Below are 122,708 nucleotides of genomic sequence, written 5' to 3'. Positions count from 1 at the left end.
TGGCGGCGAACTTCATGTCTCGTTTCAAATCTATCGAGGGAAAGTGACATCTAATGAATGCTGCTTATGGTCCAAGTAAGGCTAGGTACGAGTGGTACATGGGTGCTTTGAGGACACTGACGCGAGAGATGGAAGACTGGCTGGTAGAGTCAACAAGAAAATATGGTTACAACATTGCGATAGTGGTCGACGATTTAGGCACATCACCACCAACTTGTCTGAGTGCATTAATGCAGTTCTAAAAGGTACACAATATTTACCAATTTTAGCCATCATCAGATGCATTTACGAGAGACTGCAGCAGTTGTTTGTCAGAAATGGTTGGGAGGCACAGGCCCAAATGGCGGCTAATAATCGGTTTTCATAGTAGCTACTGGCAGCTATTAAGAAGAATAGGGAGGGAATCCCGAAGATGCGTGCTACACACTGCAACAGGAGGGCCTTAGTCTTTGCGGTGGATGAGTTAGAGCCTTTTGAGGGTTGGAGCAAGGGTTATTCCATGTGAGGTTGAGTGAGGGGACATGTGACTGTGGTCTTTTCCAGTCACTTCATTTCCCCTGTCATCATGCACTTGCTGCTTGTGCCGCCACAAATGTCGAGTGGGGGACATATGTGGATCTAGTGTACACACAGGAGGCCGTGTTCAAGTTGTGCGAGGTTGAGTTCCCCCGATCCTGGACAAGAAGCTATGGCCGGAGTGTTACAGAACACATTTACGTCCTAATCCCGTCATGCGCAGGAAAGCAACTGGCCAACCAGTCTCCACGGAGTTTCCTAATGATATGGATGAGGTCAAGCACTAAGAGAAACGGTGTGGGCTCTGCAGGTAAACCAAACATACCTGTAGAGGTTGTCCCAACCAACCAACAGAGGATAATTAGAAGTGTGTTTTTTGTTGGCTTATAATGTTTGTTCTAGTTGTGTCTTGTAATCATATAGTTTAGTTATACCATTTGTGTTTTTGATTTCGTTTATTATAAATCGAATGCAATGTTTATTTCGTTCTTTATATTATACTTGAAATGAGGTACTGTACTAAGTAAACAACATCACACAATCTAAATAAAGTTCGGTACACAAACTACATAAATTTCATGAAGCTAGTAAGTAACATACAAAAAAATCCTAAATAAACAAAATTCATTACTTAATTTAAATAAAGTACAAGTAACTGGTAAATAAAATATAAAATACAAACTGAATAATATGAAAAGCATCTGAAATACATCATCGGTGCTGGTCGTGCGAGTAATGCAACCGATGCCTAATGCCACAACCTGGAGGTTGTGCCCGACGAGGTGGTCTGACAAGTCATGGAGTCGGTGGAGCCCGTGTGTGCGATGGTACTGGTAGCAGTGGTACTGGCGGCGATGGTGGTGGAGGATGTGAGTACACCTGAGAAGGATCGTATGGGCCAAGAGCATATGGTTGTGTTTGGTACTAAAGCTCTACGGGTGGATACTATGGTAGTACAGGTCCAAGGGCGTGCAGTCATCAATCGCTCGTAATCGATTGATGGGGGTGTCACACATTGAGAACCTGGGGGGAGATTGGTACCATACGAGGTGCTGGACCCCGGTGACCAGGAAGGAACCCACACCGAGGTAGATGTAGAAGCTAATGAAAAATGAGACTCCTGGGCGATACTCCGCTCTTTGCCTGTGCAGAACTGCTTCGCAAGACAATGCATGGTCTGCTGGTCTGTCGTGTGAATCTGTAATACCTTGTCGAACTGGATCTCCTTTATCATGGATCTATCATGACCACTCGTCGATGCACCCAGATCCACCCAACCAGGTGGGGAGGTAAAAGGATCATTTCGAACCTGATGCGTCTGTGAGACTGTAGGTGGTGGTGGTAGTGGTGGTGAGTTATTTCGCATACTTTGCCTCCTCCTCAAACTCAACATCTAGTCACTCTCTATGAGGCTTGACCCGCTCCCTCCGAGGATCCACCGCTGCTCCATGGTCCCTCGCACCATTCTCCCTCCTAGTTGGCCTCCAAGTGTCTGCTCGAACCTCTCTGACACGTCTACGACGATTAGGAACATCCTGGGGAAGGTCAAGCATGTCCTTGGGCTAACTGGCGGTAGACTGAACGTCATCCGGTAGTGTCGAAAGCTTGGGATCATCAAGTACGTCCTCGCCAGAGAGATGTCTAACGTGGCAATCATGCTGATACCAGGCCCGGTACTCTTACATAGGCTGATAATCTGTGAAGCGCTGAATAGAGATCCTGTGACCCTCTCGCAATGTGCCAAGTCACATTCAAGTGGTTGATGCCTCCGTTTTGTGTGTCCGTGCGTGCCATAAAATCCGAGTATCTTATAAATATCAAGAAAAACGTTCGAGAAAGGGAGAAATGAAGGTAATGGACAAGGAAAGTGACAAAAAGGGCGTTGTGAACGAGTTACTTATATAGGCGCGTTTAAGTTTTATCTCGTTTACAGTATAACCGAAATAAGGTTGTGCATATTTCGTTTATATTGGCACGTTTGTTGTTGCATGTATCACGTTTGCAAACATGTAAAAGAGATATGCATAACCTTATTTTGTTTATACTGTAAACGAGATAAGACAATATAAATCGATAAAAACACTACAAATTATTTATTTTATAATTAAAATATTTAATTTATTTATTTAAAAAATTCACTTATTTAGTGACTAATTTTTGTATACCAATAATATTTTTAAATGATTAATGAATACTTAAAGGTCAAGAAGAATGTTTTAAGAGTAGAGACTAACGCAGAGGGAAAAAACTTATTTTAATTTATATTAATAAACATACTAAAGGAATGTAAATTATGGTAAATGAAGAAAAGTCGAGAAAAGCATTAAAGATGAAAATATTAAACTAAAAGTGAAAAATCATTAAATTTGTTGGGATGAAAAGTTTGCCTACTAATTTTATAAGAAAGAATAAGTAGTTTAAAAAAATCAAAATGTGTATTTGAAAGGAGTAGGAATTACAATTAGTAAGTTTGATATTTTTTTTCTTAAATATTTCTTAATTTAATAGGTTAAAAATTAATTTATCATAATTTAAATTTTATTTAAAATTTTTTATTAATTAATATATTATTACATATACAAAATAATATTTAAACCTTTAGCACTTAGTTAAATAAGCGAATGAGTAAACTATTCCACAAGTTTGATAATTATACTTTTGCGCAAAAGTATAAAACAATTTTCAGCACAGAAGGATCTAACAAAGTTGTAAACGTCATTAAGGCCTCAGCCCTTAAGGGAGGGGGAAAATAAAATAAAAAAGAAAAGGAATTTTGTCCCAATTCCCAAATAAATATTCTTACCTAAACATGCAACAAGTACCTAAACCTTTTAATCCCCCAGATTTTCATGAAGTTAATTAAGGAAAAGAAATTCTAGGAAATAAATTTAAAATAAAACAAATAAGCGGATAAATTTAAAGCTCAAGGATGATAGAGAGCAGAAAAACCCGATAACTTGATAAGGATGAGTTAAAGATATAAAATATAGAATATAAAATATGATCCTCCAATCATAGATACCAATATAGATTGCACAAAATTAAAAGAAATTATATCCAACATAGTCGCAAAAATATCAAATAAAAAACTTCTATTCATATTTGATTAAAAAAATTCTTTGCTAATATACATACCCATTAGTCAGAACAATTTCAACGTCACGCAGTTTTATATTACATGGTTTACAATACATTTATATTATTAGTAATGTTATTATTATTATATAATTAGTTGAAGATTAAAACTGTTACTTGTGCAACATTCCATTGCTTGGCTTATTTAAAGGTTCCGTGCACTCATTCTTTCATTTCATTGCAACTTCAACAAGAGTTGAAAATCAAATATCCTTTAAGTTTTGTGATTGTTAAGGATGTCTATGGAGTTTGTTTATGTGTCTGAAGCTCCACCCAGGAAGATGTTTGTGGAGGAACTGAAGTCTGTGTCTATGAAGATGCATACAAGGGAGCATGCAACCTAAGCAACCTGAGGAGCGATCAGTTTCCAAATGGGACCCTACCATTGATGGATACCTCAAGTTTCTTGTGGATAGCATGGTTGTTTTTGACACTCTTGAGAAGATCATCCAACATGTTAGTTACAATCGTTATGATTCAAATTAAAAAATCATTCTTATTGTTTCCTTAGCAGGACCGATTATGATTATTACATGATTGAATCTCTTGATGTCCTTGTGCAGATGATGAATTCAGGAACACAGGGTTGGAAAGGTGTGCAAATTTGGCAAAAGATTTGAAGTGGTTCAAGGAAGAAGGTCATGCCATCCCAGAACCTTCTTCACCAGGTCTTAACTATGCCAAGTATCTCAAGGACGAGCAAGCCTTTATCTGCCACTTTTACAACATCTACTTCGCACATTCAGCCGGTGGAAGAATGATTGGGAAAAAGATAACAGATCAGATACATGTAAAACTCCATTTATGTCAAAGTTGCAGATATCTCTGCATAGTTCTGTTATATTCTATGCTATATTCTTGGTAATTAATCAATAGTACTGATGTAATGTTGTTTCACTTAGCCTTTGAATTTCAACCCAACCATGCTAGGTATACACAAAAAATAGCCACTAAATCAGTCACTCGTAGTCATATGAAATACAAAATGAGTGAAACTATACATGTAATTATACACATATATACTGATTGATTCGGTGGATGATTTTTGATGTATATATAACATTTTTTATTTCACCTGTTGGCAAAGGTTCAAATGATGTCACTTCCAATTAATGACCAAACTGAAAGAAAAATGCTATTTATACACCAAATATTCTTGATATTCGTATAAAAATATGATTGCTACTAATTCATTTTGTATTTAAATTATTTTTTAATTAACAAAACAAAGAGAATATATGTTTGATTGTTAAGAAAATATTAGTGTCAAAACAGACTAAAACTAAAATAAGGAAGAATAGACTAAACAAAATTCTGCATGTGTGTGGTATCCCACCACTGCAGGGTTGATCCTTTTCATAACAGCAGCATATAAAGCTTTAGCGGATGTAATATTTCTATACATTTTAAATATATCTCAAACTATAAACATCTGGCAGAAAAACTGAAAAAATATATGATAGTTTACCTGTTCTGTACTCAAGATTTTCTTGCATCTTAATCTTCACTAATGCAGGTAGCTGAAAAGTTGCTTAACAAGAAAGAGTTAGAGTTTTATAAATGGGATGGCAACCTTTCCCAGTTGTTACAGAACGTGAGGGACAAGCTGAACAAAGTTACTGAAGTAAGTTTCTTTAACTCTCATAATCCTTTTACTACATTGCCGTGCAGTTTTTCTGATAGATTCCTTTGTGATTTTCTCAGGGATGGACTGAAGAAGAAACGGAGAAAACATTCAAGATGTCAGGCGAGGTTCTCCGTTTGATACTGTCACGATCATAGGCGCTGCTGCCATGATACCTCTCGGAATAACAATGAAGGACACATCAGTGCACGCGGCTTCCATCTGGTGCGATTTGCAGAAAGTAAATACATGCAATGACTATCTTAAGGATTTAAATTCATAATATTGGCTGAGATCCATCTTCACCTGTAATAATATACCAATGAAATCAAAAAGCAACATGTAACTCAGATATTGGAGTTGTACTGTCATTATAATTATATAATTAAATATTTTCTGTCTGGTGCATTACTTTGAGAATGAGAACATTTTATGAAATGTATCTAACAACAATATCCTTTATATTATGATGATTGTGAAGTATATGCTATTAAATTTTCAATTCAAGCAGAGATAGGTTTGCTAACTATGCACATGAGGTTCTTTTTTATGATTAACTGAGTATCCCTTTGGTTGGAACCAACCAAACTGAAACTTGCTTAAAAATTCATTTAAAAGAAAAATAAACTTCTTCAAACTATTAGTCTGACATTGAAAAGTGATTATCAAATATCAATTGAACATCTTCCAAATTGCATATACTAATTATACAGAACCTGAAGATTATTTAATCGACCAAGGAACAATCATGAACTCAAACAAAATCTTATTGTCACAGCTGCAGAGTACTATAACATTGATCACACATACAACAAAAAAGAAAATGAACAAACGGATTCCAACTTGCTTTTCTCTTCCTTTAGCCATGGGGAATCTTCAAAAATTCAATGTAGGCAATCTTCTAATCATCAAATGTGCTCATGAATCCACCAATGAAGCCAGCCCCATTACAATTTCCACACAAAATGTCCTTTTTACCCCTGCAAGAAACATGTATGTTTGATAGGATTCCATTGTAGCTAATCACAAACAAAGAAGAGATTTGCCATTATGTTTAATAGACTTGAACAAAGTATTATATTCTGAGTGCTTTTCGTACCCAAATTTTCAACAATGTTATGAAGAGGGGAAGGGAGAAGTATATTAGTCATGTCGGACAGGCAATCCATACCAACACAATTAGGTAGCATTTGGAAGAGAGACTGAGACTAAGGTAGCGTTTGTTTTGAGGTATTGGGACGGAGACTGGAAGACTGAGACTCAGTATCATGTTTATTGGCCCAAAAACTGGTACTAAAATTTCAGTCTCTGTCTCCAAAATTTCAGTGGAGACACAGGAGACTAAAATTTTTGGGAACGGAGACTGAAACTTTAATAACATTTTATATCTAAAATACCTCTATTTCAATTAATTAATTCAAACTTTACCTTTTGTGCAAATTAAATTAGAGCTTCATTCTTATTTCAGTCTCTGTCTCCTACTTTACACCAAACACAATACTAAAACTTATTTCAGTCTGTCTCTCAGTCTCCGACTCTTATTACAGTATTGCTGAAATCGCATGATGCAAGCAAGATGTGGCAGCGACAATGATGTTTATACATACACTCAATATTTCTATTGGAAATTGATACATACAAGTACATAATGGCATAGCAAAAAAACAAATACCACAGAAAAAATAGCTCAGAACACATGCTCATACTTGAACATTTTGATCTAATTACCTGCATAGCCAACATAATCCACCAGCTTTAAATTGTCCATTGAAGTGGTCTACCGAGTTAACTCCAGTGCCTTTGCATTGAGTGCATAAGATTGCACCTGATAGTAGAACAAAAGCATAATAAACCAGTGCAAAAGATTTATACATGAATGAAGATATTTCTAATGGAACGCTATCAAGAACAAACTTAAACATCTGCCAGCTCATCCTATCAAGAAATTAGAACTATCTGTTCTAATTGTGACCAACATATATATATATATAATTAAAAATAAAAAGTAAAAGAAAGAGAAGCTGGCATCAAGTAAGCATTGTGAGAAACCATGATTTATCATCAAGAATGATAAATATTCTGCACTAATACAAAAAGGAGAGGACTATCATTGGCAATGGATTACCAATACTATGTGAAGGTATGTCCAGGCTAATTAATTGCTTTGTCACATGGAGAATGAAATGATAAAGGCTGAGCCACTACGACATTTCCAAATGTACAAGATCCCTAATAGAACTAGCATACCATTGTCATTATTTGGTGCAGATTTCCATCACTATTGCCAAACACTTGTCGAGGAAAAGGGATGATAAATGAAACTAGCAATTGCTATATGAAACCAGATAAAGGTACTCATTAAGAAAACTATAAAAAAGTGGAAAACCAACATTTCCACTTACCATTTCCGTCACAGTCAGGACAAACAATGGTCTTTGTTTTTGTGGTGGTTTGACTGTTGTCTTCCGCAGCCTGTATTCAATCAAGCTCAGAAAGGAATTCAAGGTGCTTGCATTGCAATACACAATAAATAGAAAACTAGCGACGTTTGATACATGCTCTACCACATCAAATTTTTCAAGAAAAACTAAATATATACTCATGTCCTGAAGAATCAATTTATGAAATTCAAATGACCAAAATCGCTGAATAAGTTTTCTTTCTCCCAGCCAGTTAAATTTAATTATCACAAGATTGAATACTGATAAGCTCAGCTCCAATGGTCTCTCTCTGCTGCGAACAAATTATCATTTATGATATAAAACAAATGAAAAGACAAAGCATCATACTTTATAAATGGGATACTGAATTCAATCTCACCTTAACCTCCAAAGACTGAAATTTTCGAGCTTTAGCATTCTGGCATGCTTCTGTTATCGGAAAAGCTTTTCGACCGAATTTCCAGTAACTACTCCTATTTCAAGTAAAACGAAGTCGCATTCAATTACATAAACACAGAGAAAGTTAAAGGTACCTGGTCGGTTCGAGGACTTTAAGGAACAAATAGGAGCAAAACAAGGAGAGTGCGCCATTCAAAATCTCAAGGTCGAAGAAGGAGAGTGAGTTCTTCTCAGTTCTCAACTTCTTGGTGGCAACGAAAGAACAGAGTTGAAGCAGATAACTGAGATAAGGCCCTCAAATTCGTGGGGTAAGGTAAAAGTTTATTCCTTTATTCCTTCAATGCCCTTGGGCATGTTCCAATTACCTGATTTACCTCCAAAGACGACAACTTTGATGACACAAAATGGTTGGCATAACGGTAATCACACTTCACCCCCACTTCGGTTTTGAGAAACACAAACAAATGGCGAGCACTCTGTTGTCCCTACACAGCTTTTTTCCGATCCATAGTAAGCATAATCCCTAGTTTGTTTTTCAAGATTTCATTTCCCTTTTCAGTTAAATGTCTTATGTGTTTGTTTCAGGGAGGAGAGAAGAGATTGGAAAGTTGAGTGCTTTCAGGACTTCATTTGGCGGACAAGTTTTGTGTAATCCAAGTTTCTGTGGGACACAAATAGCTATTAACAACCATGGAAACCGTTTAGTTGTTAACCCTTCTATGGCTCTTATGTTAATTTTCTTGCATGTAATTGAGATAACATGAACTATTGAATTCTAGCTGTGGTCTGTGGTGAATTTTCTTTCGTTGACAGCTTGGAAGGAGGGTGAAGAGTAGAACCAGATTATAGGATTCCAATTGTGCTACTTGGTAGATACTTGTTACTTCTTCTCATTCTTTATTTGTATGTGTTTTAAGCACATAATTTTATGGTGGATGGCATAACGAGTTGAATGTGCATATGTTCTTGGAAGCAAGGTGGATTAAAATCTAGAGGAATGAAATGGAAGCATATCTTGCAAACTACTTTTACCATTACTTAAATGAGCCAATTCAATTTCTCCCTAGATTACTGTTTGACTCAAAATTGTACTATCAGGAGTTGCTGGTGGGTTGGCCTATACAGAGAATTTGGTATCTGCAGTTCCTGTTGGCCTTCTTGGATTGCTTCTCTTGGTTCAGGTAACTATTATTTATCAGTAAATGGTGGTGTAATAAAGAGGGTCTCACAAACTTGCATAACGATATAAGTACTTTGTTTCAAAGAAGCTGTATCATTTTCTTAGCTGCTTTTTTACCACTCTGATTACTACAATATGTATCATCTTTTCCATTCCATTTTTGGCAGCTGACTTTTTCTTTTATTATTTGTCTTTCCCTCAGGCCACTAGAGTGAGATTCGTCTTTGGTGATGAGGCTCTGGTTTGTTGCCTTCTCGCCTCTCGCTTCTGTCAAAATCAAATAGCCATTCATTTTTAGTCAATATAATCATAATGTATAACTTAATCTGCATATTATTTCTGTGATCTTGTCTTCATCTAAATGTATTGTTGATGCTTTTTGATTTTGTAGTTTTAATTATGTATATATGAGTGAGAGAAAATTTATGGTTTAGGAAGTAAGGATAGGTGACCAGCTTGAGGAATCAGGAGAAAATGCATTTGTGGGAGGAAAAAACCGCTGGAAGTAAGAATCAAATTTATTGTATATACCAATTGGAGTTTCAGAGCAGTAGCATGAATGAAAACCCTGCTTTTATTTGCTGTTCAGGTACTCAACATTTATTAATTGGGAATTCTGGTGGCCTAACTTCCCTATTTTAGTCTACTTCAAGGAGACACAAACAAAGCCTGAGGGACAAATTCATTTCTTCCCAATAATCTTGTAAGTATAATAAATATAGGAAATCATTTCCAGCTACTTAAATTTTATATTTATTTTCAGATTCAACATTTTCTTCATGTTTACTGTTTCTTGATGATTTATTGTGTATGACAAGCAGAATGGGAAGCAGCTTTATGATGTTATGGTGGAAAGAGCAGGACCTTCAAAAAGTAGTGGTCCAAAAGAATCCTAAAGAGCTAGCTGTGTGATTAGATCCTCAGGTATCAATCCCATATTCTGTATTTATTACCACAAAGCTGTAGTTACCAAATTGGTTTGCCACAACCCACAAGTTACATGGCACTTGTGAAAATGTAAAACATGTTATTTATCAACAGAATTTTTGTATATGTAGCATCTATGCCTGCACAAAATGGTATTTGATCATGACACCATAGAACAAAAGGGTTCTAAAATTTCCTAAGAGTAAATGTTTTTAAAATTAGGATGCCTCGGAAACCATAGAAATCTTATGGTGAGTATGGTCCTTGTAAAAAGGCTTCTGAAGATAAGAATATTGGTGTTTGTATTGCAAATATCAAGAGTTCCTGTTACTCCTGCACATTGCTCTCTGTTGATTCAAATTGCACACAAATTGAAGCTAAAGAATTCATTCAATGTTGACCAAGAAGATAAAATTCGTCCAATAATATTCTGGAGTCTTGTTGGAACATGTGGATACTTTCGGTTTCCATTGATATTGATCAATTGTATTTGGCTATTTGCCATCATAGAAGGTGTATCGAATAACGTACACAATACCTATGTATATAGATTCTGTTCTGTTGGCTGCTACAGATGATAGGTTCACTCTATAATTTATACGTCCATATTGTTTTATGACACCAAAAATGATATCATGAATTTTAATTTTTAAATCCTTTTCATAGACCGTATGAACCTGTTATAAATAGATTTCAATGAAAATTTGAATTTCTATTTAAAAAAAATTGTAGCTGGAAATCACTGCTCAGTGCTCACAATTAAAATCTAGGATACAAGCCTCAAAGACACCCACAGATATATTAATGTACACAAGAATCACGAGAATTTCATGTCTAGAACATATTCCCTCCCAATTTCTACAGAGAGATATACTTACGTGTGATATCAAGTAACTACCGAGTTTGCCGTTGGCGGCGTAGTTTTGCCTCCCATCTTAACTTCTTTCCATCAGCATCTCTAATCAAATTCACCATTCAAGAAGTAGCTTTTCCAGAAAAAGAGCAATGACTTGGTTTTCCATCAAGGTGCTGCTGCAAATCTGAAAACTAAAAATTACACAATCAATCATCTTACATCCTTCTTGGTGCAGTGTGCATCCGTGCCATGCTTGGTGCAATCATTATAACCCACACTACTTAGGAAGTCTCGGATCTCTTTGAAAGTGCTATTGCTGGCCTCTAACAAACGCTCGTCTTCCTCATATATGAGATATGGTGCTTGGCTTCCCTTTCTTGAGAGCAACTTTGTTGCTCCTTTGAGGACATGATATTCCCAGCCTTGGACATCTATTTTAAGCAGAAGCACTCGCTCCGATTCCGGAATCACTTCATCAAGAGGAACAGTCCTTACTTGAATTGCAACCTCTTCATTAGACTTGAATGCCAACTTTGCACCTGTGGCAGAGATAGCACTGTTGTCCAGCCTACCAACCAACTGATGAATCAAGTAAAAGAAAATTTGATCTCATCAGAACTCGCAATCTATTTCAACATAAACTAATGACTATAACTGAAATATCACTCATTGCTTCCTATGACTAAACTAGAAGCAACCCTGAGACATAACCATTAATTATGATTACATAAGACATAGGATTAACATGTAAAACTTCACAGTTGCATTTTCAATTTCCATTAGTAATTAGTGTAGTTACTAAGCTCAAACTAACTCCTGATATACATTAACCACTCTAATTACTTTACACTTTTAGAGAGTAAATGCGACACAATTGAGCTCTTAAATTATCCTCATTAGCTGCAATTTCCTACTCTACTCTCCAAAATTCACCCTACACCTAAAGGATTATTTTCTGAGCTATTATATTAGTATCAGCCTTCAACAATTATAGCTCAAGTAAACAACTAAACAAATAAATCAACGCCAAATACAGGAACCAAAATTGAATTCAAGCAACAAAATTACATTTAAAAATAAAATAGCACCTTGTGAACCGTAACGTTACCAAGCCGATCAGAAGCTGCAGCCTCAAACAACGAAACCAAATTGGTCACCCTGTTGAAGAAAATCCCTTCACAGATCTTCTGCAAGTTCTCAAAGATGGGCTCGAAGGCCAAGACCGGGAAGCCCATAGCCGAAGCGGCGAAGGTGGCCATGCCGACATTGGCACCCACGTCGACGAAAAAGCCGTCTCTCCCTTCGGTCTTGGCCTTCTCCAGAATGTCCTGAACCGTCACGGATATGTCGGGCTTCCGAAAGGGCTTACCTTTGAGGATCCTGACGATGTTCTTGTGGGGCTTATCGGGAAGGGTTCCAAAATCGGAGAGTGAGAAGAGGAATGGGTAGCGAACCCCTTCGACGGTGCTAGCGATAACAGGGTGGGCCTGTGGGGAATTGAAGCAGTCAAAGGGGGAGATTGCATGGAACGAGAGGCGATTGTTGAGGGCGAAGTAGTTAGGGTTAGGGTTAGGGCTGGAGGGGCGAGAAGAGGAGAGGAAGATGACGATGAGGATGAGTGTGGAGGAGAAGAGTAAAAAGAGGAACTTTGGGGAGAGTAGCCTCGTGGGTTTGTCTCTTTTCCAGGCATTTGGCATTGGAAACGAGAATGGATATAATTCAGGTTCGTGAAAGATGGGATCTTTTAGATTTCGATCTGCGAACGGGAGAATGTGATAGTTTCAACCTGATCAATGATGACTCAGTGAGTAGTGAAGAAGAACAAGAGTGTCAGCAAAATACAGGATCCAAATCAAATTTTTTTTTTTTGTGGGTATTAAGTAAGTAAATGACAATTAGGCTGCGTTTATTTCAGGAGATAGAGATAGGGATACCGAAACATAAAATTGTGTTTGACAGATGAAATATAGATAGATATATTATATCTAAATATATTTAACTTAATTTAGATAATTAGTATATTGATGCACATATATTTGTGGTTTGAAATAAGGATTTACACTTTTACCAATGCTAAAATGGGGTAGGTAGACATAAATAAGTGAACAAAGGACTTCTAGCGAAACGGCATACCTATAAGGACTTCTCATAAATTACAATTTAAACAAGACATAAACTAAATCCACAATCTTTTATTTTTTGGTATTGTATTTGGCTAAATATCTCTATTTCTCTTAGCCCAATTTGAATGAAATTTAGTAATGCTTTGAAGAGAGTCCACGATTGAATTTTCAGATTGTTTGGATTGGGCCCAACATGTTATGTGATTCATTTTTTGGGTTAAAAAGGAAACTGGCAAAAGAAATCTTCACACCAATAACAAAAAAAAAAGTTTTTAATGTTAGGTACTACATACTAAAATGGCAGATGCACGCTTGTTTCTACACCCACTAGGTGAGATACCAATAATTATCTGAAAATCTTAACTACTATTACTCTTAATTAGACAGATGCTTTAAGATCACATCATCAAAATTGCTTATAGGCCACATAAAAAGAACGGGATAGCCCTTTTTTTATGGGATGAAAAAAATAACATCCTAACATTTAATCCCTCAAAAGTTTTCTGAAAACCATTCTTATGTTTTCATATCAACAACATTGACTCCTGCATCCTTCCATATAAATATAAACATGAAATACATACAGATGTTTGTGAGGCAGATGCTGATGCTGATTGTGATGCTGAAACAGCCAAAGTATTCTTCAAGCTGAGACTAGGAGTAGCCTACCAGAAAACAAAACAAATCAGGAGTTCCAAAAGGAATTGTTCTTACAAGTTAAAGAGAATGCTATAGGAACCTAGGGTCAAAATAACCAATAAAAACAGGATAACTCAGTGCATTAGACTCCCACAATTAAGAGGTTCATGGAGGGTATCTTGTAAAGAGTTAACCACTTCCGAAATTAAAATCCGCATCACCCATCAATTAAATGTTAGACTTCTATAATACATTACCATCATAAACTGCATAGCCCAGCAAGGAATCCAGCAAAATTTGCCAACGTGAAAAATTAATCAATGACCCAATGTGGTAAATTGAATCTACATATGCTTCAATATGTATTACTAAATGATCCCTTGTATACTTGCAACAAAACAATCGTGAGCAAACAAATACCTTAGATAGGCCAGGGGGGATTGTAACAAGATCTTCAAGAGTCTCCACCTTATCTAAAGGCAATGAGCTGTATAGTTCATCAACATCGCTGAATTCATCAAAGTCCTCCTGCAGAAAAATGAAAAATAGAACAAACAGAAAAGTTGCAATAAGTCGTTCACTATTGCAAATTGTCAAGCACTATGGTATGATATGTTCAGGTGGTTAAGTTTGAAGGGAAACAGAAGGTTAGGTTTTCATTGATACAGCAACAAACACAACAAACAACTACTAGAAATGATAACCATCTGTGTGTGTATGTATGTATATGAGTGTCTTTCCTCAAACAAGTTCAAAATTAAACACCAGGAAGTAAAACACAGCACAAAAAGAAAAGATATTTGATTACCCTTTAAGGTCAAGAGTCAAGACAGAGAAGCATACTCAATAATTCAGCAGAGGAAAAAGAAAGTTACCTAATAATGAAGAAGATATGAACCTTGAGTGCAGAATTCTACAAAATTGAGTTAAATATAGTTGGATATCACAAACTGCAACATACTACACAAACTGCAACATAATCACTCATATTTCAACAACTCATGACAAAATTGAGTAGCAAAACAGATCAACTTCAGAAGAAAAAACACACAATTTGAATAACACCTTTACACTACTTGAGTTGCTTCCTTTTGCTTGAGAAATAAAGAGAACTAAATAGAAGTAAGCAAAACAAAGCAAACATAGTTCAGTTATTGCCTCATAAACTAGTTCCCAAACTGCAAAACAAAATGGTTCTAAGTGCCTAAGAAGCAAGTCCAAAATCAAAGAAACAGCTCAACCAGTGTCCAATACACACATCAAAATAACAAAAAAGTGGTGATTTTTTCTCAAAGAAAAAATCTTCTTTTACATATAAACCACGATCATCCATAATCAATTTTGTTCTTACTCTTACCAAGTTTTCATTTTCCAGAACCACAGTCCACGTATTAATAGAAGCAATAGCAAAAGGAAAAAAGAGTAGGTCACATAAAAAATTTTGGATGACTAGACTAATACTTTTTCTTTGTTTTTACTTTACATTTGAATTAATATTAGCCAATTATCTTCTATTTTACACTAAAACTATTATCTCCTAACATTTTTTGAAATGATTAATCAATTTGAGCCATTGAACATGCAGGCAACTTGGTTGTAATTGTAGTTCTACTACTATAGATAATTATTATATGCTAAATAAAGTAACTATTTAACTAGGCAAAAGAGGCGGATAAACTAATAGTTTGAATAATGAGATGCCAGCCTTACAAGGCACACAAACATCAATCAATAATAATGAATAAAAGTTCAGTAGGCTCTCTGTCTGTATTAGCACACAAATAATTCAAATCACTTCCACACTAAAAACACCCTCTTTCCTTATCCATTATAGGTCTGTATTATAACTTAGGAGAACTTTTTTCCTTTTTTTAAGGGAATATGAAAGATAGGTTAGCCAATAATTTTGATATTTGTGAAAAGGAAATACGGGCATACACTGAACTTTCAAACACAGTATCGAAATGAAGCTAAATTTCATGTGTTGCATGAGCGTGATCCACACAAGTTGCTTGCTTGCCCTGTAACTGAAGGCAAGGCCGCAACCGGTAAGCAAGAGTCTAATCCCAGTCAACAACACATCGATGGCAAGGTTTTTCTTCTATTCCAAGGTTTTTCTGAGATCTGAGATCTGAGATCAGAGATCAAAGAAACACCTTAATAGAAGTAAGCAATAGAAGATCTGAGTTCAGAGAGAGAGAGAGAGAGAAACACCTTAATAGAAGTAAGCGAAAGAAGACCTGAGATCGTCGTCAATCACCCCCGCACCAACGTCAATCCAATGCTTCAACGGAAGAGCCAAAAATCCCTAACAGAGCTGCAGAGAAACAAAACCCCAAAAATCAGCACCAAAAGCAATTTTGAAATCCTAACCCAAACAAAAACAAAGAAATCGGTGCCTTCTGGAATCGAAATGCTGAGGTCAGTAGCCACCAGAGCCTTGCCTCTCGCCGGAATCTTCGTCTCCACAGCACAAAAGAAAAAATAAAATAAAACAGCATCAGTTTCGATTTCGGCTTCTCTATGTACGAAAACAGCATTTCGGTTTCGGTTTCAGTTTAACTTGAGAAGGAGAGGTACCTGGAGAGATCGTAACCGGCGAAGAGAGGAGAAGCCCTAGAAGGAAGAAGGCGTTGTCGGAGAGCTTCTTTACACTGAGGAAATGAGAGTGTTGTATGTTCAGAGAGGATAGAAGGAAGAACGGCGTTGAATGGGATTGCAATTTTTCTCTTTTTATATGTGTTTGAAAACGGCGGTTCAAAACCGCCATAATCACCAGATCCGCCAAAATATATAAAGCCATCTACGGCAGCAGAAAAAATTGCCATAATGACTTCAAAATATGAGGTTCTTTAAAACCGCCTTAATCTCCATGCCATTTTAATTTTTTTTGTAGCGATTAATCTTATTGTTTTCGATCTTCCTGTTTTTGTTTTTTTTAATTGTTCTTTATTTTTTTATCACTTGATAATTTAAAAAAAATAAAAAAAAAGGATAGCCAAAAATAAATGTTAGAAATCTAAAGCAACAACATTATTTCTCAGTATTATTATTATTAATATAAATTTTATTATTTCTTTTTTAACATTCTTTAATACAAGCTTCGTTTCTTTTTCTTAATTATTATTAATACTTTTATTCTTTTCTTCTCTAATCATAAATTTTTTTATAATAATTTTTTGATAGGATATTTTTTTGGTCTAATAAATTTTTTTCTCTATTTTTTGTCAAAAATAATTTATATTAGAAAAAGAAAGATACAAATTAAATTTTAAAATTCAAATTTAAATAAGATGTGCAAATGATAATTATTGAATTCATTTGGTCGATTTAAATACTTTGTATTATCGTCGTTGAAAATTTTAAATACTAATATAAAATTCTAGAAATTTTTATTCTATTGTTCTTAAATTATATATTATACCATGTATTTGAAGAGTTTCATCTTTTTTTAAAATAAGTATGACATGATATACTTTTTTAGATACAATAAATGAATAATAAAGTTAAAGTGAGTTACAAAATTGATTATATAATAAGATACAAATTTTTAGAATTTCTAGCACAATTAACAAATTTTTAGTTTCAAAATAAATGTTTACTCTATTTTTTATCTTTTATTTGATTTTTTATAATTTTTTATTGTTTTAATTAATTATAATTGTAATAATTCATCATAAATTTGTATTTTGTAAAAAAAAATTATCAATCATAAATTACAGAAGATTTAACCAAAAATTTTAAAAAATGTTAATTAATCACAAAATAAAAAATTATGAATTGTATTTTAATTATGTTGTAAAATATAAATTGGGACTATCTAAAATTATTTTTTTACCATTAATATTAACTTCAATCATAATAAGGTAAAAAATAAAAATTGTATATAATAATTTAATTTTATTATTTATACTACCAAAATTATTCTTTAATGTATTATATCCTATTTATTTTTATTCATTGATGATCTTTAATTATCTATTTTCAATAAAAATTTGAATTGATTAAATTAATTTTTTTCAATTAGTAATATAATTATTGTAACATTTATTTTATTTATTAATATTTTTTTAATTTATTTAATCTGATTAATCATCTCTTTCTTATTTTATGCTAATTTAACTAATTAAAGTTAATAAGTTTTAGTTATTTTAATTCTTGCAACTTTTTATTATAATAATGTATTTCTATTAATATATTAATATAATTTAATATTTATATGTCATTAATAATAATAATTTTATTTTAAAGTGATATTTTATTCCCAATATATATATATATATATATATATATAATATGTCTAATTATAGAAAATCTACTCTTTCTTTATACGATTAGATTAGACATATTTATATTTAATTTATTTGATTATTTAATTAAAATTAATTATATTAAAAGATTAGATTAAGATTGTGGTAGACTAATAATATTGTTATTAATTAATTATATTAAAAGATTAAGATTATGATAGATTATCATTATTTTATTATTTTTATTTTTTTATATTAATTCAGATGTTTAGCTTCTTTTTGTTATTATTTTTTATTCTCTTATTCTATGTATTTATTTTTATAAATATTGCTAAATTAAATAAGTTACTGTATATCTTCTTTTTATTCTTCTTTTATATACATATAAAATTTATTAAATTATTTCTCTTCTGTCTAATAATTTTGTTTCTCTTCTATTTATATTTTTTTCCTTCAATATTTTATTGGTTCTTATTTTTCTAAATTTTATTTTAATTTATGTATTTGTTCTTACTATACCTAATTTTTTTTATTTATGCGTAATATACATTCTTATATATGTTATAGAAATATGATTTGATTCCATTGACTTGCCAAATTTTTTTAAAAAATGTAAAGCTAAAGCACAAAAATATATTTATAAATATTTTACTTTAATTTTTTAACTAAAAAATATAATTTTTTTGTCATATTTGTTGGAATTCTAAGTTAAATATGAATATTAATTTTTGAAATAGAATAAATATATTTTAAATGTTTTGCATTTAAAAATAATATTTTATCAATGTTAAAATTATTTAGATGGATAAGTAATAGTAAATATAGAATTATTTAAGATGGATAGCACTAAGTACATATTTTTATTGAAAATACGAATTTAAAAATATTATATTCAATTCTCAATAGTCAACCTCTCATTGAACCATTGTATTTTCAAAAGATTTTTGAAAAAATGAAATAGTTTTAGGTGTATAATTTTTGTAAAAAATTAATTAATTTAAGATATTTATTATCGTTGATTAAAAAAGTAAATTGAAATGACAATTTAATATTTTTACTCTTAAAATATTATTTATTTATTTTTCTAGCATTCTTTATCATCCAATGATCACATTAATATAAGTTAATTCAATAAAATTATTTATTATCATTTGATTGAATAAAATTTCTATTTTAGCGGAAAATTTTAGGATTTCTCAACCTCAAGATCATCCATGTTAAAGCATTAAAAAATATAACTAAGAGCGTGGAAGCGTCTCTTCATTCGAGAGTATGATTGAGATCAGAGAGCTTGTCTCTTGTGGTTCTTTGATCTTCGTCAACCAAAATTTTCTGTATTTCTGATAGGTCTGAATCACAATTTTACTGTGGAAAAAGAGCTACCAAGGCGAGTTTGATGTCTTGGAGACCAAAATCCTGAAGTCATTATTTATATTTGAGTGTGACACTCATTAAATCCTAAAACTCAAATAAAATAGTACCTATGATTTTAATCTCATTTATCCAAATCAAAAGTAATAATGACTTATTTAATTCAACATTTATGACAATAAATGAGATCACTGTTATATAAGTAATTTAATGTGAAATTACTTAATTTGCGATTATAATTAATATATGTATTATCATATATATATTAAGAAATAATAATTTCCTAACAATTTTCTATTTCGGTTATAAATATATATTTTCCTGAGATAATCACCTCGGATAAATTTTACGCGCAAATCTGAATGTTATTTCTCTATTACTTTAATAATCAGGTCTATCTCATATATTAGTTATGAAATTATCAAAACTTTTATCACATTAGTGTCGCAACAAAATCACGATAATCCCAAACTAAAATATCAACCACATAGATCAAATTTGGATGAGAAAATTTAGAAATTACATGCAAAAATGATCTCATGCATGTCTATTTTTAACTTGAATAAAATTTCTATTCTATTCGGTGACAGACTCAGATGAAACTACAACGGCAACGTCCAAGCTCATAGTGACAGGGACTAAGTGATGAGTCTGTGGAAGAAGAAGAGAAGAACTTAACAGACTCACAATGAGAGAGAGAGAGAGAGAGAGAGAGAGAGTGAAATTTACCTAGAGAAAAGGGACTCGGTAGGAGAAAGGTGGCGACGGGCTCAACAGCGACGGTAACGAGATGAGTAGCGATGATGACATGAGCTGTGATTTGTGAAGGAAGATGGGAGTTGTGAAGGGGTAGGCGGCGATGGACTCAGCAACAACGATGACGGAAACTATGTGGTTTTTTGTGAAGAAGCCGAGAAGAAGAAGATTTTGGGTGAGGATCACTAAGTTTATCTTGCATGGCTATAGAGTATAGACTGAAGCTATGAATCACTAAGTCTGTGATGTGCGGCAAATCCTAATTTCTAAAAAGTGTTTATATGTACATATTCGGGGCGGATATACCCTCCTGTCATGAGCAAAATCTGCCCCAACTGGAGTCAAGTTATTACCCTCTTCATCCGGATATGGATGGGTCGGGTACCCGCGTATTTGGAAACTCCTGCTAAGTTTAACCACGTATTGATACTCCATTTATTAAGGGTTTATTGCTAGCCAATCAATTGCTATATACACAAGACGAGATTCTAACTCCTAATAATTATTTAATTTGACGAGTAAAATGATCACTTAACAAACTCAAATTGATTAAGACAAATATTAATTATTTTTAATATTTTAATATTAAAAATTCTCAGAGTTTGATTTTAATTATAACTTTATAAAATATTTGTAATAATTACTATATATATTATTTAATTTTTTAATAAATTTTTTATATAATTTTATGTATTATTTCGTACAGGGTACGGGAACATACACTAGTAATAATAATAATAATAATATATGATAATGATAATTACCCGTTATATCATTTATTGAAAAAAATATAACATAAAAAATCATTTATTTAAAATATCATTTATTGTATATAATTCATAAAAAAATATATTTCACTTTTATTATTGATTAGAAGATAACCTATTTATATTTTGATTAATTTCATTTATTATTATTATTATTATATTTAATTTACAGAAAGATAAATTAATAACCATATTATTATTTATCAATATATTAATATTGATAATGATTACATACAAATTATTTAATATTTAATATTTTTATATTATTTTTTTATATATTTTTATATATTTATAAATATTTTTTATTATTTTTATATGCTATATGTTTACCCCCACTATTTAAAATTTATGGATTCGTTACTACTTTTAAGCGTGTTTCTTAATTTATTTTTTATAATTCATTGAATACAATTTATTACAATAAATTAATTATATCAACTAATTGATTTGATTAGATATTTAAATATCACACGATTTATTATAATTCATATCAATCAAATAATTATAATTTATTATATCAATTATTTTAATTCATTAATTTATAAGGTACATATATAATAGCATAAATGATTTGTTATTTATAATGATTAAATACAATAAATACATATTAATTTAGTTAAAAAAATTATTGTCTCATATGTTTTCCTATTATTTTTTTAATTTATTAAATCCAATCAATTATAATAAATTAATTATATTAACTAATTAATTCAATCAATTATTTTCTAATTTATTTTTTTGAATTCAATAAATCAAATAAAATCAATTATACTAATCATTTGTATCAACTAACTGATTTGATTAATTCTTAAAAATATTTTTATTTAATTTATTTTATTTATTTAAATACATGAATTATAATTGATTAGTTATTTAATTTTATTACGATAAATATCAAATTCTATTCCGAATATAAAAATATAAATTTTATTCCTTCTATTTTTATTTGACCACTATAAAAGACCATATATGCTATAAGAAAATATCATTCATTTACCAATTACTCTTTCATTAGGTAGCTTTTACAACAATTCTTTTTCTTCTTATAAGGCGTCGTCGCAAGAAGTCAACTATCGTGGACACAAACTACCACACACTCTTCAACTCCCGTACTCATCATTCAGAGCAATATATGATATATTATCCATATGAAGCATTTATAGACCATAGTGTTATCATGTATGCATAAATAAAAAAAAATTCCGTAATTAAGCTTAAGTCATTTACCTGTTTGTGTGGTATATTATAGTGTGAAATTACTTTCAATTTGTGTTGTGCAATGATATTATGGTTTAATTTAAGCTTTTGTTTTAGAACTGTGTTATGATTTTATCTCATCATTTTCTCTTAGATATCAAGTTGATGTATTTTTATTTATTATCATTAAAACGGATGTGATATAAAATTTGTAAAAAAAAATAAAATAAAACTCTCACACTCAATTTATTTTATTGTAGTCTTTTATTTCTTCTATTTCTTTTTATTTTCTTCTTATTCATTTTATTTTTTTTAAATATCATATAATTTATTATAATTTATACCAATTAATTAATTATAATTTATTATATTTTATCACATCCGTTCTTTTGGATGACCATTCACGCGGTCAACGTGAAATGTATTTATTTTTATTGATGTGTCATTACGTAATTGGATACACATGTAAAACTACTTTACACTGTCAGCGCATCAAAATTAAATTCTTATAAATATTTGTAGTTCATATTTTAAGTTAATTTTATAAGTACACAATTTCACAAGTCAAAGACAATTCTTTTTAATAGCTTTGTAAATTCTAATAGCTTTTATATTTAATTTATTTTGCAATACGATAAAATTCATTGTTCAATCAAGTCAAAGACAATTCTTTTTAATAGCTTTGTAAATGCTAATAGCTTTTATATTTAATTTATTTTGCAATACGATAAAATTCATTGTTCAATCAAGAATTATTTGACAAAAATATTTAAGAATGAATTGGTAGAAAGGAAAGTCTATGTCTTCTCAAATTTTGAGATCGAGAAATCAAGCGGAATATATCTTCTGACTGTACACACGTGCAAAATATCTTTTAAGATAGAGTCAGGTATAGTACATTTGGTCGATGATCGTAAAATTCTAGATAATCATTTTAATTTGCTTGCTCATACTGATATATTGAAACAAACAAATAAACGATTCTACTTATTTGGTATGTAATTAATTTATATTAACCCACACAAAATTATTTTCCTTTTGATTTTAAGTTTTGCCAAAAAATTGTATAATAGCATCATTTTATCGATAACAAAAATTTTAACAGTTTATTTATGAAAATATTTAAAATTGTATTGTAACTTTTTTTTTAAAGGTATATCCTTTTATTAATATACTATTGTTAGTTTTATCGTTTAATATAAAATAAATCAGTAAATTCTTTTTATTTTATACACGTTCGAAGTTATAATTTCTTATATTATTCACTCATTTGTTCTTAATTTGGTAATTTTAATTCATTTTTTTGTTCAATTAGATGTTATTAAATTCTTGACTAGAAAAGAAAAACTCATATCATGGTTAAAAATAGAGAAAGGTGACCAGTACATTGATTTTCATGATTTGTAGTATATAAAATTTTAATATGAATATTTCTTTAGGTTATAATTATGTGTTGTGATGCAATTTTTTTTTTTTTATATATTACTACTTACTCCCTTAATTCTCGCTTTCATTCAAAAATGAGAAAAAAATAAGATGTACACTATGAGATCAATTTACAATCCAATTACTTGATCATCTATGTGATCACCAAGCAACCAAATACATAATTTATTCTCTAATTTATAAAATTTAACAAAGACATTGGTAAACATATTGGTTTCGCATTTATTTATATATTTTATTTATTTATGTTATATTTGTAATTATATTATATCTATTTTTATCAATATATTTTTTTTAAAAATATCGTTAATGTTAGCACATTGTGTATTAAACAAATTAAATGATAGAAACACGTAACTATTTTCTTTTTTCAGTCAAGATTAAGTAAAATACTGTAATTTAGACTTACAATATCAACATATTAATAGTAAAATAAAAAAAATGTAATATTATATCAAAAAATTTTTTAAATCATAATTATAATTTATGATTGAAATCATAATTTAAATATTTTAAACGGGATAATTTTATTTAGAGAATTCATAATTCAAACATAATTTTTAACACTTAATAACTACATTCAAGTTAATACATGTAATACTATATTTAAAAAAAAAACACGAACAATGCACATCATATTATTTATTTATTAATTAAATTATTATAATTCAAATTAATTTTAATAGAATAATTTAAAATTATAATTTCAGTTTTATCACGTGCATGGTACGGGTTATTACACTTGTTTTAGTCTCTAAAATTGAATGTCGTGCACTAAATTAGTCCCTTCACTAATTTTTTTATTTTTTTAAATTTAAAATTTTTAATATTTTGGATACACTAATTTCATTTCTATTTTTTCATATATCGTTTAAATACAAGTGCTTTCATAAAAAACTTTAAGATTTTAGTTTTAATTATATAATTTTTTTAATAATTTAACATTGGTAAATTTTGTAATATATAAGTATGTTGTTATAAAAAAAAATTATATAAATGATTAGACACATTTTTTTCATCAAAAAACATGTGTTTTTAACAAAAAAATTAATAATTAAAATAAACATCTTTTTTGGTCTTATGAAAAAGCACGTTTTCGTTATGTGTAACTGAGCTAGATTGAAGGCACTTCAAGCATCCTCACTACCATCGCCGACCTTTGCAGTCTAGACAAAAGAGGTCAAAGATGATAACGAGGGAAGCTTAAAATGTCTTCACGTCAACTCCAAAACGGCGGTTAGAGGTATCCGCAAGAGAAAAAATATTTTATAAAAGCACTAAAAGAGGTCGGAGATGGTAGTGAAGGTACTTGAAATGCCTTCACGGCTTCACGTCAACTCCAAGTCGGCGGTTAGAGTATTCGCAAGAGAAAAAATATTTTATAAAGGTACTCTTATTTGATTAACATGTGAAAAAATAGAATTGAAATTAATGCATTAAAAAATATTGAAAATTTTGAATTTATAAAAAAATGAGAAAAAACGGGTGAAAGGACTAGTTTTTTTTTGTGACTAGGTGAAAGGACTAGTTTGGTGCACGACATTCAATTTCAGGGACTAAAATAAGTCACTTAATGCAAAGTGAGGGACTAATTTGGTACATCTACAATGATGACATAATGGACGACACGTGGACGAATATTGTTGCAACACATGGCACAGACGAACACGTGGCCAAATAACATTGTGACATGTGGCACAACCATCTACATCAGCATGCCACGTGTCACTGGTCACCACATCATCATATCATTATATGTGGCCAAATCATGGAGTGACACGTGTCACTTACAGTTGATAAACCCCGTTTTTAGGGTTTATCTTGTAGTGATTTTAGGGGAGATTTTATGACCTTTTATCCACATTTATTCAATAAAATAGCATGGTTTCATAATTATCTCCTAATTTGTGCTTAAGTGTGAAAACATGCTTTTTAGGCCATTAATTGGTTAATTTTAATTCACCTTTAATTCCACTAGATGCCTTGATGTATGTGTTAGTGATTTCAGGTTGAAAAAGCTAGGAATGGATCAAAGGAATGGAAAGAAAAGCATGCAAAGTTGAGAAATCATGAAAAATCAAGGATTGGGAGAAATTCACTCCACGCGCACGCGTGAAACGATGAGGTCGCAGGGCGACGCGTACGCGTACATGACGCGTACGCGTGGAACGCAAATTGTCAAGCGATGCGTACGCGTGCTGTGCGCGTACGCGTCGGTGTTCGCACGTGACCCACTTAAAGTGAATACGTTGGGGGCGATTTCTGAGCTTCCTAGGTCCAAATCTAACTCATCTCTGATGCTATTTAACCCATTAAGGGGAATCACAACTGGGGATCACATTAGTTTAGTTTAGATTAGTTTTGGAGGGAAAGTTAGTTTTAGAGTGAGAAGCTCTCTCTTCTTTCTAGAATTAGGATTATGATAGATCTAGAGTAAAATTCTTAGATATAGGTTAATTTCATGCTTTGATTTACTTTTCCTTTTGTAATTCTTCTTCTTCTACTTCTCCTCTCTCTAGTTTAGCATTTAATTCTTGTAATTCTTTACTTTTATGTTGATGCACTTTTGTTCTTCCATTTTCATTTTAATGCAATTCATGTTTTGATTTCCTTTATTGATTGATTTGCTTTATTGTTGTTGATTCCTTGCAATTGAGTAGTGTAGATGCCTTCCAAGTATTTGATGAAATGTTTAGTTGGATTTTAGTATAGATTTTTCTCCTCTTGGCCTAGGTAGAGTAATTAGTGACTCTTGAGTTATCTAATTCCTTTGTTGATTAATATTAGAAGTTGCTAGTTGATTTGAATGCCTCTAAAGCTAGTCTTTTCTTAGGAGTTGACTATCCAAAACTCATAGATCAATCTAATACCATATAAATATCACTAAATCAACATATGGTTTGCTACACCAATAATTTCACAAGAGTTAGAGGATTTTCACCTTTTCAGCGGAAGTTTGGGACAAGACCCTGCAAGATCACAAGGCTAATTCAATCCTAGAACACCAAAATCACATAATCTCTCAAAATTAACACCCAAGTCACGAAACTAAAAGAGAAAGAACTGGACACGAAATCAGAAATTTCTTATCAAACTGTTCGGTAGATTTTGTAGAGAATTTTGAGACAAACGCGTAGCCGCTGATGGCTCATCAATCAAAACTCCAGATTGAAAGTTGTGTGAAATTAAAGTTGGAAGTGAAATGAAAGTTAGGATTTTGTGTTTCTTTGCTTCCCTCGTTACTTCCTAGCATGTTTCATCTATGAAACAAAGGAAGTGGCTGAAGCTCATTAATAAAAGGGAGAAATAGGTTGGGATTTGGGCCAATGTGGGTCCGGTTCAATCGGTTCAGTTTGTTGGCCTGTTTTTGGACTAAAACCTTTAAAATTAATGTTAAAATTTATATTTTAATTATTTTTACCTCTTCAAACTATAAAATTAAATTTTATAATTTTTTAAATAATAATTAATTTATTAGTCAAGTATTTATTAATTTCAGGGTTTTACAGAGTGGCTAGAGCGTTTACTATAGTAGATGGAGATGTACAACGAGTAGATGCGCACTGTTGGTACCAGCGGCAATGTTACTAGTGGGGCACCAACATCATCACCTACTCCACTGCCTTAGCAGGGGGAAGACGACAACAACGATTACCAAGATCCGTAAAATTAAGGAATTTAATTTATTTTATGCCTAATTTTCACTATATTCAACTTATTTGACTTTTTATTATATTCAGATTATTGATATTTAATAAAATTATTAGTTAATTTTTGGTAATTTTAAATTTATCCTCTAATTTATAAACAAAAATTTTAATTTAACTACTAATTGTGGACTAATTGGACAAAAAAAATTATTATGAAATTTACCGGTAGAAAAATATGATAATAATTGAACGCCACAAAATATAACCGTTAATTTTTACTGATATTCTAATTATTTTAACCGTTGATTTTAATTAATATATATTATATATATTTTTTATAATTTAGATCAATGGATAAAACAATTGAAATACCGATATTCATGAAAACCTTTCTAAGAGTAATGTATATTTTGCAACGGTTAAAAAGAAAATCGGTGCTAAATATCACTTTTTGCAGTAATTTGTGCCAAACTGTTACTAAACCCTGACAGCATAGCAAGCAGTGCTGTCATAATCCGGCGCATTAACCACCACTTTCTTTCTTTTTGCAGTGATTTTTTTAGCTATCGCAAAATATTCGTTACTATCTGCTGGAATTCTGTAGTGATTTCAGAGAGGTAGCAGCATTGCAACAGAAAGTAACAAATTAATGAGTGCAGAATAACACATATATGTTTCTCTATCTTTCTCAAAATTGATTTGGATGAGTGTGGGTCCATAGGAGTGGCTATCTCGGTCGTTGAACAATTAAATTAGGCGTATATATAGCATGCATAATGCAGCATGCACTAGGCCGGTTAATTAAAGTAATCTCTCAACATCGATCTATCCAGTGGCATCGCATTGCACTTTGTGATTGGCTTTATAATTAATTCGATTAAAAAATAGATATTAAATAATGAAGGGTACATAAGTATAATAAGTTAATAACTACGTAGCGCCATGCAATCTAAGCCTTAGATCCTGTGATTTTTGTATGTTATTTTGGGACCCTACCCTTGAGAGAGTCGGGACAGGGGCGAAGCTACATACTGGGAAAGGGGGGCAATGGCCCCCCCTAATTTTAATTTTTTACATGTAAATTATATGTAAATTTCAGTTTAGCCCTCTCTAAAAATTTTATTTTAATATTATTTTATTGTGTAAATAATTTTAGCCCCTCTCTAATATTTTTTCTAGCTCCGCCCCTGAGTCGGGGATAGCTAATATACAAGCGGTTCACTTGAAATGGGAACATATACATAATAATTTCAGTGATGATTTTGACGTTATGATTTATATATATACAGCTAGCGCGGCAGACATGTACATCTGCGTCTGTTTGAGTGTTCAATATTGCTGATGACTGCTATAATAATAATAATAATAATAATAATAATAAATTAAACTATGGTATATAAATAGAGGGGATTGAAATTCAGAGAGAGGAGAGAAAAAAATATTAATATTAATGTGACTCGGGTTTGGTTTCTAGTTTCTACTTTGCATCTGCATATGAACTTGACAAGGATCGTGGCAGTGGCAGTGGCTGCACCCACGTGAATAATGTAGAATTCATGCCCCACACAGATCCTCCGTATCCATACTTGGACCCACTCACATCACATTATTATTATTATTATTAAATAACAATAAAATTTATATCCTAAAATCTAGAAAATATTCTATAAAACCTCTTAATTTGATCCATCAAGAGTAATTACTTATTAAATTAAAAAAATATTAAAATCAATATTTTTAAAGAGCAATAACATTCTTGTAACTTATTAATTTATTTATTCTGTTTGATTCAATTTAGTTTTTTAAACAATGTTAAAAGGCTAATATTTTATTATTTTTTACCAAGAATTAGCCAATAACATTTAAAAATATTAACAAAAAATATAATACTATATTATTAGACTAAAAATATTTGAAGTATTAACTAAATATACTAATCAATATAAATGGTTGACCCTAAATTTTCTCCAATTGTTTTGCTTTTAAGTTTTAACCATTCCGAATGGTAGAACAAGTAGTCAAAACAGTGTTACATCATGTCGTAAGAATATACACAATAAAATTGGAGAATGGGGCACGTGTGTGGTGGCACAGGTCACGTGATGATCCACGTGGTTTTAGTGTGAAGCATGGTGAGCTTCTCGTGGTTGCCTGTCCTATAAATTGAGAGCCTGTATCTTAAATCCTAGACACACAGTAATCACTTCTTACTTTCAGTCTTTCACAATTTCTGTTTCAACTAACACCCCATCTTTCTTTCTTAGACACTGCTCATCATTTCTCTCTCTCTCCTTCAATTCCATTATTGCTGACGTTAGAGATAGATTAGGAATCCAAAAAAATAGAAAAAAGGGATCGGAGAATCTTGATGTGTGTTTGTGTGCATGGTTATGTACAAAATCTTTAAAGCCAAATAAATCCTGCACTGCTTACGATGACTTCTCAGTACTCATCAATCCAGGCATGCATAGATATTATATAATGTTATGATGATTACTTGTTATTAGTTCTTAGAGAAACAACATACACATACACGGGAAGCGAATTAATTAATGAAAATGGCCGTGAGGCTTGTCCTCTTAACATTCGCCATATGCCGGTTGATAGTCACGGTTGGGTTCACCGTGCTCCCAACCGAGCTCCAGAGCCAACTCAGCGTGGACAACTCAGAAGTAGAAGCGGCTTCGGTGGATTTTGGGATGCTTGATAAAGGGGAGCCTCTGGCAGTTATGCACCCTGGTTCGGCAGATGATATAGCTCAGTTGGTTAGAGCGGCATACGAGGGAGGATTTTCGGTGTCTGCAAGAGGGCACGGGCACTCCATAAATGGGCAGGGATTGATAAAGAGAGGGACGAAGGGAGTGGTGATAGATATGGGGAGTAAGAAGGGTGTTGGAAGTGTGTGTGAGAAGGGAATGTATGTGGACGTGTGGGGTGGAGAGTTGTGGATAAATGTGTTGAAGGCCACTCTCCAGTATGGGTTGGCACCCATGTCTTGGACTGATTATTTGTACTTATCTGTGGGTGGTACCCTCTCCAACGCTGGCATCAGTGGTCAAGCCTTCCATCACGGCCCCCAAATCTCCAATGTCCATCAGCTCGATGTTGTTACAGGTACTTGAAGCAGCATATATGGTTCATTATTAGAGCTACTTTAATAATTTAACTTTGAATGTAACAGGTAAAGGTGAGGTGTTGACGTGTTCGGAAGAGAGTAACTCAGAGTTGTTCCATGCTGTTCTTGGTGGTCTTGGTCAGTTTGGAATCATCACAAGAGCTAGAATTGCTCTCGAGCCAGCTCCACAAAGAGTATGTCTATATACTTCAAACTTGTTAATTTATTAAAAATAACTAGTTAGAAAAGCAAATTGGTTGAAATAGTACAGTAGTAGTGCGTAACTGTGTCATCATATTTTGCCATGAATTAAAAAGCAGCATTGGTTGCAACGTGGGGCACATGATACGTCTTTTCTTGCAAATCTTTCTTCACATCATCAATCAGAGACAAAACCTGAAAAGGGTCGTTTTCGATGGGATGCTTTTGCCTAACCATAACATAAAATCACCCATCTTGTTTACGTGTCCCTTCTCTATCTGGGCCACACTCAATTCTATCTGCTACCTTATTAAACTAAATTATCCAAAAGGTAAACTGAATGGTTAATGATGATTATCATCAGGTTCGTTGGATACGAGTGCTGTATTCGAATTTTGCCAAGTTTACTAAGGATCAGGAGTACCTGATATCTGTGGAAGGTAACAAAGAGAGGTTGGATTATATAGAGGGGTTTGTGATAGTTGATGAAGGGTTGATCAATAATTGGAGGTCCTCTTTTTTCTCACCAAGTAACCCTGTCAAGATCAGTTCCCTCAATAAAAATGCCGATGGTGGTGTTTTATACTGCCTGGAGTTTACCAAGAATTACCACCAACATCAAGCTGATTCTATTGATCAGGTATTTGCTGTTTAATTTTTAATTAAAATATGTTATCTTTTCTACCTTAAATCCTATGACCAGACAAATCTTTTTTCTTTGTCTGTTTACGTGGTCACTATTTATTGAAGTTGAAGGAATAGCTGCTTCTTGCATCGTTGTCCTCGTATATATGTTTATTCTCTGTACCCAAACAAAGACCAATTTGCACAACAGAAAGCAATAATACATACACAAGAAAACACACAAGATCTTGGGCAATCTATCATCTCGATTCAATCACAACACTGAAGGCAACCTTTCCAATACTTTATTCCACGTTTTAGTTTAACTTTAAAGTACGCCGCCCGCCCACCAGATTATTCTCTGGCTTCTTTTAAACCTTTCTTTTCATGCTTTCCAACCTTAATTAACTCATTAAAATAATACCCCCTTTCTCATCATCCCGACAAAAGCAGCAGCTACCTTAGTTAGCTAACAGCTTTCTTTTTCGTTTAATATTATTTAATTTCTATGTGACTCTGTACTCATATATTATATTATTATATTTAAATTAGATGTGATATACATGATTATTTTTTTAATTTGGATGTGTTAATATTGCAGGAAATAGAAGCTCTATTGATAAAGTTAGATTTTATACCAGCATCGGTGTTCACAACGGACCTGCCTTATGTAGATTTTTTGGACAGAGTACATAAGGCAGAGCTCAAGCTTAGGTCCAAGGGTTTATGGGAGGTTCCCCATCCATGGCTCAACCTTTTTGTTCCAAAATCTAGAATAGTGGACTTTGACAAGGGGGTGTTCAAGGGCATTCTTGGAAATAAGACTAGTGGGCCAATTCTCATCTACCCTATGAACAAAGACAAGTAAGAATTAATTAATTCCGCCCACGCATATATAAATATTAATTGCTAAACTTATATTTCAATATATGAATGATCATATTCATGCATGCCATTTTTATATCTAGAACGAACTAACCAACTAGAATAAAACCACAATGCATGCTTTCATGCATGCATAGAGGCATAGAGCTATGGCCTGTTCTATTTCTATCACACAATATAACACATATATTAACGCATCCCTTCACATAAGACATATCATTTGCCGACAGCATTTCTCCGAGTGTCGTAGTGTTCAGGTCATATCCTTTTCCCACTTCATATATAATGCATATAATTGATAAAACAAGAAATAAGAAATGAGAAATTATTATATGCATACTTTATACTCCAACATTATTGGCAATAATCGTGGAACGCATCATAATCTTTAAAGATTTCACTATTGAAACATTAGATATAGTATAATACATTTGATTCCTGCACTGCAATGATTCCTGAATTAGGTGACATGGCTGTTTCTTGGAATAATTGAAGATAAAAGACGAGACCTTAGATGGGTCAAGAATTATTAGTTGAAACATGAATTAATAAAATAAATAGGCATAGCTTAATTAGAGTAAAGAAATAATAGAAGAATGGTTGAAGGAGCAAAAAGATAGAGCGGTGGTGTGATAAGGAGAGGATGAAGACACGAGGGTTGTAGGCAAGCATGTGCATCAAAGCCAGCTAGATGGATCATATTCAAACAAAATGGATGGCTGTGATTATTCATCCAACTGGCCCGGGAAGATTCTAGTGTCAGACGATCTTCCATTGGGACACTCTCCTTCAACAGTTAGTAGGACTAGTATACAACCCCTAACTAATTAATTAATTCATACATTCATTCATTCTAATGATTGCTTATTGATAAGGGGTAACCAATTCATAAATAATAAAGGGCTATGACAAGTCAAAGAGCAGAGGCATTCGTAACAATTAACGTAGTAAGTAGCAACAACTAACCACCAGTGAGTGTGTGTGTGTGTATTGCATTTGCATGCATCATCTGGAAAACGTGTGTATAATTTGGTGAGGGTTATTTGTATGTGCAGGTGGGACCAGAGGAACTCGGTGGTGACGCCAGAGGAAGATGTGTTTTACCTGGTGGCATTTCTGAGATCAGCGCTGGACGATGAGGCGCTGGAGTACCTGAGTGATCAGAACCGTCGGATCCTGGCATTCTGCAATGATGCGGAGATCAACGCCAAACAGTACCTGCCCCATTACACAACCCAACAGGAATGGATGGACCACTTTGGAGATAGGTGGGACCAATTCTACTCCAGGAAGATGCAATTCGACCCCCGGCGCATCTTAGCAACGGGCCAGAGGATCTTTGAGTTTCATCCTCATGCAAATGCAAATGCAATGCAATAAGGAGTTGAGGGAGGGTGGGGTTTTTCTTTCTTTTTTGAAAGGGTTCTTTTACACACATGATCCCGACCTCCTTGTCTTTTTACCCCATCCCCTTCCTTGTACATATATCATTTTTCCCACATAATTTTAGGGTTATCTATCTTTTACTTCTCTCATCTACAACAAGGGGGTTTTACCACTATGTAAATTTCACTATTTAGAATTATATCAACATTATTAGGTTAAGCCATTTGATGTATTGGCATATTTTCTAGTTCTTCGTTCAAGACGCAGCTCATCAGTCGTCCAATATGTACATTCGAATTTAGCATTCTGCATATACAGAGGTTCAATTCAGGGCAGATAAATACAACACCGTTTCGCCAATCACCACAATCAGATGAAGCAAATTGGTTACAAAAATAAATAAGAAATTACGCCTTGACATTTTCTGATTTTCCTCGCCAAAGTTACAACCAATTTTCTGGTACTGGACCCTGGAGAGCCAAGCCAACAACTTGCACTCTAGGAGACCAATCAAATCATTGTAAATATGATCACTACTAATGCTTCAACAAGGGTGGAAAATCGTTCCTTTTGGTAGAACACCATGATCCCAATTGATGGATTGAGCCAACAGAAAAGGCATGAATAAAACAGTAGCACAGTAACATCAACCTTACCATATAAAAAGTTGCCACTAGTTTGAATCGTCTTCCACTTGAAGCTGCTTTCCAAATTTTTTTAATGCAAGTGAATATATAGTCTTTTTACTCGCCGATGTTCTGCCAGCAATCAATTTCACAGCCTACATTCACATCAGCAGTTTTCATTTAACAATCAATCGCACAAAATGATACAGTAATTAAGTGTTTTAATGGTGAAAATGAACTACTGCAGATTAACCAAAAAAAGATGAAGACCAACTTCTGCTAAAAATGATTAACAGCCTATTATATGGAATACAAAATATGGATTGTTACTTTTGTCTCTGTTGCTTTTACTTTTATTCTGCAAGTAACCCTTTGAGAAATTGATAATTACTTTTACAAGGCCACACCGAACCATGAAAGCTAGGATTTACAACCTTTGTTAGCATGATCTGGACGATCATATGGATAATTTGATGTTTAATCTATATCAAGCTCCCATGAAACATATGAATGTATCTGACTTCAGAGCTTAATGAGTATATTTAAATAATCCAGCATCCTAATGGAAGGAAGTTATTACCGTGGATAGAGTCTCACCACTTGCAATCAATTCTCTTAGTTCATCTTCAAGCTCACTGTCTGATGGAGGTTCCACTTTAGAACTTGTTTGCCCTTCAATCAATATGGTTAGTTCTCCCTTCGGCTGCCGCATCAAAAAGACTTCCTTGGCCTCTCTTACCGTACCACGCCAAAACTGCAGAAGAAATGTCCTCCATGTAAAAACGAGGGAAAAAGAAAGTATAGCCCTGGTTGACCTAGTTAACCAGCGGTTTGGTGATAAAGTAGTTGTAAAATCAATTGCTTCACAAGAACCATAATTGAAATAAGATGATTACTTTAACAAAATTGTTCCAGTATCCTCTTGGAAACTAGAGGGTAATTTGTCTTCTATCATGCATTATCACATTACATGATCTCAATATACATTTTTAACATACGAAATAAGGCTGTGTCTCTGGTGGCCACGGTAGTCGTGGCTAGCGGTGGCTATAAGATGAGCGTCCAATGGGATGCTGACACGTGGAGTCGTAGTTAGTTTCCTTAAGGCATGTTTAGCAAATTAAGCACGGATAATTTTGCATCTTTTACCGTGGGGTAGGATTGCTTCTTTCATCACACATATCAGTGTCCCTTTCCTCTGATGCCATACATCGAGCCCATCCATCTCCTGCTCCTCATCCCCGGAGTCCGAGCTCCACTCATTCGTCCAATGGCCTAAAAAATCGAAGTCCCCTTCCAGATCACTTTCCATTTACAAAACAAATTCCTGACCCCTGCAAATCGAGAGTCCTACATATTACTAACCCCATGACTATGGCTTCTTACAGAAATTGAAACCGCTCATGTGGAAAGTGAAGATCAGCTACCTTGACAAAACCAGCTCCTACTGTTGCCAGAAGGTCCTCCCTTCGCCACAGCCAGAAAATTCCAATCTGAACAAGCCAGTCGCCTACGCCAGTGACAGTCGGAACCTTACGTTTTCTTCCATGGAAGCCAACGTTCAGGGCTCTCTCTGCCGCTTTATTTTCATTTTCTTCAAAATTTACTTCTTTCATCAAGTTTTTTTTTCTTTCATCACTACTTCTTTGCTTAATTTAATTTCCACAAGTAGTTTCCTTTATTTTTGTACAAGTTTAACTAAATGCCAAGGTTAAGCACGGACATTCATAATTACCGTCCTCCTTAGGAGAGTTACCGTCCTTCAAACCTGGAGTCCTGTGGTCCAACTCGCCAGTCAACCCACCATGTGTCGTATCATCACAGGTCAGGCTCCCATAGCCACGCTAGCCACAGATCGCAGCTAGCCAACACAGAAGGCACCATAACTCACCCTTAACCAATTCAACTTACAGTTAAAGTTTGGAAAAAAATAAGCTTTTGGAACATGCATTAAATGTGCTCTAGGATTACGCATGTACTTCTCAAGCTTTATATTCCTATAAGAATAAAAATGATGCGGTAAGTTAATTATTTAAATTTTAATTCAAACATAATATTCTAGAATTAAATAAAATATGCATAGGAATTCATTTTATGGTTAAATACATACACAATCAGATTTATCATGTAATAATGTATATCCTCCAGTTTCTGGAAGCTACCGGAACAATTGCCTTACTATAAAGTTTTAAATCAAATGCTGGCTTCAGAGGCATAAATGTGAAACTTACCTCTTCATGTAACTTGGTCATTTCCCGAGCAATGACACATTGCCTGAAATATCATCAAAATGAAGAGTTAGCCAATTCATGCCTCAATATTACTTCACAACATCACGTGCCTCTGTTCCTCCTTTATTACCCAAACAATTATTTAGAAGAAAAATAAGCTGTGTAAAAAGACGTGGTCCACAAGCTCAAAGATTAATATATTACAAAACTAGAGAAACAAGTTTTCAAGTTCATAGAAGTCAAGGGTACCTAGCATCACCAAATATAGAAGAAGCCTCTTCAAGAAATTGGGAAAGCTTGTGAGGAGGAACATAAAATATCTGTGTAGCTGTTTGATCTGCCAAAGACATAAGCCTCTTCCTTCTTGATCCTGAATGCTTTGGAAGAAAACCAACTACAAACAAAAAGATGTCATAATGTTCACATGTTAGGTCCCATAATGGCAAAGCTATTCAAAGAGTGCATGGAGCAAGGGTTTATGCAGTTAGTAATTACCAAATGTGAACTCGTGAGTAGGCAAACCCGAAGCAGAAAGAGCTGATACCAAAGCACAGGGACCAGGGATTGGAACAACAAGGATATTTTCACTAACACATAATTTGGCCTGCACTAATCCATTCTGAGAGATTGAAAATCGTTGTATAAAGAAATAAAGAAAGAAAGAGAGTAAAGTAGTTAGTTACCAATTCCATGCCAGGATCACTGATGCCTGGAGTTCCAGCATCAGATATGAGGGCCACAATCTCGCCTTCTTTGAGCCTCTTCAACACAAGTTGCTCCCTTTGCGACTCGTTGAACTTGTGATAACTCATCTGAACCTCTAAAGAACACAATCAGAATGAATACAATTGCAACGAGGGATCGGAGAAAGCAAAGAAGAAGAGAGAACGGAGGTTTAGCATACAAGGGGAGTTTTGATGTTGTAGTGATGAAGCAACTTGCCAGAGTGCCTCGTATCTTCCGAGAGAATCACATTTGCAGAGTTCAGCACGCGAAGAGCCCTGAAAAAAAAAAAAAGAAAGAAACTAAAAATTTGAAAAGAGAAGATTGGAGAAAAGAAAGATTGAATTTGAGAAGGGTACGTACCTAAAGGTGATATCTTCGAGATTTCCAATTGGTGTTCCAACGAGATAAAGGCCAGGTTTGAGGTTACTCTGCTGCGACCGAAACTCCGAGTAGTCAACATGCTCCGTTTCCGATTGTTGACTTAAGCTGGAGTTGGATCTGGAGCATAAAACGGCAACGTTTTGGGGATGGAAGGATATAAGAGGAAGGCGGTACTTTGGAATGGGGACTTGGTTGGCGGCAGGAGCGGCGAACCGGAACGGCAGTGCTGCGGCCACCCGCCGACTCAACATCATTTTCCTTCCGCTTGCAACGAGGCCCCTTTCCTCTTTTCTGCTAGACTGCTACTACAATGTTCTTTTTGGGCCTTGGGGAACTGAAACTGGCCCAAGCCCAAACAAAAGATTTCCATCTTAATAAATTTTTATCCGAAAGTGGATGTAATTTTTTTCTGAATTGTTTGTTAAAGATTTAAAATATAATTTTTTATATAATTTTTTATTATTTAATTTTTTTATATATTTTTTGAGAGATTATATTTTACTAAATAATTGAAAAAAAATTAAGAAGAATTAAGCTCTAAGTCTCACATAGAGTGCGATAAAATTGTGTAAATTGTTGTAAAATAAATAAGGAAGAAGTAATAAAATAGAAGTATAAATAGAAAATACTATTATTAGTATTTACCAACACTATTATACTACTATAAAGATAATATATTAATATTATATTAGTAGTGTATGAAGAAAGAAAATAAAGACGTGCTTTAAGAAAGAGAGAGAGGAAATATTTTCCTTTTATTGCTCGTACTTTCTCAGAGACAAATAGCCTCTATTTATAAGCATATATGGTAGTAAGTTTTCAAACTTCATTAAATAATATTCTCCTTGAAAACCTGAGCCTTATGGAAAAATGGTCATCCACCAAGGCTATCTTATCACAACACTCCTTCTTGGATGACCATTTAGGATTATGCCTCGTTAAAACCTTATTAAAGAAAACCCAGTGGGAGAAAACCTTAGTGAAGGAAAAAGAGTACAAAATCCTTTGTGATGGGGACTGCCTCATTAAAAACCTTGTCAAGAAAAACTCAATGGGAAAAAAACCTGTCTAAGGAAAAAAGAGTACAGTCTCCCCCTCTTGCCGACATTATTTAATGTCTCGAAATCGGCGTATCCCAATCTCATGTACCAATCTTTCAAAATAGGATTTTGGGAGTGACTTTGTGAATAAATCTGCCAGATTGTCACTTGAACGGATCTGTTGGACATCAATTATCCCTTGATTTTAAAGATCATGAGTGAAGAAGAATTTGAGAGAAATATGCTTTGTTCTATCACCTTTGATGTATCCACCCTTAAGTTGAGCAATGCATGTTGTATTATCTTCAAACAAGACAGTTGGAGCTATCTTATGATTAATCAATCCACATGATGACAGAATATATTGAATCAGACTCCTCAGCCAAAAACACTCGCGACTAGCTTCATGAATCGCCAGTATTTCAGCATGATCAGAAGAGGTTGCTGCTATCGTCTGTTTCATGGACCTCCATGATATAGCTGTTCCACCATATGTGAACAGGTATCCTGTTTGAGATCTCCCTTTATGTGGATCAGACAAGTAGCCAGCATCTGCATAACCAACTAATTGTGACTTGGATTCATAGGGATAAAACAATCCCATATCAACCGTTCCATGAAGATATCGAAAGATTTGCTTGATTCCGCTCCAATGTCTTCTGGTTGGAGAGGAACTATACCTTGCTAGTAAGTTCACAGCAAATGATATATCGGGTCGCGTATTATTAGCAAGATACATTAGCACTCCAATGGCACTAAGATATGGTACTTCATGACCAAGGATATCTTCATTCTCTTCTTTAGGACGAAATTGATCATTTTTCACATCCAAAGATCTTACGATCATTGGAGTACTTAATGGATGTGACTTATCCATATAAAATCTCTTCAAGATCTTCTCTCTGTATATTGTTTGATGAATAAAGATCCTATTTTTTATATGTTCGATCTGCAGGCCGAGACAAAATTTAGTCCTTCCAAGATCTTTCATCTCAAACTCTTCTTTTAGAGTTTATAATTGTTGGAATCTCTTCAAGAGTCCCAATGATATTTAAATCATCAACGTACACAGCAATTATAATGAATCCAGATGTAGATTTCTTTATGAAAACACATGGACAGATATCATCATTCTTGAATCCATTTTTGGCCAGATACTCAGTAAGACGATTATATCACATTCGTCCAGATTGCTTCAGACCATATAAGGATCTTTGCAATTTGACTGAGTATAACCCTTGCGAATATTCATTGGATGGTTTAGATATCTTTAGTCCTTCAGGGACTTTCATATAGATATCCCGATCTAATGAGTCGTATAAATAGGCTGTTACCACATCCATTAAATGCATATGCAGTTTATGATATGCAGATAGACTGACCAAATAACGCAATGTTATTGCATCCACTATAGGAAAATACGTTTCTTCATAATCTATACCAGGCCTTTGTGAAAAATCTTGTGCCACAAGTTGGGCTTTGTAGCGCACAATTTTATTTTTCTCATTTCGTTTTCTCACAAATACCCACTTATATCCAACAGGTTTTACATCTTCAGGTGTATGGACTACAGGTCCGAAGACTTCACATTTTGCAAGTGAGTCTAACTCAGCCTTCATGGCTTCTTTCTATTTTGGCCAATCATTCCTTTGTCGACATTCTTCGACTGATCTTGGCTCAAAATCCTTACTTTTATGCATGATATTCAATGCCACATTATATGCAAATATTTCGTTGACAATTGTCTTATTTCGGTCCCATTTCTCTCCTGTAAAGACATAATTTATCGAGATCTCATCATTTTCACAATTTTCAGGTACCTGAACGTCTTCTGGCGTTATATTAGAATTTTGGACAACTGCAGGTATCTCTACTATGTCTTTTTCAACAGGAATAGTATTTACCTCTTTTCTCTTTTGAGGATTTTTATCTTTGGAACCGACAGGCCTGCCACGCTTCTAGCGTGAATTTGCTTCAGTGGCTATTTGTCCTACTGGGACATCAATTCGAATTGGGGCATTTTCTGCTGGTATATAAGATTTGGTTATCCTCTTTGTATCAGAAAATGCATCAGGCAATTCATTTGCTATTCTTTGCAAATGTATAATCTTTTGAACTTCTAGTTCACATTGCCCTGATCGAGGATCTAAATGCATCAACGATGATGCATTCCAATTAAGTTCCTTTTCAGGAAGCTTATTCTCTTCCCCTAATGTTGAAAATTTTGATTCATCAAAATAACAATCTGCAAACCGGACTTTAAATACATCTCCAGTTTGTATCTCAAGATACCTCACTATAGAGTGAGAATCATATCCAACATATATCCCCAATTTTCTTTGGGGTCCCATTTTGGTGCGATTAGGTGGTGCAATAGGAACATATATCGCACACCCAAATATTTATAAATGCGAAATATTTGGCTGCTGGCCAAATGCTAATTGCATAGGAAAGAACTGATGGTAACTCGTTGGCCTCAAACGAATAAGTGCTGCGGTATGTAAAATAGCATGCTCCCAAACCGAGGTTGGGAGATTTGTTCTCATAAGCAAGGGTCTAGCAATTAATTGGAGGCGTTTAATAAGTGACTTTGCTAATCCATTTTGTGTGTGAACATAAGCTACTGGATGTTCAACACTTATTCCATTAGCCATACAATAAGCATCAAAAGCTTGGGAAGTAAATTCACCAGCATCATCAAGACGAATTGCTTTGATTGGATTTTCTGGAAACTGTGCTTTTAATCGAATAATTTGAGCCAGTAATCTCGCAAACGCCAGGTTGCAAGAAGATAATAAGCACACATGTGACCATCTCGAAGATGCGTCTATTAGGACTATAAAATATCTAAAAGATCCACATGGTGGATGAATAGGTCCACATATATCACCTTGAATTCTTTCTAGGAATTCAGGGGACTCAAATCCAACCTTTACTGGTGATGGCCTTAAAATTAACTTTTCCTGAGAACATGCAGCACAACAAAATTCACTAGTTTTAAGAATCTTCTGGTTCTTTAGTGAATGTCCATGAGAGTTTTCAATAATTCTCCTCATCATGGTTGTTCCCGGATGACCCAATCTATCATGCCAAGTTATGAATTCATTTGGGCTAGTAAACTTCTGGTTTACAATGGCATGTGATTCAATTGCACTAATCTTTGTATAATACAACTCAGATGAAAGTGAGGGTAACTTTTCTAATATAATTCTTTTATTTAAATCATGAGTTGTGATACATAAGTACTCATGATTTTCCTCATTCATTGTCTCAATATGATATCCATTTCGGCGAATATCTTTGAAACTCAACAAGTTTCTTAGAGACTTGGTAGATAATAGTGCATTATTTATTATAAATTTTGTTCCTCCGGGAAACAAAATTATAGCTCTTCCGGAGCCTTCTATCACATTGCCTGAGCCAATAATAGTATTAACATACTCTTCTTTTGGTACAAGATGGGTAAAATACATAGTACTTTTAAGAATAGTGTGCGAACTTGCACTATCCGCAAGGCAAATATCTTCAGGATATGTCCTTGCCATTTTTCTTTAAAGACAAATGATAATAATAATAAAATGAGTAGAAGTACATGCACAGTAAAATTATTCACATGAATACTTAAACACATACACATATCAAACTATTCCATCATTGATCAAATAGTCAATATTTCTTTGAGAATCCTTAAAGAAATTAGATACATCATAATGAGTGGTGGAATTTTTATCATTTATAACAAAAATTGTTTCTTTCTTTATCCCACTTCTGGTGAGATTCTTTATTGTGAACATAATTTATTTTCCTTCCATAAATTTTCTTGCTATCAAAGCCTTGTCATTTACCTCTTCTAGAGTTATGATTTGCCGCATTTACTTCAGGAAACAGGGCGCACCAGCTGGGCGCGCTTCATAATTTCTCAAAAGTAACTAATTGTTGCGTTCAGTAACAAGAAAGTAAGAAATTAACTCAAAATATTTTTAAATTCTTTTTCTCGATACTGCTGCTGCAGGAGCACATTCGAGACATGGAAGGTCGAGAAAATTTTCTCTAACATATCGAGTTTGAGGAAGTATAACATGATTGTACCTTTCTTTAAGGTCTTTCCACAGATCTGCAGGATCTTTTAATGTGGGATATTCATTTTTCAATCATACGTCAAGATGACGACGAAGGAAAATTATGGCTTTGGCTATATTCTTTTGGGATGTATTATTTTCAGCCTTAATGATATCTTCAAGATCCATTGAATCAAGATGAATTTTAACATCTAGTATCCATGATAAATAATTATTTTTTAAATATACCAGGAGCATTATATTCAAGATGAAAGAGTTTCAAAATAATAAAAATTTGTTACCTGAAGTCTTTCTAAAACTTCGTTAGAGCTTCGTGCTGATAACGTGTTGTAAAATAAATAAGGAAGAAATAATAAAATAAAAGTATAAATAAAAAATACTATTATTAGTATTTGCCAACACTATTATACTACTATAAAGATAATATATTAATATTATATTAGTAGTGTATGAAGAAAGAAAATAAAGAAATGTTTTAAGAAAAAGAGAGAGGAAATATTTTCTTTTTATTGCTCGTACTTTTTCAAAGACAAATAGCCTCTATTTATAAGTATATATGGTAGTAGGTTTTTAAACTTCATTAAATAATATTCTCTTTAAAAACCTGAGTCTTGTGAAAAAATGATTATCCACCAAGACTATTTTATGACAACATAAATTTCAGTAATTAATATAACAACTATAAACCACCGTTTGATTTGAAATTGAAAATTGAATATCATATTCAATAATTAAAAAGTGAAACTAAAATTTCAGTTATAAAATACAAAATTTGAATTCTTCCTTACCTCTAAAAAGTAGGGACTGACGTATTTAGGGCCGGATACTAAAAGATTATTAATATTTCTTTTCTAAAATACCCTCCTTCAAAACTTCATATTCCAACCTTATCCCTCATTCACGGCGTCCACCTCTCATCCCCAACTCAACCAGTCCACCCTACCTCTCAAGTCTCACCCCCACCATCACACCTCTACCATCAGTCCCTCCTTTCCATCTCTCTCATCAGAACAAAAGAAAAGAGAAGAACTTAGGCGAAATAGAGGGAAAAGAGAAGAGAAGAAGGGAAGGATGGAGGAGGAGACAGCAGTGGCAGATAGAGGAACCGTCGCCGCCGCCGCCGAACAAGGAATGGAGGGGACGATGCTATGAAGGGGAGACGGGAAGAAGGAGCAGCGAAATGTTTTTGAAAGTTCCTGGTGGTGGCGCTGTCCAAACGTGGGGGCTCTGACTCCTCGATGGTGGTGATCGAAGCGCAGAACGAGGAGAGTGGGTGATGGTTGTGAATTCCGCAAACCTCCGTTGAGCCGCCAGTACCAAATTCTCTGGTGAGTCTTCAATGTTTTCAAAAATCAAAAGGTTCCTTACTGATTGAATTTATTAATAACTCTTTTTTGATTAATTTTATGTGATAAATTGATGAAGCATTCAATATTATATTACTTTGAAGAAGCATTAGGGAAAATCTTGCTACTACTGCTATATGAATCGGCGGTCATTACTGAATGCGGGCTCAGTTCATGAAAACTTCAGTGCAATTCTAATAGTAGAAAAGAAGGCAAATTTGAACTTGAACCAAATGATGATATTGTATATATGTTCTTCTCAGGAATATGCATTGTGCAACAAAAAAAAAAAGTAAGGGTCAGGTATAAAAAAGTTGACTAGGAAAATAAGGGTCAGAAAAAGGCCAGAGTTATATTGATTCCATAGTTCTTTTTTTAACAGGTTTCCTTCTTAGAAATATGAGTGGGTAGTGTGTCCTATCTGCAAGATTGATCGTTTTGTTATTTCTACTTCTGAAACAATTGGGAAATTTTTCTTGCGTTCTCACTTACTGGGATATTCAAACATTCTTCTTTACACCCAGATATATATCATTGTGTCTTTACTTCGTTAAAATTATCATATAAAATAACAATAATACTTTCTTTTTGGATTTCAATACTGTGGAAGGTTTGAAAGCAGTTCATGAAATTTCTCGCAAGCTTTTTAAGGTCATAAAATTCCAAAATTCCGCGCTTCAGTCTGAAACTGGTCAGTTACTTCTTCAAATTTTGTCTTGAATTCTTGCATTTCAGTGTAAATACAATCTGTTGTATATGCTGTTCATGGAGTTGAAAAAATCTTGTACAACTATAGTGATAGTTAATAATAAGCTTTGCCCTCTCTATGGTTATTCTTTTTGAAGTGTTCCAACTAAAATGTGATATGTATGAGCAATGACATTAATTATATAAGTTTTAATGTAATGCTTTGTTGGTTTCAGATTCAACTGCACTTCCAAAAGAATTGGTTGTGCAGTCCTTGTTTTGATACACCATCTTTAAGTTTCTATCGGCTCTTGAGTTCCATTATGGCCAGTAATTCTTTTGTAATCCCCAATGGAACCGGCAATGGCAATGGCAATGGCAATGGAAAACTCAACCCACCGCCAAATCTGCAGAGGAATTACCAAGTGTTAGTGGCTGCTACACCAGATATGGGGATAGGTAAAGATGGGAAATTACCCTGGAAGTTACCTACTGATCTCAAATTTTTTAAAGAGGTTACTGTAACAACATCTGATCCAGGGAAGAAGAATGCTGTTGTAATGGGTAGAAAAACATGGGATAGTATCCCTCATAAATACAGGCCTCTTCCCGGCCGTCTTAATGTTGTTCTTACTCGCTCAGATAGCTTTGATATTGCAATAGCAGAGAATGTTGTTATATGTAGAAGTATGGCTTATGCTTTGGAATTGTTAGCTGAACCTCCCTATAGTTTGTCAATTGAGAAAATATTTGTTATAGGAGGTGGACAAATATTTAGGTATATCCTTTTCTTTCTCTGTGCATTATTCTTCCTGTTTGTATTAGGCTCTTTCTCTATTACTGATGATAATTTTCATTTACAGGGAGACTTTAAATGCACCTGGATGTGAAGCTATCCACATCACTGAAATTCAGACTAGGATCGAGTGTGACACATTTATGCCTCCAGTTGATTCCTCTGTATCTCAGTTGTGGTACTCATCTTTTCCTAAGGTGGAAAACAACATCCGCTATTCTTTCACAACTTATGTGCGTGTAAGGCGTTTGGTGGAGCGTGCAACTCAGAATACTGATCCAGTTCTTGATAACAATTCTGATACTGTAAAGTTTGATTTCAAGAATTTTTCTTTTCTTCCTAAAATGATTCTTGAAAGACATGAAGAATACAAGTATCTTAGGCTGGTTGAAGAAATCATCTCTGAGGGTACAGCCAAAGATGATAGAACAAGGACTGGTACCTTGTCAAAATTTGGTTGCCAGGTAACATGTTGATGGCTATATTTGTGGGTTGCTGTAATTTGTACTCTGACATCTATATCCATATTTTTACAGATGAGGTTCAATTTGCGCAGAAATTTCCCTCTTCTTACTACAAAGGTACATAGACATTATACTTATTATTATAGTTTAAAACATCTACTTAATGTACTGCGCAAAATAACTTGCCATTCTTGTGGTTATTTTCCTTTTCGTGTTGTTCTTTTTTATTTATTTTATGTTCTTATTAGGTAGGATTTATTGGGGAAGAGGAGTATTTATTTGTTCATTTTGTTTAGATAGATAAGTTGACACAACTTCTTCATTGATTCCTAGAAAGTATTTTGGCGAGGGGTTGTTGAAGAGCTTCTTTGGTTTATTAGTGGGTCTACAAATGCCAAGGTAATGATATAGTCATCCAATCGTTTTCTTCACACAAATGAATCATATCATTTCCTAGTTATGTAACAAACAAGTTGATATTAACCAAATATTCCAATCAACACTATCTGAGCTTGGGTTTTAATAGGGGGCAGCCCTACTCAGAACTCAGAAGTGAATAAATGTATCTTGAATGATGCTCAACATTATTAAAAAAAATGGTTCTCAACTTAACTTTCAACCACAGTACTTCATTTTCATGAGATATTCATCTTTTCGGTTGTTACTCTCCAAGATTCCTCTGTTACTATAGTAGATATGATCATTATTAACTTATATTCTGAAAGTTATGTTACATTGGCAGTTGCTGCAGGAAAAAGGGATCCATATATGGGATGGCAATGCATCGAGAGAATACCTAGATAGGCAAGCATGACAGTCAGTTTGTCAGTTGTCTTAACTACAATTGTACATTTTTCTTCTTACAGTTACTAAGTGGCTTCTATTTTAAATTATAGACTTGGTTTGACAGACAGGGAGGAGGGTGACTTGGGACCTGTTTATGGGTTTCAGTGGAGGCACTTTGGTGCCAGGTAGGTTGATCATACCTTTTCCTGAGCAGGTCCATAGACTCTTGTGTTTTGGATTGCTTAGCTCTCTATCTCTCATCTTACACTCTTTAGGTATACTAATATGCATGCTGACTACTCCGGCCAAGGATTTGATCAACTGTTAGATGTTATTACCAAGATAAGGCACAATCCCAATGATCGGCGGATCATTCTCTCTGCATGGAATCCAGCTGATCTTAAATTGGAGGCGCTTCCACCGTGCCACATGTTTGCACAGGTCTGCTCTTTTTTAGTTTTTCTTTAAACAAATCTCTCTCTCTCTCTCTCTCTCTCTCTCTCTCTCTCTCTCTCTCCTCTTTTCTTTTCTTTCTACTGCTTCTTATTCTTTTTTCCCCCTCCAGTTCTATGTAGCAAATGGGGAATTATCATGTCAAATGTATCAGCGATCTGCTGACATGGGCCTAGGCGTGCCATTTAATATTGCATCTTATGCCCTCCTGACCTGCATAATTGCTCATGTTTGTGGTATGTAAATTTTTGAAGCATCTCTGTGGACTTTATATATTCAGATCTACATATCCTTGTAAATCTCAAAGTCTCGTTGTTGTTGGGTCCTAATCCTATTTGCCAATATGTGGTGATCCTCTATGAATTATTATTTTTCCCTAGTTCTCTATGAATTATTCGGGCTTGTTAATGTGCTGAACTTTGAAAACCTGATTTTATTTTGTTTGTAAAACTATGTAATGTTTTATTTTCACTCCTCTTGTCAGAATTAGTTCCAGGTGATTTTATCCATGTCATTGGAGATGCACATGTTTACCAAAATCATGTGAAGCCTTTGCAGGAGCAGCTCCAGAACTTACCAAGGCCTTTTCCAGTATGTAATTTTGAAGAAAATCCTTGCCACAATGTAATTTGATGCAAAATTTGACCATTTAGTACTCTTCAAATTGTGTTTTGCTTTGTTGATTCAATGCAGACTTTGAAGATAAATCCAGAGAAAAAAGATATAGATTCTTTTGTGGCTTCTGATTTCGAGCTCAGTGACTATAATCCTCATCAGAAGATTGAGATGAAGATGGCCATCTAAAATGTAGGACATAATTCTCAGTCCCTTCCTTAGATATGCCATGACATGTTTGAAGGATTTGAAACTTGAAGATAACCATTCTCCTGAATCCTGAGTTGGCTAATTGTTCTTTGCTATGTTTGTTCAGATTTGGGAGATCAACAGAGAGGGAAAAAGAAAATTAAACAATTTCCATTGAAGAGTGTTGTGGGAAAACTAGGAAGGGTTTTAGCTTGATACTGAAGTCTAAATCTCCTTACTCTGTTTGCTATTATTGTTTGCACCAAGTATGGGAGGTTTTAAGAGGAGCTTCTTCCTCTTGATGTATTTCGTTGCTACAGTTGATATCCTCTTATCTTATGATTAGAGAATTCCTGAGTGTCTCTCTAACTTTTTAATTTACTAAATAAAGAATATTTTATTTTAAATTCTTTTATAAGTAAAGCAATAATTGGCATACCTATTTTATATTCATTTATTCTATGATGAGCAGGGTTCAATTCTCTTCTTTCTTTATTTTTTTTTTTACTTTTATTTTATTAATATTACGTAAAATTTGGGGTTTATAAGTATAATAACTATAGGAGTCAAACTATAATTAAATAAAAAGTTATATTAAATAAAAATTTAGTATGTAGTGATTTTTATTTTTTAAAATAATGAATTTTTAAATTTGGGTTAAAAAATAAAAAATAATATTTGTACAATTTTTTATATGTTGTTATGATATAGAAACAAATTTTTTAATCAATTATTTTTAGAAAAAATTTGAGGGACCAATAATTTTTTATTAAAATATAACTAGTATTTATTCAACAAAAAAAAAAAATCTCACACCATTAATAATGACTAATTGATAACTATAAATTATAAAATTTATTAGTCTTCTAGCACTCTATTTTTAATATAAAAATAAAGAATGTCTAAGAGAGACTTGTGCATTTTTTTAATTAAGTGCCAAACTGTTAAAAAATGAAACCATTCTTCTAAGGTAGAAATTTACATGGCTGTGTTTAAACGAAATTGTTAGTTAAAAAATTGTTATACGATGATTTAGTCAAATATACGAAATTATTTAACTGTTTTTAACAATTAGTTATTAATTAATTATCAATTTTGAGTTAAAATTAAAAAATATTCTATTATAAATGAGTAGTGCTAGAGAGTTAATGACCTAAACGTACAATGTGTACAATGGACTAAATTTTTAATATAAAAATAAAGAATGTCTAAGAGAGACTTGTGCACTTTTTTTAATTAAGTGCCAAACTGTTAAAAAATGAAACCATTCTTCTAAGGTAGAAATTTATATGGCTATGTTTAAACGAAATTGTTAGTTAAAAAATTGTTATACGATGATTTAGTCAAATACACGAAATTATTTAACTGTTTTTAACAATTAGTTATTAATTAATTATCAATTTTGAGTTAAGATTAAAAAATATTCTATTATAAATGAGTAGTGCTAGAGAGTTAATGACCTAAACGTACAATGTGTACAATGGGCTAAATTTTTGGTTTATGAATAAAATGAACATCACTTACCAGATACTAAGGATAATAAACATCTCATGTTATAAAAAACTAATTTTGAGTTCACCAAGGTTTGAACTCTTGATTTTCCGAATCTAGAACTCTAATACCATGTCCTGAAACCATTCATCCCAAAAGCATAACTTGATAAAACAATATAACACTAATAATCATATCTCTAATACTTTCTAAACCTTCATTATACACATTGTACGCTTAGATCATTGGCTCCCTGTACTTTCTCTTTATAAATTAAAATTTTGATTAAAAAATTTACTGTTAACTAATAAATTACTGTACCCACACAGCAAGATTTGAACTTATACACTCAAGTACCATTTGACCTTACTCAAATTGGTAACTGAGCATCAACTTAGGCCAAGATAATTGCAGTTGAGTATAATCTTTTTTATTTTTTATTCTAGTTTGGGCTTTGACCCTGCATCGATCCCAATTGTAGGGAGAACGATGCTGAAGCGAACATTTCAAAGCTTCAGAAGAAGCTGGAAAGGATTTGCGTCGTCGTCATCAAGAAGAAGGGACGCTCGTTTCAAATGGAAATATTTACATTCACCGAGCAATTTCACCGTGATGAGAAGCATGATGAGCAGCACCCAAACCCGCCACAACAACTTCGTACTCGTCCCAAGGGAGAAAGTGGATTGCTTGGTCATAGGTGCTGGCGTTGTGGGCATATCGATCGCAAGAGCACTGGCACTCAAGGGCAGAGAGGTTTTTCGTTGTTAAATCGGATTCAACTTTTGGCACAGCCACCAGTTCTCGAAACAGTGAAGTTATCCACGCTGGAATCTATTACCCTCGCAATTCCTTGAAGGCAAGTCACTCTTCCTTATTAGGTAAATCATTAATCGATTTGGTTTCTCAAAGTTTACACGTGAATTGAAATTAACTACTAATGTGTTTCAATTGAAATTTGAAAGACCAAGTTGAAGTGCACCCTTTTTTGTCTTAAACTATTAACCCAAAGTGAAGGTTCACTCTGTGTGATGTTTGGTTAATGCTCTCATTGGCCATTGCGTAAAATATAATGTTGTATACCTGTTTGTGTTGGCCATTTTTGCAGGCGATTTTTTGTTCAAGGGGAAGAGATATGTTATATGATTACTGCACAAAACACGTTATTCCACATAAACAAATTGGTAAACTTATAGTGGCTACTCGGTCTTCAGAGATTCCGAAGCTAAACGACATTCTAAACCATGGAATTCAAAATGGGGTTGATAGTTTGAGGATGATAGACGGGATTGAGGCCATGAAAATGGAACCGGAGTTGCAATGTGTGAAAGCAGTATTATCACCTGTCTCTGGGATTGTTGACTCCCATTCTTTAATGCTTGCTCTAGTGGTACACATTTGTAGCTTCTTAAATTTTGAATTCAATCGTTCGTAATTAATCAGTTTCTCTATTTTGAGTTTAAATTGTACATTCTCAGGAATAAAAACACATACTGGTCCAGGGGGAAGCCGAAAGTCACAGAACAACCTTCACATATAATTCAGCAGTCATTGGTGGCCATCTTGAAGGAAATCAGATTTGTGTTCATGTATCAGAAACCAATAGCCTTAAAGAATGGAATGGGACATCAACAGCTCTGAACCCGGATCTAGTGCTAGTTCCAAACCTCGTAGTGAACTCTGCAGGCCTTAGTGCCCCGCACTTGCGAAAAGATTTACGGGCTTGCCAAGTGAAGTTATTCCTTCAGCCTACTATGCACGTGGTTGCTACTTCACATTATCTAACACTAAAACCACTCCGTTCAAACATTTAATATATCCTATACTGGAGGATGGTGGCCTTGGCATGCATGTTACTCTTGACTTGAATGGTCAGGTCAAGTTTGGTCCGGATGTTGAATGGATTGACAGCATTGATGATATCTCAAGTTTTCGGAATAAGTACTTCCTAATGCCCTTTCATTTGCTTGCTTTTGACTACTTCTGGTATCTAGTCTATGTCATACATTTCCCACTTCTTATTATCCTTGGCCATGTCTACTCTTTTGTATGAGATGGTTCCATTCCATGGTTTACAATTAGTTGTTTATAAATGTTGATCTACACATATTTTATATGTTGTCCTACTGGTGCATGCTTTCAGTGACATCTCATGGTTCAGGGGTACTTCATTCCTTATGTTGGTTGTATCTGTAGTGAATCATTGATACGATTTTCTGTTCATTACCATGTACATTGTGCACTTTCTTCTTTTTTGGGTTTTCACACTCCACTACAGCAACTTTTAGTATGGGCTTTGTCTGTCAATTTTTGCCCCTGTCAATGAAACTAATGTCCAGCATGGATTTATTGTACCATTTAGTGTGGGTTTGTGTTTTTAGGTAGTGTTATGAATTGTATCTGGGACACATGTATAGAGACAGTTGAGACTGCAAAAAGGGAGATAGAAATAGGGACAAAAATGTGAAATTTCTGTCTTAATGTCCTGTCTCCAATATCCCCACTTTTTGGGGGACAAAAATACAGAAGTTTTCTCTGCTCCAGGACGCCAGGAAGGAAAGACTTTGCTATTTTTTGTACATGTCTTAGTTACCAAATAGGCCTGTGTACTGACTGTCTCTGTATTTATACCCTAGAAACAATTTCCAGATGCAACCATTGTGTTTCAAGACGATGTTGCTCTAGTTTACTCTAGTGCTTCTCTTCACTCCATTAATTATGTTTTCGTATTGATTGTTGTGCTCTAATTTCTTTCCGGACAATGGGTCTTATTAGTAAATAGGAAACTTCTTGTCATAAAACTCAGTTCATTTTTGTCATTTCTTTCGTGGTATGTCTTTTTATGCGTGCATAAAATTAAATAAATTGATTCAGTGCTTACTTAAGCAAACATTGATGCTAGGTTTGATTATTCAGTACATGCAAATCGCGCTGAGCAGTTTTATCCGGAGATAAGAAAGTACTACTCAAATCTAAAGGATGGGTCTCTTGAGCCAGGATATTCAGGGATCCGACCAAAACTTTCAGGACCTAGCCAGCCACCTGTTGATTTTGTAGTACAGGTTATGTCTAAGACTCTTCTTCACCGCTTCCTTTCTGTTGACCAATCTGACTCAATTTGCAAACAGAGATATCATATTCTGTGTGATTTTATAGTTGAATGTTACATTTCTCCCATTAGATACATGCAGTTTACCTCATGGTACTTATGGCTATTTTTGTAAACCCCAAATTAGCCCATTGACTTATGCCACTTTAAGGTTAAAATCTTTTGGCTGAAGTTCAGTGTCCAAAAACTATCATTTTCATAAACCATTTCATAAAAGATTTCTGTCCTCTTTAATTCATGTATTGCTAGTATCCTTTTAACATTTTGCTAAATACCAGTACCATCAAGAAATTTCTTGCTCGTATTTTATATTTATAGTATAATGTATATTGTTTTAAACTCACCATCTCTAGAAGGCAAGCTGATAAAATTACTTACATCATTGACAATAAATTGTGTTGTCGTTATTGTCATATTCAGCATTTGTATGTTTCCCAATGTATCTTATAGAGTTTAGGATTTGAAAGTGTCAAATTGACACACGTGTCTAATGTAATTGTAGGATGTGATTATGGATGGTATCAGAATTGATAAGAATATGACATTGACAATAATAGAGTGTAATTCCCATTGATCAATATATAGTGCTGATGGCGATGGGTGTATATGATTATTCTCAAGCTATTGAACTTAAGCAATTCAGCTTCCATTTTTCCTTCTCTTCATTTTTCTACAAACTAAACACAATGATTGAGCTGCTCGTGCGTTAGTGCATGCATGCATTGTTACTCTAATTAGTTACTCACTGTTGTGATGTAATATACACCAGTACACGAGGTTGTGAGGGAATTTTCCACATTTGAACAAAATTTTTAGCATTCTGGCTTAATTGATTTCTCTCTTTTATGCAGGGGGAGAATATTCACGGAATACCTGGTCTTGTTAATCTTCTTGTAGTTACTAGATTTTTGGGATGATGATGCTGTGTGGAACTTCAAAATACTTGACATTTCTTAAAACAAAGTATCAGCTAAGATGGTATATAAGGTGATTATTTTATGGAAAAAAAAAATTATGCTATTTATAGCAGCGAGTTGTATACAGTTTGGACTGTACGGTATATATACAAGTGTAGTAGACTAGTAGCTTTAAATTTAATCAGAATTTCCAAAAAGTCAACATAAAAGTGACTGTTCTCCACCTTAATTATTCACAAAAATTATAATAATTTTTCCAGCCAAATCTCATTTCTAAAAGCTATTTCTATACTGTAAATTATGTTTCTATGCAAGTTGGTAACCAATTCAATATCACTCAACGAAGGGAACCGCGCGAGGCTCAATCAAATTTAAAATATGCAAACAAAAACTTCAACTAAAATCCAAGTATCATGGCGATTAGCGAAGCAGCAAAGAGACAGACAAAATAACAAAATAAATTTAGAGGTAATGATTAAACATTTGACATTCTTCAGTTCTGCAAAATAACCGCAAATAACGGTGAGTCTAAGTTCCTGTTAGTCATGCTACAATAAGAGGAATGAACTACGCTGCAGAAGGAGGAATCGGCTTCACAGAACTTTGAATCCGCCGAAATGCGGTTTTAACTCTTTCCTTAAGGCCTTCATTTTCACTCTCAACTTCTCCACTTTCTTTATTGAGCTCTGCCACATTGCCATCAATGTTAATCACCAACTTCCCATTTTCTCCAATCTTTACATCTCCAAAGAGCGAGACGAGAAGTGCATGCATAACCTTCTCTGCTTTCTTCTCATTCTCTTCTACAATTTTTATGGCATCTGAATCGTCTATTATTTTTGGGGCATCGCGACTGATATTTAAAATTAGAGCAACAATGGAGTCTGATACCATGTCACTGATGGGATCGGATGACCAGTGCAGAGAAACATGCTTCTCGGACTCATGCTTCACCATCACGCACTCATGGACTTCCAATGTTGGAACTCCAGATTCTTCATCCACAGAGGACTCCACACTCTCGTATATCTGTTTTAGTCTATGCTGTACAATACTAAAGGCACCTGAATATGGGATGGTGATCCTCTGAGCAATGCTTGCTGTCGATAGCTGTGAGAAGACATGGAGATCATCAGGTGCCATTATCTGATATGCAAAGCCTTTTTTCACTAGCAGACCACTAACAGTTTCACCGGCTTCAGGCGTTTTTTCAGCAAGCTTGCCAATGGTTTTTGCCATTTTCTGCGAATTGAAATACATCTCAACAGATTGACAGTTTTTTGGAGTAAGAATCTTAGTGTTCCGATCAGCAAATTGACTCATGAGCTTCTGTTTGAGCCTTCCCATCTCATTAGCTTCCCCATGAACAAGAATTATGTTAGGAGGATTGAGCTCTTCTAAGAATGCACTTGTTTGAGCAGAATCAGCATGAGCCGAAAAGGAAATGTAGTGCACCTGCATGTTGAGAGGTGCAGTGAGCCCGTTCATGAGAGTGACCTCTTTGGGTTCACTGATGATGGTTTTTGCCAATGTCCCTTCAACCACATACCCCGGTATAATGCAAGAATTTTTCTTATCAGAGCACCACATATCGAACAATTGCCGTGACAACCCACTCTGAAGACCACTAGGGCTTGCCATCACCACAGATGGTCCTATATCTTTGAAGACTTCAATGCTGCTCAAAGCCGATATGTATTTGAAAGCAAATGGATTCGACTTTGCATTCTTGATTCTATCATTCATGGAAAGGGTGTATGTCTCATACACAGTCAGGCATTTTTTTGCAAGAGGAGAAGCATAATAGATGGGTATATTCTGGAGCTCCGGGTGATTCGCCCAATATTCATCAAGGATAAGGAGGAGCTCCTGTGCACGACCAAGGGCAAATGCCGGAATCAACACACGACCTCCTTGAGATATGGTGGAATGGATAACATCGGTGAAGCGTTTCTCTCGTGTGTGCCGAGGCTGATGGTGCTGCACACCATATGTGGACTCTATAATGCATATATCAGGGGAGAACTGGGGGGTCTCGGCAGCTCGAAGATGCCGGTCTTCCTCCCGTGAATAGTCTCCGGTGTAAAGCACTCGGACTCCAGCAATGTCCACCATGAACATAGCAGCACCAAGTACATGGCCTGCAGTATAACACCAGAATCGAATACCGTTCACTTCTATAGTTTGATGGAAATCAATAACCTGCAGTTGCTAATTATTGTTAGAGCTAACATATTCAATTGAGTAATGCCAGGGAACCAACATTTTTCGGCCAGTTAACTTTTTTAAAGCTATTTCGTTTTACATTCTAGACCCTAAATCATAAAATCTTAATCTTAAACCTTAAATTATGAACCTGAACTCTAAATCCTCCAAAAAGTTGAAAATTTTTAGAATTAAAAAAAAAAAAATTGGCAAATGTTGGGTAGCTAAAAGTTGGTTCGTATACTTCTCTATTCAAGGTTGTCCAGAAACAAAGTAACGCTAGAAAGTGCAAACCAATCAAATCAAAACAAACAAAGCGAAAACCCTAATTGAGAAATTTAGTAATAATAATGACCTCGATTTTATCCATGGAGCGGTTGATATCGTGCTCGTCGTAGAGCATGTCCTCAACGGAGACCTTGCTGACCTTGACATAATCGGAGAGGAGGAGCTTGTAGATAGCTTTGGTGGCGTAGGTCATGAAGACGCGGCCGCGGAAGGTGGTCTTCTGAAGGAAGTATGGCAAGGAAGCGGCGTGGTCGAGATGGAAGTGAGTGATGAGGAGGACGTCGACGGTTGAGGGATCGATCTCGTCGAAGTAAGGGAGAGCCGCCATGCCGTAGTAGGCAGGGTGGATGCCGCAATCGAAGAGGATGGTCTTTCCTTTGTAGCTCATGTAAACGCACGACCGCCCTACTTCGTTCCCCGCTCCCAGCGGCGTCACTATCAGCTGCTCCTCCTCTCTCTTCCTCTCGCTCATTGATGAACCGCCGTCCCGCCTCTTCGCACCTGGCCCCGGTCCCTGTGTTGTCGCCGTTGATGCCATTTGTCTGTCTCTAACGGAAGAACTGACGCCGAGTCACGAAATGAAGGCTGAGAGATGGAGTCCAGCGAGAAAAAGGAAGGAGGGTGGAGAGATGAACAGAAAAGATTAGTGAAGCTGTGAAGGGTGGCTGTGCTGATGCTCTCTCAAATTAGGGATAGTGAACGCACTACACAGGAGTTCCACAAAGGATGAGATACCTTTGGAAAATTTTTGTGTGAAAAAGAAAGGTAAAAAATGAGGATGAAGCACTTAAAGGAAATTAAACTGCAATCAATATTAAATAAAAGGTCAATCTATGGTACAGATTCAAATTGATACAGAAATTTATAGATTTTCTCTTTAAATGAGTATGAGATTGACACTTGACTATTTTGTTGTTGGACTTATCTTTTGCTTTTTGTTAGAAGTGGCTGAACTTTAAGCCAAAGTTGTTTGATTGGAGTATCTAGTGATAAATTTGTTGAAATGGACTTTGACATCAACAAAAATTGGATATCTAAAGAAGACAGATGTTTATTTTTTTTATTTTGTGAATGAGAGGGGAAAAAAAAGAAAAATGCAGTCCGACTACATTTTTGGAGGATGAAGTATTGAATAAGATCTTGTCCTCAAAAATGAAGCCTTAGGTTGCAGGGAGAGGGATACAGTCGCCGTCGTGGTGTCGTGGCAGAAGTTTACATTTGGAAACCGACTCCGATCGAAGTCGCAAATCCATCTCGTATCCTGCGTTGACTGCGTTCGGCCGTCCACGCTTCCGCTGCCGACGCGATCAGGTATGGAGTCAATACTTGATGCCGTTGAGCTGGCTCGAACAGCTCTCTCCATTGGCGACACCTCCACAAGAAGATCCTCCGGAGAGGATGACGGAGTCCGCCTATCGCTTAACGCTTTCCTGCTTTGGCCGACGATCTTCTTCAATTGTCATCCATCCAAAACTTTCACTCATGCACTGCTCCTGCTTCAACCATCGTGTCAATTCCTACCTTCGGTTGCTATGCTACCCCACTCCCATCCGCGCTGCTGCTTGTTGTGACTAGCCCAATTTTTCATGTATTGCTGTAATTGTTCCTCAGCTAATTCTTTGAAACTTCCTTGTTTTCATGTCATTGTGTTTGTAGGTGACCCAAATTCACAAAATTCATCGTCACAGTGTTCGTTGAACCCTTCAATTACATATGGTTGCAATTTCGCTACGGGTTCTCCTTTGTAACGATACACATCAAAGGTTTTAGAACGACGACCTGAGCACACTAGATGTTTCAGCACGGCGCAAGTAGAAGAACAACAACGGAACACATCAGAACAAGGCGCGAGCTCCAGGTGTGAGGAACACCACGATGGCAACAACAGAAAAGGGATTACATTAGTGCTCTATTCCGTTAAACACTGAAGTAACGTAGAAGATGTATAAGCCCAATTAGATTAAACGAGTCCACCACTGATGACCCAAACAAAAAACTAAAACAACGGACCAGCCTCATGAGCGAATAATTTATACGCTTTTTGGCATTGTTTTTAGGTAGTTTTTAGTAGGATCTAGTTACTTTTAGGGATGTTTTTATTAGTTTTTATGCAAAATTTACATTTCTGGATTTTACTATGAGTTTGTGTATTTTTCTGTGATTTCAGATATTTTCTGGCTGAAATTGAGGGACCTGAGCAAAAATCTGATAGGAAGCTGAAAAGGACTACAGATGCTGTTGGATTCTGACCTCCCTACACTCGAAATGGATTTTCTGGAGCTACAGAACTCCAAATGGCGCACTCTTAAATGCGTTGGAAAGTAGACATCCAGGGCTTTCCAACAATATATAATAGTTCATACTTCATTCAAGTTTAGATGACACAAACAGGCATTCAACGCCAGTTCCATGCTACAATCTGGAGTAAAACGCCAGAAACACGTCGCAAACCAGAGTTAAACGCCAAAAACACGTTACAACTTGGCGTTTAACTCCAAGAGAAGTCTCTGCACGTGTAAAGCTCAAGCTCAGTCCAAGCACACATCAAAGTGGGCCCCGGAAGTGGATTTCTGCACTTAGACTTATTTCTGTAAACCCTAGTAACTAGTTTAGTATAAATAGAACCTTTTACTATTGTATTTACATCTTTGGATCTTTGGATCTTTGGATTATCTTTTGATCCCTTGATTAGTTTTGGGGGCTGGCCTCACGGCCATGCCTAGACCTTCATCACTTATGTATTTTCAACGGTGGAGTTTTTACACACCATAGATTAAGGTGTGGAGCTCTGCTGTACCTCGAGTATTAATGCAATTACTATTGTTCTTCTATTCAATTCACGCTTATTCTTATTCCAAGATATCCATTCGCACTCAAGAACCTGATGAATGTGATGATTATGTGACGCTCATCACCATTCTCACTTATGAACGTGTGCCTGACAACCACTCTCGTTCTACATGCAATTAAGCTTGAAGGAATATCTCTTGGATTCCTTAATCAGAATCTTCATGGTATAAGCTAGAATCCATTGGCAGCATTCTTGAGAATCCGGAAAGTCTAAACCTTGTCTGTGGTATTCCGAATATGATTTAGGGATTGAATGACTGTGACGAGCTTCAAACTCGCGAGTGTTGGGCGTACTGACAGACACAAAAGGATCACTGGATTCTATTCCAACATGATCGAGAACCGACAGATGATTAGCTGTGCGGTGACAGCGCATTTGGACCATTTTCACTGAGAGGATGCGAGGTAGCCATTGACGCCGATGAAACCCGAACATACAACTTGCCATGGAAAGGAGTATGAAGGATTGGATGAAGGCAGTAGGAAAGCAGAGATTCAAGAGGGATGAAGCATCTCCATACGCTTATCTGAAATTCCCACCAATGATTTACATAAGTATCTTTATCTTTATTTTATGCTTAATTTATCTTTATATTCGAAAACCATTATAATCATTAGAATCCGCCTGACTGAGATTTACAAGATGAACATAGCTTGCTCCATACCAACAGTCTCCGTAGGATCGACCCTTACTCACGTAAGGTTTATTACTTGGACGACCCAGTGCACTTGCTGGTTAGTTGTGCAAAGTTGTGAAGAAAGTGCTGAGATTATAAACGCACATACCAAGTTGAGCGCCATTGTTAGATATCACAATTTCGTGCACCAAGTTTTTGGCGCCGTTGCCGGGGATTGTTCGAGTTTGGACAACTGGCGATTCATCTTGTTGCTCAGATTAGGTAATTTTCTTCTTGTTTTAACCTTTATTTTATTTTCAAAAAATTTTTTCAAAAATCTTTCAAAATTTTCTTTTCTTTTTCATTTTTCCAAGAAAAAATTTTTTCAAAAAAAAATTATAAAATCATAAAAATAAAAAATATATATATTTTATGTTTCTTGTGTGAGTCTAGTGTCAATTTTTAAGTTTGGTATCAATTGCATCTTTTTAATTTTCTAAAAATTTTTCAAAAACTCATGCAGGGTGTTCTTCATGATCTTCAAGTTGTTCTTTACAAGTCTTCTTGTTTGATCTTCATATTTTCTTGTTTTGTATCTTTTGTTGTTTTTCATATGCATTTTTCGTTTGTTAGTGACTAAGCATGAAAAGTCTCTAAGTTTTGTGTCTTGCATGTTCTCTTTTCTTGAAAATTTTTCAAAAATAAGTTCTTGATGTTCATCATGATCTTCAAAGTGTTCTTGGTGTTCATCTTGACATTCATAGTGTTCTTGCATGCATCATGTGTTTTGATTCATAATTTTTATGTTTTGGGTCATATTTGTGTTTTTCTCTCCTTATTAAAAATTCAAAAAAATAAAAAATATCTTTTCCTTATTTTACTCATAATTTTCAAAATCTTTGGGTTGACTTAGTCAAAATTTTTTAAAATAAGTTGTTTCTTATTAGTCAAGTCAAGATTTAAATTTCAAAAATCCTATCTTTTCAAAATCTTTTTCAAAAATCAAATCTTTTTCTTTTTTTTATTATTTTCGAAAATTTTAAAAATTGATTTTCAAAAATCTTTTTCTTAATTTTATCTTTTATTTTCGAAAATTATACTAACAATTAATGTGATTGATCCAAAAATTTCAAGTTTGTTACTTTCTTGTTAAGAAAGGTTCAATCTTTAAATTCTAGAATCATATCTTTTAGTTTCTTGTTAGTCAAGTAATCAATTTTAATTTTTAAAAACCAAATCTTTTTAGTTTCCTTTTCAAATCTTTTTCAAAACAAATCTCAATCACATCTTTTCAAACATATCTTTTTCAAATATGATCTTTTTCAAAATCAATTTCAAAAATCTTTTCTAACTTCTTATCTTTTCAAAATTAATTTTCAAATCTTTTTCAACTAACTAATTGATTTTTTGTTTGTTTCTTATCTTTTTCAAAACCACCTAACTACTTTTCTATCTCTAATTTTTGAAAATCACTAACCATTTTTCAAAAATAATTTTCGAAAACTCCTCTCTCACATCTCCTTCTATTTATTTATTCATTTACTAACACTTCTCTTCATCTAAAAATTCGAACCCTCTTTTCTCATTTGTGTTCGAATTTTTCTCCTCCTTCTTCTATTCTTTTCTTCTTCTACTCACATAAAGGAATCTCTATACTGTGACATAGAGGATTCTATACTTTCTTCGTTTTCTTCTCTCTCATATGAGCAGGAACAAGGAAAAAGGCATTCTTGTTGAAGCTGATCCTGAACCTGAAAGGACCTTGAAGAGGAAGCTAAGAGCAGCTAAAGCACAACACTCTGAAGAGGACCCAACTGAAATTTTCGAACAGGAAAAAGATATGGCAGCCGAACCCAACAACAATGCAAGGAAGATGCTTGGTGAGTTTACTGCACCAAATTCCAACTTACATGGAAGAAGAATCTCAATTCCTGCCATTGGAGCAAACAACTTTGAGCTAAAGCCTCAATTAGTTTCTTTGATGCAACAGAATTGCAAGTTTCATGGACTTCCATCAGAAGATCCTTTTCATTTCTTAACTGAATTCTTGCAGATTTGTGATACTGTCAAGACCAATGGGGTTGATCCCGAAGTCTACAGGCTTATGCTTTTCCCTTTTGCTGTAAGAGACAGAGCTAGAGTATGGTTTGACTCTCAACCTAAAGATAGCCTGAACTCTTGGGATAAGCTGGTCACGGCTTTTTTAGCCAAGTTTTCTCCTCTTCAAAAGCTGAGTAAGCTTAGAGTGGATGTTCAAACCTTCAGACAGAAAGAAGGTGAATCCCTCTATGAAGCTTGGGAGAGATATAAGCAACTGACCAAAAAGTGTCCTTCTGACATGCTTTTAGAATGGACCATTCTGCAGGTGGATCTATTCACCTAAAGAAAACACCTGCCGAAGCTCAGGAACTCATTGACATGGTTGCAAATAACCAGTTCATGTACACTTCCGAAAGGAATCCTGTGAGTAATGGGATGCCTCAAAGGAAGAGAGTTGTTGAAATTGATGCTTTGAATGCCATATTGGCTCAGAACAAAATATTGACCCAACAAGTCAATATGATATCTCAGAGTCTGAATGGATTGCAAAATGCATCCAATAGTACTAAAGAAGCATCTTCTGAAGAAGAAGCTTATGATCTTGAGAACCCTGCAATGGCAGAGGTAAATTACATGGGTGAAGCCTTTGGCAACACCTATAACCCTTCCTGGAGAAATCATCCGAATTTTTCATGGAAGGATCCACAGAAGCAAGGCTTCAATAATAACAATAGTGGAAGAAACAGGTTTAGCAATAACAAGCCTTTTCCATCATCTTCTCAGCAACAGACAGAGAATTCTGAGCAGAGCCCCTCTAGCTTAGCAAACATAGTCTCTGATCTATCTAAGGCCACTTTAAGTTTCATGAATGAAACAAGGTCCTCCATTAGAAATTTGGAGGCACAAGTGGGTCAGTTGAGTAAGAAAATCATTGAAACTCCTCCTAGTACTCTCCCAAGCAATACAGAAGAGAATCCGAAAAGAGAGTGCAAGGCCATTGATATAATCAACATGGCCGAATCCAAAGAGGAAGGGGAGGACGTGAATCCCAATGAGGAAGACCTCATGGGACGTCCTCCAGACAGAAAGGAGTTCCCTATTGAGGACCTAAAGGAATCTGAGGCTCATATAGAGACCATAGAGATTCCATTAAACTTCCTTCTACCATTCATGAGCTCCGAGAACTATTCTTCCTCTGAAGAGGATGAAGATGTAACTGAAGAGCAAGTTGCTCAATATCTAGGAGCCATCAAGAAGCTGAATGCCAAGCTGTTTGGTAATGAGACTTGGGAAGATGAACCTCCCTTGCTCATTAGTGAACTAAATACATGGGTTCAGCAAACTTTACCTCAAAAGAAACAAGATCCTGGTAAATTCTTAATACCCTGTACCATAGGCACCATGACCTTTGAGAAGGCTCTGTGTGACCTGGTGTCAGGTATAAATCTTATGCCACTCTCTGTAATGGAGAAACTGAGAATCTTTGAGGTACAAGTTGCAAGAATCTCATTAGAGATGGCAGACAAATCAATAAAACAAGCTTATGGATTGGTAGAGGACGTGTTAGTGAAGGTTAAAGGCCTTTACATCCCTGCTGATTTCATAATCCTAGACACTGGAAAGGATGAGGATGAATGCATCATCCTTAGAAGACCCTTCCTAGCCACAGTAGGAGCTGTGATTGATGTTGATAGAGGAGAGCTAGTCCTTCAATTGAATGGGGACTACCTTGTGTTTAAAGCTCAAGGATATTCTTCTGCAACCATGGAGAGGAAGCATGAACAGCTTCTCTCAATGCAGAGTCAAACAGAGCCCCCACAGTCAAATCCTAAGTTTGGTGTTGGGAGGCCACAACCAAACTCTAAGTTTGGTGTTGAACCCCCACATTCAAACTCTAAGTTTGGTGTTGGGAGGTCCCAACAATTCTTTGAATACCTGTGAGGCTCCATGAGAGCTCACTGTCAAGCTATTGACATTAAAGAAGCACTTATTGGGAGGCAACCCAATTTTTATTTATCTATATTTCTATTGTTCTTTTATGTTTTATTAGGTTTATGATCATGTGGAATCACAAAATAATTGCAAAAATTAAAAATAGAATGAAAAATAGCAGAAGAAAAAGCACACCCTGGAGGAAGAGCTGTCTGGCGTTTAACACCAGAAACAAGCACCAAGTTGGCGTTAAACGCCAGAAACAAGCATCTGTCTAGCGTTAAACGCCAGAGACAGGCTACATTTGGGCGTTTAACGCCAGAAACAAGCTGCAGTCTGGCGTTAAACGCCAGGATTGCATATAGAAGGCATTTTACACGCCTAAAGGGTGCAGGGATGAGAAATCCTTGACACCTCAGGATCTGTGGACCCCACATGATCACCTCAGGATCTGTGGACCCCACAGGATCCCCACCTACCTTATCCCCCTCTCTCACACCTTTTCATAACACTCTTTCCCATCACCTCTTCACTACTCACATCCATCCTCTCTTCCCCATAAACCCCACCTACCTTCAAATTCAAAATCTCTTTCCTACCCAAACCCACCCTAAATGACCGAACCCAAACCCCTCTCCCTCCACTATATAAACTCCTTCATCCTTCTTCATTTTCACACAACATAACCCTCTCTTCTCCTCCTTGGCCGAAATACACACCCCTCTCCCTCTCTTCCATATCTTCTTCTTCTTCTTCTATTCTTTCTTCTTTTGCTCAAGGGCGAGCAACATTCTAAGTTTGGTGTGGTAAAAGCATAGCTTTTTTGTTTTTCCATAACCATTGATGGCACCTAAGGCTAGAGAAACCTCAAGAAAGAGGAAAGGGACGGCAATTACTTCCACCTCTGAGTCTTGGGAGATGGAGAGATTCATCTCAAAAGCCCATCAAGACCACTTCTATGAAGTTATGGCCAAGAAAAATGTGATCCCTGAGGTCCCTTTTAAGCTCAAAAAGGGCGAATATCCGGAGATCCGACAAGAGATTAGAATAAGAGGATGGGAAGTTCTCTCCAATCCCATTCAACAAGTCAAAATCTTAACGGTTCAAGAGTTCTATGCAAATGCATGGATAACTAGGAACCATGATCAAAGCATGAACCCAAACCCAAAGAATTGGCTTACAATGGTTCCAGGAAAATGCTTAGATTTCAGTCCGGAGAACGTAAGGTTGGCGTTCAACTTGCCTATGATGCGAGAAGATGCACGCCCCTACACTAGAAGGGCCAACTTTGATCAAATGTTGGACCAAGTCCTCATGGACATATGCGTGGAATGAGCTCAATGAAAAAGAGACTCAAAAGGCAAGCTGGTTCAATTGAGAAGACTAGACCTTAAGCCTGTGGCTAGAGGATGGTTGGAGTTCATCCAACGCTCCATCATCCCCACTAGCAACTGATCCGAAGTAACTGTGGATCGGGCCATCATGATCCATAGCATCATGATTGGAGAGGAAGTAGAAGTTCATGAAGTCATCTCTCTAGAACTCTACAAAGTAGCCGAAAAGCACTCCACGTTGACAAGGTTAGCTTTTTTTCATCTCATTTGCCATCTATGAAACTTAGCTGGAGTTGTCATAGAAGGAGACATCCTCATTGAAGAGGATAAGTCCATCACTAAGAAGAGGATGGAGCAAACAAGAGAGCCCATTCATGGATCTCAAGAGATGCATGAGGAAGCTCATCATCAAGAAATCCCTGAGATGCCTCAAGGGATGCATTTTCCTCCAAACAACTATTGGGAACGACTCAACCCTTCTCTAGAAGGATTGAGTCATAACATGAACCAATTAAGGGTGGAACACCAAGGGCACTCCATCATTCTCAATGAGATTAGAGAAGATCAAAGAGCTTTGAGGGAGGAGCAACAAAGGCAAGGAAGAGACATAGAGGAGCTCAAGAACACCATTGGTCCTTCAAGAAGAAGGCGCCACCCTCACTAAGGTGGACTCATTCCTTAACTTCCTTGTTCTTATCTCTCTGTTTTTTGATTTTATGCTTTATGTTTGTCTATGTTTTAAGTCTTTACTACATGATCATTAGTATTTAGTAACTATGTCTTAAGGCTATGAATAATTCTATGAATCCTTCACATTTCTTAAATGAAAAATGTTTTTAATACAAAAGAACAAGAAGTACATTGCTTAAACAGTGCATAATTTTGATCTTGTTGTTTATGAATGTTAAAATTGTTGGCTCTTGAAAGAATGATGAAAAAGAGAAATGTTATTGATAATCTGAAAAATCATAAAATTGATTCCTGAAGCAAGAAAAAGCAGTGAATAACGAAGCTTGCGAAAAAAATGGCGAAAATAAAAAAAAGAAAGAAAAAGAAAAAAGCAAGCAGAAAAAGCCAATAGCCCTTAAAACCAAAAGGCAAGGGTAAAAATGATCCAAGGCTTTGAGCATCAACGGATAGGAGGGGCCAAGGAAATAAAATCCAGGCCTAAGCGGCTAAATCAAATTGTCCCTAACCATGTGCTTGTGTCATAAAGGTCCAAGTGAAAAGCTTGAGACTGAGCGGTTAAAGTCGTGATCCAAAGCAAAAAGAGTGTGCTTAAGAGCTCTGGACACCTCTAACTGGGAAGTTTAGCAAAGCTGAGTCACAATCTGAAAAAGGTTCACCCAGTCATGTGTCCGTGGCATTTATGTATTCGGTGGTAATACTGGAAAACAAAGTGCTTAGGGCCACGGCCAAGACTCATAAAAGTAGCTGTGTTCAAGAATCAACAAACTTAACTAGGAGAATCAATAACACTATCTGAAATTCTAAGTTCCTATAGATGCCAATCATTCTAAACTTCAAAGGAGAAAGTGAGATGCCAAAACTGTTCAGAAGCAAAAAGCTACAAGTCCCGCTCATCTAATTAGAATTAATATTCATTGATATTTTGGAATTTATAGTATATTCTCTTCTTTTTATCCTATTTGATTTTCAGTTGCTTGGGGACAAGCAACAATTTAAGTTTGGTGTTGTGATGAGCGGATAATTTATACGCTTTTTGGCATTGTTTTTAGGTAGTTTTTAGTAGGATCTAGTTACTTTTAGGGATGTTTTTATTAGTTTTTATGAAAAATTCACATTTCTAGATTTTACTACGAGTTTGTGTATTTTTCTGTGATTTCAGGTATTTTCTGGCTGAAATTGAGGGACCTGAGCAAATATCTGATAGGAAGCTGAAAAGGACTACAGATGCTGTTGGATTCTGACCTCCCTGCACTCGAAATGATTTTTCTGGAGCTACAGAACTTCAAATGGCACAATCTTAATTGCGTTGAAAAGTAGACATCCAGGGCTTTCCATCAATATATAATAGCTCATACTTAATTCAAGTTTAGACGATGCAAACTGGCGTTCAACGCCAGTTCCATGCTGCAATCTGGAGTAAAACGCCAGAAACACGTCACAAACCAGAGTTAAATGCCAAAAACACGTTACAACTTGGCGTTTAAATCCAAGAGAAGCCTTTGCACGTGTAAAGCTCAAGCTCAGTCCAAGAACACATCAAAGTGGGCCCCAAAAGTGGATTTCTGCACTTAGACTTATTTCTGTAAACCCTAGTAACTAATTTAGTATAAATAGAACTTTTTACTATTGTATTTACATCTTTGGATCTTTGGATCTTTGGATTATCTTTTGATCCCTTGATCATGTTTTAGGGGCTGGCCTCACGGCCATGCCTAGACCTTCATCACATATGTATTTTCAATGGTGGCCCACACCATAGATTTAGGTGTGGAGCTCTACTGTACCTCGAGTATTAATGCAATTACTATTGTTCTTCTATTCAATTCATGCTTATTCTTATTCCAAGATATCCATTCGCACTCAAGAACCTGATGAATGTGATGATTATGTGACGCTCATCACCATTCTCACTTATGAACGTGTGCCTGACAACCACTCTCGTTCTACATGCAATTAAGCTTGAAGGAATATCTCTTGGATTCCTTAATCAGAATCTTTGTGGTATAAGCTAGAATTCATTGGCAGCATTCTTGAGAATCTGGAAAGTCTAAACCTTGTCTGTGGTATTTCGAGTAGGATTCAGGGATTGAATGACTGTGACGAGCTTCAAACTCGCGAGTGTTCGGTATAGTGACAGACGCAAAAGGATCACTGGATTCTATTCCAACATGATCGAGAACCGACAGATGATTAGCTGTGCGGTGACAGCGCATTTGGACCATTTTCACTGAGAGGATGGGAGGTAGCCATTGACGCCGGTGAAACCCGAACATATAGCTTGCCATGGAAAGGAGTATGAAGGTTGGATGAAGGCAGTAGGAAAGCAGAGATTCAAGAGGGATGAAGCATCTCCATACGCTTGTCTGAAATTCCCACCAATGATTTACATAAGTATCTTTATCTTTATTTTATGCTTAATTTATCTTTATATTCGAAAACCATTATAACCATTAGAATCCGCCTGATTGAGATTTACAAGATGACCATAGCTTGCTCCATACCAACAGTCTCCGTGGGATCGACCCTTACTCACGTAAGATTTATTACTTGGACGACCTAGTGCACTTGCTGGTTAGTTGTGCGAAGTTGTGAAGAAAGTGCTAAGATTATAAACGCGCATACCAAGTTGAGCGCCATTGTTAGAGATCACAATTTCGTGCACCACAGCCCACCTCCCTAAATCCAGTTGGGGATCTGTAACATTGACTCCTTATTCCATTAGTTGGCTCCCCCTTCAACTACCAAGGCAGACAAGGTTACAGAGCTCTGCCAAGTGTGTTCCCTGTAACCATCATCTTGCCACTTGTCAATGCATCCTTTCATCTGTATGCATAAATCTGTATGCTATAAATGACCTTAAATAAAAATCCTAAAATAACGTTGTATGAAAGTCTTTATTCATATTTTTATATAAATCAAATTTATTGAATTTGAATTAGATTTTTTAGCACTAAATCGAATTAAACATATTTAATTCAATTTAGTAGGTAAACATGTTAATAGTTTCGATTTACCAAGGAGGGAAATTCAAAATGTTAATCTTGGTTTTATACCCCTAATAAATTGGTACAAATAATTTCGATTCGGTCCATAATTTTTTCACTCCTAGTAAATCAAATGGAGTTAATTTGAATTACAAGTTTATAATAAATCGAATGGATTAAATTTGATTTATAGGTGGAACGTGCTATAGTAGTAAATTGACTCAAATGGGTTCAATTTAGCATATATATATTCCTATATATAGAATTTAAATTCATTTGTTTCGAATTACATTTCACCAAACTCAACCCTCACCCTCCCCCCCAAAAAAAACCTAAAACCCAAAGAAACTAAGGAGATTTATACTACAAGATTCAACTGAAAGATGACCCAAATCAAATTTATCGATTGGACGGAGTTACCCATATTACTGATAGCGTTCATGAAGAGGTCAATGAATGAAACTTAATTTATTTTTTTAATAAATAAAGTCTTGTTAGTGATATTAAATTGCTTAGAATTTTATTAGACGCATTATTTAGGATAGTAATAATAGGTTTGGTTAGAATTTGTATGTTTTAAATGTTAAAAGTTTAGCAAGGTTAAAAATTTTGTCAGAATTTAATTTAATTTAATTTAATTTAGGTTTCAGGTGTTAGAATGACTAGGTAGTAGAAGATTACCAAAGATTTAATATGATCTAATTTACTTAAAGAATTTAGTTCTTAGATGTTAGATTAACTATGTTCAGTTAGAATTTAATTTAATTTAATTTAATTCTTAAATGTTAGGTTATCTATGTTAAGGTTTGTAATATCTGTTACATTAAAGTATATTTTTAATAGAATTATCTGTTTTAGGTAATTTTTGTTTTCTAAAATGTTATAATTCTTAGAGAATTTTTTCATTATCATGCAACCCCACCGATGTATCATGTCGTACCTATAGATGGCCAGCTTAGCCCATCTAGCGAGGCTCAACAACCATTGGTTTAGGTTGGATGAGCTGCTGGTCAGTGCATTTGTCGAGCGATGGCGTCTTGAGATCCATATCTTCCACATGCCATTCGAGGAGTGCACGATTACGCTACAGGATGTTGTGTAACACCCCAATTACCCTAAGCTTTACCTCTAGTCGTAAAGCATAGGTTAATCAGAGGTTACGACAGCCCTAAGACATATACATATATATAGAAGAAATAATATATTCTAGAAACCTGATGAAGGATATAGCTCAAACACAGGATTTAAAAGCGCAAAGCGAACCAACGAAGCGTCCAACTTAAAACACAAGAAACAGATATGATATAAACAAAGATAATAGTATAATAGTGTAATATCATAAGAAACTAGCCATGGCTCACGGAGTTTAAGCTGGCTAGCCAAACATACAGACAAGAGGAACTAAAGTTTAAAATGGCTTATACAAGATTTGTTCTTTCTCAAATACAGGCCTTGACGATTGGATTTTTGACGGTTTAGAATTTCTCAAATAAAATCTCGTCGAAGTATAGTTTCTAAACCAAGCAATAATCCTTTCATACAAAAAGTTGTTTGTCACTAAAACAAACCCCTAAAATTTATAAACCGAAGTATTCAAACCTCGGGTCGTTCTCCCTAGGAATTACAATAAAGTGTCTTGTTATTGGTTGTGAGTTATTTTGGGGTTTTGGATAAGAAGCATGAAAGGTAAATGTCAATGAAAATAAACTAACAACTATAAAAGGCTCTTGGCAAGATATGAGAACTAGAAGTCCTATCCTAGTTATCCTTCTCAATTGTGATGAGAATTGTTCATTGCTACCACTTAGTTAACCCTTACTAAATAAAAGAAAGTCAAGTGGATGAATTGACTTGAGCCACAAGTCCTAGCCAACTCCCAAGGAAAGACTAGCTTTAGTGCACTCCAAACCAATTAGCAATCTCTCCAATTACCAATCAACAAATGAATTAGATAACTCAAGTGTCACTAATTACTCTACCTAGGCCAAGAGGAACAAAATCTATACTATATCTAGAAGAGGCATTTCAACAAACACATAAAAGGCAATAAAAGTAAACAACATGAATTGCAAGAATTAAAGAGAGATCTAACTACAAAGGCAAGAGATCAACAATAGAAAAGCAAAGAAGAACAATTATTATGAATTACCTCTTATTGAATTGAAAGAAAATAGAAGGAACAAAAGTGGATCTACAATCAAAGTATAAGAACAACATAAAGGAAATTACAACAAAAGAATAAAGGAAGATGAATGTAACAACAAAGAATTGAAAGGTAGAAGTAGAAGAAAGCAAAGATTAAAACCTAGATCTAAGAACTAATCCTAATCCTAATCCTAATTCTAGAGAGAAGTGAGAGCTTCTCTCTCTAGAAACTAATTCTAACTACTAAACTAAACTAATGGTAACTAGATTTTTCATCCCTCTTCAATCCTTGACTTAAATAGCATTAGAAATGAGTTGGATTGGGCCCACAAGGCTCCTAAAACCGCTGGGGACGATTTCATTAAAGTGGGCCACGGACAGAATCGGCGCGCGCCCCTGAACGCGAAGCGACATATGCCAAAATTTATATCATTTCGAAGCCCCGGATGTTAGCTTTCCAACCCAATTGGAACCGCATCATTTGGACCTCTGTAGCTCAAGTTATAGTCGTTTAAGTGCGAAGAGGTCGGCTTGACAGCTTTCCGGTTCTTTCATTTCTTCATGAGTTCTCCAACTTTTCATGCTTCTTTCTTCATTCCCTTGATCCAATCTTTGCCTCCTAAATCTTAAATCACTTAACAAACATATCAAGGCATCTAATGGAATCAAGGTGAATTAGATTTAGCTATTTTAAGGCCTAAAAAGCATGTTTTCACTCTTAAGCACAATTAAAGGAGAATATACAAAACCATGCTATTTCATTGAATAAATGTGGGTAAAAGGTTATAAAATCCCCTAAAATCAATACAAGATAAACCGTCAAAATGGGGTTTGTCAACCTCCCCACACTTAAACCAAGCATGTCCTCATGCTTAAACCAAGAGAAAGCAAAGGGATCAACATTTATTCAATGAAAACTAACTAAATGCAATCTACCTATATGCAATTATCTACATGAATGCAATTGCTTGGTCAAAATAAATTAATTCCCAAGAAGCATATATAAGCACAAGGGCAAAAGGTATTAACAACCATGCCAAACCACAATTGAATTGAGCTATTAAATATTTTTACAAACTTGCATGAAAGGAGATGATCATTGGTGGAAACATGTAATTGAGCATCAAACCCTCACCGGTGGTGTTTGCACTCTATTCGCTCAAGTGTTTAGGGTCGATTCTCTCAATTCTCTCCTAATCATGCTTTCTAAGATTTGTTTTTCTTCTAACAATCAACAAATATTTCATGCATGCATACATATATCATGAGGTCTTTTCATAGGTTGTAATGGGGCTAGGGTCAAGGTAGGATGCATATTTGGTTAAGTGAGTTTGAAATTTGAATCTTTGATAAGCTTAAACTTCCCACCTAACCTATGACATCCTATACAATTAAGTTCTAATCTAACTACCCATTTTTCACATACTCATGTATCCTTTTTCATTTCACAACATATGCATTGAGTTTTATTGGACCTTGCTTTGGGGCATTTTGTCCCCTTTATATTACTTTCTTTTTCTTCATTTTCTTTCTTTTTCTATTTTTTTTTATTTTTCTTTTCCATATTATTTTTTTCTTTTTTTTTCTTTTCTTTTTTTTTCTTTTGTTTTTCTCATTTTTTTTCTTTCTTTTACAAGAGCATCAATGCATAAGGTCTATACATTTGATCAATACATGAGCATGTACCCAATTCCCAATATTTTCAATAAAAATACAAAACTATCCTTTTATTCACCCAATGTCCCAAGGTTCCCACACTTGAATGATACTCACACACACTAGCCTAAGCTAATCAAAGATCCAAATAAGGACATTTATTGTTTTTCGCTTTAAGGCTTGTACTGTGCTAAATTAAGAACAAAGTAGGTTAATCGTAGGCTCAAAATTGGCTAACAATGGAAGATAAAAGGTAAGGCTTTTTGGGTAAGTAAGCTAAATGAAATGATGGCCTCAATCATATAAATGCATGAATACACAAAATAATGGACATAAAGAATCAAACAAATCAAAGATTACAATCATAGAAAGAGAATAATGTACACAAGAAGGAAAAATAAGTGGTTATAAGATGTAACCACACCATTAGGCTCAAATCTCACTTGCTTGTGTTCTTAGCTCAAAAACATGATCCACAAGATATATAATTCAAGCAAGTTTAATGAAGAGTTTTCACTCAAATCAATTGAGGCCCTATAGATAAACCGTCAAAATGGGGTTTGTCAGGCCTCTAGGCCAAAACAAAAATACAAAAGCGAGAGACAAATACAAAATAAACCAAAAAAGACTCCAAAAGGTATCCGGATCCTCAGCTTCTGTCACCAACCAAACAACTCACCGAGGTGGGTTGTGACCTGCATCTAAAAAACAACAACAAAGTATGGGATGAGAACCGGAGGTTCTCAATATGGTAACAGTGCTCAATGATGTAAGATGTAAGGCCCCGGGACGCCGAAGGCAATCCTAGAAATTCACATCACATACGGATATATAAATAAATAAAGAACTTAAACCATGTATCGGGTTATCTAACTTAGGAAAATTCTAACGAATGCTAATAACACCGCTGTTCCCATAGCCATCGCCAACCTAACCTCCGTGCGATTCCATCGCCACCGCCTACCTAACCTCCTAAGCACCAGTCAATCACAATTAGTGTAAGCAATTAAATCACAGATAATATTCATATACAACAAGTAATTCAAGAAGCAAGTAAACATGTTATACAATTAGGCAAACTCAAGTAAACAAAGCAAGCAAGCATATAGAAGATGCACATGATGAATGTCTGCTCTATTGGCTGTGATATCACATGTCGGTTATTGTGCCAAACCCGACAGCAAATCCGGTCGACAACTCCCAGATTAGTCTCTCTATTGCGCATAAGGAGGAAAATTCCGAGGGAGAGTGCCCTACCACCTTCTCCTTTCAGAGGAAAATATTCCGAGGGAGCGTGCCCTACCACCATCCTCTGGTTGTTGCATGATTCTGTGGGTTAGTGCCCTACCACCTTGCAATCAGAGAGAAACCCATGCTCAGGAGGAAAATTTCGAGGGAGAGTGCCCTACCACCTTCCTCTGGAGGAATCAGTACGAGTGAGAAGCTCAGCTTCAAGCCTCACATCCAAATATAGGCGGGATACTACCACAGTCCCTACAGCGGATAGCAATGCATATTCTAATTATATATTCAATCTTAGAGGCCACTCTTCTAAACACTCTTCCACTCATACTCATCACAACCATCATCCAGTCACAAGTTCCTTTTCGAACTCCTTAGCTTATCAGTTTCTCAATTCACTATCAGTACTCGCCAAGTTCACTACTCTTCCTTCTCTCTCAACCAAACTCATCCCCAATACACCAGAAACCTAGACTTCCGTTTGCTAACTTTTCATAATAAACATCAACTAAAGCCCTTATCTTATTTCCCAATTCTCATACTCAAAATTTGGCCCAAAAGCCTTAAAATAGAGTTATAAAAGCTTACAAGCTTGTTGGGAAGGTGAAATAGTTGAAAACAAAGTTTAAATTTGTGAAACAAGACGTGTGCGTCCGCACAGGGGTGTGCGTCTGCACGCCCAGGAAGATTTTGAAAGTGTGCATACGCACAGGGGTGTGCGTGCGCACAAGTACTGAAATTTATAAAGTCTGTTCACTCGCACAAGCTGTGCGAGCGCCCCCAACAGACGACCTTCCTGACTTGTGCGTGCGCACAGGTCGTAATCCTTCATTGAGGTACGCGCGCACAATCTATGCTAGCACTGCTACCATAGTCCTTTTTCCTGCCTGTGTGTACGCACAGGTCTATGCGTCAGCACAGAATAGAATTTTTGCAGGGTTGTGCGTGCGCACAAGGCTGTGCATTCGCACATATCAGAAAATCCTGAAATTCGGCAACTTTGCAGAATTTCAGATTTTTAACACCAACTTTGAATGATCATAACTCCTTCTACAAAAATCCATTTTCCTCAACCTTTATATCATTTTAAAGCTCTTAAAATCATATTTAATTTTAAAACAAATTCCAATCAATTTTGGAAACCGAGGCAAAAGTTATGATCAGACAAAGTTCACCAAAAATCTATTTTTACCAAAGGCCTCAAAACTCCAATTTTTCCAAAACTCACAATTCAAAACCAAACCAACCACAACCCAAACGTTACCAAAATAGCATAAAAGCCCATACCCTTCCTTTTCCAACTCAACCATCCATAATTCCAATTACACTACTCAATACCATCAAATTCCTTGCTCATCAACATCCAAAACCTTCATAAATAATCTTTAACCAACATCAAACATCAACAACTACTTCAAATCCTCATCACCTACCCTCAATATTATCAATCATTATCCACATTCATATTACCGCACTCAACATACACACTCACCAACATCAACCATCATAACAATTTATAATTAGCACCAACAACATCAATATTCTTCATCAACCTTTATAATCATTAAGTACCAACAACATTATTAATCATTCATCAATCCTTAAATACCAACAACCTTATCAACAAACTAATCATCAATACTCATTAACACCATAATTCCCAATAATCAACCTCAACCACAATAATCCAATACAACCCACAATTATCATCATTTCATATATAATTATTCATACACCAACAACATTCAATCCTATCTTAGGGTCAACTAGTCTAAGTATCCATGAACATTACATATTACATAAAGAAAACTGAAACCATACCTTAGTCGATTCCCAAACGCACCAAACACCAAAACGAAGCCACCAAACTTGATCCAAAGCCTCAACCAACTCTAACAAACACCAAGGCTAAAACTAACAACACATATCACCAAAAACCAAAATGTAAGATACACAAAACAACTAAATACAAGGATTTAATGGAACCTTACCTTATCCAACAAGATTAGGGGTAAAATCCAACAATTACCCACTACTAGAAATCACCTAAACAACCAAAACCATAAAATCTACTCATAAAATATACATGAAAATGCGCATAATCTAGGGCTGGAAACTAGGACATGTAGAGACATATCTTACCAGATTTCCTTAGATAGAAACGTAGAGCTCGATGAGAGCTTCGCGTGGCTGCAAACGACTCGTCAATCAGAGCTCCGGATCAAAAGTTATGGCTTCAGGAAGGTGGAGGTGAAAAGAGCACTCTCTCTTCTTCCTCTCCTCTCAAAACCGCGCCTCTCCTCTCTCTTAAGGCTGGAAAATGAGCTCAAAGCTCATTAAATGAGCTTATATACGTTGGATCTTTGGCCCGGTTTGGGCCCAGTCCAACCCGTTAGCGTTTTTGGTCCGTTTGGTCCACTTTGGGCCAAAATCTTTAAGATTAGTGCCCGGTTTTCAATTCTAAAATTATGTTTGTCCTTTCAAAACAATAAATCACTTTTCAAAATATTATTTTCAAAAATACGTGGTACTGGATAGACTAAAGCTGGTACTTCCAGCTTAAGCGCCAATACAGATTTTTACAAAAACTTTTCGAAAGAAATACATTTTTCAACTCAGAAAAATTAACTGAAATCAAATTTTTCATTTTTATTTTTAAATTAAAACTTCTAAATTTTGAATCTATTCCGAGCACTAAAATTATTTTATTAAAATGGTTTTACGTGAAAACGCAGGTTTTTACATGTTGCGTACCCCTTAGGCCTCCCTATAGACAGACAGTACGACAGTAGATGTCTGCGGCTGACCTACATGGAATTGATTTGTGGAGTTATTGAGTGTGTTTCCTCCAGTGGACTGCATCGATAAGTTCACTGTGAAGTGCACTTGGATGCAGGGGACATTTAGTGACCTTTCCCAGGACGCAGACGAGGAGACAGTTAAGAGGTACCCGAGAGCATATATCATGATGCTACTATCGATGCAGCTCTTCGGTGAAAAATTTGGTACACGCATGCATATTAGGTGGCTACCGTATGAAGCGAGATTAGAGGACTTGGGCAAATATAGCCGGGGATCTGCCGCTCTATCCTGGGTATACCGATGCTTGTGCTGTATGGCCAACAGAAATGTGATTAAGTTGGTCAATTCATTGCAGCTCCTCCAGTCATGGATCTTCTGGTGGTTCCCGAATTTCAGGTCCGATGGGTTTGACGCCTTTTATTGACTGTTGGCGATGAGGTACTTAATGGTTATAGTCGTTATATTTAGTAATTTATACTAAAGATTATTGCCTTTGTTTATAACATGTATTGGGTGTTAGGTGGTCAGGTTAGCAGTTAACATTGAGCGAGAAAGGGCCTAGAGTCGCGCAGTGAAAGCTCAGGATAGATTTACCCCGGCCAAGGAATGTGAGTGTTTTAGCTTTTAAGCATTGAATGTTAGTTTTTTTAAACTACTTACTGGATATAAAATGACATGCAATACTCGTTTCTCTTTACTAGTTCACGTGGATGCCATATAGCGCACTGGATGTGGTGCAGGTCATTCATCCCAAAATCTTGGAGCCTCGACATACGGAACTATGGAGGGCTGTGACATCATCGGTCTATTTTGCTGTGATAAAGTGGCATCAGGTGGACAGGGTGCTACCATAACTTGGTGGAGTATAGCATCCCCACGACCCGCACTCGATATTGATTTTCTGATGTCGAAAGATGGCAGAGGCAGAGACCGATAGTTTTCGAACACGTTACAGAACTGGCATATACATTGGACCTGGCAGGCCGACCATGTGTTACGATTTGATGTGGTAGCAAACTCAGGACCGTCACAGTCTTACTTAGAGTGGTGGTATGAGCATCAGAGGAGATTCTTATCGCCTAAGCTTTCTCGAAGACCCCAGAGTAGATGCTATCCCATCCAAAGCGACACAAAAGGTCCAGGATGGGTCCCTAAAATGGATCAGGTGCCAGATGTTCCTAACAGACGTCGAGTGAAGCATAGACCTCGTGTTGGGACACGAGCCAGAGATCACGAATGGAGATGTCTTGATGATACGATTGATGCGATGGAGGGGAGGGGTTGAAGTCGTCAATGAGGTAGAGGGCACGGTCGAGAGGGAGGGAGGGGAGGATGTTGAGGTAGAAGTCGACATATTAGGAGAGGTAGGGATGACGGTGGAGGTGGTGGAGATGACGGTGGAGATGATAGTGGTGGTTGTGAAGGTGGAGTTGGAGGTGGATCTAGTGTCGATGGAGGTGCTGATGGAGGTGGAGATGGTGGATGTACAGATGAAGGTGGAGGTGGCGCAAGTGAGGGTGGCTTTCAGTGTGGTGCTTCAAGGTTAGGGGATGGTGGAAGGTTTGGAGGAGATGTAGGGGGTGGTTTGGTGATTATACTTTTTTGGTGTCCCTAGCAGTGATATTGCCCCTGCACGAGAGTCAGACATTCATGAGCTCAGGTGAGCTCCCTTCGGATTTGCTAGGCAACAATGACCTTGATAGTGACTTCGGAGGATCCCGCTTTCTGGAGGAGATTAGCATTATTATCCAAGAGGATGAGGCAACCCGACTTGGACCGCAGGTCATCGGACACCAGAAGCCCCTTGATGTGGACCTGAACGAGCCTCTATTAGGGCCTTTGGACGAGATATTTGCATTGGGTGACACTCCTCCCTTGACAATCCATCTAGCCCACCTGGACCGATTGGAGACGAGGATGAGGTACCTCTCGCTTAGAGAGCACAGAGGATCAGGTGCCCACGCCGCTGCTTCATAGCGTTACATCTATTCTAACTATTCACATGACTGCTATGTTATATGTGATTATGTTATCATGATATGTTATTATCATTGTATTGTTGTATTCAGTATAGATATTATAATGCTATATTATCATGTTGTTATGTTATCATGCTATGTCATTATATAATACTTGAATGAGTTTGGAAAATATATATTAAATATGTTCTTTATTGTTGTCTTGTCTGACGGACTGTTGTTATTAATATTATTGTGTTGCCTTTTTCATCACTACAAACACGAAAAAGAAAACACAAAATGCCACAAACATTGCTAAACAATAATAAAGCATAATACAATAGACATAAGAAAAGGCAACACAATAAAGAAAGCACTAAACTTTGCTAGCTACTCCAGATCCCCTGGTGCCTCCTCCCTAAGGACAACTCTGCCTAGTAAGATCAGGCTGTCTGCATAGCCTACACTGCTTTGGTATATTCGAATCGACCTAATCCATACTAGTGCGAATTATAGTGCTCCTCGGACGATCTTCATATGCATGTCTCTTACTAGGATCAAGGATGACTGTTGGACCATTAAATGGTGGCCAGAAGCCTTATGGAATCAAAGGATAGAATCCCATCCTGTAGATAGTAAACATCGTGCTGAGGCAATATACTTCGTGGACATAAGTTGCCCAACTCAGGTGAGAATATGAACAACAGGTGACTGCATGGCGACATGGGTAGTGAAGTGCCTGAAAGTACTAGTAATTGCAAGTCCGATCTCTCAACGAGACTTTGTAACTACCAAGTGAGAAGTTACCTATTGGAGTACTCTCAACCACATTAAACTCCAAATTATCATTATCATACAGTGTCATCGTGAAATATCACGATGGCTTTATAATTGCCTCTATTGCCTTCACAAGCGACTGACTGAATTGCTGACTTGTCCCCAACTGTGCGTCAGCCTCTCTTCCCTTACAAACAAAGAGCTCCGCCAATCTCCCATAAGTGGACTTCACCAAGGAAAAAACTGGAAGGTTCCTAACACCTTTGAGCATCGATTTAACACACTCAAAAATATTTATAGTCATATGGTCGAATCTAGGACCCTCGTACCGGTGCTGAGTACACTTGTCATACTCGATCCTGTTAGCCCAGTCACACATTGCTAGGTTTTCGGTCCCGAGGATGTCAAACTTGACCTTGGTCTTTGCCTAAGTAGTGTTGACTAGAAACCTCCTGACATCATTTTCCTTGAAACTCAACGCAAAATTTGCAACAGCGTGCCTAATATAGAATGCACGGTAAGTTGTTGGTAGAACCCATCCTCCATCAGGTGCCTCCGAGGCAGCCTTGATTCCGTTGTGCCTATCTGATATCACGAGAATGTCAAAATAAAGAGTCATGTGTTTCTATAAGTGAGACAGAAAAAATGACCACGGTTATTGATTAGCGGATATTTTATATATTTTTGGCATCATTTTCATATAGCTTTTGTTAGGTTTTATTTAGGTTTTATTATATTTTCATAGGTTTTAGTGAAAAATCCACATTTTTGGATTCTACTGAGTTTGTGTGTTTTATGATGATTTCAGGTATTTTCTGGCTGAAATTTAGGAGTCTTGGCAAAGTCCGATTCAGAAGCAAGGAAAGCATAGCAAATGCTGTCAGATTCTGACCTCCACACATTCAAACGAGCATTTCTGGAGCTACAGAGGTCCAAATGACGCGTTCTTAACGACGTTGAAAAGCTAACCTCTAGAGCTTTCCAGAAGTATACAATGGTTTATACTTTTCTTCGAAGGAGCCTACCCATTTTGGGCATTGAACACCAAGGAGCTACCCCCTAGCAGGCGTTCAATGCCCCAAAGGAGCCCCAAAGCTGGCGTTGAACGCCAACCACCCCCTAGCTGGCGTTCAATGCCCAACACAAGCAGAAGGCAGCATGGTTCATTCCCCATTCCTCCAAGTGGACGCCAAGCTCAGCCCAAGTACTCAACCAAAGTAGGCCCAAGGATGGATTTCACACCTCTAGTCTATTCTATCATATTTTTGTACTTCTTAGTTGTTAGATTAGTATATATAAGAGAAGATCAACCATGTTTAAAAACTTCTTCCCCCACTTTTACTTTCGAACATTATTGTATAGTATAAGCAACTGAACCTCCTAGGTTAAGGTTAGGAGCTCTGCTGATTCTTATGAATTAATAATATCGTTATTCTGTTTCAATCTATGCTTGATTCCATTCTAAGATGTATCTTCGTTCTTTAACCTAATGAATTGGGAGTGTAACTTGACCGTCATCTCTATTCTACATGGGTTCCTGCGAGTCCTAGACGGGATAATATTGAACCATAAGCTTGATTATACATCTCTTAGACGGCTAATCCACGACTTCATTGGGGACTTGGAGACATCAGTTCAGCTGAGGTACGGGGCGCTTAGGGCTTTTGTTGTATAGGCTAGAATCATGAAGCAGCATTCTCTGATCCGGAAGATCTGAACTTGTCTGTGGCATTTTGAGTAGGATCACCAAGGGAATGGACTGCTAGAGCTTCACCCCCGTTTAGATTGGATGACCATTGACCTGGCGTTTGATCTGAAGTATATGAGATTAATGACTAGTGACCTGGCGTTAGTCATTTACAGCCTGCCATGGAATGAATCATCAGAAGTTGAAGTAGATAGTGAGAAAAATTGATCCACAAGGAGGAAGTATCTCCGAAGTCTCAACCGTCCTCTCATTACTGATTTCACGCCAATCAAGTAGTTCTATCTTTATTCTATTTTTATGCATTTTTCACAACAACTATCTTTTCTAATCGCCTCACTAAGATCTACAAGATAGCCATTGCTTGCTCAATCCGACAATCTCCATGGGATCAACCCTCACTCACGTGAGGTATTACTTGGACGAGTCGGTGCACTTGCCGATCTATCTGTGCGAATATTGCGGAGTCAATTTCGTGCACCAAGTTTTTGATGCTGTTGCCGGGGATTGTTCGAGTTTGACAAACTACCGGACTATCTTGTTGCTTAGATTAGGTACTTTAAGATTTAGTAGCTCTTTTAATTGTGTCTTTTGTTTTCCTTTTCAAAAACTTTTTCAAAATCCATCTTTTCTTTGTTTTTTGGTTGAGTCTAGTGTTAGTTTTTAAGTTTGGTGTCCCTTCTGTGTTAATCTTTTCTTTGATTTTTCAAATTTTCTCTTGAGTGTTCTTCTTGGTATTCAAGTTGTTCTGGTTTCTCTTCTTTGTTTGATCTTAAAATTTTTAATTTTGGTGTCTTTCGGTGTTTGTCTTTCTAATTTTCGAAAAACTAGTGTTTTTGATCTAAAATTTTTTAAGTTTGATGTCTTTTGGTTATTTTTCTCTTTCTTCATTAATTCGAAAAAATAAAAAATATTTCTTTTATCTTTCTTTAATTTTTGAAAATCTTGCTTCTTTTCTTATCTTGATTTAAAAAAAATTTAAATTTGGTGTTTTCCTATTAGTAAAGTTAAATTTTAAATTTCAAATCTTATCTTTTTCAAATCCTTTTCAAATCTTATCATATCCTTTTAATTTAAATCTTTTCTATCTTATCTTCTTTTAAATTTTAATTTCAAATCTTTTAAAAATCTTTACTATCTTTTCAAATTTGATTTTCAAATCTTTTTAATTTAAAACTCATCTCTCTTAACTTCTCTTAAAACCTTTATCCTATCTTTCTCTTTTAATTTTAAAACTTACCTAACTTACATTCTTTTTAAAATTTAAAACTTTTTCAATTTCAAATCTTTCTTTCTTCTTTTTCGAAAATCACCTCTTAATTTTCAAATCTTTTTAGTCAATTAGTTTTTAATTTCTTTCTTGTTTTTGAAAAGTAATAAATAAATATAATAAAAAAATATTTTAACTCTAATTTTCCTTTTTACTCCTAACCATTCGAATTCTTCTACCCCCCTCTAATTCGAATTCTCTTTCTCATCTCTATCGTCATCTTTCTTTTCTTCTTCATATCTTACAGGGTTCTCTATACTCTGACATAGAAACTCTCATTCTCTTTCTTTCTTGGTTTTCTTTTTCTTGTTTATGAGCAGGAACAGAGATAAAGAACCTCTCTTTGATCCTGATCCTGAACCTGAGAGGAATCTAAGGAGGCGTTTACAACAAGTTAAGGCACAACACTCTGAAGTAAACCTCACAGAACTTTTCGAACAAGAAGCTGAAAATACAAATATGGCTGCCAATCCAAATGATAGAGGAGATGCAAGGAAGGTTCTTGGTGACTTCACTGCACCCACTTCTGACTTCTATGGAATAAGCATCTCTATACCTACCATTAGAGCAAATAACTTTGAGTTGAAGCCTCAATTAGTCTCTCTAATGCAACAGAATTGCAAATTCCATGGACTTTCACTGGAAGATCCACATCAATTTCTATCTGAATTCTTGCAAATCTGTGATACTGTTAAGACCAATAGAGTGGATCCTGAGGTCTACAGGCTTATACTTTTCCCTTTTGCTGTTAGACACAGAGCTAGGATATGGTTGGATTCTCAACCCAAGGAAAACCTAGGCTCTCGGGAAAAGTTGGTTAATGCTTTCTTGGCCACGTTCTTTCCACCTCAGAAGATGAGCAAGCTCAGGGTGAAAGTTCAAACCTTCAGACTAAAAGAGGGTGAATCTCTCTACGAAACTTGGAAAAGATACAAGCAACTGATCAGGAGATGTCCTCCTGACATGCTCTCAGAATGGACTATCCTAGGTATTTTCTATGATGGTCTATCTGAGATGTCCAAGATGTCATTGGACCATTCTGCTGGTGGATCACTCCACTTGAAGAAAATGGCTGAAGAGGCACAAGAACTCATTGAAATGGTTGCAAACAACCAATTAATGTACACTTCTGAGAGGAACCCTATGAACAATGGGGTAGCTCAGAAGAAATGAGTCCTAGAGGTTGACACTCTGAATGCCATATTAGCTCAAAACAAGATCTTGACCTAATATGTCAATATGATTTCTTAGCATTTGATTGGAATGCAAGCTGCAGCTGGCAACACTCAAGACACCTCCTATGATGGAGATTCTTATGATCCAGATAAACCCACAATGGAAGAGGTGAATTACATGGAAGAACCCTATGGAAACACCTACAATTTTTCATGGAGAAATCATCCTAACTTCTCATGGAAGAATCAACAGAATTCTCAGCAAGGCTTCAACAATAATCAAGGTGGAAGAAACCAGAATGGGTTTAACAGTAATAAACCATTCCAATCTTCTCAGCAACATACGGTGACTTCTAAGAAGAGTCTCTCTGACTTAGCAACCATAGTCTCTGAATTCTCTAAGATCACTCACAGTTTCATAACAGAAACTAGGTCCTCCATCAGAAATTTGGAGATACAAGTTGGTCAGTTGAGCAAGAGAATCCCTTAGACCCCTCCTAACACTCTCCCAAGTAACCTGAAGTAAACCCAAGAGAAGAGTGCAAGGCCATCACTATGGAAGTTGAGGCCGAATTTGAAGGGGATGTTCTGGCGTTGAACGCCAATAGGGAAGTCCCTACTGGGCATTCAACGCCCAAAGAAGAGCCATCACTGGTGTTGAACGCCAGTAAGGGAGTCCCTACTGGGCATTCAATGCCCAAAGAGGAACCATCAGTGGCGTTGAACGCCAGCAAAGGTGTAGCTGGGCGTTCAACGCCCAAAGTTGCGCAAAAGCTGGCGTTGAACACCAATAATGGGGCAGCTGGGCGTTCAACGCCCACTAAAAACTTTCCTATTGAAGAACTGAAGGCAACTAACGCTCATGAGGAGACCATAAAATTTCCATTGAATGCCTTGCTGCAAATTATGGATTATGAAGATCACTCCTCCTTTGATGAGGAAGAGGAAACTAGGGAAGATCAAGTTACTCGGTACATAGGAATTTTGATGAAGCTAAATGCCAAATTATTTAGAACAGAGACATTGGAGGAAGAACCTCTAGTGCTCACCAAGGAACTCAATGTCTTGGTTCAGAAGAAATTACCTCAAAAGCTGCCGGGTCCCGGACACTTCCTAATTCCCTGCATCATAGGCACCACTATCTTTGAGAAGGCTTTGTGTGACCTAGGGTCAAGCATAAACCTCATGCCATTCTCTATAATGGAGAGGCTAGGAATCTTTGAGGTACAAGCTACAAGAATCTCACTAGAGATGACAGACAAGTCAATGAAAAAGGCATATGGTCTGGTAGAGGATGTCTTAGTAAAGGTTGAGAACCTTTACATTCCTGCAGATTTTATAATCTTGGATATTGGAGAGGACGAGGATGAATCCATCATCCTTGGAAGACCTTTCCTTGCCACTGCTAATGCCATCATTGATGTAGCAAAAGGAGAGCTAGTCTTGCAATTGCATGAGGACTGTATCTTATTCAAGATACCTAACCCTAACTCTCCCTTGACAAAAGAGAGACAATTATGCAACACTTAGTGTTCCAACCCTCTCTCTCAGTGCAAAGCTATACAAAGCCCCCAAACACCAATTCTAAGTCCGGTGTTGGGCAGCCATCATCAAGCACTAATAATAAAGGTACTAAGAAGAAGGTACCTAAAGGCTGGAGGGACAAGAAAATTCCCACTGAAAGCCTCTCACCTGGCATGAGAGTTGTCTTCACTGACAACCCAGTCATTCCACATACTGTGAACAAGGTCCTGTCTCTAGAATCTGTGGAGCTCATCCATGAGAGCACAGGTAAGAAGTTCGCTGGAAGGGGCAAAATTCTAAACCCCTATCCATCTCCGTAAGGAGCTAACCGTCAAGCTAGTGACGTTAAAGAAGCGCTTGTTGGGAGGACACCCAACCATAATTAGTTATTTCTATTTTTCTTTAAGTTTGTTTTACATAATTATTTCTTTAAGTTTGTAATCATGTGCAGTAGTTAGAACAGAAATAGAGACAGTCAGAACTGAAAACAGAACACCCTGGAGCAAGTACCTTACTGGCATTGAACGCCAGACAAGGGGGTAAGAGTGGGTGTTCAATGCCTAAAAAGAGTAGCCAAGCTGGCGTTGAACGCCACACAGGGTATCCCTAATGGTCGTTCAATGCCCAAGAAGAGCAGCATTGTCGGCGTTGAACGCCAGCCAGGGAGCATACAGTTGGCGTTGAACACCAGCCAGGAAGCAGAGACCTGGCGTTGAACGCCAAGATGGAGGTCCCCTATGGGTGTCCAACGCCAGCTAGGAGTAGAGGCTGGGCATTCAATGCCCACCAGGGGGTAGAAAATTCGATTCCTTAGCCTCTTAGGATTAGTGGGTCCCACAGAATCTCCACCTACCCCACCTTTTCCTCTCTTTTACTTTCACTCTTCTCCACGCACTCTTCCCCATAAACCCTCAACCAATCACATCCATACCTCTTTCCAAAAACCATAATAAATTCCACCAACCCCACCCACTTCAAATTTAAAACTTTCCCACCTAATTACCCTCCCTTCACATTCGAACCCTAACCCATCCCATCCTTATAAATACCCCCTCATACCACTTCTCCAACACACACAAAAGCCCCCACTTGGCCAAAATCCTATGTCTCTCCATCTCTCTGTATTCTCTTATTCTTCTACTCTTTTCTTCCCTTTTGTTCATATTTTGCTCGAGAATGAGTAAATCTTTTAAGTTTGGTATTGGAAAAGCCTTGCTCTTTGCTTTCCATTCACATTTATGGCACCCAAAGTCGGAGAATCCTCTAGAAAGAGGAAAGGAAAAGCTATTGCTTCCACCTCCAAACCTTGGAAGATGGAGAGATTTATCACCAAAGCTCATCAAGACCACTTCTATAAAGTAGTGGCAAAGAAGAAGGTGACTCCTGAAGTCCCGTTTAGGCTAAAAAATAATGAGTACCCGGAGATTTGACAAGAAATCCGGAGGAGAGGTTGGAAAGTTCTAACCAATCCTATCCTAGAATTTGGAATCTTGATGGTGCAAGAGTTCTATGCCATTGCATGGGTCACTAAACATCATGATACAAGCGTGACCCAAGCCCCAAAAATTGGAGCACTATGGTCTGAGGGCGACCCTTAGATTTCAGCGCGGAAAGTGTAAGATTAGCACTCCATTTACCATTAATGCAATGAGACCCACATCCTTACACTAGGAGAGTCAATTTTGATCAAGGGCTGGACCAAGTCCTTTCAGACATTTGTGTGGAAGGAGCACGGTGGAAGAGGGATGCTCAAAGCAAGCATGTCCAACTAGGAAGGCTTGACCTCAAGCCCGTACCTAGAGGATGGTCGGAATTCATCCAAAGCTCTATCATCCCTACTAGCAATCGGTTAGAAGTGACCATTTGACCAAGAAATCATGATTCATTGCATCATGCTTGGGAGTGAAGTGGAGGTGCATAAGGTGATACCTCAAGAGCTATACAAGGTGGCAGAAAAGCCCTCCGCCAAGGCAAGGTTGCTTTTCCCCACCTTATCTGTCACTTATACAATTGTCATAGAAGAAGACATTCCCATTGAAGAGGACAAGCCCATCACTAAAAGAAGGATGGAGCAAACTAAAGAGCCTACACATGCGCCTCAACAAGAGCATGTGGAGCCACCTCAACAAAAAATTCCCGAGATGCCTCAAGGGATGCACTTTCCTCACCAAAACTATTGGGATCAACTTAACACCTCAATAGGGGAGCTAAGCTCAAACGTGGAGCAATTGAGGGTGGAACATCAAGACCAGGCCACTAGGGGTGTAAGTTACCGAACCGGACCGAAAATTACCGCAAAACCGAACCGAAAATTACAACAATCGATTTAAAAACCGAAAAAATTGGTTTTTTTTGTTTTTTTGACAAAACCGATCGGTTCAGTTCGGTTTTTGATTGGCTTGATAGAAACCAAACCGAAGATATGCATACATTTCAATATTTTAACGATTTTAACCTTTAACCTAACAACAAAAATCTCTAACACCTAACCATTTCAATGTTTTACTCTTATTATTTTAGTTTATTGACAATTTTAAACCTCTAATTATTGTAATTCATATTATCCTCATTAGGAATTAAAAATAAAAAAATCGATCGAACCAAACCGCTATTGGTTTGGTTCGGTTCGGTTCGATTGTTGTAAAAGCAGCAAATCGAACAGTTGTGTGTCTGTAGGAACCGAACATATCGGTTCAATTCATTTTTGGTCCAAAGCTGAACCAAACTGAACCGATAACACCCCTACACGCCACTATCCTCCATGAAATAAGAGAAGATCAAAGAAACATGAGAGGAGAGCAACAAAGACCAGGGTGAGACATAGAGGAGCTTAAACACTCGATTGGATTCCAAAGAGGGAGTAGTAGCCGCCGTCACTAAGGTGGACCCGTTCCCTTAATCCCATGTTGCCTATGTTATTTTTCTGTTTTTCATGTATTTTATCTTATTGTCTATTTCTAGTGCATGATCATCTTTACATGTCTTAAAGCTATGAAATATTCCATGCATCTCTCAACTTTCTTGAAAGAAAATTTTATTTGAAAAAGAATAGGGATATACATGAATTTCGAGTTATATAATAAGAATAGTTCAATTATTTTGATGTGGTGGCATTGCTTTTACTTTCTGAATGCATGAATAAATAGTGCATATTTGATGTTGGAGTTAAGAATGTTGGCTCTTGAAAGAATAATGAAAAAGGAAAAGTATTATTGGTAATCTGAAAAATTCAAAATTTGATTCTTGATGCAAGAAAAAGCAGTAGAAAGAAAGAAAGAAAAAAAAAGAGCAAAAGAAAAAGAAAAAGCCAATAGCTCTTTAAACCAAAAGGTAAGAGCAAGGGTCCAAGGCTTTGAGCATCAATGGTTAGGAGGGCCTAAAAGAAACAAAATCTTGGCCTAAAAAGTTCAAATAAACTTCTCCCGCTAACTATATGCTTGTGGTGTGAAGGTGTCAAGTGAAAAGCTTGAGACTGAGTAGTTAAAGTCGTGATCTAAAGCAAAAGAGTGTGCTTAAGAACTCTGGACACCACTAGCTGGAGATTCTAGCAAAGCTGAATCACAATCCGAAAGGGTTCACCCAGTTCAGTGTCTGTGGCGTTTATGTATCCGGGGATAATACTGAAAAATAAAGCTGATTCTTATGGATTAATAATATCATTGTTCTATTTCAATCTATGCTTGACTCCATTCTAAGATGTATCTTCGTTTTTCATCCTAATGAATTGGGAGTGAAACTTGACCGTCATCCCTATTCTACAAGGGTTCTTGTGTGTCCTTGACTGGATAGTATTGAACCACAAGCTTGATTATACATCTCTTAGATGACTAATCCATGACTTCATTGGGGACTTGGAGACATCAGTTCAGCCGAAGTACGCAGCGATTAGCGGCTTTGTGGTATAGGCTAGAATCATGAAGCAACATTCTCTGATTCGGAAGATCTGACCTTATCTGTGGCGATTTGAGTAGGATCACCAAGGAAATGGGCTGCTAGAGCTTCACCCTCATTCAGATTGGATGACCACTGACCTGGCGTTTGATCTGAAGTAGAGGAAATTAATGACCACTGACCTGACGTTAGTCACTTACAGCCTGCCATGGAATGAATCATCAGAAGTTGAAGTAGACAGTGAGAAAAGTTGATCCAGAAGGAGGAAAAATCTCCAAAGCCTCAACCATTCTCTCATCACTGATTTCACACCAATTAAGTAATTCTATCTTTATTCTATTTTTATGCATTTTTCACAACAACTATCTTTTCTAATCGCCTGACTAAGATATACAAGATAGCCATTGCTTGCTCAATCCGACAATCTCCGTGGGATCGACCCTCACTCACGTGAGGTATTACTTGGACGACCCGGTGCACTTGCCAGTCTATCTGTGCGAATATTGCGGAGTCAATTTCGTGCACCAGTTCTGCATTTTTACCCTCCAATAGGACAAAAGCAATGGGAAGGATATTAGAATTCTCATCCTAAGCAATTGCAACCAACAAAGTTCCCCCATATTTGCTGTATAAGTGAATTCCGTCAATAATGACCAACGGCTTACATTTCTTGAATGCCTTGATGCATGGTGAGAACGACCAAAAAAGTTTGTGAAAAAATGCTAATGACCCGTCAACCTGGCCTCCAACTCGCACAGGACTCATCTTCAGAACTACAATACTACTTGGCATCGTTGTCTACACACAAGTATCCACCTTGGAAACTCATTATAGGATTCCTCCCAATCCCCATATATCTGCGTGACGACCTTCTGCTTAGCCAGCTAAACCCTTTTATACATAGGTCTAAACCTAAAATGTGCCTCCATCGCATTCTACAGTACCTTGATACACACATTCGTATCAACTCTGATCATAGAAAGGATGAAAGCAGATATCACATGATAATCTGTGATCACTGGAAATCGAGGAGGACAAACATATATGAGCTCCGTTATACCATCTGACCTCCCAAATACTCTTCTGCTGTCGTAGAGTGATCCGAATCAACCATCTGTAGCTATTTTCGAACTCCTTACACTTTCTGTAGTACTTGGCATGATCCAATTCCAGCACTTTCTACTCAACCCCCTGGCGGATGCTATAAGTCTTCGCACATAATACAACTTCCTTTTTATTCTGAAACTACTGACCGACTTGAAACTTAGCAAGACCTGACGTGTCCTGTGAATCTCTGGCCACAAAATCGGATTCCATGTCTAGGAACCCTTGATGTCTCATGGCATCTAAGTTTAGAGTCGAAAAGTGCGGCAGGTACTGTTGAGTTCTTGAGCTCGATGCTCCACTAGCCGCAACAGGAATACTCCTCCCTATGTCATCATCGTTGTCATCCTCAATCATGGCGGGCTCAACATCATCGTCATCGCCTAACACGTCTTCCACCGCATCTGGTTCTCCAACCTCCCTAGAAATCGGGATCATAACAAGAGTATTGATGTTAGCACCAATTTCTGCAATCTCATCGCAGTGTAAATCAACTGCGAAAGACGGAGATGCCACCAAATATCCCTCAGATGCCATTACAAGCAGAGATGAAGATGCAACAATAGGGTTTGTACTGGAGGCTGCTACCATTGGTACTGATTGATTATTTCGGTTCGCCCTTCTTGAGCTAGAGACCACATCCACCAACTTAGCCAATAGTTCAGGGATTCTCACCTCCAAAAACTGGCGACGACAGTGAAATAAAACTTGCAGATCCTTGTCATTGTCTATCACAAACGAATCATACTTCACCTCATCACGAACGACAAAAATTGAAATTCTATAATATAATTTATTTATCCTTTTCATTCTATGTAGTCCTAATTTCTGTAGTACGGTGTTATTAAAATCAACAAGGCTCGTAGAAGATCTGATAAAGACACTTAAAGGATCCTTATCAGTGAATTTTATACCCTCTCGTATTTTTTTCTTAATCATGCCTTTGTAGTGCATAAGAACTAGAAAACTCTCTTCACTAGCCATTGTGAATTTACCTCTGTTCAACGTTCCACGTTATGATCCTATTTATATAGCATACGTTCGTTAAGTAAATCGAATTAAATCAATTCGATTTAATCAAACTCATTTCTTTCCAAGTAAATCGAATCTGTTAGTTTTAATTTACCATGCTTGACTCTTACATGTAAATCGAATCATATTGATTCGAATTACTTGCATTACATTTCTCCCACCTAAATCGAATGAGTTATATTTGAATTATAGGCATAAAAGATAAATCATGACTTATGAGAGTTGCTAGTAATTCAAATTTATTGGAATCGATTTACATGTAATGGAGGTAAATCGAATTTGCTTGCTTCGATTTACATGAAATGAAGGTAAACTGAATTATATTGATTTGATTTACATAGATTTAAAGCACTCACATCCACTCTTTATATTTAGGATATTCACGTAAATTAGACACCCTAATAAATTATTTATGTGATTTGCCCTAAAAATTATAAGTAATTTTTAGGTATAGCCAAAAATCGTTTTCATTAATCATGTATCAATTTGATACGGTAATTTGTAGGTAAAAATAAAGTTTAATTATTATATTGGTTTTTAACTTTTTATAGGATTATCAAAATTGTAATTAAATTTTTATAATTTTTTATTTAAATTTTATATTATTTTTAATTTTTTAATTAAATCTTTATTAGTATAAAAAAACACTAAAATTAACAAAAAAATTTTGTTTTTATAAATTAAAAATTTCTATTATTAGAAACTCAATTAAATCTTTGACTACATATTTTTTGAAAAACATATTTTGTTAATTTTAATATTTTTAATACAAAGAAACTTAATTACAAAAGTGAAAGTAATGTAAAGACTCAATTAAAGAAAAAATATAGAGACCTAATTACAACAAAAATACTATTCGTATACTAAAATCAGCTACTAACTTATGTATGGTTTAATTTATTTACGTGTACAAATATATTTGTGTATAAATACATGTATGGTTTAATTTATTTATGTATTTATATTCTAATATGTATTTTATACTAGCGACTAACTTTGGCGGTTAATTTTAGTGTACACATAATATAATCTAGTTATAAATTTAGTAAAATTATAGGAACCAATAGAATAATTAAACCTAATCTTTAATTAATTAATGTTGTTTTAATTGAATAGGGTAAAAATATATCTCGTTTATGACCATCACTGTTGAAAAAAAAAAAGATATGCTTTTACATAAAACACGTCATTTTATTGAAGATTGAATATCAATCTCAAACGAAGTGTTTTTATTTTAGACAGCATAGTAAATTAACATACCAAATCAATATTTCATTAACTGAAATGAGCTTACTATTATAAATTTGGAGTCTATTACAGACCGCCCTAGGCCCAGTCCGCTTACTCGTCGGGTCGGAGTGCTACCTCTGACCCAGACCCAAACCAACAATAAAGGAACCCTACGGGTCGGCCCTCGGATACCCGATCCGGGCAGTATACGGCCACGCTTCTTGTGCGGATCAAACCACCTAGCTGAAACGGTCGGGTCGGAGTCATCGGGATTGGACCCGAATCCCCGACGGTTAGGACTGCCAACGCTTCCCCACGTGAGCAGGAGCAGCATAAAGCATCCTGGACAGTGGGCCAGGTCACCTTTAGACCCACCCAGCACGGTATATAAGGGGAGAGGTCAGCACTCCCCTAATGTACAAATCATTTTACCTAATTTGACTACCAACATGTACGGACACTGACTTGCTTGTTGGAATGTCCTTGCAGGTGGCCACCCCCCTGTTCTGCACGCTTCCTCTGATGTCATCGACATCCAAATCCTCGCTCCACGTCATTCTAAGGTCTCACCCGTTCCCCGTGTCTAAGCACCCAACCTTTCCAAAAATCGAAGTCTCCAGATAACGAACAGAGTCTAATTTAAATTTAGAAATTTTTCAAATTTGATCTCAAAATTCAAAAGTCAAATTGAATATTAAATTTTTGTTAGTTGAAGAACACGAAAATACAAAAAATCCTATAATGTCTCATACCTTCGCCCTCAAGGCCTCAACAACGACAACTTTATCGATATGAATATGATCCATACGAGTGAATGAAAATATGTGGTTTTTCTAATTTCGGAACAAGATTCTTTTTATAGTCATATTTTGAGCTTTAAAAAACAAAGAAAAATATTAAATTACTGCACGAATTGCAAGGTCCAATAGGGTATTGACCCAATACATGAAGGGCTTGAAAAATGGCATGAGCAGTGTGAGCAGAAGAAACATTACTCAGAGACTTGTTGTGTTTGCTTCACACCTCCCTTCGTCTTCGTCTTCCTCTTCAGATTCCACTTCCATGGCTTCGGAGAAACAAGCTGCTCTTGCTACCGCACCCTCCGACGCTGATGCTCCCACCATGTAAAACTTTCTCCCTTTCTCTTTTCTGTTGTTTCTCCTTCACTTGAATTTCATGTTCTGATTGTCTGTTAGGGAAAAATAAATGCAATGTTCAGCTCCTGTAATATTTGATGTAAGGTTTTCGGTTTCTAATTTTCTTCTTATGCTATGAACTTGTATGTTCGATGGGATCCATTTCTTTGTTTGAAGTTGGTGTTTGCTTGTATATGTTCTAGCTTTTGAATTTTTATCAGTGTTCATTTTAATGTCTTACGCCGGATTTTGTCCAGCTTCATTCCCAAATTTATTTGAACAATTAATTAGAGGTTTTTCCTTCAGAATTCTGGCATTTGTCTAAGTACCTATCTTTCATGTTCTTATGGTTGTATTCTATGATTATCAGATTTGACAAGATAATCAACAAGGAGATCCCTTCAAATGTGGTTTATGAGGATGATAAGGTACTCCCTGATTTGTTTTGTGCACACATATATATGTAGTCCTGTTGTGGTGTTTATTTTTCATTATTCAGTTTCATTGGAAGAAGTCTCAGAAGTATTCTAATTGAAGGTTCTTTACCATCTAGCTTGTAACACATTAATAATGTGAATAGTAACACGGTTCAATGGATTTCAATGTAACAATAATTTGGATGTTAGGTTAAACTCTCTGGAAATACTGTAGTCGTGCTCAAATGTGGAAATAATGGTTACTGATTTTGTTTCATGTGTATGAGTATCCCTAAATAGATATTTCAAATTCTTTATCATGATCTTCCTCACAGTTATGTGCTCCACTTTTATTCTCGAATGGGTTACCCCGTGGCCATTTTCTTTTATATAAGGAGCATTTCAGTGTTAATTTATACTTAAAGTTTGGAAATAGTATGCTTTACAAATTTATTCTTGAGAATTAGTTATTTATTGTAAAGGAAATCTACTTGGCTTGATTGGTCGTGGTTTCTTATTTGATCTAACAACCAATAGCAATTAATCATTGGGATGCTTTTCCCCCTTTTGACAGGTCTTTGCTTTTAGGGACATAAATCCCCAAGCTCCTACTCACATTCTAATCATTCCTAAAGTAAAAGATGGGTTAACTGGTCTATCCAAGGTATTTATTCTCTCTTTGCCCATAAACGCATCACAGTCGCACTATACCAAACTTTCATTCAGGAACAGATCGCACAAATGAACTCAGTTGAATTACTTTTTTTCCTCTACCTCATTGGTATAAGTATTCATCTAACTTAGACTAGTCCTTTCTAGTATAAGAAGAGAAAGATAAAATCCACAAGGATTTAATGTTGCTGGGTAAAGATATGTTGGTCAGCTTGTCTGTTGAGCAATATTTGTATGGTGCTTCTTTGAAATGTGTTGGCTACTTTGAAATTAAATTTTCAGACTGATTGTGGGAAGGCTGCCTTCGGTTTTGGTCTGTGGTTGATACTACATATAAGATAATTAACATGAAAATGTTACAGTGTCTTGATAATTTTTCAATGAATTATTTTGAATTCTTATTTGCTCTATACTTTTTCTTGACAATTTTTTGGAATTGGGTCTACTACCTGACCGGAGGGCTCAAAACCTTACTCAATTTATGCCAACCTTTCTGACTCTCTACCATTTCTTTCTATTACTTACCAAGCTCCAAAAAGCTTAAGATATTAGGTGGAGGCTGATCTTCACACATGAGACCTTTGAGCTTGAAGTGAGATAATGCACTCTGCCTGTCTACCTTCCACTGAATTTCAACTTTTTAATTAGATGATGGAAGTCCGTAATAAACTGGGATCAATATCTATGAAGAGTAAGATAATGTATGAACTGATATAGGATTCAAATCCCCCTAGTGTAGCGTTACTCTTGTCCTTGTGTGTAACTTTTGTGTATTTTCTGTATGAGTGAATGAAGAAAAGGCTGAGTATTACCCTTTTACCCCTTTCTTTAATAAAGGATGCCCCTACCTTCCTCTCTTTAGTCTCCTATTGTCATCAGGTGTACTAGCAGTCAAGCAGGAAATTCCTCATTGCCAGGGACTCTTACAAATGCACTTATAGCTATTATGGTCAACTGTGGTTTTTGGCTATTACTAAATGTTATTATCAGTCCTTGTTGGAAGATTCGAGCAGAGCATGTGACTCCATGCTGAGTTATGGATTGACTATTTGTTAGCCATTTCCCCCCTATATAATAACTTATGTCTATCAAACTTATGGTCGTGAAACCCATTCAATTTGTATCACCAGTTACATGAACAGAACTTGCTGACCCCTCCCCCCCTTTCCTTTTTTCCCTTCTTTTCTCATATTTAGCATTCTGGATTTACAGTGTTATTCCTATGCCTGGATCTCCAATTAAGTTGCTAGTTGGTCAAGGAGAAATGAAGAAACAACGACCACCACCTACATCTTTCCTGTAATTTGCTTCATTCTTATGTTGAAATATTATTTTTCTAGGCTGAGGAGAGGCACTTTGAAATTCTTGGCTGCCTTCTTTACACTGCGAAGTTGATTGCAAAGCAAGAAGGTCTTGATGATGGCTTCAGGGTTGTAATTAATGATGGTCCAAAGGGATGTAAGTGTTCTATCTCCATGCATGCCGACACTTTAACTTCAATATTTCATCTCTATTATTCTTGATTATTGAAAGATTATGGTGATTAGGAATAGTTAGAGCGTTATAATAGTTAGTTAGGAGAATACAGTAATTAGGATCTTCCTCCTACTATATAAGTCAAATTGTAATAACTTTTTCTATCAACCAATGTGAGGTTGGCCTGAGTGGTTAGTGGTTCGATATCGCACAAGTAAAGTCTCGGTTCGAGACCTTGTTATCTCTGTTGGGAGACTCCCCCACCATATCCACGTGGATGATGGGGCGAAGCCTCCGTACCAGGCAGGCTACCCAAAATTAAACTAGCTTTTCATTTCACTCTTTCATTTTCTTTGGCCCTTTTCTCTCTACAATGGATTTCAACATTGAGTGATTGTTTGAATTAATTTTTAACAGGTCAATCAGTTTACCACATTCATGTTCACCTCCTCGGCGGACGACAGATGAACTGGCCTCCTGGCTAAATTGGGACAAAGAATAGGGAGTGAGATGGACTTGATTTCTCCTCCATCAATATCACTTTAGTTGTGCCATCTTACGATAATGGTTTGAGAATAATTTTGTGTAGCTACATTTGTATTGAATGATGCTGCTGATTCCAAAGTCATCTCTTGTAGAACCTAATGGTTGGTATAGTTGTTAAACTTTCGAATTAACTATTAAATTGTTACAACTTTGCAATTGGGCGATGAAAAAGAGGATTAGCAGTTATTATTATTTAGAACAAATTACCGGATGTACTCATGAAAGATACAGACGTTGACAAATGTACCCATCAAATAAGAAAACGACTATTATACCCATAAAAAATGGGTTTTAAATGATAGATATACCTAAATTTTAAAAATAATACCATAAACGGGCTAGCTTGCGGGATTAACGGGTGGCTCTTTTTTTTTTTGCATTTTTTCAAAAAAAATAGCACTTTTAGTCTTTTCTCATCCGACTCGGAAATCCGACCCATCAACTAAAAAAATATTTTTTTTAAAAAGGTTTTTGATCTAAAAGTGATATTTTTTGTCAAAATATTATTCAAAAAATAAAATAAAAAGATAAACGGGCTGACTCATTTAATCCATTGGGCTAACCATAAATGGTTTGTTGAAAAATTATGGCCTGCGAATAAAGTAGGTTTAAACGGTCCAGCCTATTTAACACACGGGCTTAACGGGCTGGACCTAAATGGGTTGAGCTAACTCATTTGACAGTCCTATAAAAAACTATTCAAAAATCCCAAATTGCCTGCATTTCCACCACCACCATTATTCTCTCTCACACACGCTCTCTCTCTCTAAATCTTCTTCCAACTCTCAAGTGAGTGCCCCGCCGACGATCCCCTCCCTTTCTCTTTCCTTCTTTTTCCGTATCCTTTCATTCGCTTCCTTCTTCCTTCAGATCTTGTCAAACTTCTCACCACCTACTTAATCACCATGTACGCCGCGCGCCTCACCCTCCAAATCACGCTCAGTATTCCACAATTTCTCCAAAATAAGAACATATTCCTCTACAACGTGCTTCTCAGCGGCTACACACTCTATTGCAACACCATTTTGCTCTTCGTTAAATTGGTCTCCATGGCAGAACTTCTGCCGGACAATTTTACGTTGCTGTGTACTGTCAAGGCCTACGCTGGGCTCACGGAGGTGGAGCTCGGGGAAGCGTTTCACGCGCTTGCTTTAAAGCTGGGACTGTGCTCTGATTCTTTTGTGGGAAATGCACTGATTGCTATGTATGGTAAGTGTGGGTTTGTGGAGAGTGCGTTCAAGGTGTTTGAGAAAACGCCTCGAAGAAACTTGATTTCGTAGAACTCGATTATGCTTGTGTGCTCGGAGAATTGGATTTTGGTGAGATTTGTGGACTGTTTAAGGGTTTTTATTGAATGGTGGTGGTGATTAAGGTTTGGTTCCTGATATTGCTACTATGGTCATAATGGTTCTTGTGGTGGCTGCAATGGGTGAAGTGAATTTGGGGATGCTGCTTCATGGTTTGACTTTGAAATTGGGACACTCATCGGAGAGTTGGAAAAAGATTTAGAGAGAGAGAGAGATAGAGAGAGAGAGTATGAGTGAGAGAGGATGATGGTAGTAGTAGTGGAGAAAAGGACAATTTGGAATTTTTAAATAGTTTTTTAGGATTTGGATATTTCTGTCACACAAAACCCATTTTTTATGGGTATAATGGTCGTTTTTTAATTTAATGGGTATATTTGTCAGCATTTGTATTTTTTAATTGTGTACATATGGTAATTTATTCTTATTATTTATTTTAACTACTATTACTATTTTTGTGGGTAATTCTTAGAATCTGTTTCTAGAAAGTAGTACTATGAGAGAAGCAAATATTAACTCCTACCATGAAAAGGTAAATATTAGACACCAAGTTGGAGAAACTGGCCTACGCTTTGTTAGTCTCATCTCGGAGATTAATGCAGTACTTCCAGGGACACCCGATCACCTTAAGAACTGACCAAGCCATCCGCCAAATTATGCAAAAACCCGACTTGGCGGGTCGCATAATGACCTGGCGGATAGAGTTATTTCAGTACGACACACAATACGAGCTCAGACATGCAATCAAGGCCCAGGAAATGGCAGACTTCCTGGTAAAAGTGACAGGGGACTCTCCCAAAAACTCGAAAATACGATGGAAGCTCCATGTGGACCGAGTCTCCAACCAGGCGTTTGGAAGAGCAGGAATGATCCTTGAGAGCTCAGAGGGTATGATATATGAGCAGTCAATCAAGTTCGAATTTTAGGTCTCGAATAATCAGACAGAATATGACGTCTTGGTAGGGGGCTTAACCTTAGTTAAAGAAGTCGGAGCATCAAGGGTCGAAGTCAACATCAATTCTCAAATCGTGACTTCCCAGGTCAACGGAACCTACCAGGTCAGGGACCTTTTATTGCAAAAGTACCTAGAGAAAGTGAAAAAGGTGTGTGAGGATTTTGAAGAAGTAACGGTCCAATATGTACCCAGGGAAAGGAACGTCAGAGCCGATCTCCTGTCAAAGTTAGCAAGCACAAAACCCGACACGGAAAATCGATCCCTAATTTAGGGTTCCGTAAAAGAGCCGTTGGTGACTCTTTGTGTGACCCAAGTGCTGAGTCCTCCCTTATGGATGGACCCAATCAACCATTTCTTGGAAGGTGGTGAACTCCCTAGAGACGAGAAAGAAGTTAAAGCGATAAGAAGAGAAGTTGTTAAGTACGTGGTAGTCTAGGGGCAGTTGTACAAATGGGGAATCAACTAGCCTCTGTTAAAATACCTGTGTCCCGACCAAACGGACTACGTCCTAAGCGAAGTCCATGAGAGATGTTGCGGCCATCACATTGAAGGAAAAACGTTAGCAAAGAAGCTAGTGAGAGTCCGTTTAACCATGGTCCAATTATTATTAAATAAGTATAAATTTAAAATTAAATTTAAAATATATCTTTATTAATATTTTAAAAATAATTAAATTTTAACAAATGATAATTAACCATGGTCCAATTATTATTAAATAAGTATAAAATCTTTTTGTATTTTTTCATAATAAATATATTTTAATTTTATTTTTATATTAAAGTAACTATTTTTTATTTTAATAACTAACTAGTTAATTTATATTTATCATATTGTTATATACTATATGTATTTATTAAAAATAATATTAATAAATATCATATAATCATAAAAAGAATTATTATGTTATAATTAATAAAAATATTTGATATTTTTATTTATGGATATTTAATAATATTTATATTAATAATTATGAATAATAAAAAATATAATTAATTTAAATATTAGTGAGTATAAAATTAAAATAATATCTAACAAAATTATTATACATTTTTATTATATAATTAATAATTAGCATAAAAAATAATAAGGAATAATATGGCTTAGTGGTAAGAAGACTTGAGTTTAATTCACATCTTCATTAATTTTAGAATTTTTATTTGAAAGATTTTGTTAGACCAATTTTTTATTGGGTTTGATCAATTTTCACCGATTTTCATCTTTAAACGGTTCTACGACTGGACTGGACTGATTAGGAGTCGAATTCACTAGTTTTTCGATCGAACTGATCAATTCGAACCGCTTTTATAACTATGCCAAAAAACATAAAAGATATAAACATATTTCTTTGATAAAATGATATCAATATGAAATTTGTAATAGAAGAAACAAAAATAACAATATCAATATCAAACATGCACATGACAAAAACAAATATACAATAAAATATTTTATGAGCTAAAGAGACCGAGGTTGTGACTGATTTTAGCTTTGGTATGTATATTTTTATTATAGAAAAGAAAAAAAATCAAATAAAACCAATTCAGGACCATCATGAACCAATGTATGGAAGCTATTATAAATGGCACATTTAACCACAGTATATGTATCATGTTTGTATCATTTTCAAACCAAAAACTATGGTTTCGATATCCCAAACGTGAAGAACTTTTAATTGAATGTACCAATTACCAAACACTTAAAAATCTTTTATAGTTTTATATCAACGTTTTATACTTTTGTATTCAAGTTAGATACATATATATATATATATTTTTTGTCGACTTAAATACATCTATTTAGTAAAATGTATTGTGAAGTAAAACTTAGAATACATGATTTTTTATTTTACCCAAACACTTTTTTTTTTGTTGAAATTTTCTAAAATATATATATATATATATATATATATATATATATATATATATATATATATATATATATATATATATATATTGCATGTTGCCGCCACCAGAACAGCAAGTTGCAAGAACTTTAATACTTAATAGTGGCTAATGCCGTGGGATTAATCCATTAGGGTAGATATAGGGGTTTTGCCAATCTACATCTGAACCTTATCTTAAGACCCAACTTCCATATTTACCAAACAAGAAAATTACAGATACACCCAAACTACATGCACCTACCATCCAAATAATCCTTAAATTAAAGAGTGACTTCCCCGACAATAAGATGATTGAAACTTGAAATGAAATCATTCTTTAATACAGTAGTGAACTCAACTGCAAAAATGACCAAGTTCCTCAACTACAACATGATCTAAGGGTTTCATCACAAGTCACTTTCTCCTAAACTCAACTTTCACTAATCCAGTGAACGATTAGCCCGCAGTCCTCATCACAAGATTAGTCTTTCTGTTGGGTCCAGATCTTCACAGTTTTGTCATTGCCAAGAGCACCGGAAGCGATCATGTTCTCCATCGGGTGACACGAGACGGATACAACAGTATCAGAATGGCCTTCCAATTTCTGCACTATTTTCCTTGTCTGCAGTTCCCACAAGTATATACAATTATCTTCTGAACCACCAACAACATACTTCCCATTTGTTATAGAAAATGTGGATGAAAGGCAATATTTTGAGTTAACATGACCAGTGTATGACTTCAGAAACTTGCCAGTAGAATAGTTCCAAAGCCTCTGCAGGGAGAGAAGAATTGAATGAAGAAACACAAAAATGATTAATAAACTGAACAAGTCAGTTTTAGCCAACTGAGCTAACATCCAAGGCACATTGGCTAGTACCTAGTCCCCACACGCGCGCGTGCGCGCGCACACACACAGATATATATTCTTAGCAACAAAGTAGAAGCCATTAGAGAAACTTATCATGATAAGCAATCCATTAGAATTTTGAAAGATTAGAGTAATGAGTGCATTCACTAGTTAAACATAAGTACTTAATATCTCATTCATCATTCCTCAAGTTCCAAAAACTAGTTAAACTTTATATATGCTTTTTCTTCCTAAGACCAAATATGCATACTACAATTAATCAATAAGAGACACAGCATTCTAGAAAAGAAAAGCTCAGGCTGAAAATCTGACATTGAAAAAACCAATGGCATTAAAGATTAAAACTAACGCTATTCTTCTACAATCAAATGACGAAAATAATAAAAGATTGAACAGAATTGAAAATTACCAGAGTGTTGTCCAAAGTGCCAACGAGGATGAACTTGCCATTAGGCGAGAACTTGACAAAGGAAACAGGAGGGTTCTCATCGTCAATGAGAGTCTTCATACAGTGGCCAGTGGAAGCATCCCAAATCCTACAGAGCCCATCGTAGCTACTAGAAACAATAAGAGAACCGTCGCGGTTGAAATCGACGGCAGTGACAGGGTCAGAATGTGCTGGAAGGACCTTAAGACACTTACCAGACTTAACATCCCAAACCCTAACGGTCTCATCGAAGGAACCAGAAACAATGATGTTTGATTGGGGGTTGAAGTTAACACAGAAGACGTAGTTGGTGTGGCCATGGAGGGTTTTGATGAGGGAGCCGGTGGGTACGTCCCAGAGGCGGAGGGTCTTGTCGTCGGAGGCGGAGACCAAGAATCGAGAGTCTGAGGAGAAGGCCAGATCGGAGACGCCCTGCTCATGGCCCTCGTACTCCTGCATCGGCGACAAAGTGCGGCTGCCAGAATCAGAGTCTGAGTTGGTGAAGGCGTAAGTGCGGAGGGTCTTGTCCGCCGACGACGATGCCAGGAGACGGCCATTGGAGGAGAACTTGACGGCAGAGATGGCGCGCTTGTGACCGGTTAGGGTTTGTGACAGAGTATATGGCTTGAACGATTCTGATGGCTCCGTCATGATTTTACTGTGTGTGTGTGGATTGTTCCTCTAATAAAAATGTCATCCAAATACAAACATTAAAATGTCATCCAAATTTAAAGCAGTACATGAAATATCATCAACCAAAGTTTTAACTTTTCTGGATCGGACAAAAAATAAGTGTTAACTTCTCCAGTTATAGGTTAAGAGCTTTGTGATACAATAAGAATATTAAGCACCAACTTGTAGCAAAATGTACTATCAAGGACACATATACTCATGATTTGCGTGTTTGTTGCTTCTTTATTTGGCTAATCAAGTTCAGTTTTAAAGTATGATATCCCAAAGGTTCTAGAGGTGATTTCTTAACCAATAATCAAATTGCATCGTGTCAAACAGTTAAATTTTAAGTCAAAAAGTGAAGCTTGTTGCCATAGTTATCAAAACCGAACCAGTAATTGATCCGGTCATACGATCGGGTCACCGAGTCACTGGTTCAACCGGTGGGTCATTAATTCACCCAGTCATAATTAAATAAAAATATAAAATTATAAAAATAAAATTAACATCAAAAGTTAAAACTTAGAATGATGTCTTCACAAACATATTAATAACAATCAAGTATCAATCCTTATATATAACTAATGATGCAAAAAGAGATAATAAACTAATCATTAATACAAAATACTTTCTAAATTTAAATGAACAAGAGAGGGCAAAAGATAACACAATCAGTAAATCAAATCCAAAAAATAATCTGAAAATCAACACCTATATCTTCATAGGACAAATTTGAAGTTTGACCGACATTTCCTTCATTTTAATTTGCATCTATATCTACATTTGTGTATTTTCACAAACCAATACCAAGAATAATTCATAATAATACAAACAGAAAGTGTGGAAACAACAATTTAACTGAATAATTTTATTCTAAGTTGCAGAGAACATGAGCCCCATTTTTTCAACAACAAATTCAACTATAATAATTTTCAACAACAAAAGACCCAAATTCTACTTGAGCATCCAAATCGGGGTCGATGCCAGCAAAAACATCTCGGAACAAAGTTCTAGCACCATGCCAAATGTGCCCGAAAAAGAAGAGAAGAGCAAACGAAGCATGTCCAAAAGTAAACCAACCCCTTGGACTGCTACGAAAAACACCATCTGATTTCAAAGTGGCACGATCTAATTCAAAAATTTCACCCAACCTTTGTATAGACGTTGGGGTGGACGTACACTAAGATGGAAAAGGCCCGCCAATATGCCCAATGTCCCTGCTGCAATATGATGAGAGGCTATTCCCCCGGAACAAAAGGATCAAAACCTTCTACACCCCATGCGGGATTTACGGATTTAGCTCAAAAGAAGACATCAACATAAAATTTAGCCAACTGATTATTTCACCAAGACCACAATAGCTTCAATCATGATGATAATCAGTAACAAATTTAGCTCAGTCATGATTTTCAGTAACAAACAAATTCAAGTGAGTGATTATTACGGCAACAAACTCAACGTTCATTCAGAAACAAATTCATTCAGCAATGAATAAATTGAAGTTAATTGATTATTTCAGCAAGACAACAAATTCAACGTTCAGTCAAGAACAAATTGCAGCAACACATTCAACTTTTAGCAACAAATTTAACTTTCAGTAACAAAATCAAACTGCAGTGATGAATTACAGCAACAAAATCGAAACAGAAAGAAAGGGGGAATTTGTTGGAACTCACCAAATCGGGTTGCGCCAAGGAAGCTGACGGCGAGGCTCCAAGCAAGAAGACGAACAAGACCAGCCCACCGGGACCTGCTGCCTCTGCTTCCGGCGACGACGAGCGTACGCGAAGGCGCGCGACTGGGTTCCGTGTGGTTCTGCCGCCCGCGAAGCGAGCCCAGGAAGGCGGTGACTGAGCTTGAGACGGTGAGGACACAGCGCGACGAGCTTGATTCCAAAACGGTGAGTGCCAGACCGAGAGAGAAGTGACACACCAGAGACGAGAGTGGCGAGAAACGTTGAGGCTTGAGGTAGGGGTGGGTCACTGCGGATCAGATTAGGGGATTTGGGTTTGGGAGTGGGTCGAGAGAGCAGAGAGACGAGTTTAATGAAACCCGATTGGGTCACCGGGTTTAATGAAAACCCGTCGGGTCAATCAACTAAGAAAAAGCACCGAGGATAACCAAAAAAAAAAAAAAAGCTTTTAAAATACACGAACCTCACCAGTCACCAGTCACCACGGAGCTGCCGCACACAATCTCCATCGTCATGTTTCACTCTAAGCATCACTCTCTTACAAGAGCTCTTCTCTTCTTCCTCATCCACACTCCCCCTCTTCCATCTCCATCCATAAAATCTTACCTTCTTCTTCTGCCACAAACACGCCGCCACTCATCCCTCTTCTCAACCACCTCCACTTCCGGTGACCACCACTCTTTCACTGTCTCCTACCTCACCACCAAGTGCGGCTTCTCCCATGAAGACGCTCTCAGAGCAAACAGGCGCGTTCGCTTTGACACCCCGGTCAAGCCAGATTCCGTCATCTCCTTCTTCAAAGCCCACGGTTTCTCACTCTCCCAAATCACCACCATCATGCGCAGGATTCCCGTGTTCCTCACATGCGACCCCACCAATGCAATCTTGTCAAAGTTTCAATTTTTATCATCCAAAGGTGCTTCTCCCTCTGACATTGTACTCATGACCACAAGGAGTCCCCGCTTCCTGCTTCGAAGCCTTGACCATATAGTATCCTTGTACGAATTGGTAAGGAGGTTCTGTCCCTCTGATCTTAAGGCAATTGCTTATATAACTGCATGGCCATCATCCATTGCTGATGTTCGTCTGGCTCAAAATGTGAAATTGCTGCTTGATGAAGGGTTGACCAATGCCAACATTCACCATTTGCTTAGAACTAGGCCTTCTGTGCTGTCCTCTGCTGATTTGAAGAAAACAGTTGAGGAAGTGAAGCAATTGGGGTTTGATCCTTCACACTCTTATTTCAGTGTGGTGTTGCTGACCAAAAGGGCCATAACTAAGTCCAAATGGGAGGCTAAAGTTGATGTCCTTAAGAAATGGGGCTGGTCCGAACAAGATTTTTCGGAGGCCTTTAGGAGGCACCCCAATTTTATGCTACGTTCCGAGGACAAACTCAATGCAGTGATGAGCTTTTGGATCAGTAATCTCGGCTGGGATTCTTCGGCGCTTCGCATTAGACCGATGCTTTTTGGATGCAGTTTGGAGAAGAGGCTTATTCCTAGAGCTAAGGTTGTCAAATATCTTCTCTCCAATGGTTTGATGAAGAAGAATGCTAGCATAATCACACCATTTTCTTTGACTGAGGAGCTGTTCCTCAAGAAGTGTGTCACATGTTTTGAGGAGAAAGATCGGTCTCGCCTATTAACACTATATCAAGGAGGATGTTAGCATTTTTGAGTTAGTCAACTCTTGATGCCAAATTTTGTGTCAAGCAATCTTTTGTTTTTTCTTGTCACTTTAGTCTATGGTTAGATTTCTACTAATTTGATTGAACAGTCTCATTTGCTTGGCTGAAAGCTTTTTAGATTTTACTCGTAGATCTTTCCTGAATCAGTTATACTTGATTGTTCATAAGTATAAATGGTATTGTGCTCAGAGATAACTTTGTACACCATGCTTGTTTGTTGGTTTTGTTGTGTATTCTTGTTCAAAGAAGTGGACTGGTTCATATATTGAAGGAATTATGGAATTGAATGTTGTTTGAATTCCTAACAAAATTTGCCTGTACAAAACCAGAGCAAGCAGTTTGTTTCAGCCATAGTAAATTGACATGGCCCTCACCCCCCTCAAAAAAATAAAAACATATAGGAACATATTTATAGAAATTTCAAACCTGACAGCTAAGAAATTATTGAGCGTAGGTGTTGCAATATGGTGTGTGGATATAAATCAAAGACTTAAGTCAACTCTGAGTAATTTCAAGGTGAGTGTTATGAGTGTGTGCCTTCTCGGAGTTACTCTTCTCTTCTTTCTTCATCTTCTTCCTTCATATCAAGGTTTGCTCTTTCTCTCATGCTCCCGATCCACAATTGCATCAACCTTCCCCGATTTCTATTTTATACCAAATGGAATCTCCTTGAGCAATTGCCCTCACCATTTGTTCTTTGCAGGTTTTGTTTCAAATTTGCAGCTTGACATCTTCATCATCATGTCGGTGAGTGAGCGGAAGATCATCAACCTGGAGCAGGGATGGGATTTAATGTAGAAGGGCATCACCAAGCTCAAGAACATTCTAGAAGGCTTGCCTGAACCTCTCTTCAGCTCCAAGGACTACATGATGCTTTACATGTAAACCATCTATTCCCTCTTCTTTATGCATATCTTTCACTTTTTTCAATTTCATCCACGGTTGATTTGGCTCTGTGTATTTATTTCAAATGGCTAATAAAAAAAATAAAGTGCATAGCCCTTGGACATTTAAAACAATAAAAAAGACCCTATTTTTAAACTGAAACTTTTAAAAAAATTCGTAACAAAGAAGATACGTGATGTTGAAGAGCAAGTGAACAAAGATTAAATTTGTGTGTGGAAAATTATGATGAAAGCAACTTTTTTCTGTATGAGATTGAAGGTACTTTAGAAAGTTCTTTTGTCCTAAATTAAATGATGATGAGTGTAGAAAACTGAGGGAAAATATAAATATAGATGTGGAGGGAAATTAGGATTCGAAGGAGAAATTAGGATTTGGAGGGAAAATTAGGATTTAATATAAACTGTAATTATTAATTATGGTCAAGGATATTTTTGGTAAAGAAAATAATTAAAAACTTTTTTTTAAGATGTATCTTAACATGTTTAAAACTTAATAAAAGTACTTTGTTCAAAAAGAAAGAATTATTTTTTTTAACAAGAAAAGCTAATCCAACCAAACACTTATTTTTACCATTCTTGTATAATGATATGCAGAAACATCTACCACTTGTGCACCGAAAAGCCTCCTCATGACTATTCCCAACAACTCTATGACAAGTACAAGGAGGTATTTGAAGAGTACATCCAATCAACGGTGAGTATAACTGTATAACATTGTCATTTGAGATTGTTTCCGGTTGGTCATCATTAATTGCTTATAAGGGTTAGGTAGGTGACTAGGTTCTGTATATTGGCATTGATTGTGATCACCAGCGTAATTTGAATGGTTTAGTCTCTGTCTAAACTCTAAAGCTCCAGGGACTGATGGAGAATTTGTATCATGTAGACATAGGTCTCATGGTAGTTCTAAGAGTAAGTGGTTTGGTCATTGTTATTGATTCTAGGAAGTAAACCTGGGTGACAAATGCTTTGGCCACAGCAGCGACAATACAAACCTGGATGCCATTGGCTGGCATCTGCCGACGTATGTTGCCCAAGAACAAGTTTTAGGTAGCGGAAGTGATGCTGCAGTGGGAAAATACAGAGGATGATATATACTAGGCTAGAGAGACGAGTGAAAGCATTGCAAAGAAGGAAATACATGGAATGAAGTTAATGCTTAAATTTCATAATATTGAAAAGATATGATAGGAACCAAAGAGATGGATTGGAAAAATAATTTTTGCCTACCTCTTGTTTGGTTGATCAATGAGAGAGGAAAGGGGAATGTAAGGTCTGTAATTGGTAACTAGTTTAACCTATCAATGTAACTCATTATAAGGTAAATGCTAAGGTCTTAAAATCGAATAAACTGAACAAGAGATCGGTTTACTTATTCTTCTTGAGGCCGGTGTAAACAAAAATACCATTAGTTCATCCTCTCGTCATCAAGATGGGTGTGTATATTTGGTAGGGGGTGTATGAGGTAAGGATTTGAATTTGGATTAGTGTAGTTGCCTGAGCTTCCAGCTCAAAATGCACTAGTATCGATGCAGTTCAGAAGGTGAAATATTTTATAGTGATTTTGTTTCCTTTTGTTGTATAACCTACTATTCTTTCATCAAGATAGGTGATATATTTTATTGTGTGATTGAGTTTCCTTTTTTTGATGAATGGGGTGTAAAACCTGAGTTATCTTGTAGATTTTAACTGTAAATATGTCCACATGATTTCAGTACTTATGATGGTTGTATCTTGTATTAATATTTTTTTTATATTTTTTTTCGTGCTTCTTTTCAGATTAGTAACTTCTTTCCCCTTTGGTTCAGGTATTACCTTCTTTGAGAGAGAAGCATGATGAATTTATGTTGAGAGAACTTGTAAAGAGGTGGGCAAACCATAAAATTATGGTTAAGTGGCTTTGTTGTTTCTTTCACTATTTGGATCGCTACTTTGTTGCCCGGAGGTCACCCACCCCTTCATGAAGTTGGGTTAACTTGCTTCCGTGATCGGGTAATGTTACGGCGAACCTTACATAGTGTTATGTTAATTCTTTCAATTAGCTACTCTTCTCCATGTTACAAATATAGACAAGTTTTGTTATGCTACTACAGATTAGATGTTTTTCCTATTATTGTCATTCCATTTTTTCATAACGTAATAAATTTTTGCGTTTATTATTTACAGGTTTACAAGGAGCTAAATGGGAAAGTTAGAGATGCAGTTATTTTTATTGTAGGTTTTTCTTCCTTGTTATGCTAGATTTCAGTTTTTACAAATTTAGATAACTAACCCTTATCTGTTTAAAGATTGATCAAGAACGTGAGGAGAGCAGATTGATCGGGCTTTATTGAAGAATGTATTAGATATATTTGTTGAAATTGGGATGGGGCAAATGGATCACTATGAGAATGATTTTGAATCTGCAATGCTTAAAGACACCTCTGCTTATTACTCTCAAAAGGCTTCTAATTGGATCCTAGAAGATTCTTGTCCTGATTACACGCTCAAGTGTGGTTTCTCAGTTGTCGTTGCAGTAACTTGGTTTCTCATTTACATTACTGCCTGACCTGTATTTGTTAAGTCTTTTATAACAGGTTGAGGAGTGCTTAAAACAGGAGAAAGATAGGGTTGCTCATTATTTGCACTCCAGTAGCGAGCCAAAGTTGTTAGAGGTTTATTCTTGACCTTTTTCATGCTATTTCAGCAATGTGGTCTTCACCCATGTTGAGTGTAGTATTGCCAGGCAACTAAAAAAAAGAGTGGGGTGGTGACAAAAATAGAGTTTAATTTTGATGCAATAACAGTGTAAAATGTAGTCTTCACTTATTGTAGTTTCTGAACATTTCTCTTGGTTTTATTTTTTCCTTCTCAGAATATCGTTCTAGAAAGTTCAACATGAGCTGTTATCTGTGTATGCAAACCAACTCCTCCAGAAAGAGCACTCTGGATGTCATGCTTTGCTTAGAGATGACAAGGTACTCTTGAAATTCTTCTAACTTGTTATGGTTACGATTTTTCTTTTAATAATTTAATGTGAGTATAATGTTGTCATATTTTTCCTTAAATGTGTAGGTTGAAGATCTGTCACGGATGTTCATGCTATTTTCTAAAATACCTGAAGGCTTAGATCCTGTTTCCAGTATATTTAAGCAGGTTGGTGGTAGTGAACCTATCACTATGCCAATCAAAATTGGGCTTTTCTTGCTAACTTGCTTATAAAACTTTTTCTTGTAACATTTTCCAGCATGTTATCACTGAAGGTATGGTATTGGTTAAGCAGGCTGAAGATGCAGCTAGTACCAAAAGGGTCTGTACTGAACTTGTTATATTTTGGTTTTGCTTGTTACCGGTTGAGTTTATTTTGTCTATTGCTTGTTTTCCTTATCCTGTTAAATGCAAATCTCTACACTTGGTCTGCAGGAGCAGGTTTGACTGAAAATTTTGAATTTATGAATATAATTGCAATTGTGGAAACTGAAGCTGATCTGGTTGTTCAGGATTTTGTCTGGAAAATGATTGAGCTGCATGACAAGTACCTGGCATATGTAAATGACTGTTTCCAGAATCATACTATTTTCCACAAGATATTGATCAGAGATTGTTATGGTGGATTGATATGTGCATATAAATCTGAAAGTTTTAAAATATAGGCTCTGAAGGAGTCTTTTGAGGTCTTTTGCAATAAAGGTGTTGCTGAGAGCTGGAGCGCTGAACTGCTTGCCACATTCTCTGATGACAACATTCTTATAGCTAGTAGACCGTGTTTAAAGATTGTGGAGGAAGTGGAAGTGAAGGTGCCAAAGTCAACTCTTCCGAGCTCACCACGGAGGCCAAACTGGAATCGGCGAAGGCAGATAACCAGAAACTGAGGGATATGGTCAAGGTGGCTAACCAGGAGAAGGAGGCGACTGATAGGAGCAGGCTGCAGTTGGAGGTCAAGCTCAGGGAGGAGAAACTTAAGCTTGAGAAAGTTGGTTTGGGCGCCCTTCAAGGAATTGACCAAGCGGTTGCCAACTTGAAAGCCCAAATTCAACTGCCGGTGCCCGACTTCGACCCTGGGAAGCTCGTCATTCATGGGGATGTTGACCCCCGAGCGGACGCCCCTGCTCAGGCTCCACCTGCTTAGTTTTCTTTATTCTTGTATATTTATTTGTCAGGTACTCAGGTAAAGTATATATTTTTTTTTCTAATGTTTGCCGTAATTTTTTAAAAATATTAATATTTGATTTTATTCAATTGTTTTTTATATTTTTTATTTGTTTCAAAACCAATTCTGTACATTTTTTATTTTGTCTCTAATGTTTTAGGTTGAGTTAATGTTTACGGATAATTTTGACACGAATCGGAAATATTAGGAACAAAATTGAATCAAATTAAATGTCAGAGGTATTCTTAAAGAAAATCACAAATATTAGGAAGAAAAAACATATTTTACTCTTTGTTTGTCATATATCCTTAAGACTTTGGAATGATCTCAACAAGAAATTATGGATGCAAAGTTTAGTGTGTGTTTGGATTAACGTTTACAAATATATGTTAGCATAAATGTTGTAAAACTAATTTTATTTGACATCAGATTAATGTCATTGTGGTTTTTGTTTGGATATTTTTTTTTGTCAAACTTGATTTTGAAAACATGAATACTTTTTGGATGATGTTATCCAAAATTACACTGAAATGCAAAAGGATTAATCTCTACGTACAAGTGATTTTGCTATACAAGTCTTATAAGTCATCTAATTGATGTTACGTTCAAACGTGTTTGTTATGCACATATTTTTCACACGCCTTTGTCAGGTTTTTAATTTTTGAATGGATTTTATTTCCTTTTTAGAATTTCTTGCCTTCTCTCTTCGATCTCTTTCGTGAGTTTCTTTCTGCCTTTTCCTTCGTCGTATACGTGCGTTTCTCTCTCTGCTTTCTCCTTCATTTACGTGCTTTTCTCCCTTTGTTCTCTTTCTTCGTTATTCTCGATTTCCATTATTTTTTGATATCAAGCTCTGAAATCGTTTTTGAAGATAATGAATAATTCAACTTCAGATTGTTAAATGAACCAGAGCGAAGTGAATTTTAAAACTGAATCCAATGAAGTTCTTGAGGTGTGATTTATTTTTAGTTAGTAATTGAATCTGAATTTGAATCCAGTTAGTAGTTTTTTATTGTGTAGCTGAATAATGCGTGAACCTTGCCTGTGAAATTTGTTGTTAATTCTTCTTTATTTGAATTGAATCTAATGTACTAGTTCTGATTAGAATTAATATAATTTTGTCCTTTTTATATCAGACGTTCGGGTGTAGATCATAAATATTTGGGTGTATTTTAGAAAAGTTTGGGTGTATTTACAGTTTATGACTTTTCATCTGACGGAGGGTGAATTGTCTTATTCTTTTAGTTGAATTGTTTTAGTTTCTGTTTATTTATGATTCATGAATCTGGTCTTTGTTATTTTTTATGATGATTTTATAGTTGTATTTGTATTCTATTGTTTATACTTATTTTAATATGGTGTATTTTGCAGCCCTTCTGGAGTGTTGATGACCAGTTTGTTCCCAAGGTTGGGATGACTTTTAACACCCTTGAAGATGCTCCAACAGTCTACAAGGATTATTCGAAAGTTGCAGGTTTTTCTACAAGAGTTCGGAGCACAAATAAGAAGGAAAACAAAATTAAGAATAATATATATTTGTATTTCAGTATGTATTTTATACTAGTGGTTGACTTTGGTGGTTGATTTTAGTGTATACGTAACATAACTCATTTTTGTATCTGCAGCAAATTTGGGTGTAAAATGAAGATATTTGGGTGTATTTTTATTCTGATAACTTCTGCATAATTCAAAACTCTTCCTCTTCCTCATCCTCATCTTCTGCTGCTTCTTCTTTTTTTTTTCATCATCATCACCATCTTCTTTTTTTCTTATTCATCTTTTCCTTTTTGTTTTACATTTTCAAGTTTTTTCTTTTTTTACTCTCTTAACAAGAATAAAACCAAAAAAATCAAATAAAGAAGAAGAAGAAACACATAACGTTGTAAAATTACTTGGAAGATAATGAATTTACATTCATTTAACGGAAAAAAAAGAAAGAAATAAGGAAAAGAAGAAGAAGAAGAAGAAAATGCAGCATTAGAGGAAATATTTTTCTGTACAAAAATGCTATTTGTACACTAAAATCAGTCACTAAAATCAGCCACGAATGTATTTGTGTATAAATACATGTGTTTTAACTTATTTTCAATGTATATTTGTATTCCAGTATGTATTTTATACTGGTGGCCGACTTTGGTGGCTGATTTTAGTGTACACGTAACATAACTCATTTCTGTATCTGCAGCAAATTTGGGTGTAAAACGAAGATATTTGGGTGTAATACGAAGATATTTGGATGTAAAACGAAGATATTTGGGTGTTCTTTTATTCTGATGAGTTCTGCATAATTCAAAACTCTTCATCTTCCTCCTCCTCATCTTCTGCTGCTTCTTCTTCTTCATTTTCTTATTTCAATTCTCATAATTCTTTTTGAGAGGAAAAAATCAAACAAAGAAGAAAAAATATCTAATGTTGCAAAATCAAAAGAAGAAGGAAGAGAAACACGACGATAAAGATGAAATACGCGAAGAAAAAGGAGAAACACAAAGAAGGAGGAGAAGGAGAAACGCGAATAAAAATGACATTTGTGGTTTTAATCGAGGAAGAAGAAGAAAAGTCGTTCATAATGGTGAGTAGCATGCTTTGGAAATAGGAAGCTGCTGAGTACCGTGCGTGTATTTACTTTTGAATGTGAGAGTGTAATACGCATGTGTTTTGTTAGACTTGTGCCAACTTATAAGATTTGTAATTCAAAAAAGCTTGTACGTGTAGCATACCTGAATGCAAAATTACTAGAAAAAAAGTAAAAGCTCAAAATTAATATATCACTTTTCAATATAAATGGTTAAAATTAATATTTAACATTTTATCACTATTTCAACATAATTTTCAAGGATAGAAAAGCAAAACATTTTTACTTTCACCAAAGTACGTTTAGAGCAAAAATTTAATCGACATTGAGTTAACTAAAATTTATTCAATCATTCAGGCAAACTTAATCTGTTATATGAGAAAGTGTTAATGGAATATTTAAATGTGAGCTGGGATATGAAAGTTGGGCCTATTCAGTTGTTGTAGCTTAAATAGATATAATAGGCCTAACTTGTACCACATTCACTGACCCAATTGTCAAAAAGCTCGTTTATCGTGTAATAATCTTGTCCTCAAAAGGTAAAACTACTTCTTTGACTCATATTCCATAATTCACTTTTTACGGTTAGGTCGGACTTATGAGTTAGTTTGGACTCGACTCGTTAATAGTTCGATAAGTTGAGTTTGTGAGCTGATGAACCGAACTTGAGTTTGGAATTAAGCTCATAAATTAAATGAATAAGTTCAAACTCGGTTTATTAGCTCGTGAACCGGCTCCACACACACACACACATTAAATTATTAATACACATATCGTATATACATTTAGTTTATATTTTTAATGTTATATATATATATATATATATATATATATATATATATATATATAATTTTACATATACTAATGTTTTTATTTAAAATTTTATAATTATTTTTTACATGATTTTGATGTAGGACATAAATAAAAAATTCATAATTAATAGATACACAATATATGAAATTAATATTTTTTAATATATATAAGTTATAATTTATTGATATAGAATTATAGATTATGTTATTATTTAAAAGCCAGCCCGTGAGTTTGAGTCGACTCATGAGCTTTCGATGAGCAAAATTTGAGCTTAAGAAACAGACTCCATTTTTAATGAGCTGAATTATGAGCCAAACTCAATTTTCGTGAGTCGAACTTAAGCTTACTTCTAGCCGTACCTACGACTCTTTCTAATGAATTGTGGGATTATATGTGATTCATCTTGTCCGAAGTGTGGTGAAATTAAGACTGGTCTTCATGTTATTCGAAATTGTGCATATATAACTCCTACGATTTTTCTCTAAACTCAAATAGTAATATTCCTTTTGATTGGATTTGTGTCTCATTATCTAATCAAAATCATACGTGTTTCCTTGCTTGTCTTTGGTGGACATGGAGATGGCATTTGAATATAATTTTCAGTAAGGGTTAAGTACGATTTTGGTCCCTAAGGTAGGGGTTGAAAATTTATTTCGTTCCTAGCCTTTTTTTTGCTACGAAATGGTCCCAACGATTTAAAATAGTTTTAGAGTAAAGGACAAATCCGTCCCTGAACTTTTTCCCGCGGACATTTTCATCCCCGATGATTAGAAAATACTTTAATGTCCCTGACCCTCCGGAAAAGTGGACATATTTGCCCTTCCGTTAGAGTCGCTCCATTTGGCCTGACAGAAAACGGTGACGTGGCTCCCATGGCGCTGACCTGGCCGTTACGGGCTACCACGTGGGATGGACTTTTGAAAAGAGGACGTATTAGTCCCCAGGAACCAAAACGTCGCCGTTTCTCCTCCACCCCCAATCTATGAAATCCTTGAGCCCTAATCCATCAAACCACATCCTACGCAAGGTTTAGGTCGAGGAAAACGATGCTATTGATTGTGACGGATGTTGCAGCTCGTGGCATTGATATTCCGTTGCTTGATAATGTTATCAATTGGGACTTCCCTCCAAAGCCTAAGATATTTGTTCAACGTGTTGGAAGGGTTGCAAGGGTTGGCCGTACTGGCATTGCTTATTCCTTCGTGACATCAGAGGATATGGCTTACCTATTGGATCTTTATTTGTTTCTGTCAAACCAATACAAGCTGCTCCCACCGAAGAAGAGGTCTTGCAGAATATGACTGGAGTAATGTCAAAAATTGAACAGATAATAGCAAATGGAGAAACTGTTTATGGTCGATTCCCTCAAACAATCCTTGACCTTGTTTCAGATAGAGTTAGAGAAATTATTGATACTAATGCAGAATTGCAGTCATTGTAGAGAACATGTAACAATGCATTCCGTTTATATATGAAGACAAAACCCTTACCATCCAAGGAGTCTATTCGAAGAGTAAAAGATTTGCCACGTGAGGGTCTGCATCCGATGTTCAAGAATGTATTGGAAACTGGGGAGTTAATGGCCCTAGCATTTTTAGAGCATTTGAAAAAGTTTAGGTGAGTATAAGATTATATACAAATTGTCTAATGGCTTGATAATTTTATCATAAGTTAACTAGATTGTATAATTTTTGGTGTGTTGTTTCATGGTTGTTAGTGTCATCTCACACATATTGATATCCATGTTAATGATCATTCATGTTCCATGATATATCATGTATGAGTTTACAATGCATGCCCCTAGCAAGCCACTAGGAATAATATCTTTGTGATTTTCTGGCTTTCATCATTAGCTAGTTATCTTACCATATTACCTTGACATCGTAAATGACACATAATTGCAAGGTCCTTCTGGTCAATGGGTTGATGTGATGAAAAGGAAGAGAGCCAGTCTTTCACCATCCTTAGTGAATTCTTCACGACTCTTATCACCGAGTGGTTGCAACAATTTTTGAAGCTTTCAGTCATCTTGCTGAGCCCTTTGAATCTCCGTCTTAAACGTGCGTGAAATCTGCAACTGGCTCAAACAAGCTCTTCCGACCACCTCACTAATGTCCAGCTTAAGATCCACAAATTTATCCACTAAATCCTCTTCCTTGATTCTCTCCCAAGCAATTGTTAAAGATTTCTGACCCAATGCATCTGCAACCACCTTCGATTTTCCAGGGTGATAACTTAGTTCAAAATCATAATCCTTTAGCAATTCCATCCGTCTTTTCCAACGCATTTTAAGCTCTTTCTGATCAAAGACATACTTGAGACTCTTATGATCAGAAAAGATGCTAAACCTCACTCCGCACAGGTGGTGCCTCCAAATCTCTGGTGCAAACACAATCGCCGCTAATTCCAAGTCATGAGTTGAATAGTTCACCTCATGCGGTCCCAGCTGACGCAATGCATAAGCCACCACACTCCGGTGTTGCATCAACACGCAACTTAAACACTTCAGAGAAGCGTCATAGCATACTTCGAACGGTTCATGCGGTTCTAACAAGATTAAAACAGGTGCTAAAGTTAACTTCTGCTCCAAAGTCTGAAAACTCTCTGTGCACTCCGACATCCAAAAAAAAAGGCGCTTCCTTTCTTGTCAACCTAGCCATCGGTAATGCAATATGGGAAAATCTTTCAATGAACCTCTGGTAATATCCGGCTAAACCCAAGAAGCTTCTGACTTCCGTCACCGTTGTCGATCTTTCCCATTCCATCACCATTTCTACCTTATAAGGATCTACGACTATTCCTCCCTTGCTCACCACATGACCTAAGAGTTTCACTTCTTCCTTACAGAACTCACATTTTGACAACTTGGCGTACAACTTCCGCTGCGTCACTCTGATTATCGTCACTAGGAATCCAAAAATCTTTTCTTTTAAACCAAACTACCAATTTTGTAATACTTTTCAAAACCTTTAAAACAAGTCCAATCTAAATGAGTCCATTGTTAAAACCTTATCAAAAGAGTAAAAAACCTTTTATTGGTAAATCAATCATTTTAAAGCATGATTTTCCTAAATTCATTGAAACCCTTAAATCAAAACCTTTAAATTTGAATCCATTTTGATAAGTTAGATTTACAAGCAAAATCACAAGCCAACAAAATCTTAGGACTCACTTTCCTTTTAAATCGTATCATTTGATCAAAAGTTCCAATCCTAGTTTCAAAACCAAATCATTCAAACCAGAATTCCAAACCAAGTTTAAAAAAATCAATTTAAGCTTTAAAGCCTTTTTTGACACGAATGACGATAGTCTATACTATGAAGATAAGTTGAGATTTGGCTGTTGGCTTCGTAATTACCTCATCCTTGTGGTTGTGATCGATCCGCCTCATGTGTTCTTCGGAGTGGACAATCTTTAACCAAATGTCCGGGTGCGCCACACTTGTAACATAGTTTCTTACCCGATTGGCACGGCCTATTCGGATGGTATTTCCCACACTCCTGACATTTCATATTAGGGGAATAAGCCCTTGACCGCTTCCCTTCACTATATTTCTTAAGGTTTTGTCCCCTTGGTCCAAGATTATTGTTGTCGCGTTCCCTACTAGTGTTTACTCCATGAGTGTCCCTTGACAAGACTACTGTCTTCGTGTTCTCTTCAACCCACTCTTGCCTTGTTCACTAGATCGGAGAAAATACGGATCCCCATAGGAGCCACAGCAGTCCTAATGTCGTCCTTCAAACCACTTTGATACTTGACACACTTCCAACTTTTATAGGCCTCTGGGCACCCTGACACACCCTAAAGAACCTGCATAGTTCCTCAAACTTGCTCGTATAATCTGCCACAGACAAGAAACCTTGCTTTAGCTGCATAAGTTCAATCTCCTTTGCTTCCCTTGTAAACTCAGGAAAATACTTCTTGTAGAAGGCCGTTTGGAACACATCCCAAGGAACGTCGGCGTTTTGAAGTTGTAACAAGCGACACTCTGCTTGCCACCAATGCTGGGCCTCTTTCCGAAGCTGATAAGCAGCAAACTCCACGTATTGATTGTGCGGGACATGCTGTGCCTGCAGCGCACGCTCCATAGCTTGGAACCAGTTGTCCGCTTCTGTGGGATTTGTTGAACCTCTGAAACTTGGCGGATGAACCTTGAGAAAAGTCGCCAAGGTCATCGGAGCACCTCCCATGTTGTCTCCGCTCACTTCAGCATTGTCATCCGCATTTCCTTTGCCATTCCCATTTCCATTTCTGGCCGGTTGGCCTAACCTCTGCACAGCTTGCAGAGTCGCAACAACATTAGCTTTCATGGTGTTTGCAAGGTTCGCCATTGCCGCCATGAACTTGGCATGGTTATCGGCCGGTCGCTCATTCCTACCATCTCTTCGTGAACGTGTACAACCTCGTCCGCGAGTAGCCATTAGGGTTCCTTTCTACACCAAACATTTGATATCAAGGTGATCAGTCTCAAAATCAAAGGTCTAGTGCTTCAATTATTCCAAAAAGGCACTCACAAACAAGCATGCTATGAAATATCAAGTAGATAACCTAAATAGCATGAAAGAAAAAAATGACCCAGAGTATGCAATAAAGCACAATCGGTCCATCCCTCAGGCTCACGAGGACGAACCGCTCTGATACCACTAAATGTAACACCCCAATTAGCCTAAACTTTACCTCGCATCGTAAAGCAAAGATTAATCAAGGATTATGACAGTTCTAAGCTCATGCATATGATATATAGAAGGAATAATATTATCTAGAAGCCAGATGAAGGATATAGTTCAAAAACAGGATTTAAAAGTGCAAAACGAACTAACGAAGCGTCTAACATAAGCACAAGGAACAGATGTGATATAAACAAAATAATAGTATAATAGTATAATATCATAGGAAACTAGCCACGGCTCGCGGAGTTTAAGCCGGCTAGCCAAATATACAGATAAAGAGGAACTGAAGTTTAAAATGGCTTATACAAGTTTTGTTCTCTCTCTAAAACAAGCCTCTAGGCCAAAATAAAAATACAAAAGTGAGAGATATATATAAATAAGTAAAATAAATCAAAGAGACTCAAAAGGTATCCGGATCCTCCGCTTCTTTCACCAACCAAATAACTCACCGAGGTGGGTTGCGACTTGCATCTGAAAAACACAACAGAAATATGGTATGAGAACCGGAGGTTCTCACTATGGTAACAGTTCCCAATGATATAAGATGTAAGGCCCCGGGACGATGAAGGCAATCCTAGAGCTCCACATGACATACGGATATTCAAGCTTAACATCAAAAAATAAATAAAGGACTTAAACCATAAATTGGGTCATCTAAGTTTAGGGGGTTTCTAACTAATGCTAATCATACCGCTGTATCCCACAGCCCTCACCAGCCTAACCTCCATGCGATCCCATTGCCACCGCCTACCTAACCTCCTATCATCAGACAATCACAAATAATGCAGGCAAGTAAAACACAGATAGAATTCATTTACAGCAAGTAATTCAAGAAGCAAGTAAGCATGTTATAAAATTAGAAAAACTCAAGTAAACAAAGAAAGCAAGCATATAGAAGATGCACATGATGAATATCTGCCCTATTGGCTGTGATATCACATGTCGGTTATTGTGCCAAATCCGACAGCAAATCCGGTCGACAACTCCCGGATTAGTCTCTCTATTGCGCATAAGGAGGAAAATTCCGAGGGAGAGTGCCCTACCACCTTCTCCTTTCAGAGGAAAATATTCTGGGGGAGCGTGCCCTACCACCATCCTCTGGTTGTCGCATGATTCTGTGGGTTAGTGCCCTACCACCTTGTAATCAGAGAGAAACCCATGCTCAGGAGGAAAATTCCGAGGGAGCGTGCCCTACCACCTTCTCCTTTCAGAGGGAAATATTCCGAGAGAGCGTGCCCTACCACCTTTCTCTGGAGCAATCAATATGAGTGAGAAGCTCAGCTTCAAGCCTCTCATCCGAACATAGGCGGGATACTGCCACAGCCTCTACGATGGAGAGCAAAGCATATAATAATCACGTAATCAAACTCAGAGGCCACTCCTCATAACACACTTCCACTCATACTCGCCACAATCATCATCATTTTTCTAAGTTCCATTCTGAACTCCTTAGCTCATCAATTTCTTAAGTCATACATCTCTCTTCCCTAACACTCTACCAGACCCATCCTCAATACACCAGAAACCTAAGCCTCTGTTTGCTAACTTTTCAAAATAATCATCATTCAAAACCCTTAGCCTATTTCCCTTATTCCCATATTCAAAAATAAGCCCAAAATCCTTACAAAGGTGTTATAGAAGCTTACGACCTTGTTGGGAAGGTGAAATAGTTGAAAATAATTTTAAATTTGCGAAATAGGGCGTGTGCGGACGCACAGGGGTGTGCGTGCGCACGCCCAGGAAGATTTTGAAAGTGTGCGTATGCATAGCGGTGTGTGTATGCACAGGTACTAAAATTTACAAGCCTGTTCACTCGCACAAGATGTGCGAGCGCCCCCAACAGATGATCCTTCCCAACTTGTGCGTACGTATAGGGCTGTGCGTTCGCACAGGTTGCAATCCTTCATTGATGTGCGCGCACACAAGTTGTGCTAACGATGCAAGCAGTAAGCCTTTTCCTGCCTGTGCGATGCACAGGTCTGTGCGTCTGCACAGAATGAGATTTGTGCAGGTTTGCGCGTGCGCACAAGACCGTGTGTGCGCACATATCAGAAATCTTGAAATTCTACAACTCTACAGAATTTCAGATTTTCAGCACCAACTTTGAATGATCATAACTCCCTCTACAAAATTCCAAATTTTATAAACTTTATATCAATTTGAAGAGTTTTCAATAAGCTTTAAGTTAAATCAAATTTTAACAAACTTTGAAAAGTGGGGCAAAAGTTATGATCAGACAAAGTTTACCAAAAATCCATTTTCACCCAAACACCTCTTAACCTCAAATTCACCAAGCCTCACAATTTAAAACCAAACCAATCATAACGCAAACAATACCAAAACATCATCAAGGTCCTTACCATTCCTCTCTCAACTCAATCATCCGTAATATCCCTATTTACGCCATTTAACACCATCAAAATCTTTAATCGTCAACATCCAAAACCATCATAAACACTTATAATCATCATCACCCAACAACAACATCAATAACCACTACAAATCCTCATCAATTCCAATAATCATTTTCAGACAAAGTCCAACATTAACCAAGTCCATTATAAACTCATCAACACCAATAATACTCAACCATCATCATCAACTACACTAACCAACCATAAGATCATCATCAACATCCATCTTCAATCTCAACACCCACCAACACAATTCATCAATATTCATCATCTATCAATACCAAGCATCACTCTCAATCTCATTTTATCTCAATCTACATATTTCACACCATATTATCATTACAACATCATAATTCACCAATATACTCAAAAATCATCAACTCATCATAATTTATCATAAATCATCATTCAACAACTCAAATCCTCAAATCATTATACATCATCATCATACATCAATCCCAACAACCAATTTAATTTAATCCTATCCTATGGGTCACTAGCCTAAGTGTCCAGAAACATTACATATTACATAAAGAAAACCGAAACCATACCTTGGCCGATTTCCAAATGCATCAAACACCAAAACGAAGCCACCAAGCTTGATCCAAGGCCTCAACCAACTCCAACAAACACCAAAGCTCAAACTAACAACACACACACATATATATATATATATATATATATATATATATATATATATATATATATATATATATATATATATATACACCAACATTAAAACCTAAGATATACAAAATAACTAAACACAAGGGTTTAGCGGAACTTTACCTTATCCAACGGGAGTAAGGCTAAAATCCAACATTTACCCGCTACTAGAGATCACCTAAACAACCGAAACCACAAAATCTACTGAAAAATCAAACACAAAAACGTGCATAAACTTAGGGCAGAAAATTGGGAAGTGATAAGCGAGTTCTTACCAGATTTCTTTGGATAGAAACGTAGAGCTCGACAAGAGCTTCGCGTGAGCGCAAACGGCTCGTCAATCAGAGGTCCGTAGCTCAAGTTACAAGCAAAAGAAGGTGATAGTGAATAGTACTCTTTCTTCTCCCTCTCCTCTCAACTTAGCAGCGTCCCCTCCTTCAAATGAGGGTGGAATGAGCTGAAAACCTCATTTAATTAGGGTTATATATGTTAGATGGGTCCACTTGGGTCCGGTCCAACCCGCTAAGTATTTTTGGTCCGTTTGGCCCACTTTGGGTCCAAACCTTTAAGATTAGTACCCGGTTTTCAATTCTAAATTATTTTCACCCTTCCAAAATAATAAATCAATTTTTCAAAATCTTATTTTCCAAAATATGCTATACTAGATAGACTAGAGCCAGTACTGCCAGCTTAAGCGCCAGTACGCATTTTTACAAGAACCTTAAATAAGAGATACATTTCCAACTCAGAAAAATTCATTAAATTTAAATTTCACATTTTTATTTTCAAATTAAAACTAATAAATTTGAATCTATTTCGGGCACTAAAATTATTTTATTAAAACGGTTTTACGTGAAAACGCGGGTTCTTACACGATGCACTATCTAGGATAAAACAATTGAAATGTCCGTGCTGATGGATAAAAAAAAG

General features: G+C 36.1%; 11 protein-coding genes, 1 non-coding gene and 2 pseudogenes across 47 annotated transcripts; 8 read left to right on the top strand and 6 right to left on the bottom strand.

Moving 5' to 3' along the window:
* Positions 1-3,984: 3,984 nt before the first annotated feature.
* Positions 3,985-5,686, top strand: LOC112705592 (heme oxygenase 1, chloroplastic-like). Its single transcript, XM_072201632.1, has 4 exons — positions 3,985-4,107; positions 4,202-4,441; positions 5,168-5,275; positions 5,356-5,686. The coding sequence occupies exons 1-4, from the start codon at positions 3,985-3,987 to the stop codon at positions 5,431-5,433; spliced, it is 549 nt and encodes a 182-aa protein (XP_072057733.1). The 3' UTR covers positions 5,434-5,686.
* Positions 5,687-5,903: 217 nt separating this feature from the next.
* Positions 5,904-8,476, bottom strand: LOC112705590 (protein BUNDLE SHEATH DEFECTIVE 2, chloroplastic-like; annotated as a pseudogene).
* LOC112708285 (uncharacterized) lies at positions 8,456-10,887 on the top strand. Its single transcript, XM_025760472.2, has 8 exons — positions 8,456-8,534; positions 8,701-8,845; positions 8,947-8,984; positions 9,214-9,296; positions 9,498-9,536; positions 9,730-9,800; positions 9,885-9,998; positions 10,117-10,887. Exons 1-8 carry the CDS (start codon positions 8,456-8,458, stop codon positions 10,205-10,207), a joined length of 660 nt encoding a protein of 219 aa, XP_025616257.1. The 3' UTR covers positions 10,208-10,887.
* LOC112705589 (uncharacterized) lies at positions 9,129-16,694 on the bottom strand. 29 transcript variants are annotated; one of them, XR_011864413.1, is made up of 10 exons: positions 16,421-16,668; positions 16,240-16,303; positions 16,055-16,157; positions 15,779-15,971; positions 14,716-14,753; positions 14,261-14,368; positions 13,786-13,866; positions 12,167-12,864; positions 11,101-11,657; positions 9,129-9,562 (listed from the first exon to the last, which is right to left on the bottom strand). XR_011864413.1 is itself a non-coding variant. In XM_072200374.1 (9 exons), the coding sequence occupies exons 8-9, from the start codon at positions 12,773-12,775 to the stop codon at positions 11,289-11,291; spliced, it is 978 nt and encodes a 325-aa protein (XP_072056475.1). In that variant the 5' UTR covers positions 12,776-12,864; positions 13,786-13,866; positions 14,261-14,368; positions 14,716-14,809; positions 15,779-15,971; positions 16,055-16,157; positions 16,240-16,303; positions 16,421-16,668; the 3' UTR covers positions 10,914-11,288. The 29 variants fall into 29 exon arrangements, 12 of the variants coding, with proteins under 12 accessions (XP_072056475.1, XP_072056476.1, XP_072056477.1 ...); XR_011864412.1 differs by having other exon boundaries at positions 14,716-14,809; positions 15,779-15,867; XR_011864414.1 differs by having other exon boundaries at positions 15,779-15,867.
* A 12,518-nt stretch (positions 16,695-29,212) lies between these two features.
* LOC112705586 (cytokinin dehydrogenase 5) lies at positions 29,213-33,735 on the top strand. Its single transcript, XM_025756456.3, has 5 exons — positions 29,213-30,391; positions 30,459-30,586; positions 30,958-31,233; positions 31,819-32,081; positions 33,158-33,735. The coding sequence occupies exons 1-5, from the start codon at positions 29,830-29,832 to the stop codon at positions 33,480-33,482; spliced, it is 1,554 nt and encodes a 517-aa protein (XP_025612241.1). The 5' UTR covers positions 29,213-29,829; the 3' UTR covers positions 33,483-33,735.
* A 24-nt stretch (positions 33,736-33,759) lies between these two features.
* LOC112705588 (uncharacterized) lies at positions 33,760-37,803 on the bottom strand. 4 transcript variants are annotated; one of them, XR_011864409.1, is made up of 10 exons: positions 37,432-37,799; positions 37,250-37,346; positions 37,029-37,157; positions 36,841-36,949; positions 36,595-36,739; positions 36,346-36,388; positions 35,542-36,111; positions 35,264-35,448; positions 34,695-34,868; positions 33,889-34,269 (listed from the first exon to the last, which is right to left on the bottom strand). XR_011864409.1 is itself a non-coding variant. In XM_072200369.1 (8 exons), exons 1-8 carry the CDS (start codon positions 37,704-37,706, stop codon positions 34,162-34,164), a joined length of 1,080 nt encoding a protein of 359 aa, XP_072056470.1. In that variant the 5' UTR covers positions 37,707-37,803; the 3' UTR covers positions 33,760-34,161. The 4 variants fall into 4 exon arrangements, 2 of the variants coding, with proteins under 2 accessions (XP_072056470.1, XP_072056471.1); XR_011864408.1 differs by having other exon boundaries at positions 33,760-34,269; positions 35,264-36,111; XM_072200369.1 differs by lacking the exons at positions 35,264-35,448; positions 35,542-36,111 and having other exon boundaries at positions 33,760-34,269; positions 37,432-37,803.
* A 5,556-nt stretch (positions 37,804-43,359) lies between these two features.
* LOC112705584 (bifunctional dihydrofolate reductase-thymidylate synthase) lies at positions 43,360-48,314 on the top strand. Of its 4 annotated transcripts, XM_025756451.3 has the most exons (13): positions 43,371-43,899; positions 44,528-44,608; positions 44,841-45,382; positions 45,468-45,864; positions 45,937-45,981; positions 46,198-46,263; positions 46,607-46,668; positions 46,761-46,835; positions 46,926-47,091; positions 47,216-47,339; positions 47,588-47,694; positions 47,797-47,910; positions 48,035-48,314. In XM_025756451.3, exons 3-12 carry the CDS (start codon positions 44,928-44,930, stop codon positions 47,905-47,907), a joined length of 1,608 nt encoding a protein of 535 aa, XP_025612236.1. In that variant the 5' UTR covers positions 43,371-43,899; positions 44,528-44,608; positions 44,841-44,927; the 3' UTR covers positions 47,908-47,910; positions 48,035-48,314. The 4 variants fall into 4 exon arrangements, 2 of the variants coding, with proteins under 2 accessions (XP_025612238.1, XP_025612236.1); XM_025756453.3 differs by lacking the exon at positions 44,528-44,608 and having other exon boundaries at positions 43,360-43,899; XR_011864406.1 differs by lacking the exon at positions 47,216-47,339 and having other exon boundaries at positions 43,393-43,899.
* A 1,462-nt stretch (positions 48,315-49,776) lies between these two features.
* On the top strand, positions 49,777-53,602 carry LOC112705585 (L-2-hydroxyglutarate dehydrogenase, mitochondrial-like; annotated as a pseudogene).
* Positions 53,603-53,859: 257 nt separating this feature from the next.
* Positions 53,860-56,768, bottom strand: LOC112705583 (cleavage and polyadenylation specificity factor subunit 3-I). The gene is made up of 2 exons (XM_025756450.3): positions 55,982-56,768; positions 53,860-55,623 (listed from the first exon to the last, which is right to left on the bottom strand). Exons 1-2 carry the CDS (start codon positions 56,450-56,452, stop codon positions 53,989-53,991), a joined length of 2,106 nt encoding a protein of 701 aa, XP_025612235.1. The 5' UTR covers positions 56,453-56,768; the 3' UTR covers positions 53,860-53,988.
* A 4,849-nt stretch (positions 56,769-61,617) lies between these two features.
* Positions 61,618-61,725, bottom strand: LOC112708511 (small nucleolar RNA R71). Its single transcript, XR_003156366.1, has one exon. It is a non-coding gene; the product is annotated as a small nucleolar RNA R71 (small nucleolar RNA).
* Positions 61,726-92,540: 30,815 nt separating this feature from the next.
* LOC112705582 (14 kDa zinc-binding protein) lies at positions 92,541-96,289 on the top strand. The gene is made up of 5 exons (XM_025756448.2): positions 92,541-92,996; positions 93,379-93,436; positions 93,999-94,088; positions 95,437-95,554; positions 95,990-96,289. The coding sequence occupies exons 1-5, from the start codon at positions 92,818-92,820 to the stop codon at positions 96,055-96,057; spliced, it is 513 nt and encodes a 170-aa protein (XP_025612233.1). The 5' UTR covers positions 92,541-92,817; the 3' UTR covers positions 96,058-96,289.
* A 4,079-nt stretch (positions 96,290-100,368) lies between these two features.
* On the bottom strand, positions 100,369-104,353 carry LOC112705580 (COMPASS-like H3K4 histone methylase component WDR5A). The gene is made up of 3 exons (XM_025756447.3): positions 103,906-104,353; positions 101,540-102,238; positions 100,369-101,034 (listed from the first exon to the last, which is right to left on the bottom strand). The coding sequence occupies exons 2-3, from the start codon at positions 102,206-102,208 to the stop codon at positions 100,741-100,743; spliced, it is 963 nt and encodes a 320-aa protein (XP_025612232.1). The 5' UTR covers positions 102,209-102,238; positions 103,906-104,353; the 3' UTR covers positions 100,369-100,740.
* An 82-nt stretch (positions 104,354-104,435) lies between these two features.
* On the top strand, positions 104,436-105,590 carry LOC112705578 (uncharacterized). The gene has a single exon (XM_025756446.3). It carries the CDS (start codon positions 104,436-104,438, stop codon positions 105,588-105,590), a length of 1,155 nt encoding a protein of 384 aa, XP_025612231.1.
* Positions 105,591-106,065: 475 nt separating this feature from the next.
* LOC112705581 (cullin-1-like) lies at positions 106,066-110,763 on the top strand. Of its 2 annotated transcripts, XM_072200368.1 has the most exons (11): positions 106,066-106,198; positions 106,313-106,490; positions 107,109-107,208; positions 108,323-108,506; positions 108,681-108,728; positions 108,803-109,168; positions 109,369-109,471; positions 109,569-109,649; positions 109,741-109,803; positions 109,994-110,041; positions 110,147-110,763. In XM_072200368.1, exons 8-11 carry the CDS (start codon positions 109,587-109,589, stop codon positions 110,363-110,365), a joined length of 393 nt encoding a protein of 130 aa, XP_072056469.1. In that variant the 5' UTR covers positions 106,066-106,198; positions 106,313-106,490; positions 107,109-107,208; positions 108,323-108,506; positions 108,681-108,728; positions 108,803-109,168; positions 109,369-109,471; positions 109,569-109,586; the 3' UTR covers positions 110,366-110,763. The 2 variants fall into 2 exon arrangements, 1 of the variants encoding a protein (XP_072056469.1); XR_011864405.1 differs by lacking the exon at positions 110,147-110,763 and having other exon boundaries at positions 109,917-110,060.
* The last annotated feature ends 11,945 nt before the right edge of the window (positions 110,764-122,708 follow it).

Source organism: Arachis hypogaea, chromosome 8 (assembly GCF_003086295.3).
Source record: "Arachis hypogaea cultivar Tifrunner chromosome 8, arahy.Tifrunner.gnm2.J5K5, whole genome shotgun sequence".
In the NCBI taxonomy this organism is placed as follows: Eukaryota; Viridiplantae; Streptophyta; class Magnoliopsida; order Fabales; family Fabaceae; genus Arachis; species Arachis hypogaea.
Note: the sequence above shows the minus strand (reverse complement) of the source record. Positions and strands in the feature narration are given on the sequence as shown.

Coding starts and splice junctions, on each gene's coding strand:
- LOC112705592 (XM_072201632.1), top strand. CDS start 3,985: ATGCAACCTAAGCAACCTGAGGAGCGATCAGTTTCCAAATGGGACCCT. Junction 4,442..5,167: donor AGATAACAGATCAGATACAT/GTAAAACTCCAT, acceptor TCACTAATGCAG/GTAGCTGAAAAGTTGCTTAA. Junction 5,276..5,355: donor AGCTGAACAAAGTTACTGAA/GTAAGTTTCTTT, acceptor TGATTTTCTCAG/GGATGGACTGAAGAAGAAAC.
- LOC112708285 (XM_025760472.2), top strand. CDS start 8,456: ATGCCCTTGGGCATGTTCCAATTACCTGATTTACCTCCAAAGACGACA. Junction 8,535..8,700: donor ACAAAATGGTTGGCATAACG/GTAATCACACTT, acceptor TGTTTGTTTCAG/GGAGGAGAGAAGAGATTGGA. Junction 9,999..10,116: donor CATTTCTTCCCAATAATCTT/GTAAGTATAATA, acceptor TATGACAAGCAG/AATGGGAAGCAGCTTTATGA.
- LOC112705589 (XM_072200372.1), bottom strand. CDS start 12,775: ATGCCAAATGCCTGGAAAAGAGACAAACCCACGAGGCTACTCTCCCCA. Junction 11,658..12,166: donor GTAACGTTACGGTTCACAAG/GTGCTATTTTAT, acceptor TTGATTCATCAG/TTGGTTGGTAGGCTGGACAA.
- LOC112705586 (XM_025756456.3), top strand. CDS start 29,830: ATGAAAATGGCCGTGAGGCTTGTCCTCTTAACATTCGCCATATGCCGG. Junction 30,587..30,957: donor TCGAGCCAGCTCCACAAAGA/GTATGTCTATAT, acceptor GATTATCATCAG/GTTCGTTGGATACGAGTGCT. Junction 32,082..33,157: donor TACCCTATGAACAAAGACAA/GTAAGAATTAAT, acceptor TTGTATGTGCAG/GTGGGACCAGAGGAACTCGG.
- LOC112705588 (XM_072200369.1), bottom strand. CDS start 37,706: ATGATGTTGAGTCGGCGGGTGGCCGCAGCACTGCCGTTCCGGTTCGCC. Junction 36,740..36,840: donor TACTCACGAGTTCACATTTG/GTAATTACTAAC, acceptor TTTTGTTTGTAG/TTGGTTTTCTTCCAAAGCAT. Junction 34,869..36,345: donor TGACCAAGTTACATGAAGAG/GTAAGTTTCACA, acceptor TTTCTTCTGCAG/TTTTGGCGTGGTACGGTAAG.
- LOC112705584 (XM_025756453.3), top strand. CDS start 44,928: ATGGCCAGTAATTCTTTTGTAATCCCCAATGGAACCGGCAATGGCAAT. Junction 45,982..46,197: donor TCCCTCTTCTTACTACAAAG/GTACATAGACAT, acceptor ATTGATTCCTAG/AAAGTATTTTGGCGAGGGGT. Junction 46,264..46,606: donor GTGGGTCTACAAATGCCAAG/GTAATGATATAG, acceptor TTACATTGGCAG/TTGCTGCAGGAAAAAGGGAT.
- LOC112705583 (XM_025756450.3), bottom strand. CDS start 56,452: ATGGCATCAACGGCGACAACACAGGGACCGGGGCCAGGTGCGAAGAGG. Junction 55,624..55,981: donor GCTCCATGGATAAAATCGAG/GTCATTATTATT, acceptor TAGCAACTGCAG/GTTATTGATTTCCATCAAAC.
- LOC112705582 (XM_025756448.2), top strand. CDS start 92,818: ATGAAGGGCTTGAAAAATGGCATGAGCAGTGTGAGCAGAAGAAACATT. Junction 94,089..95,436: donor GGTTAACTGGTCTATCCAAG/GTATTTATTCTC, acceptor TTATTTTTCTAG/GCTGAGGAGAGGCACTTTGA. Junction 95,555..95,989: donor TAATGATGGTCCAAAGGGAT/GTAAGTGTTCTA, acceptor AATTTTTAACAG/GTCAATCAGTTTACCACATT.
- LOC112705580 (XM_025756447.3), bottom strand. CDS start 102,208: ATGACGGAGCCATCAGAATCGTTCAAGCCATATACTCTGTCACAAACC. Junction 101,035..101,539: donor GCACTTTGGACAACACTCTG/GTAATTTTCAAT, acceptor CTCTCCCTGCAG/AGGCTTTGGAACTATTCTAC.
- LOC112705578 (XM_025756446.3), top strand. CDS start 104,436: ATGTTTCACTCTAAGCATCACTCTCTTACAAGAGCTCTTCTCTTCTTC.
- LOC112705581 (XM_072200368.1), top strand. CDS start 109,587: ATGTTCATGCTATTTTCTAAAATACCTGAAGGCTTAGATCCTGTTTCC. Junction 109,650..109,740: donor TTTCCAGTATATTTAAGCAG/GTTGGTGGTAGT, acceptor AACATTTTCCAG/CATGTTATCACTGAAGGTAT. Junction 110,042..110,146: donor ATGACAAGTACCTGGCATAT/GTAAATGACTGT, acceptor TTTAAAATATAG/GCTCTGAAGGAGTCTTTTGA.